At 41.3% G+C, this 121,896-nt stretch overlaps 1 protein-coding gene across 2 annotated transcripts; it reads left to right on the top strand.

Moving 5' to 3' along the window:
* The first annotated feature begins 46,887 nt into the window (after positions 1 to 46,887).
* On the top strand, positions 46,888 to 121,103 carry GRIN3A (glutamate ionotropic receptor NMDA type subunit 3A). 2 transcript variants are annotated; one of them, XM_049796126.1, is made up of 10 exons: positions 46,972 to 47,625; positions 76,531 to 77,135; positions 82,666 to 83,713; positions 99,443 to 99,588; positions 101,603 to 101,718; positions 104,034 to 104,185; positions 115,043 to 115,207; positions 115,982 to 116,055; positions 116,443 to 116,526; positions 119,628 to 121,103. In XM_049796126.1, exons 1-10 carry the CDS (start codon positions 46,990 to 46,992, stop codon positions 119,962 to 119,964), a joined length of 3,363 nt encoding a protein of 1,120 aa, XP_049652083.1. In that variant the 5' UTR covers positions 46,972 to 46,989; the 3' UTR covers positions 119,965 to 121,103. The 2 variants fall into 2 exon arrangements, with proteins under 2 accessions (XP_049652082.1, XP_049652083.1); XM_049796125.1 differs by lacking the exon at positions 116,443 to 116,526 and having other exon boundaries at positions 46,888 to 47,625.
* Positions 121,104 to 121,896: the final 793 nt, after the last annotated feature.

Raw genomic sequence — 121,896 nt, forward strand, 5'->3', positions numbered from 1 at the left:
GTGGCAGAAAAGAGAATGGTATTTCTACCACTGCTTTTCCTCTTGCTTGCAATTGCAGCTGAGTTAGCGATATGTGTATGAACTTAAATTTTGATATAATTCTCTTTACTTCTCCCCACTTATTTTCCTCAGAGCTTTCTGTAAACTTTCTTAACAAAGAGAATACTTTCTATTGTACAGAGTATTTAAGACTTGTACTATAAGAGGGAATATAACCATTTGACTGCTGAAGTATTGTTTCAGCAGGAGCAATGTACACCTGTGTGTACTATACCCACTGTGGGAGAGGTCCGCATCTCCCCTCTGTAAGGAGTACAGCTTTCAAAGAATAAAGGCTGAGTAGGAAGACTGGCAGATCTGCCTATTGTGTCCTTTTATTTTTCTTTTAAAAAGAACATTTAATTGTAAACTGAAGTTGTCTTTCATTCCATTATTTGAACCTTGGTCCCTTTCTGATTTCTTCTCGCTTGTCATTTTGTGCGGTTTGGCCTTATCTTTTATGCCCTTCAAAACAACAAGGTTAATGTGATGCATTCCAGTTAATACTTGTGTTACGCTGCCACAGATTCAATGCCTGTCTTCTGCCAAGTCAGTCATACTTCCGAATGTAGTAGCCTCATATGTTGCTTAGTACAAAGTCTGTCTATGCTGAGAACAACTCTTTCCTCAAACATCCATCCATAATCGATTATGTTATGTTCCACTTTCAGCTTCAAACAGAAGCTATCCTAGCTGAGTACAGAAATGTTAACTGTGCTGTTTTAAGAGGCTGCTGACTGCTGAAACAGAAAGTCTTCTCAGTCATCTTCTGGGCAATCATTAGCTGTCAAAAAGGGTCAGTTGTGCTCCCTACCTTGCCCTATATTGTTCTTATGTGCATATATACATATAATGTCCCTGAGACTAAAATTATAGTACTAAAGTAAAAACAATTTCTGATCCTGAGACAAAGACTAGTAATAATCTCCTGTATGCCTGTCTCCAATATGTGTGTGCTATGAAAAATCCTATGACTGAGCACATAAACCCTTCCCCAAGTTTGGCTCTTTGTCTTTTGCAATCACTGTCTTTATGGCAATGTTCATAGCTGGAGCATGTCTAAAGAACACTGAAAAAAAAATACCACCACTTTACTGTTGTGAAAACTACACAGAAAATGCTTTTGTTTACCGAAATGATGTCTTGGAAATGGTTGGCATTCATCCTTGTCCTGTTTCTTTAAGTGCAGAGTATCCATGAAAATGTTATCATCTACTGATAACTACGTGGCAGCATCCAGTCCTTCAACAAAGAACTCCAGAAATTCATGTCAGGAATTCTTCCTGGAAAAATAAGATTTTTTTTGTTTGTTTTACATAACTTTGCTCTGATATTACTGTCTGTCCCTTTACCCAAATTTGAATCATTACACAGTACACCTGTGGGGGAGGCAGGGATGGGGGGGGACACTCTTTAAATAATAGTGAAGCTTGCATTGTCAGGTGTTGGTTATGAAGGGTCAGAATGTTAATTTATTTCCTCTGTATGTGTGGAAGCTGTTCTGGTTTTAATCAGAAGATCATCAACTTCCTATAAACTTTTCTCTGTCAGCTTCTATGCAATAACTAGCTGACTTTCCAGAATTAGGAATAGTAGCAGTGTTACACAAAGCTGAATGCAGAGCCCCTGGTTCCATTTGTTGCAGAGGTCAGCACCACAGGTTATCATAAAACTACAAAACAACTGGATCCAACAGAAAACAACTGCCAAATTTGTATGGGGTTTTGTTGGGGGCGGGGGGAGTGAAATGATGGATGCTGCCTCATTTTTTGGCTTGTAAACTTGATTGACCAAGAATCTATTTTTAATACTCTCCAGTTTTGATCCTGTTATGCCTCACCTCTGAAATGAAGATAATAAAATTTGAATGTGTTGAAAGTTCTGGAAGCTAAACCCTTTAGTATTTCATGATACCCAGACTTCTCTGAGAAAGCATCATAAAGGAGTCTAAGGGAATCAATTCTGGTTTCGGAAAGAGCCTATAAAATGTGTAAAATAAATTGCTTTCCATAGACCCCAATTCCTTGAGCTCCTTCGTCCCAGACCACAGCCTCATTTGAAGAGAGAGCTCTGGATGCAGCCTTGTGCTTACCATTTCCTCAAGCAATTCTACATTTCCTCTTGGACACCTGAAGAAAGTCTTTTCCACTGTAACCTGGAGCGCTCTCAGGACTCAAGACTCTGGGTTAGGATGGCAGCCCCTAGGAGTGATACAGAAAGTGGTGCAGGGATGTTGGAGTTCCTTTTAGTGAGTTCTGTTGCAGGAGTTTATCCATTCATTTTCACTCTTAAAGAGCACAAACATCTTTCACCAATTCATCTAGGTAAACTAAATGCCCTAGGGATAATCTCTAAATCACTATGACTTTTACTAGATTAGGAGTACCCGATTTTAACCTAAGTGAATTATTTTGTTATGTGATTGCCAGTTAATTTATCTTCATAAAAAGGGTTAAAAATGCCCACCCTTCAGCCTAGAAGTAACTATAAGAAAAAAAAGGGAAAGCATCTCAACTCTAATCAAAGTGCTTTACTGTAAAAGAGATGCTGGATTGCAGGGTCTAACTGGTGATTTCAGGTGATCCCAGTATAGGTATGGATCCCCCTCTTATTGTTATTATCCCTGTCTGAGGTACAACAGTGTCGCCCTCCCACTCCCTCATACCAGCTCATCTTGTTGTAGTACATCCATCACTCTAAAAGCTGGCAGAAGACACAGCTTTCTGCTGACATCAATTAAGCACAAAGTAAGTCAGGTCTGCAAGCACAGTTTTCAAGAAGGTTAGTGGAGTAAAACTGTACAAAAAGAAACTCTTCTGAACATTCCCTTGTGACAGGAGAGGAAATTCACTTTCAGCCTACCTAAATCTTTGCATCTGAAACTCCCTCCTCACCCGGTCTCAACACATCCTCCTGAAACTGCTCCCAGAAATGCCAAATAACTATGATGAGAGATAAAGAAGCAATTGGCTAAATATTTTTGTTCTTTTTAGCTGATCAATACTGTGGCTTCCAAAAAAATTTCCACTAATAGACTTGGCCATACTGAACACAATTGCAATTATACCCTCTGTACAACATAGACTTGCTGAGTTAACATCCACAGTTCTCTGTTTCCCCAGCCACCCTTTATTACTGATGTTCTAGTATTCTTTATTGACTTTGCTCTGAAAATGGTGATCTCTGGAAGAGGAGAGAGGAGATAACTGGAGGAAGAAGCCTTTTAAATTGCTACTGCAAGTCTGTGAGAAATCATCTCTTATAGTCCCTAAGGCTTCAACATTGTAGCAAGAACTGACTAGGTGAATTGACATAACTTGAAAGGACTGCTTTTTCTCCGGTGGAAGGTTTGGCTTCCTGTTAATATTCAGAAATGTATTATTTCAAATCCACTCCAGTGACAATCTACATATACAAACCTGGCCTTGGTTTTCCGAACAGCAAGCAATTCTGTTGTCATGGTTTAACCCCAGCCAGCAGCTAAGCACCACACAGCCGCTCACTCACTCCCCCACACACAGTGGGATGGAGGAGAAAATAGGGAAAAGAAGTAAAACTCGCGGGTTGAGACAAGAACGGTTTAATAGGTCAGAAAAGAAGAAACTAATAATGATAATGATAACACTAATAAAATGACAACAGCAATAATGAAAGGATTGGAATATACAAATGATGCACAGTGGAATTGCTCACCACCTGCCGACCGACACCCAGTTAATCCTCGAGTGGCGATCCCCTGCCCCCACTCACCCCAGTTTATATACTAGATGTGACGTCCCATGGTATGGAATACCCCTTTGGCCAGTTTGGGTCAGGTGCCCTGGCTATGTCCCCTCCCAACTTCTTGTGCCCCTCCAGCCTTCTTGCTAGCTGGGCATCAGAAGCTGAAAAATCCTTGACTTTAGACTAAACGTTACTTAGCAACAACTGAAAACATCAGTGTTGTCAACATTCTTCTGGTACTGAACTCAGAACACAGCACTGCACCAGCTACTAGGAAAACAATCAACTCTATCGCAGCTGAAACCAAGACACCTGTTGTGCTATTTCAGTCAACTTTAGCACTTACTCTCAAGAAATATTTTCGCTCTCCAGTTCTGAGGAGAGCAGTCATGAACACATCAACCACTAGACCATGAAGAAATTGAATCAGGACTAAAGTGCCTTTCTAACATATATGTGAGTGCAGTTCATGCTTTTCACAGGTGGTCAAGCCAGGCAATTAGCTTAACAAAGACATCACAGGAAACCAACTAAGAGCTTGATACCAGCTGGATCTATGCATATCAGAGACTAATTGGGCCCAGCATGCTAAATAACTCCATTGACCTAACAGTGTGACATCAGAGATGAACTTGGCTTATGGCCAAGAAAAGAGAAGGGCAGAAAGAAGGAATGGGAAGAGATGTTCAGAAGTCATTAGAATAATTCAGTACATTATGCAGAAACATTTTCTCTCGTAAACAAAAAAGATCCCAGTATTTTGAAGTGCAATTCCACGAGCATCTAGACACATTGCATATGAGTTTATAGAAGAACGCTTTCAAAACTAAATATGAAACCAATGACCAAGTTTAAAAAGGGAAAAAATATGTATGAAATAGCAGGCAATAAGTCTATTAGAATTTCTTGCAATTACTTTCATGCCATGTCCCACTCCATTTCCTAGCCCATTGAAGGGATTTCCTACAATAAACAATTTTTACAGAAGTCTTTAGAAAAATCTTTGACCAAAATTTCTTTCTTTTTTTCTTTCATAGAGTTCTGCAATGATTCAATGGTTAACTATTGCTTTCTCTTTTTTTTATACAGAGATGGATTTTATAAGGTTAAAGAGTATAGATTCTAAGTGATCCTTGCATTTTTTTTTAATTTAGAGCAACCACAAGGTACCAGGACAGAGAAGGTTCTTGTCACCTGGATCTCTGCATGCAGAAAAAGAGATACAGCAAAAGCAAACTATCTCTGGCAAGACTTCACTCTTTTCTGTGTACAGCAACAAGCTTTAAAATTCTTGAACTGGAAAGCATACAACAGAGATGGTGAGGTGTTACATTTTTATCTTTGTCAGATTCTCCTGTCTTTCACATGAATGTACAGAAACAATGGCATTCCTTATTTCTAACTGATTAACAGACTGCAATGTTTGTTCTATTTAGGACCAACATACATGTTACTCATACGAAAAATCCCTAGCAAATGCAAACAAAGTTTTTGGAGTTACACCACAGAAAATCTATTTCACTTTTACCAGTGAAATATGGTAAAAAGCATGCACTGATGCACACTAATGTGCATGTTTCCAACTGTGTGAAAGCATTCGTTTTCTTAAGAAAGTGACTTAAATAAATCTTTTTGATTAAGATTTGTTTGAATTCCAAACTGATTTTTTTTTTCTTTTTGGAAAAAGAAAGACTCAAATAAAAAAGAGAAACCTGTTTTGGAATATTTTTAATACAAGTAAAAGGCTAAATTTATAAAATCAGAGAAGGATGGAATAAACCTGCAACACTGAAGTTAAGCACTAACATGCAAAGCAAAGAAACAAAGTCCTCTGACTTGCTACGAAAGCAAAGAACTTTCCTTGCAATAGTTTTCCAACCTCCTAGAAGAGTAACCTTATAAAAATAACTTACAGTATGCTGCAATTAACTCATTTCAGTTTCTCCTGTTGGTGCCTTATATACTCAGTGGAACTCAGACTGAAAAAATAACTGAGTAGTCAGTAGGACACTTTTATGAGGATTGAAAAACTAGTTTGGAATTATACTATCCTTGTGGAACTGCCTTTCCCTGACATATTTAGAAAGTTTTGTTTCAGCATTCTTCATATACCACTTAAGGCAGTCACTAATAATGTGTGGCACCTTGGATCAAATCCCACTGAATCAGGCAAAAAAGGATTTGAGCTAAGATTCCCATATCCCAGGATAATGTGTACCTGTTATGCTGTGACACTTCTGCCTTTGCCTTAAAAAAGGTCACTTAAGCACCTCACTATTAATTTAGTGCAGTGATTCAGTTATTGCTCAGAATTACACAGATGATTGTTTATCCAAAATTGTATATAAACCACTCACCAGAATATTGCCTATGTCCTAGTTTTAATAAAATCAAGAATCAAGACCTTCACTAGGAGGCTTATTTTTTAGTATTCAGAGCCTAATACTATCTGATATCACTGTTACGGCAAATAATTGAACAGGAAGTGAAAGCCTAGCTTGAGGTACCCAGCTAGAGGTCTGTGGTATTTGTAAAGCCAGGATGCACAGCAGATTTCCAGAGTATATGCTCTTAGTATAATATTCTGGATAAGCAGATTTCCCTGGCTAAATATTAAGGCAAAAAGCAAAATGGAGATAGACAAGACAATTATACTCTGCATATCACAAATAAAGAAAAAAATGTAACTTTTTTCAGTCTGTAATATAAGATTTTGCTTGTCTTTTCCTAAACATGTGCTTTCATTTCTGCTAGCAAAGATACTTCTAACTCTTTTTGGCTGTGTATGGGTTGACCTGAATAGGTAAGCTCCATTTACTATTATTTACTGAAATTCAATAGCCATTTCAAGATGTCATCTGCAACAAGGGCCTTATTAACACTGTTCCAGATATATATAACCTCTGAAGTAAGAAACCAAAATGTGTGTTTGAGCAAGTAGGACAGAGCCCCTAGGGCAGTAAAACTCTCTAACTCTGAGCCCCATATTCAACCCATAGGCCACAGACTTGTCTCATTAAAAGTTAAAATTACTTGGAATTAGAATTGTTTCAATTCTTTTCTTGCCAGAAGGCGATACAGTTGACATCAGTGGTGATATGCTGTGCACACCACTGTTGTCTTCCCAGGTCACAGGAGAAAGGCCTGCTGTTAAACCAGTATTAATCTGTACTTGGGCTGAGGCAGAGAATAGATAGAGCCAGGGAGAAAATCCTCATGACCCTGGAAGAGTTACAAATATACAGAATGCATTAATACAGACATACAGAAACTGATATATTAACAGAGATACCAATAGGCTGGGCACTAATTTGAGGGAGGGAGGCCTCCCTCCATCAAATATTCAGGCATAGATGGTCTACAGTCCTCTTACACTCTTGACCCAGTCTATCATAGCAACACTCAACCCTGTCCGTGAAACAGTGAAGAAAGCAGTAGTGCACGTAAAAGAACTACTTCTCCTGTACTCAGGAGAAAAATGGATCTCACTGTCTCTGCTTTTTAAAGCTTAAAATCAAATTAAGCTTAAAGAATAAAGGAAAGATAATAGTTGCAGTTAAACGTGTGCTCTTACTCTAAGCCAAGTGTGCTAAAGTACAGACCCTGTACCACACATTACGAGAATGAATTGTATACAAGACGCAGAGGTGATAAAGATATATGGGAGCACATTGAGGCTGGAATGTGAAGAGCAGAAAGTGGAAAGGACTCTCCAGAAGCACACTAAATACATTACCATGCAGAAAAATCACAGAAGAAATTCATCTAAAGCCCCAGGTATTCTAAATCTCCATGGCACTGTTGACTTCAGTACGATTAATCTGGTATTCGTTGATGGTGGATTGAGTTCAAAGAACAAATGCAAGCAAAGCTTCATTCAGGAAGGGAAACTCAAAATTCATGTGAGAATGGAGCAGAGAAATAAACTATAAGGAAGAAACAGAAAAAAGGGGTGAGAAGGAAGCACCCGTTACACAAGCACTGGTTTTTCTGACAGAAAACATAACACAGAAAAGCCTTGGTTTTAATCTATTGATTATAGAAACATCTGGTAGTGCAAGAGAGAAAGAAAGGAAGGGAAGGAGTGGCAAAGGAGGAAGGGAGGAAGAGGAGAAGGAAGTAAGAGGAGTAAAGGAAGGAAGAAATAAAGAGCCAGCATCAAGGGAAAGATCTGAGGGTCTTTTGCAAAGTGAAAGCACTTTGCAAAGAATGCATTTCTCACAAGGAAAATTTGACTTCAGCATGTGGAGAAACAATGTCATTTGTGTTTGTGGAGAGTGAAAACCAACCCTGTACAAAGATATCACACCTTGTCCCATGCTTTTACAACTACTTTCATGACCTGCAAGTTTGGTGGGTCTTGAGCAGTCACCACATAGTAAGCAGGAAAGGCTGTTATTTCAGAACACACCTGGAAAACTATAGAAGAGGGAGAGTTTACCCATCTGTACAAAGTATGGGAAAAGCTATCTTATTAAACATATCACTCAGAATCGAGCAGAACTTGTGCTTCAGTGGAAAGGAAACCTAGCACAAGCACAGAATCTTAGAGAGCTCTGTTTCTCCAGCAAGACCAGAAAAAGCACACCATAGGCATAAGCCCTGTTCCCTTCTCCCCTCCTCTTGTTCACCAGATGGTGAAAAATGCAGCTGTCCATATAATACCCAGAATCTTCAAGTAAAAAGAAAAAAAATTAAGACACAGGAGCCACCATGGAAAAAATTTCAAGGACTGTGATTTGAAGTGAGTCATAGCTCTCTTCCACTAAGTTTATAGAGCAAGACAGCTCTTTCACTGTCTGCATATAGGGGGAAAGACAGTTGTCTCCCATGTTTCTGCCCCAGTCCAGCGCGAAGGGGTATGGACCTCTTTTCTGCACTGCCAGCACCACCAGAAGATTAGCTGGGGCTGACACACTGAGTTGCCCAGTGGACTCAGTCCCACTGCTACACCCTCTGCAGCTGGAGCACAGTGGTGTGTGGAGGAGAGTGACCGACAGCAGCAGTATGCATCCTACAGACATTCATTCGTCGGACCTCTGCTCAGCTGGCGCCTCTCTACAGCATGACATTTGGCAGAGACATAATGTACCCCTCCAGAGCACTCAGAGTGCGCTCCCTTCCTCACCCTCCTTTGGCTTTCAAGAGCCATTATGTAGCTTAAAATGTTTTGTGAATGCAGCTTCCTTTACATCTGCTGGTGAGGCAAAAACACCAAAAACAACACAAAACCCTCTTTAATGTGGATTGCAGCGGCAGCAGCCAGCAACTGTTTCACCCTGTCAGAGCAAGGAGCATTTTGAAGATGCAAAACAACCTCAGCAAAAGAAATCACTTGGGGTGGGAGGGTAGTAGAAGAGAATAAAAAAGCTCTTGATTGCCTCAAGGACAAAGGTAAGCTGGGTTCACGGGAAAAACAAGCAGGTTAGTAGCAGTCAAGGATTTTGAAATGCTGGAGGTTAAATTCTAATGATAAAACCATAGCTTAATCTTTTACTTAATTACATCCTTGTACAAAGATTTTCTGTTTCCTTACATCTTCTTCTGAGGTATCCAGTGCTTTGCACAGTGTGAAATGGGGTACTGAATGATACACTGTGAATCTAGCCCCTTCTGACAAGTCCTGTGTTCCTGTCCTCCTATGAAAAAAGGACAGTTTTCCTAAGGGAGCTCCTCTCTGGTCTGTAGAGAGAAAGCTGACATTTTCAAACCTCAGTACAAGAGGAAAAAGTCAGCATATAAAAATTCCCTTGAAATAAAGAATAAAAAGACACAACAACAAATTCTGCAAGTTAAAGATAAGGCAAGTGAAAACAGATATGGCATGTGAGAATAAGCAATATGAAGGAGTCTTTATCTCGTGAAGTCTGTAGGTGAATGCTGGATAACTTTCTGCTTCAAAGCAACAGAAACAAAGAGAAGACACTGCAATTACTTCTTTAAAAAATTACAAAAAAAAAAATTCAACAGCTATTGCATTTTGAAATTGTGTTAGCTGGGCAACTTCATTCTTCAACATGACAGGTAGAGCATACCAGATGTCTAGTAAGACTTTTGAAAGGCTGAAAGCAAATGACAAATGGTTTACATTCCCATTCTTAACATCTGGAAATCATAATTCCAGAAACATGCATGTTAAAAGTAATTTCTATATCTTGAAAGGATTGCAATTTTATAGAGATCTGTGAGCAATTTCATTTACTCAAAGTCCCGTTCTTTTGTTTATACCTTTCAAATGATCCTGACTCCAGGTCAGTTCTGTAAGGCATATTTCTCACCACCTTAATACTGCAGCAGTAGTGACTTACTGGAACTTCATTTGCCCTAAATCACAGTCATGCTGCTTTAGGTTTTAGTAAAGCAGAGGTTACAGTCATGGGGCAGACCTCAGTTCTGTGAAACCTGCTGATAAAGGAAGCTGCCAGTAAAAGTAATGATGGATACCACATAGAGTCCTACAGATGTCCTGTCACGTAGTATTGACCCCACATTCAGCCACACAAAACAGGAAGATATGTCAGCATTTTTTGATCTTGCCCTGTTTTCACCAGGAAAATTGTCACTGATTTAATTCTAATCACTGGACCAAAAGCAGCACAAGTATTACCTGGAGCAGAAAGGGGATGTTTCATACAGAAATCCTTATTGTCAGTTAGACTTGTGGTATTGGTTTCTCAAGCGGTTTAAAGCTGAGGTTGCTCTGCAGATTCCCTGAAGAGTTTCCTTGTCAGTGTCATTATTCTTTATTACTTTGAGGGCAGATTAGACAAAATCCAGCGCATCTGTTATCTCACCGTTTTGATGGTTTAAGATTAATGGCTGTGATAATAGCCTGCAGTGCAAGTCAAGGCAAGAAAATTTGGAGAGTTCAGTGTCTTCCATAAATTCACATATGGCTGCTTTTTTGATGTAATGAATGCAAATGTTGAACACAGCCAGGATGAAATTATGGTGTCCTTGGAGACCTGTCTATCCTCAGCTTTCAGCTGGAATGGCAGTTTTTGCAGATGTGCTGATGGGAATCCAGACTCCACAAAAGGTGAAGGAGAAAAGAAAGAAGGTTTTTTGCATTTGAAATCTCTCTAGTTTTCCTTGGACAGAAGAAAGGGTTCTACCACGTCTCTGCCCTATCATGACAGCCCATTTGTGTGAGCTCCATGAGCTGGTACGTAAGTAGCATTCTCAAAAGCTAGAGCAATGTAACAGCTGAGTGTAAGGGCTGCAGACCATGAACAGGGGGGACCCAGCTGGAGATCACTAGGTGAAGACCAGGTGCCTCCTCAAGTTGCTAGAGTATAGAGCTGTATGCCCTTTGGTGAGGGAAGGAGAAAAGGGGACTGGAGAAAGGTTTCATTTTCAGCTCTGACCAGGTAGCGCTTCACCAGTCAGAGATCCAGCAAATTGGTCAAGCATGCAAATGAATTGCATGTCTTTGTCCTGCACAAATAAGTCAGGAGGATTCAGGCCAGTCAGAGCAGTTTGGTGCCCAGTCAGATTGCATTTTAATCCAGTTTTAAAGCAATGCTTCATGGAATTATTTGGAAGATCTGACCAAGAGCAACTGATCAGCAGGTCTAGCACCTACTCCTCACCTGTGGCACTTGACAGAACACAGGGGCTTCCTCAATTATGTTATTCCTTGAGACCTAGATAGGAAAATAGCTGTTACCTTAATCACTGAGGAGAGCTTAAGAAATGCACATAGTCTTCACAAATTGCCATTTTACATAGTGCTTTATTTTTGTTCTCTGTGTCTAAACATGGTATAATGTTTGAGATAGAAAGTGGTCAGAAAAATGAGTTCTTAATGTAGAAACAGTTCAGTAAGGAATTATTACACGACTTTGCTATGTCTTCTAAGTACAGTATGCAGCTTATACAAATTCAATACAAAAACTCTCAACTATGCACACTCTCTCTGAAACCAAAACAATAAAAAAAAAAAAGGAAGACAAATAAAGAAGATTTTGGATGATGGCTCTTACTAAATATACTCCATCAGAATATAAGCAAAAACATCTCTGTAAACAGTGCACCAATTGCAACGTCAGAGTTAATAGCATCAACTAGCAATAAAGTCCAATCTATTAACATTAATTCTTTTTTTTTACTGGGTCTTCTCAACTTTTTCAGATAGCAAAAGTACTGTTCCTCCCTTCTCCTCAGACCCTGAAGTCAACCCTTTTATGTTATTTTAAGAGGCTAAACCACAAAGCAGACATAGAGTGAGGTTGATTATTCCCAGCCGCATTTCTGGCAAGAGCAGGTTACAAAGTGTTCATTCTGGTTTTGGCCATTTATTCAATTAGACAGGTAAACAGACTATGAAAATTCTATTGTATATGCCTATTCTAGAGATTTGCTAGATTAGCTCTTTTGACATCTGCATAAAACAAAAATCAGTTTCTACTTATTATAACCCTGAGGAAGGATCATTTATGATTAGGCTTTGGATTATTTTTTAAGCTTTTTAAGCTTCTCACAGGGAAAGAAATAAAATTAAATTACTTAAATTTGTGCCCTTCCAACCTGGTGGGACTACTAGCTTACACATATGATGAAACTCCTATATATATATACTGGTAGAATTAATCTTACAGGGTATAAGAATATATCTTTTGTAACTGAAAGACAAAAAGATGTTTCTAAAAGCAGCACCTCGGAAGTGAAGGAAGAACAGAAATGTAGGAACAGGAAGGCAGCTACTTTGTCCATCATAAAACTTAATACCCATTGATTTAAATGTGTTTGCATATGTAAATCCAAGATATCACACAAAAAGCATGATTAGCCCCTATGATATCACAGATCAGTAGCTGTTGTTAAAAAATAAAGCCCCAGGCAGGTTTCCCTATTTGCTTCAATCAAGTGGAGCATTCAATAGCCTATTGATTTCAGGAAAGAGTACAGTTTCAGTCCTAAATCTGGGAAGTATCAGGTATTAAATTTTTCAGGCATGCTCAGTATCTTCCTGCTTTCGCATGGCTGGTTCCATCTCCAAATGAAATGAAATCAGAATGAAACTATAAACCATTACCGAATACGGTACCTTAAAGGACAAGATCTTAATCTTGTAATTAGGTCAGCTACTGCATGCTCAACTGTCTGTACAAAATTTGCATCAGACTCTGGCACAGAGGACGTTGTGCTGGATTTCACACTGGCAGAAGGTCAGAGCTTTTGGATGCAGGGGCAGAGACACTCTTGGCTCCTGAGAGGACTTTATTTTGTGAAGGTCACTGCCAGGGCTGCAATTCTTCCAGTCATACCTGCTGGTGTCTTTGAGACAGCTGCCTTGGGAACCGGTGTCTACCAGATGTGACAGCACAAGTCTATGCTTGGAAAACTCAATTTGTATTTGTACTGCCTATGGGGTTACAGCTAGACTCCTAGCAGTACCCAGTATTCACTGCTACCAGTATTCAGGATTACTTTAAGCAAAGCCACCGTTGTGCACTTGTACTCAAAAAGAGTGGGAGAAACACCATTACTTGTAGGAATTATTTAGCATCTTGCTTATATTGTCAGCAGACTGTTACAGCTCCTTCCAAGATATCTTTTGGGAAAGCCTGAGTGGTTTTTTTTCTGCCACTGATCAATGGCCTGTTTGTCTAGTAGTCACTACCTCAGCAGAATTCACTCATAATTTCCTAAACTCAGATAGATCATGGATATCTTTTAACTCCTTTACAAGCTAAGAAAGGGACAGATTCCTTTCATTATTATAGTACAGATTTATGGCATCTGATTCTTCAAAAAGTGTATCTAGGATAAAAATGGGGATCTCAAATTGAGTAACTGATTTAGGAGAATAACAAAATATGCAAGTATATTTCTGTATGTATCAAATATCTTCTGCTCTCTGAAGCTTGGATCCATGCACAGCCCTTCACTTTTCCTTATGGTTCTCTACAGCTATATCCCCTTTTTTCCAAATGTGTATTGAGTTTGTCATTCAAGTAGCCTTGCCACATGACATTCCAGCCATGCTACGCAGGACCTTGGTCTGTGTGCAGTAACAGAGCTGCAAGGCTCTTCCTTGTCCCTCTTGCCACAGAGAGCATGTGGGTGCTTCTTTAGCATACACAGTCGCACAAGGCTGGAGGCTACGAGAAGGGTTACTTCTTTTTGGGTGCAGTGATCCCAGCGTGCTGATTCCGGTACACAGAAAATTGAAGGAGAAGACTCTTGAGGCCTGTGTTCCTCACCCCAGGTACAGCCCTTAGCTGACCCTCTCTGGCCCTTTCAAATGCTATTGCAGGACCCAGGTTTCACTAGTGAATTTCATCTGAACTGTCTTCGGCATCTCCAACAGGCACACGGGCTACCTTGCATGTGGTGTTGACTTACACCCTTCTGTCCTCATTATGGTTATACAAGCCCTGAATTTCACTTACAGATATCCAGATACAAACACAAGTGTGTGCATAAGGTAAACATATTGACAAAACCATCTGCAATGTACCTACTTAGTATAAACCATGTCAGAACGATCTGTTCCTCCAATGATTTCAGGCACTGACTCAAGTGCTCCACTCCATAGTTAATACAGCTCAGCAAAGGTAAGAGGACATGCACTGAGAACTGGGAGCTTGTATAATGCCTTCATAACAACTCCAAAAGGAATTTTCACTTTCAATTGTACCTTACAAGTTGTGTTCATTCAACCCTCTCATCTAATACTACCTGCAGCAGTCAGTACGTGATCACTGCTTCACATGTGCTAATGCACATGCAGTACTTGCTGTAGTCAAGTTCAGCTCAGAGAAGAATAAGCAATCAGACCAAAAGAGGATAAACAGTCCACTTTATTAAAAGAGCACTTTGAACTGAATTTACTATTATATTCCTTTCACTGTCACAAACAGCTAGAATTTTATCTAATTTTCTCGTAGTGATTTCTTTGGGTTTTAAGTTTTCAGCAAGGGTAAAGTGTATCTACTAACCACTGTTCTTCTCTTCACTGGAAGTATATTTGGGACAGGAAAAGGAGTAACTGCTGAATTTTTGGCTGATACTTCTTTTTTTCTGCCACACCCATCTTAAGTTACTCAACCACCTCCCACATACCCGCTATTTAAAGTAGTGAAAAAACATTTATTAAAACTGTCAAGAGAAGTGCTTGGTTTTCTTTAAAAAATGAAGAGATTGATGGGATAGGTCAATCCCCTTTTTTTGTTGTTTTGACAAAGAACTAGGAAAATCAGAAGTTTGGCTAAAGCTTCATAGCTTTCAAGTATGAAAAAAAACATAATCTGGGAAGAAAAAACTGAGAAAAACTGCTAAAAAGCTATCATAAAAAAACGTTAAAAATGTTACTACAGAACATCTGTAGATGAAATACAGAAAAGAAAGATTTGTTACAATTTTATTTTTGTCTCTCCCTTCCCCCTCAAATACAGCTTTCAAAACTCCTGAATCGTATGTCACAAAGTCCCTTGCCGTAGTAATAAAGGTCTCTACATGACCTTGTACATAGAATAATTTATGAAAATGTGTTTCCTTGCTGCTCAGCTACTCTGTAACTCACTTCCTCAGTCTGAGTCATAACAGCAAAGATTGGAATTAATAAATACTGATCCTTAATACTATTTTACCTTCTAACAGCCTATCTTGCAGACACTGCTATGTCTGAATTCGTTGTAAACAGAAAGGTTTGGTATTCTTAATTATGTAATTACATTTGCTTTAGCCTCAATGGAATTGAGGAGGGTAATTCAAGAAGATAAGAAAATACTCTGGGGTCTTGGCACGTAATACAGCAGAGGACATGGAAAAAAACAAGTGCTTCTCTTATGCAGACCATGAAAGCAGTAACTAGAAGGTAGTCTAGATCAATGTTAGCTCTGGATTATGAACTGTAGGAGTGACTGCTGGGTAGACATGTCCTTAGAAAAAGGTGAAAATCTATTACTATTCGTCTAGACAATTTTGCACTGATATTCATGATGGATATATACCCTTTCCACAGTTAGGCTGTAACCACAGGGAGTGTCTCTCAAGTCATGAAAATCTGTAAGACCAACGGTAGGGAGGAAAACATCAAAAAGTGGTCCACAAAGTGACCATAAAATAACAAATTCATACACTCCTGCAAGCATAAGCAAGCTGGCAAATTGCTGTGAAAATAATTTTTTTTAAATCTAGCACCATTTTTCTTTGGTTGGAAATGAGAACCATTATGACAGCACCACACCAATTGTTCCTTGCATATTTAAATAAAAATATGATGGTCCTAGGATTTTAAAAGATCCCAACACTTCTCTGCAAAGTAAAAGTGGAGGATTATTATCAATAGTAGTAGCTAAATTGAATTCTTATCTTTCCACGTAGCTTCCAATGCTAAGGGACCATCCACATAAAAATGTCCTTCCAAAACCTTCCATGGTGGTTTACACCCTTCTCTGATGCCACAGAAGACCTCTGGGTAGGGAAAAAGGTGCAGAGACTGGTGAGATCATTTCACTATCTCTAGATGTTACCACTTTCCCAGTTGATTCCAGGTACTCCCCCAGAAGGGGAGGCAAGGTATTGTACACCTGTCATCATGAAGTTTATTTCTTGACGTATAGGAAGGTGTAAAGATACATGAGCTCATCCCTGCCTGTAAGCATAGGGAAGGTTGCTTAACTCCTCAAAAGGAACACAGACACAAAAGTTCTTGTCTTTTAAGGAGGTCGCCTAGAGAAAAAATTCTGCTTTTTCATACACTATTCCTATTTAATGAATCAGAAGACAGTTCTTTAAAATCTGCTTTTAGAAGAAGATGAAAGTAGAAAAGGTCTGATTTAACTAATAGAGGGTCAAAAGCTTCCTCTGTCAATGTGGTACAAATCTGGAGTTCTCATGAAAACAGAGCTTTAGCCTGGAAATGTCATGCAGGGCACAGCAGAGACCATTTCTGAAACTGTGTCTCTTCAGGGTCATCACCAAGTAAATTAAGAGGATGGAACAATCTCACATATAAAGGGATACAGGGTCTCAAAATTTTTCAACCAACGGAACAAAATACACTCTTCTATTAAAACAGGGGACCTACAGTTCCTGTTGTTAATCCCTTCTGATTAACAGGCAATTAAAAAAAAGACTCAATGAAACAGAAGCCTCCCCAGCCCCCTATGTGTCCTGAGGTATTTTAGGGGAAGGCATTCCCCTGTGCCTCCCATAGCAGAGTATGGTGAACCTTGGTAGAATTGCTTCTACTCTCTCCTGTGGAAGAACCTTCCATCCTCATTTTTTTACAAGGGAGTTACAAACAGAAGAAAAGCAACATATTGCCTGTGTTTTTCTCTATCTAGGTCTAAAATCCCACGATGCTGTATGTGAAAATGCCAGTTCATCTGTACTTTAAGCTCCACGCTTAGGAATATTCTCTGAATTTCTGATGTTTGAGTAATAAAAAGATAAACATAGAATCAGTGAAAAAGTGGAACTGGAAAGGATTTCAGAGAAGTCATCCAGTTATATCCCTTTGCCCCAAGCCAAGAACATCTTTCAGGGTTTTAAATCCATGTATTAATTGTTATCTATTAAACCAGACTTGTAAACCACTTGTAAACTACCATAAAGAAAAAGTAAAGCTTTTTCTGTATGAAAGCACTGCAGATACTGCAGGGTAGGGTTCATGAAAAGCACAGCTACCACAAGATTGAACATGCATTGTCTTGACAGGCCATTGGTGAAGAAAAGCAAGAGTACCAAAAATTTGATGGATCCTAAATCCTGTTTACAGGCTCGCTTGCTTAGTGCCCTCATTGTAGTTATCAGCAATTTCCTAATGAAAAAAACAAATTTATTTTTAAGGCTATAGCTATCATTTTTATTTGCCTACATTGCCATTACATTATTACCTCTTCTGCATATCTCTTCTATCTGTTTTTAGCTCCCTGTATACCCACTAGATACAGGAAAATATTCCTAAGCTTATAACTGATACACTCTGTCTCCAGAGAAACTAGATGATCTCTTCAAATCAATGACTTTTAAAAGGATAGAGTATATGGATCTGTACACTCAGCTTCTACTTCCCCGATCCCTAGCAGCCTACAGGAGAGGATTGTTATTTCAGCACAGTCCCTCCTCTCTCTCTCTCGAGGAATAATTTGGTGCATCCTAAATGACCTCTAAAAGATTTTACTCTTATTTCTTCTTAAAGCATTCAGAGAAAGGTATTCCTTCCCTAGGTATCTTCTTTTGTTGATCGTCTATCCTTAGTTTATGAAGCTTTACCCAATGTCTCACCAGGTCTTTTTTCTTCTCTTTAGCTGGAAGTTACTTTTAACTTTCCCCATGTAGAGGTCATGGAGAATGGTTTACTGCCATCCCTTATGCAAGTATTTTAGTTCTGGAAAACAGCTACTGTTCATCTCCCTTCAGCCTTATATTTCTAAGATAAGCACAGCTAATTCATTCAACCTTCCCTCATAGGCCCTGTTTCATAAATCTGTTACCATTCCTGGTGTTCCCTCCTGCACTCTCTCCAGTTTTTAACCGACATACCTCCAGTCCTCTGCTTACACTGGTACACAGTGCCCCAGCCCCACCAATGCCCAGGAGTGGGGCATCATTTTCTCCCACATCTGATACTTGATGTTCCTTTTAATAGGTATTTTTGTTGAAGTGCCTTCCCTTTCTCCCTCCTCCCCACCAGCACGGCTGATGCAGACTCAGCCTGTGACCTACTGCATCTCCGGTACCCACCTTTTCTTTGTTCACTTTTTTTTTTTCTTTTCTTTTTTTGCCTTAAACATAGTACATCGCATTTACACTTACTGAATTTCATCTTGCTGATACTGTGCACTTTCTCCAATTTATCAAAATCATATTTAATTTGAAACCTATTACCCATCGTGCCCTCACCCTTTCCCAGCTCCACACCATCTGAATTAGCACAACATTTCCATTTTATCATTGAAGTCATTAAACAAGACATTCTCTCTCTGCTACAATTAACCCTCAGGACATCACTTGCAACATCTTCCCAATATAAGGCAGAAAATAGGTCCACAGGCCATAAGTCTGTATCATGTTCTACTATGCTGTTTATGTGAATGTCTCATAGCAGTGTGTCAGGAATCAATATACCACATCTGTTTCTCTCATGCCCAGCAAACCAGGCACCCTGTCAGGAAAAAGCATTAGATTAGACCTGATATTGTAATTAGTAGGACAATTTGGCAGCTTCAGTCATAGCCCATGGATGTCTGTGGGGAGTTTTGGAATGAGCATATGAGGTACTTCCGTTATTGGTTTGTTTGTTGGAGTGGTTTTGGTTCATTTGTTTGTTTATGATTCAGGTATGATCAACTCATATTTTTATGCTGTTGAATTCAGAAAACTGAAACATTCTTCTGTCCTGGGACTCAAAAGGAAAGCTCAAGACAAAACTGCAGATAGGTCCCCAGAAGCAGAAATTCAGTCCTTATGGGACATCTCTCTCCCTCCTACCTCTGCAAAATCTTACTGTTGCTGTCATAGCAACCTGTAGTTCATGTTGCTGCTAGTACACCAAGTTCAACTAGTACCTTTCCACCTTTTGGTCACACATCCTTCCCACTCAGCTGGTAATGTAAACCTATATTACCATGTGAATCTACACACAGCCATGCACGTAAAATCAAAAAGTGAAGACAAAGTAGAGATAGGGAGAAAATGATCAAAGATATCGTTAACTAGTACCGTTTCCTAAATTATACCACTGAGAGTAAACACTACCTTGCAAGTGTCCAGCCATTGCGTCTGAAACACTCTCTGGCTTGTAAATTCTCCTAGCAATTCTCCTGAGACTAGAATTGAAAAATCCACTGCACCTGAGTAATAACGTCCTGATCTTCCACCACCAATGTCAACAAAAGAACACAAGTGTCTGGAGTATATTGGATGGGTTGATATCATCACTTTCAGAGACAGGTAGTCAAACACTCGTCCTGCACCCTCTTTATGTTGTTCAAAGTGCAGGACAAAAAGGTAAATAAATGTCCAATCCAGTGACTAGTATGAATCAGTGGTCTTTTACAGAATGCTCCTGCATTACAAGAACATAAATATACTTGGCCTCTATCCCACACCTGCCTGAAAGGAAGTTTTGTGTTTATCCCTGTCTCTTCCCAGTCCTCTTGATTTCAGTCATTTTAGCACAGCCCCCAGCCTCAGCAGTCTCAGAGCACAGAAACACACATCTATGACAACTTCTCTGTGGCTCCCGTAATTTTGATTCAATTACACTTTGGTGCATAGATAAGAAGTATCAGCAGGAATTGGCTTCTAATTCTGTCACTTATGACAGAACTGCTATTTGCTGCATTGTGTGCACCAAGCAGCCTTGCTTTATTGCAGTTCTTTTTTATGATGATCTAGGACAAGCTTTATCAACAAAACAACTAAATTCCTGTTCTCTCATCTTTGCTTATGATCTGAAAGAAAATTGGCACTTGATATGTCTAAAATAAGTTCCATAATGGCAGCAAAACTGCTTAAATACATTCAGTGTGCTGAAAATACAAGATAAATGGCAGGCCTGCTCATGTTAACAAGCTTTGCACTTTTTGTGTTCTTTTCATCTGTGACAAAATTTAGCACTTACCAGCCATTAAGGTTGCATTGTGCAAGTCAAAAATGAAGACATGTATTCTGAAAGAATTTTAATCATATAATCACTGTATAAGACATTCAGATACTGTGTGCTCAGATTTTTTTTATTTTTTGTCCTCTTAATAAGACATGCACATAGACAAAATCAAGAATTCCAAAAGACAAGATTTTATTTATGTTCATCAAAACAGCTGTTTTGAAGATGGCAGGATTCATGGCATTATCAGGGACCACACAAGCCAAAAAGGTGATATCCTAAAACAGTGAGAAAAGATACACGTGATGGTATGTTTTCAAACTCCAGAAACCTACAAATGATGCCAGAGGTGATTAGAGCAACTATATTACAGCAGTCTGCACAAGCAGGCAGTGGATATGTCACTCTTTAATAGCTAGCATTCAGAACAAAACCTGCCTGAAGTGAACATTGCAATTGTCCCCTCGTGCAGTTATCGCTTCTGGTTCCCTGCCTATTCAGTCAGCATGATGGTACGTAGTATCAGCACCTCTTTAGTATGGACCTGGGTCATGGGGCAGCAATTCACTATTCCAGGGCACCGCACAAGGAGAACAACAAAACAGACTTTCAAAAGAGCTCACACAGTCTAACTACAAGGAAAACAGCAGCAGGAGGAGCTGTGGGGGGGCAGGAGGAAGAATGCACGAGGTTGCTCAGCACAGCTTCTCGGCCTCCTGGCTGCCTGCAACTCTGCAAACTATCAAATACTGAATACAGCACCCATAAAAACCGCAAAAAAGGAGAGAGGAGTGCAAGGTGAGTAGAAAAATGCCATGTCTCCTGCCAGCCATCACCAGGCATGTAAGATTTCATATTAATGAAGAGCAAAGCTTCATCTCTGTTTTAATCAGTTCATTGCTGTGTGGAGAACATAGAGGTGACATCCTTGGATGGACAATGAAGGGATGTAAATGAAAGAAGAAGGGTGCATGACTTCAGGTTGGCTTTGGGTTTGGCTGCCCCACTTTAGGTTATCTGTGGGTGTCTGGGCCTGACAGTTCAAAAAGGAGTGAGTTATTTCTGAAAACTGGATGTCTGAAAATCAGAAAGTAGAAGAGCACTTTTCTTATGCTAGCCGTGTCTGAAATTCAAACCAAACAGAAAGTAATTTTAGGTTTGGTGAAATGTAAGAGGGAAAAAGGAGAATCTTTCTCATGGTCTCAATTTTCAGGCTTCAGGAGCTGGAAAGATTAGAGCCCTCTCCAAAAAAGCAAAACCAAAAAGCTCTTGAAATCACCCACTAAAATTTTTTCTCAATAAGCAAAAAAAGCCAACACTAGAAAGCTCACAAGATAGGCTATTTTCATATCCTTTTCAGGTCAATGAAAAAAATGTAGAAAAGCTTCAGAAAATTCTAGATTTTCAGAGCTCTCAATCTCTTCTCCTAAAGGAAGGACCCAGATATTAAAAAATTCTCAGGAAAAAGGTAACTCTTGCAGCTTTTCTTCAGAGCACTTAAAAGGCCAGTGACTTTATCTAAATTGGGAGCAGAGCTCCTCAGAAAGGCTTTCTAGCAAAGCTTTGGCTATTTGCTGAGCCCAAATATGTGGCTTTCACAACCTGGCACCTCCAACAAAAGCAAGAGCCAACTTGTATTATCAAAATGACATTTATGAGACAAATACCTGCCAGAGAACAGAGGGACAGAAAACCAGAACCATTGGACTCCTGTTCTGGCTAGGAGTTTGCTGGATTATTATTCCATAAGGGTGCTTTCCATCCTCAGGTCTGAGTATTTATTAACCTTAATTGATCAATCGTTACAAAATCCTAACACAATGACAGGCAAGTATTACAAGCCTCTGAAAAATTACAAGTGAAGTAGAAGTGATGAGAAATTCCTTTTCTGCTATGACTTCAGAAATTCTCTTTGTTTCCTGGGTTGACATGAGCAGTAAGACAGAGACATGCTTTGTCTTTTTTAGGAGTACATTTTTTTGGATCCCTGTTGTAGCACTGTAGCATGTCTTTACAGGACTGTTTTTAGCCAATAGCATGGGTTATATCAGGTGTTAGTTTCATCTTCATTTTCTTTAAACTGGATGATTTTTTACCACAAGGATTCCTAAGAAGTCTGTTCACATTAAAACAAATGTCAGTGAACATACATGAGTCACTGCTCATTTGCTCAGGCTATTGGCCTCTGGCTATCTCAGCTCTTGACATATTAGCCACATGAAAATATATGCTCCCATTCCTAGTACATTTCTAGAAACACAAGTCTGTCTGACTCCTCTCGTTAACAATCTCATATCACATTCAGTAGCTTCATGGAAATCACGGCAATTACAGAAGGAAGGTTTGCTCCTGGATGGTATATTTAAACTCTCCTACTGTGATCCAGAGCAAGCCCAAAGAAAGGAAGAGCTAGCTGAAATTTACAAAAACACACCTAAAATGAACATTCTGCCTTTTTTTGTGTCCATAGCCAGAAGGATAAGAAAACAGATGGAATAAACCTATGTATTGACTTATAATTTCATTCAAGATTCTAGGTGCTCCAAAACAAAGGAAACAAGCTGTACCATGTTTTTAAATGCTTGTTTTGTCTGAAATTTCTGGTTTAAGAATCAGGTTGAAAGAATACATGAAATTCTAACTTGTGTGAAAAGCTCTGTTGTAAATTCACAGTCCTACTTTTCCACTTGAGTCAGGCACGTGTGGAGCATTTATTTAAAGTAGACTCCAAAAACTTCTATTCTCTATTCTTCTATTCTCTCTTTGCCTCAGCATGAAATCTGAATGAACTGGCACATCAGTGGTCAGAAGTTAGCAAACTTAACCAAAACATCTGCCCTGAAAACCTTCCAGCAGATACTGTCAGAAAGCTTCCTAAATCACCACAGCCTTATTAAGCTTTGCCAGTTGTCCTGGCAAGAGCAGGACAGTCACACTCATTGCTTTTGTTGACTCTTCAGTGCCTTCAATGTGCTGGTCACAAAGGTGCATGGTCATACTCTCTTCTTGGCTTCCTTCAAGTAATGCCATCGATCGCAATCTCTGTCTCATGAGTAGTCTAGAATTTGACCTTTCACAACATGGAAAATGTAACACATAGCTTTTGCTATTTTCTCTCTGGATAGCAGAATTTCATGTTTTCTGCTGTACTCTTTCATGTATTGCCATCATTCTTTATTTCACCTGCTCATGACTGAGTATACTGAGTTGCTGTTTTCCCATTAGATTTGTAAGGAACACAGAAAAGTCTTCATCCCCAGTCACAGCCCCAGTCCATGTGGATAGACTGGGTGTAGGAAAATATTTTGAAGTGTAAGAAAGGCATTTGATTCTAAGAACAGATGTCCCAGAGAACCAGGATTTAGTTTTGTTTTGTTTTGTTTTACTGGGCTCACCATAAAGAAAAAAAAAGGGCGAGGGGGGGGGGAGAATACACAAAATTTAAGTCCAAATCTGGATGCAAATTCAGGTTAGTTCCTAGTCAACTTTCGCTTTGATTTCTGGTTTCTAAGTAAAACTCTCTCACAAGTGCTGTCACCATATGCTTCCAATCGCTCATCCCAAGCTGGATTCAGAATTACCCACACATGCATGATGCACAGCAAATCCTCCAGTTTAGAGGCTACTGTGGAACTTTGAACAAATTGTATTTCATTTATGTTTGAACAAATTTTCCATGTACATCCTGGATTCACCTGCCTCCAAAGAGGGAGATGTTTGATTAGCAGTGGTGTTGTGGAGGATCCACAGGGGAAATCACACACAGACCAATGTGATCAAGTGAAGTCCATTTACTACAACTTTTAGAACAGTTACATACCTTATGTGCTTGTGCACACACCTTATACAATACTCTAATTGGTACAATACCCCGGTTCATGTGACACTATCTTATCCTCTACTGGCTGTGCAAGCTTCTTCACAAGGTGTCCAGCAGTTACTTATCTCATTCTTTGGCATCCAGGAGTTGCTTGTCAGGCTCTTCTTATCTTCCTTTTTCCCAGCGTAAAAGGGCACAGCGTCCTTGTCTGCTCCAGCACTTTGTAAACTTATGCTTTGTTCCCACCGAACGGCTGGATTGCTCACATGCCCTTGCCCAGCCAAGAAATCCTCAACACAGTGCCACAATCCCAAGGCAAGCAGAATGGCAGTCTCCCCTTTCCTACTAGCCCTTGGGACTTAGCTGTGGACACATAAGAGGTTCCTCAGCACATCACAGAAATACATACATCTCCTCTCCAAATCCTTACAGCTGCCCATGTGAGGGTCAAGAGTCTGAGGGAAGGCATGAGATCTCAGCACTGTGGCAAGAAACCATGAGTTACTGCCTCCTTATTCTTTCCCTTCTCTCTTTCTCCTTCCCAGCAGTAAAGCCGTATCTGTGATCAATGATAATTTGCAAAGCCACATTTTCACTTGTGCTTTCTGAAACCCAGCTGTGGCCATCTTTTGTCAATGGCAATCTTTTTCATGGTCAGGAGAAAAGACAGACCCATGTGGTTAAAATATTGGATAGGAACTGTGTTTCACATTGAGCTCTTAACTCTCATGCAGATTTACTGCATGGGAGGAAATAACTCATTTACTAACCATGAAGTTCTCATCTACTAGAGACAAATATGTAACAGGTTATTTCAGGCCCCACTTGTTTAGATTTTACAAAATCTAATCAGCATAATGGTATGGTATTCAAGCAAGGACCATAATTCGGACAGGAGGAAAAGAAATACACTTGGTTTAACAATAAAGCTGGTTTGTCCCTGGAACTGTGGAAGATACAAACAATATTGAATTATTGCAAGTCCGAACATATACTTTTTCTTGGAAAGAAAATAAATTTATTAGGTTAGCTTCATTATTCAAGAATGAAAAAGAAGCGAGAAAACTAAAACTGAAAGTATCACAAAATTTTCAAAATAACTGTTGTTTTAATACTGCAGAATGTCGTTAACTTAAGAAGTCAGGTTTTTCCTGGCATGAATGGTGGGCCAGTTGTATGATATATCAGTTAAACCAGAGTGGTATGGCAGTTACCTAGTGGTCTGGTATTCCATGTTTTCTTTATCACGCTGCTGGTGTTGACAGGGTTGCAAAATCTGAACTCCCTCCTTGCTTTCCCATTCAGGAGTAGGGGTAGTCTTTGCTAGGAGTAGTCTTTGGCAGTTCCTCACTAATGCCATTTTTGTCCCTTTTATTTCTGAATTCCCTTACTTAGCCTGTCCAGTTCCACTGATGCCCCAGTACTTGGGGATGCTCTACTGCTTTGAAGAACAACGCTCAGTTGCAGCACCCCCGTTGACTTTTGAGAGGATGGAACAGAGTAAGATGTCTTCGGCCCCATAACAGGTACTTGCACAGTGGGTGTGATTCGGACCACAGACTCCCCCGCACTCCATTTAATTCGGTGCCACCTTCTCTGGATCCCAGCACCAGAGATGGGTTTTATGCAGCTCAGCTCTTCAGTCTCCTCACCTGCAGCCTATTCCTATACTCGGCAAGGTGCAAGGCTGCAGCACTAACAAGGACTCATGTTTGTATGTAGTTATGCCTTTCTCATCTCAAAAATCCTACTTGCTTTGTACGCTGTAAGGAAATTATCTTATGACTGAGAGCTTTTCTATATACTCTTAACCCTTGTTAGCAAGACTGCTTCTTGTTAAGAGCTGACCAGACACAAAAGTTTGGCATTAAAACAGTGCACTTGAAGACAGTAGAGATTTTTCTGAGAAGTGCTAATATTTGTCTGCTTTGCAAATTAGTGTTCTGGGCAATTGTTCCTAGACAAGGACAGGAATATTTAGTAGCAATTTTACCAAGCCTGGAGTATCTGGAGTGGCTTAAAATATATTTGGCTGGCTATTGGCTGCCTTGCCCAACCAGCAGCTCAGGAAAAATGTAGTGAATCATCACTTAAGTCAATGCATTCAGATGTAATCTTATTCTGTAATGTCCTTTCATGTTTACTAAGCACAATCTAATGAATTTTAGACTTTTGCCATAAAAATATGTGGAATTGTCCCATCACATTCCAAGACACTTTTAATTATTATTAATTGCATGTCTTCCCCCAATCTTCTAAGAGACCTTTCATAAAATACTACAATTCACTAATCTTTGTACCTTTTGAATACGCTGGCTTTTGGAGGCATAACCTAGGTCCAGGCAGCACTGAGCATAGAAGGCTGCTGTAGCCAGAGCTTCCAACATGCAGACCACAGCCCATTTACCACCTTCATGAGGTCATGATAGAAAGCCTCCAGCCAGTCCATAAAGCCATCCTGTTTTCACAGTGCTCTCAATTAATATAGGAGAAGAAATACGTGTGTAAGAGAGAAATTACAGAGGTGGCCCATGTTCCCAAAATAATTCTACGGCACTGGGCAGTGCTGTAAGATTAGGAGGGAGACAAACAAAACCCGTAACTTACTGTTTATTTTTAACACATCTTAAAAGATGTTCAGTCCTCTGCTCTGAGTCTGTCCTAATTTGAATGTGTTATAGTAGACATTATTACCATTATATTAGTAATGTTTTCAAGCCCCTTTTCTCATCTTTGTTTAAATATTTGAACTCTCTTGAATCTCAAGCAAAGCACAAAATATCCAGTTTCCCGCATGAAATATTCATGTTACAGGTTAGAAGAGACAAAAACCATAAACAATTGTCGAGGAGAGATTATAAACCTGGATTTATAACCACATTCTAACCAACACAAGGAAAAATAAATAGGTCAGTAGAGAAGCAACAACAAAACCTCTCAAAGCAAAGGGGCCAAATCTTCAGCTAAAGTAAACTGCAGCTTTATTAAAGTCAATGGATCTATGCCTGTGTACAGCAGCAGAAAATATGGCTCTGGATCTCTGCTTCTACTAGTGGAGGCCATATGATAAGCCTTCACATGACTGAGTTCTCTTCAAAAATGAGCGATTGTGTTTAGCTAACTTTATACGTATGTTTCCTGTATGTGACTTGAGTAACAGCCATGAATAATTCATGACAGAAAATTACAGATTTACAGTGCTTTCCCATAATTTTAGCATGAGTTTTGTACTCAACACACTCAGTATCATTTCTAGAGACTTAAGTCAGGCAAGGCAACATACTTTCCATGTAAGAAGCAATTGTTTGGGTAGTATCTCATGTCTGCAATGCCTTTCTCACAAATATGCTCATATTTGCTAGGATTTTGGCAACACAGTAAAGAACAAAAGACTGAGAATGAAGATGAAGGTGCCAGACCCAGCTGACTTTCATAAAACCTTTCGTGTGCAGAGATATTCAGCAAAGTATCTGCAGAGCCTTCAGTTGCAGCAGCAGTGCAGGCAGGTGTGGAGACGAATGTGTGACCGGCCACCTAGACATCTACCAGCCTTGATAGGAGTTGTAATAACAACGCCCAGAGCCTGGTGAGAGTTCATGATCCCTTTGCTAAGCATGAAGACACATGGCATGTCAGCAGCAGAGACCCAGAACCAGATCTGCTGCTCCATCTCTGCTGTTTATTCCATCCCATCAGCACATGGCAGCCATTAAATCCACTGCAGGTGCAAACTGATTCACAGGCAGTTTTTAGCACAGTGAATACAACACATTACCACCTAAATTATCTGAGAGGCACTTTTCTGCCTGCTGTGTCCATTCAAGATCACCTATGACACAGGGCAAACCACAGCACTGCCCAGAGGGCTTCACCTTTGCAACAGAATCACTTATTTCACTCAGTTAATTACAGCAGACAATGCAATTCTTAGTGACTGGCTTTTAGACAAAAATGCATAAATGTTCTTCCTCCCTCTAATTGCAGAGTATGCCATTCCCCTGGTATCCAGCACTTTTCCTTCTTTTGTACTGTTACCACAGAGTATCCACAAACCCCATCTCTGGCTACAAAAAGTCAGTATGCTTATTCTGAATTTTCAACTGCAGCCATTTTGCTGCTTGTCTGCTGGCAGAAATCTAGATTTGCCAGTGTGCTATATACCTCAAAAGTGTTAATCTTCTGATTGTTTTGATTGTTTGTGTTTGTTGGGGTTTTTTTTTCTTTTCTTTCTCCTAAGATGTTGGCATTTTCAGCGAAGGTCCAATTCTTCAAAATCAATTAGTGATTTCAGGCTCTCCATTTTAGTGCTTTCCACATCAAATATATCAATACTACCTCATTTTCTGAAAGAGCTCAGTATTCAGTCTTGGAAAACTGGGCCTTTGGCATAACCAGTCACTAGTCCTCAGTTTTTATTTTACTCCCTAGCCCCTCAGTCACAAATCTCTTATTGAGAGAGAGAGAGAGAGAGAGAGAGGATTTGTTTCTTTAATGACATATTCATTTACTTATCAAAGAAAAAAAGAGGTGAATCAAGACACAGGAGAAAAAAACAAGTAGCAGCAAGGAACTGTGAGTCAGATTTATACCGAGCCTGCAAGGAATGACTGTCTGGAATTGGGGCTCTACTGAATCTAATCCATTACAGATTGATGAAGAACACCCTCATTATTGCCTACAGGAATTTTTCTAAAAGGATTTCAATCCAAAATTCAGGTTTGAGAAGGAGGAGGAAGTTGGTGAGTCATAAGGTTTTAATAAATCAACTTTGGCTGTGTATTTGCAGGATGATCTTACTTTCTCTTGCTTTGAATTAATGAAAGGAACTGAACTGTCCTTGATAACAGCCCATTAGGACTCTAAGATATAATTTTTCAAATAACAACTTTAACAATTACCTTCTATTTTTCATTATTTAGACAAATTAAACTAATGTAGACTATTCCTTTTCAAAAATAACTTGCGGAGCCTATTTTATGTCTGGGCCTGTATACTGTAGAGCCTGGAGTACCAACGATCAGGAAAAGCAAGACTGTCTCCCTGAATCTGACCTTCAAGGAAGAGTTGATGGTCAGAGATCACCATGCTTTCACTCCATTTGCAAATGTTCCAAAAGGCAAAATATCAGAGAGAAAAACATATGTCACAAGAGACATGGATATTAGAAAAACTTTGTGCAATAGCTAGGAGGATGTCATCGCCAACAGATAGACCTGGGAAATCACTAATGGGCAGATCAGCTCCAGAAGAATTAGTAGGAAGATGAGAGTGTGTTTGAAGCAGACTCTCTGAGTATTAATAGACAGACTCCTACTTGCAGCTGTCAAATCAGGACCCAATGTGGAGGAAACAAGGGTGCCCAGAGGAAACTCAGCTAAGACCTTTTCCAAACAGGGCAAGGTATGTAGGGCAAAGGGCCTGTGAAGGAAATTGAAAACAGGGAGAAGTGGAAGAGATTTGGGTTTGTCCTGCAAGCTGGAGTTGTTGCAAGAACAATGAAGGAATGAACTTTCTTCAAAATTTTCAGGAAGAAAGAAAATTATAGTGATTATCTGTGAAGGCACTGAAACAGCTTATGGACCAAAACTCATGGTGAATAATATACTCTTAAAATACTTTATGATTCTTTTTGAAGGACCTAGTCTCTCTCAGCTACCTTCATTAACATAGTTCTTCAAAAAGTTAATGCCAATGATAAATGTTCTCCTAAAGGAGTTTCAGGTTTACGAAATCCAGGTAAAACACAATTAAAGGACTCCTACAACATTTTATTTGCATCTTAGTATCAGAAGACCTTGACAAAATTAGATCTTCAGGTAATTACCATAGACTATGCCAAGGACTTTTTTTGACTATGAACATCCTAAGTAGCAAAGTCCATTTTTAAAACAAGTACAATTCTTCCCTCAAAAATGTCTGGCTCAACAGATTAAAAAGACTTTATGCACAGAAGCATAAATTAGTTTCTTTTATTCAAAAAGTTATATTCAGAAGGAAGTTATGTTCAGAATCTGTTATATTATATATAAATAAAATTAGTTTATTAGTTTCCATCATCTGATGCCTTTATAGTATTGGACTAGCAGAAGCCAAACAGACCATTACGATTATTTCCATACCTACAGATGGATGAAATTTCTACTGAGAAGGATACATCATTCCTGTTAGAGGGAGGAAATAGGTATCCATATCCTGTTCATTCACAATTCCCAAAGGAAATGAGCTCAGATAGTAAAATAAAGGCCAAGTAGTTAGTTAAGGATCTAAGCAAATTGTAACATAATAAATTTCCAAAAACTCCCTTGTTTTATTGTTTAGAAGAGAAAAATTGAGGAATCCTTGCATAAAATCAGAAAGGAAATAAAAATCAACACAAACAAACTACACAAGTGGCTCTTCAAAAGTTCACCTCAGACAGGAAAAGAAATCTCACTTCATAACTCATTATCATGATGGTTAAAGTAACTACAACAATTTTAAAAGGTGCCAGAACCCTATGCTCTGTTGTCCTGGTTTCAGCTGGGATAGAGTTAATTGTCTTCCTAGTAGCTGGTGTAGTGCTATGCTTTTGAGTTCAGTATGAGAAGAGTGTTGATAACACTGATGTTTTCAGTTGTTGTTAAGTAGTGTTTAGACTAAGTCAAGGATTTTTCAGCTTCTCATACCCAGCCAGCAAGAAGGCTGGAGGGGCACAAGAAGCTGGGAGGGGACACAGCCAGGGCAGCTGACCCAAACTGGCCAAAGAGGTATTCCATGCTGTGTGATGTCATGTCTAGTGTATAAACTGGGGGGAGTGGGGTTGCGGGGATTGCCGCTTGGGGACTAACTGGGCGTCGATCAGTGGGTGGTGAGCAATTGCACTGTGCATCACTTGTATACCCCAATCCTTTTATTAGTGTTATCATTATCATTGTTAGTTTCTTCTTTTCTGTTCTATTAAACTGTTCTTATCTCAACCCATGAGTTTTACTTCCTTTCTGAAGCAGCAGGGGGAAGTGAGTGAGCAGCTGCGTGGTGCTTAGTTGCTGGCTGGGGTTAAACCACAACACCTGTACAGAGAAGCAGAAACAGGCCATGACTCAAGGCTTTTGAAAACTCTTCTTCTGAACACCTCCTCCCACTGGGTGGGATAAAATGATGGTTGAACTGAAGTCAACAGGACTATTCATTTTGCCAGTTACGCACATGGATAAGCACCTGAGTGAACTGAGACTTCACAGCCTAGCCACGATGAGATCATCTCCAATTGGTATTTCTTGTCTATTTTAGGTCCTGTAAAAGCTAAATTTAGTCAAATAACAAAGGTGAACCTAACTTTCAAAAAAAGCCAAACTTATACAATATGTATGTTTAGGAGACTTCTAATTCCAGTACTGAGCCAGTCTAATCCACCTGTCAAAGAGTAACTCTACCAGGACTATCTGTGCATGTGGTTAGAAAAGGACTAAAGTATTAAGGAATCTCATAAAGGTTGGACAGAAATAGAACATTAAACAAATAAATAGGTTTCATGTAAAAACCATGTCTTGAGAGTTTGCAGGTTTTCTCTTTTTTTTTCTTGAAAGTGGAATCAGGCCCACTGTCAGACAGTCAGATAGGCAACATCTGCCCACCATTTCCCAGGAACCTGCCTCCAGCCACCAGGACATTCCCAAACCAACAGAGAGCAACTGCACAAGGATACTGGCCAACTACCTCCGTGCCTTCAGGTGCATCCTTCTGCTACAATGGGCCAGGGTCATCATTCACCCTTGGTTTTGCTCTCTTTCCCCAAGAGCTAAAAACCTCGGTCTTCTCATGACCACTGTGACCGTGTCTGCCACACGTACTTCCTTGCCTTGCTAAAGTCAAGGAATACAACATCCGCTGCTGTTTCATTGTCACTAGAGCCAAACACCTCAGCATAAAAAGGCAGTCAGGGTGGTCTGGCACAATCATATTTCATAACTTGCTGTTGACCACAAGTATTTGCTGTCCGCAAGCTTGGGAAAAAAATAACAGTATTCCAGCCTTCTTGGATGAAACATCCTTGCCTTTTTTTTCTAATTTCTTTGTACTTCATTTCCTTTTTTTATTATAAGCCAGTCTCTTCTCAGCATTTCACTTTGATTCTTGAACTTGTGGGGTAAATTCCATTTACAGTTTAGGTGCTGAATGCCATCCCTCAGCTACACTGAAGGACTCAAAGAGAGTCTCAATAAACTCAAAGAGAGACTGCACAGGTCTGCTTTAAAAGTGAAATGTTCAGGTTTGGAAAACAAAAAGGTAAAAAAAGTGTTCTAATATAAGTCTACTACAGACCTTTCATAGATGGAAGCTCCTTCCATAAAGTGGCAGAAACTAAACAGGAAACATTTTAGTAAAAAACAAAACCAAACAAACAAACAAAAACCCAAAAAAAACCTAAAAACCAAATTCTTTCTAGCCCCCAACATACATACTCTTCTCCCTACTAAGTCCCAGAAGCTCTGATGTTTTAAAATATTCATGTGTTATGAAATTCCAGAAGTTAATATTGACATTCTTCATATGGATGTCTGAAAGTTGACTTTTAAGTAAATCTCTTAATAGTTGGAAGGGATTCTACCAATTTCAGAAGTTGTTGTGGAAAGATACAAAGTTGTCTCAGGGTTTAAGTACTTAATGGTAAATTCAAAGCACTGCCTCTTCACACTCCCAGGTGCATAAACTTTGATTCTAATGTCTAAGCTCAAAGTTTTCTGGTTTTATGACAAACCCTAAACTCATGAAGTAAGTGTAATGTGTAGATCAGTGTAATGTTAGCATTTGCAGCTCTTCTGCTGCTACTAAAGCAGTGTCCTTATAAATCAAACTACTGCAGAGTCATCATTCCTCTAATTAATTGGCCTATTAAATAGGCCTGCCCAGATTAAACAACTCAATATCCACTGTTGCCTCTCTACAAAGAGGGAGAATATCTTGGTAATGACAATACTAATACATGTCTGGCATTGGTCATTGTCGTGGAACTCAAGGGAGAAAAAGGTCTGCTGTGGATACTGGAAAACTGTTATGCAGAATCTCAGTTCAGTCCTTGTAATCATGCATGGCCGATAGTCAGTCAGGATGTAAGAGCTGCATAAGCACCTCAGACAAGTTTGGCAATTTGATCCTCAGCCCCTTGAATGACCCAGCAAAAGGAATACTCCCTCTAGCAGTCCCTCCTCGAAAATAAGAAGGAATGGGAGAAACGCATTCAGCCCAAGCAATTTTTCCATTGCAGAAAAGGCTGCTCTGATGTGAAGATCATCAAATAAAAAAAGAAGCAGAGGGGCAATGACAAAAAAGGAAAACTACTGGAGTCTTAAAGAAGACTCTGAGATGGCATGGGGAAAATTGCTTAGATAAGCCTAAACATATCCCAGAATATGCTAGAAATAAATAATATTTACACCAGGAATCCATTATTTTCCCATTTTGTAAGTCAACAGGCTTTGGATTGATTTTGCTCATGTGTCTTTTATGTCTAACACAATGTGTTAGTAGACTAAAAATACATTTTGTATGGTGTATTTCAGACACAAAAATACTCCAGAACTTTTCAGGCATACTTCACACAGCTGCAAAAATTCAGTGTGCTCATGCTCGTCGGTGCAACTTCACTCTCGCATCACTTGGAGTAGAACTACTAACTTGCTTGAGGTTTGCAGAGTGGCAGAAAGTAGCTACATGAGTTCCAGAAGATAGAAAAAGAAACATTACTGTCTGAAGGGTGACTACTGATGGTGCTTGGAGGGGGCAGAAGATTTTAAGGCAAAGTGCTAAAAGATCTTAGGCTGTGGAGATGCAGACAATAACAGAACAAGTGCAGAAAAAAAAAGAAACAGGAGAGAAGGAAACAACAGGCTGGCAAGCTTAGCTACGGCAAGTCTCTGTTGTTACATACAGACATACTTTCACTTAAGTGAGAAAATATTTGACAACCACCACCCCTCAAGGTGCTACTGAGTTCATCAGACCTGGGGTAGAAGTAAGGTGATATTCTGAAATGCCTGTGAAATCAGTGTACTGTGATTGCTTGCTTGCTTGCTTGATTGATTGATTTAGGTTATATCACTGATCTTATTTCCATCACTGAACTCCAAAATCTACATGTCATGTTCAGATGTCTAGGTGGAAAGAACTCTGTGAACCCAGAAGACAACCTTAGCAGCAGGACATAAAACCATAAACACCCAGAAAGAGCAAAACCAATCTACTGTATTTCTATGTGAAGTATACAAAAACACATGGATCAGAGGATAAGTAAGATTTTTATTCTTTCAGGTTTTTGTCTTGCCTTTCTTTGAGGAAGGGTCATGCTGAACTTAATAAGGGTAAAATGAAAAAGACTCTATAGAAATTAAACAACTTCTATAAAAGTGGCTTTAGACATATTAGTGGGATTTTAACATAACCTTTCTTTGGGCCACATGAGCATGTATCAAGACACCAGACTGATTCAGTTGGACAACTGTGCATTCACCAGGGAGTCAACATCAGCTACTCCATGTCCCTCCCTTAAGGAAGCCATTCCAATTAGAAAACTACTGGTCTGAGAGCAACTTGTCCTTTAACTGCCATAATAGCTTTGGTTCAAGGTCACCAGGTTTTACACCATTCCCAAACTCTTGCCTTTTAAAATTTTTATCCACATCAATGTGAATCTTCAAATGAGATAGCACTCTTCAGCAGAGTCAATGAATGTTTAACCCTGCATGCCAACAAAAAGGCATGGCAGCTCTTTGTAGTCCTGCTTCCCTCTATCACCCAGGCCAGGCAGCCTCCCTGTGCACACCGTGGGTCCTCTCCTTCCCTCATGCCAGGGTTTCTTTAGGTGGAGAATACACGGTGTAAGGCACAGTGAGCACCCAGATCATCCTCGGCTGCAAGAGCCCTGCCTTCCACCAAAGTACCATCTATTTCCATGACGTTACTCTCTGCTCCATGAAAACTTGCAGCAGGAATACAGTTTGCTCCTAAAGTTTTTAAGAACCTTCTGAATCCCTAACAAAAGACTATTAGCTTTTCTAAACTTCTGAACTTCACATGAACATAAAATATATCCCTACTTTATATGTAACTGTTGACTTAATTAGAAAGCTGCCCTTTATCTAACACAAAGAAAAATGGCATTTAAAGCGTTTCTAACTCATTTGGCTTTCTGCTCACTCATTAGCTGTACACATTTTTCACCTGTATTTTTTCATTATTCACAGTAAGTCTATTTTTACAACAGTATTTTGACAACTTTTTAACTGCAAATGCTCACTGATTTTCTGGCAGTCTTCTGCAGAATTTTTAGCAGTATATGCTTCCCTGGCATGATACCAGCAGAACTCAATGTTTGCTCTCCCAGCAGTTTAACTCAGTGTATGAGTATCTTGGGGGGGGGGGGGAAGGGGGGACTCTAATCTTTTAAATTACCCAGTCGTCAGCAGATGCTGTTAATTTGCACAGCTATGTTGACCTCAGTGGAGCAAAGGCAAATAACATGTCATGGACTTTCCCCGCTTTGCTTACCATTCTACTAGGATCCTGCTGTTATTACTAGTTAGTTGGATTGATCACAAGGCCTTCTGCTGAGATAATATGATGTGTTCAGTGTGATTAAACCATTACTACACTCATACGCTTATTCCTCCCACAGTTGATGACTTCTTTCTGGAACAATCAAAGGGGGGCCAATTTCTAGTGAATGCCTATTGGCTTTAGACTCATAAACTCATTTAGGTCTAATATTATATCAACATATGATTCATCTGTATCCAAGCGAACTTCAAACACAAGTTAGCAAACTTAATCAAAGCGTCTGCCCTGCAAAGCTTCCAGCAGATACAGTCAGAAAGCTTCTTAAATCACCATGGTCTTAATAAGCTTTGCCAGCTGACCTGGCAAGGGCAGGTCAGTCACTCTCGTTGCTTTTCTTGACTCTTCAGTGTCTTCAATTTACTGGTCACAAAGGCACATGGTCATACTCTCCTCTTGTTTTCCTTCAAGTAATGCCATTGATCACAATCTCTGGCTTGCGACCAGTCTAGAATTTGACCTTTCTCAACACAAAAAATGCAACATGCAACTTGTTCTACAAATGTAGCTCTTCCTTCATTTAAAATACTCTCAACATGTATACTGTTTTATCTATTCACAGATGATTATTGTGGTTCTACTGTTCAATGCAAGACTAATGAGACATCTTAATCTGAAGACTATATGGATTAGCTCCTATTCCAAATTTTCTACAAGTTTCACAGAAAAATCAAAGGATTGAGCAAGGAACAAATAGCACTGTTTTAAATAAAAATTGTGATTTTTTTTTTAATGACCTATTTAAACCAGTCTGGAGAACTGCATAAAAGCATATGTATTTTAGTCTGAATAGTGCTTATTTTAGATTAAGATTGTTTCCCTGGGTATTTGGCACCACTGTAACTAAACCAGTTGCTATATTAGGCTGAAGAGATTCAACTTCTTCCTGTAGACAGGTTTAGCCCCTTGACAAACTTGCAGTGCTCCATATCAGCTGTGGGTTGTTAACAAGGCAGGGATAGCAGATCAAGCCCAATAATTTTGAGGAGTTTTTTATTATTATTATTAGTCATCAGTGAATAATTCATAGCAGCCTTAGTGAATCTCATTTCTTCTTCTGTTCTGCAATCAGCCTGTGCTTCTTTCTGGAATATTTGTTGCTCCCCAAATCATTTGTCAATATCAGTCTCAGCCTGTAGATTTATCAAAGGCAGCTTCTTGCAAGCAGTTGATAGACATAATTCAATGCATGATAGGTTTCACCAGGCACACAGGGCTCCAGACGACTTTCTTATTCTAGTAATTCCAAAACTATAACTGTAAGACATGGATTTGAGTTAGAACTCATCCATTTAATTAATCAAGTGGGGATTTATTTGGGGGACTAAGGGAATTTTAACTTCTTTCTTCTTCACACTTTAACAACATGTGATGCAATCATGCAGCTTCCAACCAATCAATACAGTTTAGGACTCTTATCAGACCTGAACTGATGAAATATTTATTTTTTAGAAATATATTCAAAGAAGTCCATTGTCCTTATGAAATTTCCTCCTCCTAATTTGTTAGGATATCTGCAGAAATAAAGCAAACCTAAGACAAAAATATTAAATTTACATGTGTAAATAATTTTAGGGAACAAAAGACACAGAATTCACTCAGTTGGAGTAGCTGAACTCTGCTAAACACAACTGAATCCACTCCTGTAAACAAACCAGTGGCTTAATCAAAACCAGAAAGGTTTCCTCAAAATACTATCTGCAGAAACCACCTACTGGTTTTGGTAGACACAAATCATATCAATTTGTCATGAGGCTGTTCAATATTGGACTTCCTTCCCTCACTTTTCTCAACTCCAGAATACTTATAATCCCTTATTAGAGAGAAAGTTTCTCTTAAGTCACATCATATACTTTTTTTTGTTCAGCAGATGCATTTCTGGTTTTGTCTTCTCCTTTTGTTCCACTCCTAGCCAAGCTAGGTAGTTAAGTACTCCCAATTTACAGTTCCACAGGAGATATGCCCCATGGCTGGATAATACTTTGGGACATTTAAGTAATGCGTGGGGCTAAGCTACAGTTCTGCTTTCCTCCCTACATATTTATTCAGGTTTAGTTCATGAACATTTTGTGTGCATGTGGCAAACAATTCAGTTTGCTGTTGAGGACTACACCTCCATGGCAAATATGACTCTGAGACTAGAACATCTTTCCTGTTTATATTGAAATTCATCAGCTAAAATAATGTCTCCCGAAGTGATGTTCCCAAGGAGTTTCCTGTTGTCTGCAAAAAAAGTCTGAGGTAGGAGACACTGAGCACTTTAAATCTGATCTGCATTCCAAACAGCTTCCAAACTTTTCATTTCTCATCAGCCTTTGTCAGCCATAAAAATACTTGGGCCATTAGAGTCAGGAGCAGCCAATGCCCAGGTTGCCACCTGTTAATGTCACTGACATACTATCAGAAATGCCCTGCTTGCTCCCATTGTGTAGTGCCTAACTCCACCAGCACTCCCACTGAGGTCAATATCCTGGGGGCAAGCAGTGCACAAATCCAGCGGCATTTGGCCTTCAGTGGTGGGTCTGAATCTTATCATGAAAACTGAGTAAAGGAGAGAGCACCATTTTGCTTCTCTAGAAGCAAGTGAGAGAAGCATCTAAGCTCTGGGCGCCAGTACACTCTGCAATTTCTTCTTTATTCCTAGAAGCATGTGTTGTCTATAGCAGATTCCCTCTTTCTCCGCTGTGGAAATGACCAGGACAAGACAACTGCTTGCTTCCAGAGACCTATCATCTAAACCGCTTATGATCATATTAACTCAACCAACTTCTTACATAAAAATCCTTTTACAATACAGAAGGTAAAAAGGCAAGCTATCTGTCGAGTCTTATTTAATAATTTACCTTTCAAATGCATCGGGATGCTTTGCCTTTCTTTTCAGTAGTCCTAATAAAAAGCAGAAATGCATTTTTTGCCATAGTTCTTTGTTGAGGTACAGGAATGCACAAGGCTTCAGTCACAAAAAAAAACACCTAAGTCATGTTCAACATGTTAGGATTATGTCTCCATTTTTGGTGCTTTGGGGTCTTTCCTGGAGATTTATACAACAGTGGTTAGCCACACCATCTGTAAGACTTACAGCTGATAATTGCTTATTCTCCAGGCTTGCAAACAAGAGAGAAAAATCTTGACTATCTCCTCCTCGTCACAGAACTCTTAGGTGTTTAAAGCAGCTTGCCAAAAGGATGCTTCAACAATCTCTGGTGGTGGAAAAGTGGAGCTCTGTTTTCTCAGAGATGTTTCCTTCCCAGTAGCACCCTTCTGTCTCCCTGTGATGTACTAGAGTAGTGCTCCTGGAGTCTGTATCTGATAGCAAGAAATTGCAACTCAGTAAGGACTCATGGAGTGTATAGCAGAGCTGGAAAGCACATCATTATTTCAAAGCCCAGGATTACATTATAAACCCTAAGCTATCTTTATTCTTTCTTTTCATAGGATATACCTATCCGCTGCTATCCAGCACCATGTTAAAAAACTTGAGCTTGCTCCAAGACAGCCCATTTGTACAATGGGAATAATTTGACACTGGCATTAGCGCTTGGGAATTTCATGAGTGTGTTGTTAAAGGGAACTTGTGGTTTTGAAAATAGCCTTTATAAATATCAGACTTCATTGTTATTGTGCAGAATTGTAAATTCTTCAGTTCTTAGGTTGCTTCTGGAGCATGACGAAAACCATTTGTTGTATGTACATGTCTGATTTAACTATTGCTTCTTCTGTACTACCTTACCAGGAGAGCATCCAGCATCACATTATTTAAAGGCTCCCTGGAATAAAAGCCACACATGCAGTTCATCTATCTCCTTCTAAAACCAGGACCTTGGGTGAATGCCATTCTTGCTTGTGCTTTATCTCACGTGTCAGCATTTTACAGACATTTCCCTTCTGCCAACATAATCTCCTGCGTGAGCCTAATCCTGCCAAATTTCAGCATTATTTAGCCATCTAGGACATTTATTTGTATCTTCTTTTTTTTCTGATATCATTTTGAAGGGGGCTTAGTTGTAATTTAGACTATATTGCAGCTTATACCCCTGCTGGGTAGCCTATTCTTTAGCTCAGATCCATAGGAACAAACTGCTCAATACCTCCTTGATACAGAAAAGTCTTATCTCCATTCATGCACATGCCCTTATCAGGGTATTTGACTCAGAAAGATAGATAGGCTAGCACAGCTGACACCCAGGACATCTCTTACTGAAGCAAAGAGTGAGTGAGGTGAGCCCTGTCCCAGGGCTTCCCTGAGTCATTAGCTCAGCGCTATGCCCAGGCACAATAGAGTGGGGTGTGATTTGGGTTTTTTTGTCAGTACAGCATGTCTTATGGGACATTTCAACAAGAAGTATCTTTAAAGGAATCCATTATTTGTTACAGGCGCACACCACACACACACACACACACACATGCATGCCAGCGAGCTAGTACTGTGCAGAAAAGGAAGTTACTGGAGAGACCAGCAGCCTGCTGCTCAGTATTACAGCCACCTCGGGCTCAACCGACAGGTGTGTGTACCACACCTGCCTGGGGGCTAGAAAGCATGCTGTGTAAACACAGACCCCGAGGAGGTTTTTCCTTCCGATGAAAGCTAGGGAGGGAGCTCTGCACAACGTCTGGATCCTCAGAGGGACTGGCATCTCTTTCAGGGTGGCATCCCTCAGGTGCATTCCTGACAAGCTCCTTCTTTGGCTGTGCAGCTTCAGGCAGTGCCCAAAGGCACGAGCGAGCCCACAGACTTTCAGGAATGCAGTTGTCATGACTGCTGCTGGCAAGCCGACTCCTGCCCAAGTCAGTTTTTCTTGTACCAGAAATCCTTATTAAAGCCAATAATTTGAGTAAGGTCATCCCACCTGCTTTGAGTAAGGGTTTGCAAAATCAGTTATTTAAACAGCGAACAGAAGGGTTAAGCCCATGCTGCCTCTACGCTTCTCGGAGGAGATGAGGCAGTTTGCCAATTTTGCAGCCCTTAGTAAACTTGACAGAACTGTTTAGCTGGACAAATTAGGTGAATTATCTCTTACACAGATGTGGCCTTTCCTTGGTTTGCTTATTCAGTCTTTTCCTGTTTTTTACACCATCCTTATAATTTAACTTCAATAAGCACCCATGATTTCTCACTTTCCCCCCTCCCCTTTTATCCCCACCTCTAAGTCAGAGGGAGCAGAAGGGAAGGAACAGCAAAAAGCATGTGATCTTGCCAGGGTGATGCAGTGTGGGGCTGCCCTCCTAACCTTGTGGAAATTGAAGACTTTGCCTGAAAGTTAAACAGTCTTCATTCATCTTTATTGAACTTTTACACCAAGTGGCCTTTTGAAGCCAAGCAAAACAGTGCAAAGGTTGCACACAGGCTATAATAATTTTATATTTGCCACAGAAGCATGGGGGAAATGATATAATGCAGAGGGCACCATGACACCAGCAAAGCAGTATTGATTTTATTTTTTTTTCCAAAACTACGGGTTTGCTCTGTGAGAAGGTGCTTGTCTGACCTCACTACTCAGAAGACACTGGTGTTGGTAGCAAATTTGACACTGACTTCAGACAGTTTTTTCTCTTTTTTCTCTTTCCACCTCCCAAAATTTTCACAAGTGCCAACTGTCATCCTGGAATAAAGAAGGAAATATGTACAGGCAAAGTTGCATTAAATCCAGCCTGGTCCTACAAAAGTCCATGGAATGGCATCCTGTTTTCATGGGTGATGTCCTCAGCAGGGCCATGATAGAGGATCTCCTACTACCTGGAAGAAAAACCGGGGGAGTACCTGCCTGCCTGCTGACAAAAAGTCAGGAAAAAAATCAGCGCGCTCACCAGCAATGACATACAAATGCATGCACACATTACCCTTGGAACCAGTTCCTGCTCAGGGCTTGCCTGCTCAGGGAAGCTGGCCTGCACTGGCGATGACCTTTCTTCCTCAACAGCTCCCTGTGGATACTGGGATAACATTTCTGGCATATAGCTAGTGCTTTTTTGGTAGAAATTAAAGGCCCCTGGCCAGATCTCTCCCGTACCTCCAGGTTTGGAGTAGCCAGACAGCTCTTTCCTGTGCAGTTGGCTCCACCAGAATTTGACTCCAAGACTCAAGAGGCAGACTTTACATTCCACCAAGCAAGCCCTGGATGCCCAGATAACCATCTGCCTAATCTGAGGGTCTTCTAAAGGCTCTCTGTGCCACCCATCACGATGCTCTAAGCACTGCTGGGACCATTCCTATCTACTGCAGTTGTTTTCATCACCATCATATTAACTATGAAGGAACAACACAGGAGATGTGACAATAGAACAGAAAAGACTTAAAAATAAAAACAACTACAGTCAGTGGCAGAAACTTGAGGTAGTTATAGCCAGAGGCTTAGTCCTCAGCTAAGTCATTATGGTCCTTTCTCTACTAGTTGTAGCTTTGCCCAGGATTAATGTACCTATCTCAAAGGTGAGAACAATGGGGAGTGCTATAAAAGGACCAGCAATGAGAAAAACATGACTAAGTGTCAAACTCAAAATAAATGGCATGAACAAAATATGTGGCAAATGGGGATCTCAGAAAGGTTTTATAGCTACTTGTTTGGGAAGATATACGCCACCACTTCAGACAAGGAGCAATAAAAATGATCAATCAGATTGCTCATATTAACAGAGAGAACAGCGCTTTCGCCTGCAACTAAACTCTTCCTTCCTCATTCTGGCAACGAAACAGGTCTCACAGTGAGAGTGTATTCATGCCCCCTTTAGGCGCCTTTATACAGTGCCAGTGGTGGAAAGAAGCTGTGATGGAATACTAGGCACTTTTTTTCCCCATTTATAGGCACCTGGAACATCTTGAGGTCTTCCCATTGTAGCACCAGTTTCAGAGAGGGGACTACCAAAATCAGAGGGGTTGGTGGCCTGTGTGCCACTATCTGGCAATGTTACAAGATCTCCTTCCTGCTCTTTTCCAAAAATGACCCAAGATACAAAGTGATTCACTGCATGTTTTCCTCACTGACCCTTTGAGCATCCTCTGACAGTATCAGAGTTTGTCTGGATTTATATTGCCAGAAGAAACAAAATGGGAGTTTTGCTTTAGGGAGCAAGAACTGTCTCAGCCTCTTTCCTGAGGCAGTAAAGTATCACATAGCCCTCACTGGTGAAAATCAATTTGACTTTGAAGCAATTGTTTGGATTCAACACCAGGCCTGCCCACAGGAGGATATTTGCCGGCGTAAGTCTGGAGTAGCCAGTGCACTGTCAATTCACACCAGACGATCACTACAGCGACGTGAAATTTTTCAAACATAACACCCTACTTAACATTCTTAATGCAGTTTGAGATATCTGAAAGTATTTGCAAATTTCTTCTGGCTGGAAAAAGAGTGTGGAGGACAGAAAGTAAGGAACATCCAGGGGATTTTTTTTTTTTTCTTGAGATGGCAATTCAAATGAAAAACATAGCATTTTGAAATGTTTGAAACTGCATTTAGGTAAATGGGGCATCTAAATAATAAAAAAAATAGTGTATTCCTTGTGAATGAAAGAATTAATTTTACCTGAATGGTTTATTTTTCCCTAATTCTCAGTTTTCAATGATGGTTATGAAAGGGGGGGGGGGGGGGGTAATTTCATCCCTTACCCTCTCCAAGGCTAGAGAGATAGTGTATGGTACCCTGCATTTCAGCTAGTGACTTGGGCATTTCGAAAAATGTGAGCGGCTAAAAAAGAGGCAGATGAACAGGAGTTTAAGCAATCTGGCTATCATGCTCTGGCAAGCCCAAGGAGCTTCTCTCTCAGAGCAAAGAGAGCAGAGCAACACAGACATGAACAGGAGGACAGCGATAACCTACTTCCAAATACGCCAAGTTGCTCAGAGGGAACAAGCCTTGCAGAAGGCCGCTGTGATACACACAGGACAATTGTTCTGCAGCCCAGAAAGCAAACAAACCAACCCTACTTGAAAGAAATGACAATGAGCCAAGCAAGCGGAAAGAGCAGCAAGAGAAATAGGAGTGGTGATTTTAAACACATTTCTCTACTGCATTTTTCATTGCTGAAGGGTTTTCACTAGCTTTAACTGTGACTGACGCTCAGCCATGTATCAAGGATGCAGTTTCTGCAGTTACCATTCCCCAGCAATCAATGCCACCAGCATTGCTACACTTACAGTTACCCAAGGTGACAACTGATTCAGAGAAGGTCCATCCACTTGCCCGGATCTGCCTGGTCGTATTGCAGTTGAATATTTAACACAGGAGAGGAGATTTATTGTGTAATTTTCAGAGCTGTTTCAATAATAAGTTTGATTACATTTTCTGAAGCGCTTGCTTTTTTAAATTAGTGTCACCTGTGCCCTAAAGCCACAGAAAGATCTGCTCCTGTAATGAAGCTGCAGATGAATGACAATTTAGGGCTGTCTGTTAAGACATGGAAGAATAACCATTTCTTATAAAAATAATTCCCACATGAAAACTAGTAATTACCTAACTGCACAGCAGAGAAGTTACATGCTTACCAGGTTTTTCCAAACCTGACAAAAAGGATGCAAATACAGACAGCGCCTCTGGGGTCATACAGATCTCAAGTGAGCTCAAACTCACAACCTGAGAGCTAACTCCTGCGGTTTTGGGAGAAAAAAAATAATTTTTCTCTGCACTGTGTGAAATGTACCATATTTGAAGCTAGTTCTCCCAGCCAATAATACATTATTTCTAACAGAGGAGACTTTGAATACCTGTGTTAATACGATCCATGCCTTAAAAAAAAAAAAAAAAAAAAAAAAAGAGGAAAAGGGACAGGAGGAACCTGGGCTGATCAGAGAAGATACCAAGAGAGAAAAATCTGATTACAAGACTCGAAGGAAAAGGAAGAAGAAAAGGGGAAATGGGAAATTGTTTTTAACTCTTACACATAGTATTAGCTCGTCTTTACACGTAGCAGCTGGTATAGTCAGTCTTGGCCTACAGACCACCACTCTGCTGTTCATCCTTTTCCACCTAGGAACCAATTTTGCAACCACATATCGATTTAGAGAGAGAAGTATGAGAGAAACACTAGCTTTGCAGGTCATTTGGAACATGGTAACAGGAGGAAGGTATGACGAGGTGATAACATGATGGAGATAAGGACATAGGAGATGGAGAAATATCAGCACAGCTGCACAAGACCTTGGTAAGACCTCATTTTGAAGACTGTGTACACCTCTGGTGATGTCCCCTCAAGAAAGGTGAATTTAAATCAGAAAACATGCAGTTCAGACCTGTTGGAGGGTAGCAACCACCTCTTTTATACGGCACAATGAAAAGTGTTTCCTTCTACACAGATTTTGTGCATACCAAATGAAGAAAAAGAAAGGGAGCATACGATGTTTCTTCATAAATCGCTCTGAAGATACATCTCAAAGAAAGGGGAAAGAAGGTTAACATTCAGAGGGGAAGATCTCTTCAAGTTAAAGAATAAAGCTAGCACGAGGCCAGGGCAAACTGCTTGTGAAGAAGTTACCAACAGGTTTCTAACCACTCCAGGTGTGACAGGTCTCAAACTGTCCTCCCACGCGGGTCAGCGGACAGCAGGAAAGTGCACTGCGTTCGAACAGGGCTGAACTAGCCAGGGAAAGGTGGCAGGAGTCCCACAGGCAGAAAACGTATTCAACTCCCTGGGCGTCCCCCCCGGCACCTCGCCGCGGGGGAGAGCCGTGGGGTTGCTTCCCCTCTGACGGACAGCGTGGCTGTGGGAGAGGGCTTCCCCTAAGATCCTGGAGACCGATCACGCCCCAGAGACACAGCTCCGAGCGTGTCAGCGCCCCGATCGGAGTGTTGAAGTCCGAGACCTACGGTTAGCGCGGCTCCCGAGTGCCCGGGATTGAACCCAATTACCAGAACCGAGACGAGGACGGCACTTCCCACGGCCCCCTGGCCGGCACGCACACGGACGCGCACCTCTGCGCTGCCCTATTTTCTCTTAGCATAAGGCTGTCCTGTCACAAAAGCCATTTTAGAAAGTGTCCATGGCTTGCTGAGCAGGGATCTGGGGTCCCACGTGTCGAAAAACGATTCGGTTTGAAGCAGCAGCGCACGGGGAAGGCAGCGAGCACAGCCAGCTCTGCTGGCTTTCCCGACGAGCACGCTGCGGCGGCGGGGGACGCGGCTGCCCCCAGCCGAGGGGGCGAGGCGCGCCCCCCCCCCCCCCCCACACCCCGGCCCCCAGCCCCTGCGGGGTCGGAGCAGCCCGGGGTCTCGGTTTCACTTCGCCGCCGCTGCTAGAGGCCCCCGACAACACCCGGGCGGAGGTTTCCGTCGGGGCTGTCCCGGGACGCTTCCCCGGGGCGGGCCGGGGCGGGGGGGGGTGTGTGTGTGTGCAAACAGGAGGGAGCGGAGGGAGCGGGCGATCCCCCGAAAACCCCCCTTCTTCCCCCGGGCGGCCCGCGGGGGCGGCGGCGGCGACTACAAGTCCCGGCTGCCCGGGGAGGAGCCGGCGCGGGGCTGCCGCTCGCCGTCCCTCCCGGTGGGAGCGCAGCGCAGCCCAGCGACCGCCCGCAGCCCCGCCGGCAGCGCCCGCCGCGGCCGACCGGCAACTTTTCTCGCCTCCGGAGCCGGGCAGGGGAGTGCACCGAGGGCCGCGGAGGAGAGCCGGGCGGCGGGCGGCGGGGGGCTGGAAAAGGGAGCCTTGCCGGAGGGGGCGAGGGAGCCGGGCAGGGGGCTGCGGAGGGGGGGGGGGGGGGGGGAAGCCTTGCGAGGGAGCCGCGAACGGGACTTGCGGTGCAGCCGGGGGAGAGGGGGTGTGTGTGTGTGCTGCGGGGGGGAGCCGGGCGAGGGGAGCGCACGGTGGGCTCGGGAAGGGGAGCCGGCGAGGGCAGCCCTGCAAGGGACCGCGGCTGCGGGGCCGGGCGGGGAGCCGCTGGGCAGGGCTCCCCCGCAGGGGAGCTTCTCCTTCGGTGCAGGGCAGCCGGCCAGGGCGGGAGCCCGGGCGCAGGAGCCGGGCAGGGGCGCCTCGCCGGCGGGGGCGGCGCGGGGTGCCGCCCCGGGGCCGGGCCGCTCCAAGCCCCGCGGGTCCGTGGGGGGCGGGCCGGGGGCCGAGCCCCCCGCCCCCCCCCCGCCCCGCTTCCAGCCCCGGGGCGTGGGCGCGGCGGCGGCCCCCATGGGCGGCGGCGGGGGCGGCTCTGCGCGGGGGCCGCCCGCCGCGGCTGATGCCGCTGCCGGCCGCCCGCGGGGCGGCTGAGGCGGCTGGCGGGGCCGGGGCCGGGGGAGGCGGCGGCGGCGGCGGCGGCGGCGGCGGGCGGGTCCCGGCCATGTGGCGGCCGGGGGTGCGCGGGCTGCTGGCCCGGGCGTGCCTGCTGCTGCTGCCGCCCTGCGCCCTGGTGCTGGCGGCGGTGCCCGGCTCCGCGTCCCACCCGCAGCCCTGCCAGATCCTGCGTCGCATCGGGCACACCGTCAGGGTGGGGGCCACCCACCTGCAGCCCCGCGCCGCCGCCTGGCCCGAGGAGGCGGCGGGCGGGCGGCGGGCGGGCGGCAGCCCCGAGGGGGGGAGCGCCGCGGGGCCGCGGGGCCGGCGGCCGGGGGGCGGCGGGGAGCGGCGGCCGCCCCCCTCGCCCTCGCCGCGGGACGCGCTGCTGCTGGCCGTGGCGAACCTCAACGGCGTGGCCGGGCTGCTGCCCTACAACCTGTCCCTGGAGGTGGTGATGGCGATCGAGGCGGGGCTGGGCGACCTGCCCCTCTTCCCCTTCTCTTCCCCCAGCGCCTCCTGGAGCAACGACCCCGTCTCCTTCCTGCAGAGCCTCTGCCACACCGTGGTGGTGCAGGGGGTCTCCGCCATCCTCGCCTTCCCGCAGAGCCGCGGGGAGATGCTGGAGCTGGACTTCATCTCGGCGGCGCTGCGCATCCCCGTGGTCAGCATCGTGCTGGGCGAGTTCCCCCGCCGGAGCCCGGTAAGGCGCTGGGGGGGGGCGGCAGGGCTCACCCCGCGCAGGGGCAGGGCAGGCGGCACCCGCCCGGCACCCCCGGGTACCCTGCGGGGAAGGGTCGGGGTCCGGCGGGCGGCCGGGCCGGGCCGGGCCGGGCCGGGCCGTGGGAGCCGGGCAGCGGTCGGGCCGGGGAGGGACACTGCCCGAGCCCTGCCCGGAGAGGAGCGGTCTGAGTCTGGAGCCGCCGGAATCGCTGTTTCTGGTGTTCACCTCCGCTTGCAGTCTCTCCCGTGTTGGCCCTTGCTCTCAGCCCCGAGGTGGAGGGGGACGAGCATCCTCTCCGTGGGAAGGCTGTGTTTTGCTTCTCGGTGGCAAGAGCTAAGCCGTGAGCCCGGAGTCATACGCCACGTTAAGTTGTAGACTTGAGAGGGGAAAGGGGGTCCAGCACATGCACCGGTGAGAAGCTGCTCTTCTGGAGGTCCTTAGCTTGGCTTTTGGAGAAGGACACACTTTGTAGACAAAAAAAAAGGGGGGGGGGAGAGAAAAAGGCTAACCCCAGCATTCAGGGTGTATATTTATTACCTGTCTAAATGCTGTGCGCTGTGTGTGGGCACTGCACTGTGGGTTGTTCACTAGATGACACTTCTCAAGGAAGTTGTTCACAGTAACTTGGCTTTGCATTGAGCTATCTAAAGCATTAGGATTTTCTTTAGTTCACGCATTGCTGCTAGATCAGATTTTTGCTAAATCTAGTTGCCTAACTAAAGTAGTAGAAACTAAAGTCTGACTGTCTCTGTGTTTGATTGTGTAGCTAAAACAGTAGAAACTAAATTCGTTGTGTGTGACCGTCAGGCACAAATAGTAGTAATATCCAAGGGGAGCTAAACTTTATCACACAGAGATGGCAACTTAAGTGTTACACACTCTGGAAAAAGGTGATAGTTCAGTATTTTGCAAATGTGTTTGATGCCAGTTATCATCTTCAGGCAAAAGGGTTGGAAGGAAATGCTCCATTCTGTGTAGCCCGTGCAAGGGAAGTCATGAGTAAAATGGCAGAAGCTGCCATTTAAGTAGCCAGGAAAAACAGTTGTTTTATATAATAAGAGATAGCTCAACTTTGCTCTCAAATTGTAATCAGAAGAAAAGATTACCAACTTAATTTGCAAAACCAAATAAATAACTCAGCCTGGATCACTGTTAGACTTGTGTAATTTTTTGGTTTAGATTGTGACAGAAAAGGTAGGAGAAGAAAGTCTGTGCTAGGCAGCTCCCAGTCTGTCATTGAAGGTGTGACTGCTGTACACTGGTCTGAACTCAGCTAGTTTTCTCTACCTCAGCAAAACCCATGTAACTCAGGTTTCTGTAGATTTATGCAGCAACTCGAGGGTAATCAGTGCCATCGAATGCCACTACTGATGCGTGTTTGGTGCCAATAGCGTCAAAGTTTGCTCAGTTCCATGCACCAGCTTTTCAGCTACGCTTGCAGTTGTGCTGGAGTGAATAGCCAAAGCTCCCTGAAGACCAGATCCTGAACCCAGCATCTCCTTGCTCTCTATTAAAATCAGAATTATTTTCTCTTCCATGCAAGATGGGTTGAAGTTCATCCAAAGCTGCCTGAGGACACAAGATGAGTTAAATGCATATAGCAGAGGGTTGGAGTCATTGCTTCTTTCCACAGACTTCACAGGTCCTGCTTAACTTTCACTTTGTTCTCAGTAGGGAGCCAACTGGATCAATCTATCCAAATCAGGACTTTGGTCTTAAGCAGATGTTTCAGTGTCATTGTCTTCAGTGACAATGAAACCAATGCTTGACATTGAACCTGTGCTGAATAGAGTCTGGGTTTTTTTCAGCTGAGCTGAAAAAATCACTCTTCAAGGCTCTGTGGGTTTAAAAAAAAGTCTCAGCCTTACTCAAAGGCCAGCAGGTAATACATTAGTCTCTAAAGATTGGCTTGGAGGGCCTGACATCCTTCTGAACACTCTTTTTTCATACCTTCACGTAATAAATACCATTTTAACGCTAACTCTGGAGGCAATGCTCCAGCAGCCTTACCGCGCATACTTCCCAGAGTTACAGGATTTCCAACAGCATCTTGGACCCTGGAGATGTTGGCTTCAGCAGCCTCTGGTGTCTTACTACCTGCTGCAGGCAGGGATTTTGTGTCACTCGCAGTCCCATGGAGCACTGGCATGAAATGAACATGCCATGGACCTCCCACCTTCCTGGCTTAACAGCCCTGGGGCCACAGTCGGGCCACTTCTACTGGTTGGCAATTTTAGAGGAGGGAAGTGTAAATGACATCTTTGTAGGTGAGACAGATTTTGCTAATAGGCCCAGCATGCAATTTTTCAGACAAGAGAAGTCAGGAAGAAAAGACTGAGATCTAACCCTGCTTCTGAAATGTGAAGCATTGGCCTCCCTGGGGTCACCCTTCCCACTGATGCTTTGGCAGAGCAATCCTCCCTTCCTCCAAGACACCACCGCAGCACACCTTGCAGAAGCAGACCCAAAACTTGTTTGCTCTTGAAGAACATTTCCCACTGTCCACCATATGAGGAGCATGGCAAACACACTAACGATCTATGTTCACTGGATGCTGTCTCAAGCCACTTCTCAGCATTCAGAATTTTTGTTAGGATGGTTTCAAGGTAGTAATGTCTAACAGGGTCTCATTTTCCACGTTACACCAGGACAGGAATGTTCACATCTGTTTGTACTGCTGCTGAATGTTAACATAATTACTTTATACAGAAGTTTATAATAAGCAGAAATTGAAAAAGATGTTGATCTTTGAGCAAATCTTGCCTAAGATGGCAAAAAGCAGTACTTAAAATGAAAAGGAAAATAAGGATCCAGAGCTGAAATACATTTGAATAATACTGGCTGTTGCCTCTGTGGCATTTGATGATATTCTTCAAACGTGTAACATCGAGAGGAAATCCACAGTGTCACAGCTGGACAACTACAGTCAGATGGATACCTAGAATGTTTTCAAAAGTTTTGTGGTTATTCAAGCATCTTTAAAAGTCTGTTTTTCCTTAAATTCTACTCTCCTGAACTTAAAAAAAAAAATATCAAACAGTCTTCCCCCACAATTAACAATCACAAGACAACAGCCATCACAAAGTGTGGTACAGCATTCATTCTCTCACAAGGACAGCTTTTGCTGGAGGTTCAGGGTTGTGTGTGGCAAAACGCACGCATGGCTTCAAGGGCTGCCACACAGAGTAAAATTTGACATACTTTTTTTTCATTTTCATTTGTATATGTGATTTAATGACTAACATATACTGACAGTAAATCCAGATGCTGTTGTGACCTGAAAAAAGCTGTTTACTTTTCCGAGTTTCTGTCACTCTAGTAAATTTTCACACTCTAGGTAAGCAAAAGTAACAATTTAACACTGTCATTCAGCAAGCAAAAAACCACTGGATTTCTTTACTACTAACACGAATGCAAATTGCACCAAAGCTTTGACACCTCATTATTTTGGAGACAGCAGCTCCTGAGCACCGGTGCCATTGAGGCAAGGCTTGTCACCTTATGTATGTTTTTATGAAGAAACACACTTTATTTTTTCGTTCCAAGACTGCCAGCATCATTAATAACTTTCCCAGGGATGGAAGAGGGAAAAGATCCAGGGAACATGAACCATAAATAAACACAGTGAAACCTCTTCTAGCACTACAGTTCAGAGCCAAAAGTCTGGGAAGAATAGCCTATAATATCCATTTTATAGGTGATGCTATCAGAAATGCAGGGGAGGTCATGTTCTCAGCAGCATTTTCTGAACTTCAGAACTTGGGTAGTATTTTCAGTGGGTTTCAGACAGATTAGTAGCTCTGATGTCTTTTAACATGAAAAGGACTCTTCTCAGAGCAATGAAACAGAATAAAGTAAATCTGAATCATCAGTCCCTGCATAGCCAGTCTGCGCTTTATCTGGTTTCCTGAGGAACTGGAATTGCAGCAGTGCTGATTACTGCTATGACTTCAGAGAGGGTCAAAAGTATAAATAAATCAAGTCAGAGCTTTAGGTTAAACAGTGAATTTCCTGGTGAAGTAGCAAGTTCAGCCTCAAAACAGATGCTGTAGAAAGAAGCTGACCATTAACATTTAATTTTTGGTTTGTTTTTAAAGGAATTAAGCTTTTTTTTTTTTTTTTTGGAAACAGCTTTATAGTTCATATATATCAAACCACCCTGGGTGGGGAATTACATGTCTTTGCTTTTGGAGACAGCTAGGAATACCACTGTGTGTACAGTATCCCCAGAAGTCACACTGATCTGCAAGACACTGACTATGCAAAGCATCAATGAGGACAGGCAGAAATTACAGCAAGGGAACGGAGATGTGGAAAAGCTTCTGTCCAGCTATGCCCACAGACATTTTTTTTCCTCCTGTGAGCCAGAACTGCATTTTTGCAGAAAAGTGGTTTTGATTGGCAAAAAAAATAAAATAAAATTAAAAACCTCATTTTCCAGGAGAGACTGGAAAACACATGCTTGGCTGCAGGTTCTGGTAATTCAAACTGTTATTGCTAATCTGACCTAGTCCAAATGTTAAAGTCTGTAAAGTTGCTGTGTAGATGAGGAATATGTATTCAGTCTTTCCCTGTGATCACCAACCTTGCTCACCTCACACTGTATACATAGTATGACTTATACATTTTGTGCACTTCAGGAGGGTTTATGAGAGGTGCCTTGAGGGAAAAAAAGTATGGAAATTGAAAGGATGTGCAAACAAATGTTCAGCTGCTTCTCTTTCAGCCAAAGGTCTCTGTGCAGTTTTGCTCATAGTAAGCCTTTGAAACTTGCACAGTTTAGGCCACAGATCTGCTATAACATGAGAGTCCTTTTACATTGCCAGCTAATGTAAAAAAGCTTTGTGTAACTAACAGTTTTGCTCTGTAGCCAGGTATCCTGTAGAGTCATTAATTCTTTTAAACACAGATTTCAGAGGCATAACTGACGTTTTGCTGGCAGTGTTGTGGTCCTAGCATCATGTGAGAGGTTTCCTCATTGTAACAGTCCTCTGTTAAAAAGCAATTGTGCAATGTTTCCTAACTGATCCAGTCTCCAACCTCTCACATGCTTTTCCCCAATATCATACATTTTCCTCAGGTTGTTACTTTGAGAATGGTGTTACTTGTGCTCCTGTGCTGTGTTGAACATTGTCAGCTATGAGAGTAGTTTTTATAGTTCATGGTGTTGTCAGCTGAAGCCAATCTGTTACCTTTAAGTTGATAAATGATGTGTGTTGAAGGGAAAGGAGTCCTTGTTTATATTCTTGTCCATGGTCAGAAAGCCCTCAAGTTTGGAGAAAGTGTTGTTGGCATAACGTTTGGGGGTTGTATTGGCACATTCTATACTTTTTGGTTTTTTTTGTTTAATACTCAGGGTCTGTTTTCTCTGTGTGTTGCACACTGAGAATCATAGAATGATTTGGGTTGGAAGGGACCTTTAAAGGTCATCTAATCCAACCCCCCTGCAATGAGCAGGGACATCTTCAACTAGACCAGGTTGCTCAGAGCCCTGTCCAACCTGACCTTGAATAGAATCATTAAATTTGGAAAAGACTTCTAAGACCATGAAGTCCAAATACTTGATAATACAAGAAGTCATCCATGTCCCCTAAACTGTCAGAGTCATAATAAACACTATTTAAAACGTGACTAAAGGCATCTAGTCATGTAAAACAGAACATTGCAGCCTACCTACTCATGGAGACTTCTTTAAGGATAGTTCCTCCATCAACAAGCTTTGCATACTCAGAAGCATGAGGCAATGAAAAGAAAAAAAAAAAGAACCAGTCTCTTTATTCCAGTTATAGTGTTTAAGGAGGAGTTCATCATGACTGCAAAACATCTTTTTTCAGAATGCAGGAAAGTGGTGAGAGTATTTTTACTTTCAGTTCTCTCCTCTGGATCCTTAATTTTAACATCCTGTTGAGACAGAAGGAGCCAGAACTCTGCTGGGGTGAACTTTTCCAGTGCTATCTCCAGCCCCTCTTCTTTGGAAGAAAGCCCCTCAGAAATCCATTGAATTTGCTATCCTGCCATTGGGCTTTTGAGATTAAGGGAACTTGCAACTTAGAATATTTTAGCATGGTAAATGGTATATTTATATGGTAGATGTATATGACACTTTTTGGTGTGGGAATGTATTATTTTCCCAGGTGTTTTGTTGCTTATGGAAGAGCAAATTTTTGAGGTGAAGAAGTGTTTTCAAGCATATTGGTTCAAGACTTGGAAGTTGTTTGCAATACTAGAAAGTTATTTAGTGTTTCTTACCACCCAAGTCTCAGTGAAATCTTACAGCAGGCTTCAACACTTAGCTTAGATAGCATAAAGGTATTCTTATTTTATAGTATTTGTAATTTGTAATATAAGTTGTAAGGCTTGGTTTGCACAACTACCATTCACGGCGTTATTCATCATCCTTAAATTTCTGTACGTTTTTCTTTTCCTGGCAATTATTATTTAAGGAAATGTTGGATATGCTTGAATGTCTGCTTATTTCAAAGTTAGGATGTTACAAGTGCTACAGACTTTGAAACTGGATAGTGCAGCATTATTTGAAATACGTATGTGCACCAGAGATTCTTTGTTTAAGTGGCATCAAGTCAACAGTGAGCAATCTACCTCAAATACAGCAAGGGGTTATTACCCAGATTTAGAATGTGCACTGAGCCTATAATTATTTAGGGTATCTGATTCTGGGAATCCTTAGATAAAATTATGCCAATAATCACTTTGTTCTTGAAGTACATCCAGTTCTGTCAAGTTTTATCAAATCACATAGTCAACTTTATAAGTTCTGTTGTATTTTCAGTTATATCGATTCCATTTGAAAAGGGTGGTAAAGAGTTAAGATTTAGGAAAGGTATGGATGGAAGGTGATTCTTTTACTTAAATACTATACCAATAGACATTTCCTACATAAATGAAAAACAAATATCTATATTGAATTGTTATGAAAACTCAAAAGCAAAGATACCTGCTTTGTAGTTTGATGTGCATTTGTTTATCAGTCTCTTTCCTCGCTGCACTCATAATAGCATACTGGATCCTGGAGAAAAAACCTGAGCTGGCTAGTAACAAGATTTTCTCAATCCTCATCTTGTGCTGCTTCTCTGATGCAGAAAAAGCTGAGTTAATACTGAATTCAATACCATACATGATGTTTTCTTTTTTGTTTTCTTCTGGGTGTTTACAAAACAATGTCTTCCTCACTGCATAGCCTAGAAGAGGTCTTTCATAATACACTGCACAAACTCATGTGGCTAATGAGTGATTAAACTATGACAGGGTTAAATCATTGATTATTACTTTACTGAATGATGTGCATTATCAGAAGAAACACCAAAGAATACTTAGCTTTATTCACTAAGTAGAAATCAAAATTTGGCCCAAAAATACAAATTTAAAGACAACTTGCTAGCAGGTGCTGTATGAATACAAAAGTTATGCTACTAAACAGATTATTAACAAAGAAAACACTCTCTAGAAATGTAAGTTGGCGTGTTCAGTATAACCTCCCCCAAGAATTTGCCCAAAAAAGTCAGAGAAAGCACCCCATCTTTCCACTAAAATGGAAGCAGAGCTATGGAAATTAGAAACTAGCCAAGGATCTTTTAATGCTATATGTTATTCAGTTCAATGCTCACAATGAAATTCAAAGACTACTTACAAATGTTTTCATCTAGGGTATATTTAATGAGTTATTTACTATTTAAACTCATTAAATACTGAAAACTCGCAGTATTGGAACTTTAGGCTATATTGGATTTAGCTACAGTTCTAAGCCATCAAATAAAATGTTTATCTCACGGTCTATTCTTAATACGAAAAAAATCCAGGCATAGCATGGTTAGAATTTATGTATTTATTGTGATTAGCAGAAATCTGGAAAAAACACATTTTCTTTTAAAAATCTAGGATTTTTCTTTCAAAAAAGAATCAGGCTATAAATCCATGCTTCTGTAGCATACTGAAGGGCTTTTAAAGAGGGCAAGGATCATCTTTTCAATCTGATTGAACAAGAGAGTACGCTGAATCTCACTGCAATACCAGTAGCTATGCATTGCAGTTTATTCTGAATAGCTGAAAAGAGCCAGAGAAAAGAGGGAAGAAAACAAGAAAAGGAAGCAAGAAAACTAGAAGCATAAATGTCAGTGATACAGGGAGAGAACAGGAGAAAATAAAATGAACTGAGAAAAAAAGGAAGAGGTGCCCTTCTCTGTCTCTTTACTTCTTGTGATTCCAGAACCATAAAAACAAGCGAACTGAATTTTACATGAAAGTACTGTACAAAGAGCTGGGATCACCAAGCACAGAGCGAAACAGCTTGCCCAAGTCAGGGTTGAATTAGCAGGGCTGTCTTGATCCCTAGCTAAGGACGCTTCCAGTGAGTAATCCTTCCCCCAGAAGTAGTGCAGACCTCCCAGGGAGCTGCTAAGCCAACATCTAGGAAGCATTGAAAGGAATAGGGATTAGATCAAAGGCAGATTGCAGTTTATTGCTGCTGCTGGAGGGACTTCTTGCAAAGGGTGTGAGGCCCTGGGGAGGGCGAGTGTAATTAGTGGAAGCCTTTTTTCCTCCTTGGTGCTGAGAATTACAGGAAGAGAGATGCACCTGAGCATCTCAGGAGACAGTCCCACCTGATGCTCTGGCATGTGGGGTCAGACATCTGGTCAGCATTTCGGAGCACCAGAAGACAGACCAAGGTTGCTTGGATACATGCAGCATCATACCAATAGGTACCCAAAAGGGATTTTCTAATAAATGGGAGCAAGTTCAGGCACAGTGGATTTTGGATTGCAGCTTTGGACATCAGAACTGTTCTTTACTTCTGGTGTGGCCCTGAAGTCTCCACGTTTTCCCAAACACACTGTCAGTCAGCCAAATTGGTTCTCACCACCATGGGGAGAGGATGTGCAGATGGTGGAAGTAACAGCAGAACTGGGAGAAAGATTTAAGCTTGAGTAGGCAGCAATGACAGATGATTCATTTATTAAGGGAGTCACACTCCAGCAAAGCCATTTGTGCAAGGGACTCCTCGTCAGTGTGACTAAGAAGTTCACAATCTGGCCCCAAGTGCTTCACAGCTGTCACATCAAGCTACTAACATTACTCTTGGTAATCATGGACAACTATATGAAGAACTGAGAAGGGACTTGACAGCGTGGCATACCACAAACCACAGCAACCCACAGTAATTGTTACGTGCCACCTTTGTAGGACATTGCAACCAAACGTTTAAGTGCAGCTGGCCTTGCGACTTGGTTTTGGCCGTAGGCAGGGTTTCAAAACGTATCTCTGTTCAGGCTTGATGTTCACCACTTTGACCTGAGCTTACTGTATCATCTCCCCACAGTGTAGTACAATACAGCCATTCACGAGCGTCTTGCATCCCTGTATATATATATACCCTATTGGTATAAGCAGAGAGCATATGTGTACCACTGCCATGCTGCTAAGCAGCCATCCCTATCTCTGTGAGGTACGCAAGTGCATTATCAGCAAGTTGAGAAATGATGCTGAACCTCTCTGACGCACCCTGCTGCGCTAAGTCTCCATTGCAATGGACTGCACCCTTGCAGGAGTGGTGAGCTGGGAGAGGCCTCAGGGTCTGCCTGGAAGGTTTCCACTTGGCACCGGTTTGAAAAGATGTGGTGTGCAGCATGCTGGCTAATTAACTTTTATCTGAAATGTTTCAGTCACCTGAATCTCCATGGCTGCAAGGAGCAGATGGGGAGGTGGAGAAGGAGGGGGAGAAGAGTGAACGTGAATGCAGGTGCACCCTCAGCTGCCACTAAGGCATAGTAAATGGGGAAATTACTGTGATTGTTAGATTGTTATTATTATATAGGAGAAATTAAATGTTAGGGAATTCAGAAGCAGGCACCATTTTTTCCTTTTCTTGCTACAGTATTTTTATTACTTTTTCTTCACCAGCTTTCATCTGTGATGATAGTTTCCAAAGCCTGTTTTACAATGTGGAAAGTATTTGAAATGCATTATAAAAATCTATGAATATGCTGCACAGGCATATTTTAAACTCTTAGTATTTCCCTAAAGGCATGCTATTCCACTTCCAGCTTTTTTAAGACTGTGAAGGAAATGATTGCCCATGCTGTTCATAAGACATTTTACAAGGCTTTCTAACTTGAGACAGAGTTAAAGGACGAGATAGATCTTCAAGCATAAACTGAGATTTTAAAAAGGAAGTTTTGCATTTGTTGCAAGGAAAGACTATTAGACCTAGCAATTAATACCACAAAGAGCAGCTGTATTATGCACCAGGCTCTCTCAGTGATGCTACTGATAAAGCAGTTACATTACACTCATCTTAATAGCGTACTCACTCAAACCGGCTTAAAAAGAACTTTTTTTGCAAATCAGATGAAAAGTCAGTATTATGAGTTCACAGTTTGATAATTTTCCGGTGCTATTTTAGATGAAAGCATAATTATTTATCACTTTCTCAGCGTTTAAGGCTCACATATATACCAGTTTAGCAGCTCTCTGTAGGAGAACAGTTGTTTTTAAGAATTTACTGTACTCAACATAAGCATCAGAACACAGGAAAAATAAGATCTAACCTTTACTTGGAGCTGATAGTTGCCCCCTTTCGAGAGTGTACCGAAACTGTTTTAGCTGTGATTTACATTTACTTAGTACGTTAATACCATGGAGTTGATTTGACTTCTGCATTGGAAGGGCAACAAGGTGAAAGAGTTATGTGCCTGGGTTTCCTCTGTTTGAATTGTATGTCATAGGTGATAAACTATAGAGTTCCGAGGGGACAAATATATACCCAATAACAGCCTTGAGCCAAATGTAGATAAATAGTTAAAGCAAAAAAAGCATTGATTATGTTTGGTTTAAGCTTTGAGACATGAAAACTTCAGACGTCATTGCACCATGATGCACTTGCCAAACAGGAGTTTCCAGGAGCTTATTCTTATTTCCGGAGTACAAAATCAAGCAACAGTTTGAAGGAAGGCTCTGCTTTTCTGTCATCTCTTTCCCCAGTCATCCAGCAAGCACACAACCTGCACCAGTAACTTTTAGTGGTGTTTCCTCGCTCCAGGACCACAGAAGGAGGTGATGTGGCGCTGTATGATCCCCACATGCCCCCTTCATTGCCATTTCTGCAAAACCAATTGCACTGCCTGGTGTGGCTGGCAGAAGATCTGCTGCTGTTACCAGCTACCTTCCGACCACACGGAGGAGCGGCTCATGCTGAAGTCCCACTGGCATCTATAAAATTGTCTACTGCAGAACTAATGTGGGGGAAATGATAAAACATAGCATCAGTGTTTGTTCCCCAGAGATTCGGGGAAGAAAAAAACCCACTTATTAATCACCTCTTTAAAAGTTTGTATCACAATGTATCAGTATAGAAATAGGCTGGATAGGCTGGTACAGTTAACAATACTCTTGTGGCCTCTGATTAGGAATCTTGCATCAGCAGTCAACACAGGGAAGCCAAAATGATTATTATTCAGTCACCCTTATGATCATCATTTTATACATGTGAATTATTTACATAGTAGAGGATACTTACACATTTGTTAGTTAAAACCTGCTTTTTTCATTCAAGTTATACCCCTAAGATCTCTTTAGAGCACATAGTCCTTCTAATGGCATTTATTTCACATTCATTATGCCATATTTTGTTTAATGTTGTCTTTCATTGTATAAATAGAAAATCCTTCCGTGCAGAATACCTGTGGGAAAGTATTCCTTCACACTGAGAAGTTCTTCTGAGAGAGATGGGTGATCAGTCTGTTTTGAATATTGATGCCCAGAATCCCTAGGAACCCTCAGATTTTTTTCAGCTACACTATTTTCTACCTACTCTTCCATTTTCAGGGTGACATGCTCATTTCACCCTTACTTAATCTTGCCCATTAGTCTTTGTTCTGAGGTCTTGTCTTGCACTATAGAATAATACAGATCCTAAATTAACAGAGTCTTGACTCCAGAAAAAGACCGCAAGGCTCTATTGTGATACAAATGATCAGCAACATAAATTGCTCATCACTCACTGTTCATCACATTCTCTGAAGAGCACCAAAAATAAGACACTTATTTATAAATAGCTCAGCCTGCTAGATTCCAGTGAAACTCAATTTCATATCTTCCCACCATTTTGACAGTGCATATAAATATGTAACATGTAGTTATGTGAAAGTTAGCTGTGCTGTGATGTCCTCCTTGGGCATTCACAACTCTTACAGGTTTACAGCAGAAGCATAAATTGCAAACAGAGACCTATGGTGGGATACAGCATACCACATGATTAACATAAGAAAGATGCTTTGCTTGACAGAGAATGGGAGCTTGTTGCCCACATCATACTGCTCTTGTATTCCTCCCCAGAAGTGTACTTAACATGAAAATGAAGTGAGAATTCACTGTGAATAATACATCTGATAATCACAGACATTTTTTTTCTGCCTGAAAACCACCTGAAATTTCTGGAGCAAGTACGAACAATATAAGCATTAGGAATAATTGCATCCCAGAGCCTTCCAAAAATGTATGAAAGTGCCTTCCTTTTACTTCACTGGCTTAGAATAGGGACCAGCGTGAGATACGGTTTTGGTTGTTTGGCTAAGCCGCATGATTTTTTTTTTCTCCTCCAATCTGATAAACACAGGAATTGGAGATATACATGGAAGCTGGAACTGGCAAATACTGCAAGTGTTCGGTTTTGCTATTCATTTTCTATAAGCGTTTGTCCTAGTGTAATTTGATTACTGGAATGTTCATGAAAAGCAAATGTTGAGGAGAACAAGAACAGCTGAAGTGAATAATTTCATTAATATGAGTATCTATGTGTTGTTTCTGATGCAATTGCCATCATGAAAAAAACAAACCAATATATTCAGACTTCCTGTTCACTTAAGTGTGGTATGGCTTTGCTTAGGATGAGGAACTAGTTCAACAGCATCTGTGGCTTGTTGCTGTGATATTAAATCTATATTTATAAGCAAACTTAACACTTCTATCAACTTCAACCTTTAATTTTACCTGACTTGGCCTTATATTCACCAGAGAGTTCCCTTCACTTAAAAATCTATAGAAAGCCATTCACTAAGATCAAGAATAATTCAGACAATTCATCTTTTTGTGGATCTGTATTATGCCAGCACTATGAGAGCAAGTGCATGTCTTCTGAGAGTCATACAAAATTATTACAATCTTATTAGAGAGTAGTAAGAAGCAAAATGGCTTACTATTGTCAGTAAGAGAGGGAGGAATGAGTATGCAGTCTGACCATTGAACAGGGGACTCAAATGGGAAATTCCGTCTTCAACACAGTTAAAAATGTATGGGAAAATACACTGGGCTGAGTACTGGAATCATTCCTGGTCTACCAGTCCAGGCCTGGAGAAGTCCAGCAGAATTTCCTTGCTTTGTCAGAAGTTACCTCTGGTAAGTCAAAAGTTGTCCAAGGCTGTCAAAATCAGCAGCAACCCATTGCCTGTCTGTAAATGACGCATTGAGTCTGTGTGCACATTTGACCACTGCCCAATGTAATAATGTGTGGTAACCATTGAAACTGTTGTGTGGTCCTGCAGCATCCATGCTTTTTTAAGAGTATCAGTGGTGACAGGAAGAAACAGCCAACCCAGAAAGCAAGCTCCCTGCAGTGCACGAAATCTTTTCTGCAGAGGACTTTATTTGACCTGAGCAGTGCTTCCAATCACATGGCATAGGCCAGGAGACTGATGCTGCCCTCCTGATGGGGTAATTCCGCTTGCCTTCACTGTGAGCTTAGAGGATGCTCCAGCAGCCTTCACGCCTCTTTGGTGTGTGTCCCCCTGCCCCGAGTTTAACAGTCTGTGTGTCTGTCAATCAGTATGCTCAAGCATGTATAAAATCTCCAGTCTTTTAAGAGTGGTCTCCAAACTTTGCTTACCTTTCAGAAAAGAAAAGCAAACCTTTCACAGAAGATCCTGCTTTCTGTGAGTGTCTGTCTCTCCCTTTTATTCTCACAGCTGGCTGGCTGTTCAACTCCAATTTCTTAATAATACATCCTGGTATTCAGTGTGGTACCTGGTAAAGGTTTTAAGCAGGGAGTTTTACAGAATATTTTAGTTCCTTTGCTCAGATGGAGCAGTGCAACCTCTGTGTCAATGCAAAATATCAAAGCAATATTACAACAAAATTCAGAGCTTATGGTTTTTCACCTTCCTTAGTTCCATCCCAGGTCACTGAAATGTGTAGAATTAGAATTTATCTTTTGGAAAACTGACCAAGATTTGCATTCAAGTGCTAGCATCATGTAAACAGAGAAAACTGAAATGGGGAAAGAAGAAATATACATTCCTATTTCTTCAGGTAATATACATTTTTTGTGATTTTTTAATTACAGGTTCTTTCCCTCAAGCAGTACCATTTCCTGCAGAGAGAGGCAGCAACTTTGATTGTATGTTCTTGCCAAACTCATAGGAAAGGTGTGGTCTGTCATCCCTTCCTTTCAGGTTGTCTGCAGGAATTAGATACTCCTCTGCAACACTTCCCCTGTTCAGAGAGTTAAAACGAATCACAGTGCCAAAAATAGTCAATGTGAATTCCTTGTCCCCAGGCTTGGTTCACCAGACTCTGCAGAGTCATCGCAGATTATTTGCATGGAGATGGATACACACAAGCATCTTGCTGAGATTAGTGAGACATGACGCTTTCGTGTTTTATCACAAGCACTTATCCATGTTAAACTCCCAGGTCGTGCTTCATTTTTGCTGGTTCTTACCCTCTCCTTTAGGAGGATACAATCACCCACTCAAGAAGCAGAAATAGCGCATGACTAACTATGTCACGGAACAAATGATTAACGCTAAGTAGTTTGTGCTAGCTGTTTGCAAACAATCCACGTGCCGACAATTATGCTGAAGCAATTTTGTGAATACCTAACTCAATGCATTTTGCATAACTCAAGACTGGCTCCCAGATCATTACATTCATAACTTCTGTCCTGTTTGTTAAATTCATAAATGTCATTATTTATTCTAGTCCATAGAACTGGTAGTGCTAGTCTTGACTGTGATATTAGTCTGTAGCGCTGGACTGTGAAGGCTGTAGGAAGGATGGTGGCTCTGATGAACAAGGTGCCATTCAAAATGAGTTATAGCTGCTGTGCTTTGGGAGTTTATAAGCCACAAAGTGCAGAGGAGGGCGGTCGTATGCAGGCAGATCCATTAATACATCTGATGCTTTTGGATTTGCAGCTACCCAAGTGAAGATTCTATTTGCCCCAGCTGCACCCAGCGTACCCACAGACAGCTTGGTCTGGCTGCCCAAGTGCGTTAAAATGCTTGCAGAGTTCATCGTCAGGAGCTGAGGGCCTCTTCGTCAGCTGCAATCACTCATCAGCCATCTGCTGACATCAGGATTAAAGAGCTGACCTAGAGAGACCGTGGCATCCATACGCGTTATCACATGGGTCGGGGCAGGAAGAGCTGAGCTGTGAGGAAGGAAATGTCTGGTATGTCTGTAGCAAGCTCAAGCACAGATGAGTTTATCGATTGATTTAGTTTGGTGTATTTGAGAGCCTTTTGACTCACAGAAATGTGCAGCCCTGGCAGATCCTAAAGCACAAAGCTCTTAAAAAATAAATTAAGTACGCAATGTACTTGGGTAATTGGTGCTTTGCAATGAGTGTAGTGGTTTTCAGCTGACACAGAGTTGCACAAACCCTACATAACTTTAAGAAGGAGATACGTTGTTTTGTAAGAGGGGGGTACTGAGGCAGTGGAAATTTAAAGGAATTGCAGCAGAGAAGGTAAGAGCCAGTACTGAAAAGAAAACTAGATTTGTAAAGGCCTTTCTCCTCATTTCCATGCTGCAAAGGATTCTTCCCATCAATAACATCCGGCCTGTTAAATTGTTGCTGTTACTTTCATTACTTTCTCATAAATGAAGCCAACCCCTATTAACCTGCCACAACAGTTTTTTCCCTTTCCCCCTCAAGAAACTTAAGGTAGCAGTACAAATAAGTTTTTGCATAAATAGGTAGGACAAAGAACGTTATTTATAATGAAGTAAATTTGGTATTTAATTCCATCGCAACAGTTTGTCCAGCTACTCCTCCCTATTTTTTTCTACAAGGGTAAAAAGTATGTTAAACTTCCCCACCACCAAAGGTTTAGCTGGTAAGAGCAGTATGCTGAGTTGTTTTTGTCCATATGCTATTGAGTTTCTCATTAGCAAGGGAAGATCTTGTATTTCTTTGATACAGTATGGATTTCCAAATATTTTTTTTCAACTATACGCAGTTTATGCAGCTCTCCAGCCACACCAGCGATTTTAGTGCTGGCCTCTGCGGCAGAGCTTGCCCCCCGGGCTGCCCACTGAGCACCAGCAGCACAACAAAAAGGAAGGGAAGGCTGTAAGGTAAACAGCTCTCTGTTTATGGCAGAGCTGCTGCACCCAGGCAGTTGTCAGGGTCCATTGCCACCAGCAGTGATTTCTCCATATGGTGCTTTTATGCAATTGCAGGAGGAGAGGTATCTACAGGGGAAGGCTGACGAGCTTCTCCTGATGGCGTGATACTGGGACCATCCGTGCTTGCCACAGGCAGAGCCAAAGGAAAAGAGAATGACATTTCTCTGGCCAGCGGCAGTGTCTTGTGATTAGTGCTAGCTTCTGGCGAGTGATGGTGTCAGACAGCAGTATGAATCTTCAGTACAGCCAGATGGTCCCATCAAGCATGGCATGCTGTTTTTCCCATGCTGTGTGCCTGGTCACAGACTTATCTTCAATCTGTGCCCACTATCAGATACTACATACATATGGATGGACACATTGCTTAAAGCCTATGAAGTATCAGTTACCAATGCTCCACCGAGTCCAAACTCAGTACAAAGGAGGGATTAATAAGTATAATTCATGTTTTATAGTGATTTGCAAGCTCTCTGCAATCACTTCATTGTTGGTCTAAATGTCCACACTAGGTGCAAAGTAAAAGAAAACCTGGTAGCAGTGATCTAGGCAAATATTTGTGCGCAGTAGAGAGGTGATAGTATTGTGTATATTCTGTCAAGCATTTAGATGAGAGCTGAAGATTGAGTCACAACTAGGAGCTCTAAATGTTCACCCAATGAGCTTACACATTATACATCAAAGAATGAAACAGGCATGGGTGGTGATTTTTGATTCTCCCAAACCTTACCACAGTAATTGCTGTAAACCACTTTCTGCTCTGTGAAGTACCTACTACAGTAAGGTCTCATTTCATTCTGTATTCATTCATTCATTCATTCATTTCATTCTCATTTCATCTCTGTACCCAGGACTCTTTTGGAATACAATGGATAGTTAGTGAGTTGCTTATCCACTTAAAACTAATGAGGAAATCACAGTGTCCAAATGCTTACAGACATGGGGCCCAGATGAGGCAGGTATCAGTGAGATGGGTAACACTAGTCTGGAAGGACAGACCAGTGTACTGTGAGTAGTGTGGTGGTACAAAAGCCCAAATTATTTAACAATAACTCATAAAATAAATGACTGTTCATTACTTTCTGCATTCTTTTATCTATTGAGGCAGCTCTGTCTAGCATGGGAAGAAACAGGACATGTGAGCCCTAGATTCTGCTTCTGGCAAAAATCTTGGTATATTCTCCAAGACATGTGACTTAACCTCTGGGTTGTTTGGTTCCTCCACCCCCCCCCCCCCCCCCCCATTTTTCACCTCTGATCCTGCCCCATGTAAAAGGGTGTGAAATATTTATCTTGCTGTAAGCCTTCGGAGAACCGTTTCACAAAGAACTGAGAAGCCTGGCCCTGCCACGATGGTGATCTGTACCCCCTGGGGCACTGTGGAGGGGGTTGTCCCCATTTTACAGGGAGGGCTTTTCTCACAAAGGGAGCACAAGGCAAGGCAGAGATTTCAAACCCGATTGCTCAGTTTCTGTGTTCAACAGCCAGCCGGGAACCCTTCTTCCTAATCCTCGTCCTCGTCCTCCTTGTCTTCTTCCTGCTCTTCTTCCTCCTCCTCCTCTTCCTCTTCCTCGTCTTCCTCCTCCTCCTCTTCTTCCTCCTCCTCCTCTTCTTTCTCCTCCTCTTCCTTCCCTTCCTTGTCCTCCTCTTCTTCCTCCTCCTCCTCCTCCTCTCTTTGTGTGCTTGCACAGTCACACACTTTTGTGTGTAGTTGCTATATACTTTATTGGAAGCTCAATGTTTCTGCCTTTGGCAGCAGGGGGTAAGTTCCTCCTGATTACAGGATCATGCCTTATTTTGTGTTTTGCATGCCCAGAAAAGCAATTTGCAAACACTGCCACAAAACTTCTAAATCGTACAGTTGTCTTTTGGAGTTTTGTTTCTTTGTTTGTTTTTTAATGATAATGTATTAATTCAGGATTGGGAAGGAAAAATGGGGAGCAGCAATTAAAAAATTTACAGTGAATATAAACCACTAGGCTTTGCTGCATTTTCAAAAGTCATATTCTTGTTTTCTGTTGAAAGATAGTAAATCTGCAGCTGAAGAGCCAACATCACACCTCCCAGTTATTTTTTTTTTCCCTTCTCGCAGCAACTGCTGGTGTTGAGCAGCACTTTATCTTTGAACTATTTCTTATACAAACAAACTGCCTCCTGCTGAGGAAAGTAGCTTCACCACCTGGCACACTTAGTGAAAAGTGCCCAGCAAGGGGAGGATGCCTGTGCAGGGTGAGACCCTCCTACCCTGGCCAGCGGGACAGCATCATGGACTTGGGTGGGCAGTGGGTGGCATTTCATGGCCACTCAGGATGGCATGTCCCAGTGGCCTGTCCTCTCTGTCAGCTCCCCACCCCACCTCATGCAGAGTGTATTTGTTTTTAAAAGACATGTTTGATTTTTGAAATTATTTTTTCCCCTGCTCACCCCCTGCCCTGAGAGCCAGTTAAAACTCTTCTTTCTAATTAATCATCTTTCTAATTAAATCCTTGGTGTATTAAATAAGAAACCTCAAGTGGAGATGTTTAAATTCCGTTCCTGATATTAAGCCAAGCAAGTACACACAAGAATTCACCTTAGAGCCATGATTTAAATGTCTAGCCTCAGAAATATGAACTACTAACTTAATCTACCCTGGCCTAATTTAATAGAGTTAAGAGATCAGTCTTTGCAAGCTTAATTCTTAGCTTTCTTTCATACAAAAAATCAATATAGAGCAAAATGCACCTGTAGGTAAACTTAATCCTGTGGAACATGCCTGGAGCAAGGCCCAGCAGAAGAGGATGCGATGATGAGCTGGTGCTGGCTTTCTGAGGAACAGGACATGGGTCAGAATTAATTTCTCCTACTGTATTTTGCCACATGCCCTATCATTTCAGTGACTGCTCCATGCATAGCTTCATGCAGCACAACCCGTGGGCATTTCTCCAACAGGCGGGGAACCGTAGAGACGAAGCAGCTAACTGGGTGGCTGGTGATTGTCCTTGAGGAGCGGCACCCAGTGCCCTGCGAGGAGTGCGTGGAGTCCCACAGCAGCCAGGGCTGTCCTGTGCCAGGAGATGCTGCCTGCAGCAGGACAGCCCTGCACACCACATCCTGAACGTCATTTTACGGCATTGGCTCAGGATGAATGGGGGAGGTGTCTCTGTTGAGTTGTCACCTGCTTCGCCATTTGTCTCCAAGGTCAAATGACCTATTTTTGTTGCACAGCCTGTTGGGAGGCACATAGTCATTTGTAAAAATAATGAGACGCAGGGGCACAGCTACTGAGGGTAAGGGGAATGCAAAGGCTCAGGAAGAGTTGAAGACACTTTCAAGCCATGCTGGAATTGGACTGGAGAGTGAAAGCAGTGCTCCAGATTTTATTCCTTGCTGCAGGTGTTAATGGTGAATAAAATCTAATTGGATTAAATGCTGCGTGGGCACACCAGGTATGTATCAGAAAGGACAACAGCTGCTTTTGTAAAATGGGATTAGACTTCTTTTATGTACATAACGTTGTCCATGCCCCCTCCCCTTATATTCTACATTTTCTTCCAGAATTAGTTTCTTTCTGTTTGGCCACCATTTTTCTCATGCCTAAAAAGCTAGGTAATACAGAAAGTGTACTCATAGCCAGTTGTGCTTGTGAAAAAGGAGCATTTTCTAGTGATGTACTGCGACATGTCCATCTTGCTGATGGGAAGGTGGAAGCTGCTGTAACAAGGCAAGGATGGGAATGCCATTGTGAGAGCCCTTTATGCTGAGGAGCCTGGCAGGGGTGACATGCCAAGGAGCCCAGTGTTGGAGCAGTGCTTGGCAATGTGCATTGTAATTACAGCCTTGGTTGCCAAATTCTCTGTCAACTCTTGCACTGTATTAATGGCAGTCCTCAAGAGCAAGGCATCAGAGCAAACACCGCATGCAGTTAACATGAGCTTTAGAAACCCTTTCTATATGCGAAGCCAAGAATTTATTGTTGGTCTCATTGAAGTCCTAGCAGTCGTATCAAAGTAGTAGCATTGGTCCCAATGATGCTAACACTTATAGGCAAATTATCCAAGTACTACAGCTCATTCTCAGTAATGATACAGTTCAAATTGTCATACATGCTGTTCCTTTATCTCTTTTCTCCAATATTGTGCTCACCCTTCCATGCACCTCTGGGTCCTGAGGTCAGCATCACAAATCTTCTTTAGGGAGACAAAGCTAGTGTGTGTTTTCAGGGGGTGGGGGTTGTTAGCAGCAAGTCATCTGTGTCCCAAGATCTCTAAAGTGAGGAGTATCATGTTGATGGCAGGAGTTTCCTCCTCCTCTGGGTTTGCCTTCGATCACTTTTATATATTTGTTAATGCTTTCTGCATGTCTGCTCTATTTGCTTGCCCATTCCTCATTCATTTTCAGTTCCACCTTAGATCCACATTTGAGGTATCACCTGGTACATATTACATATTGGATACCTGTTCTTTGTTCTCCCTAAACCCGGTTTTACTCAGCTCCCAAGGTTGCAATCTCCTAGTGACCAGTAGCTGACAATTGGTGAGTTACGATTTTTAGCCCTGGAACCTCTGGTGCTATCCTGTGCTTGCATTATTAAGGCTTCTGCTGTCATCTTGTGATAGCGTGTCTGGGGATCCTTGATAAACCCCTGTTTGGTTTTTTCAGCAGTCTTTGAACTGTGATTTCTTGATAATCCAAGTAACATTTTATTACTGCAGCCTGATCACACCTATATGCTTGATCTAGGGTTGTTAGTAATCACTCTGAAAGAGTAATAAGGGTTCTTCCATTAGCAGACACACACACACAGAGTCCTCTGGTAGCTACTTAAATAATTTTCTTCAAGTTGAACAGCACCGCTGGAGTATTAGCAGAATTTCTTTACAACAACAGGGTCTTTCTGCATTGCATCTCAGAATTTAGGAGTGCCAGGACCAAGGAGGCAGATCTCTGCAAGCCCAAAGTGCATGCACTGTCTGCTCCCAGGTGCTGCCACGGTTTTGACTCTGCTGCTATCAAAAGTTGAGTTGCTACTTGCCCTCATGAACCAAAAATTGGGGGAAAAAAGGCCTTCCCCTGTGCATTGCTTGAATAACACATGTGGGAAAACTCAGACTACCTTCTTTGGAGTTGCTTTAAAACAGAGCCTTTCTGACTGGTGGCCAGGACGTGAAAAGCACCAATGTTTTTGAGGTGCTTCCCAACAGAAGAGCACACAAACTCCCCTAGACAGTCTGCTGAAGAGCTTTGACTTAGCTGAATGCCATGTCTCCTTAAGGGAAGAATTAAATTCTGCTAAATGCTATTTTCTAACCATTCAGGCTTTTAGTGGGATTCAGAAGAACCCCAAAAAGATACGCCTCTGTGGAACAGCTAGTGCATTTTGCATCCTTTGTAAGAGTGGGAAGACTTGTAATGGGGTAGCTCCAGCATGAACGCCAAATGAGAAATCCTGCTCACAAACATGACAGTCTAGATGAGGCCAGCCGTAAGGAAATGTGTTACTGGGAAATGTCATTAGAAAGAAAGCTTGGAGTGGAGCTAGCCAAGATCTCCTTGCTGTTGCTGGCAAGTGTTCACTTACTTGTGACAACCTGATTCCATAACAGTGTGGAGCTTCTAGAAAATAATACCATGCAGTAACAGATTCTCCATTGTGGCTAATATTCACACTCAGTATGTCCTGGCATCTTTTACCCAAACATTTGCAAGGGCTTTGTAGACACTGATTATGATAATGTAGCACTTGTGAGCAGGAGTCGCAGACATGGACCTGGCTACCTCTTCCTTCCATTTGAAGGGCACTGCGGAGCAGAGGTGGTTATCTGGAGTTTTGCATTGCCATTTTATTGACGGAGGAAAGCCAATCATGGAGAATTAATGCAGCTCCCCCTACCTATTTGTATTAGCAACCATCTGTCTTTTATTAACTATAATGACAAATTTTAGGGAAGAAAAAACTGGTTTGGCTCTTGGCATCTGTGTGAAATATTCTTTGTCAAACTTCAAATGTTGGAATTTTTTTATTTTTTTTCCTCCTGGAGCAAAGAACACCTTGAAGTTTTTGAAGTAGTATTACTTACGATAATTTATATGGGGCTATGAAGATAAGTAATGGGTCTTACTTTCCAAGAACAGCTGAAAGTTCATATATTATATTGCCTCTTTGACCTTGTGGAGAGCTGTACATATTCAGATTAGTTTGGAGTATTTGTATGTAGGCATTAGAGATGCTAAGCAACCTCAAGTCATGACTGTCTGGTCTAATGAAAGAAATCGTTTTCAGGACAAACTAAGTCAAAACTTAAATTAATTTAACTCTTGTGGTTTTGTGGTTTTTGAAATCAACAGTCAGTGCCTTTTTAGGATCTGCTTATAAGGATTGCCTGGACAGATGCCAGGCTGCTTTTGCTGCAGGAATCAGAATACTTCTGGCTAGTCTGAGCTAGCTTTTCGCTCTCAGAAGCTTTTAAACCATCTGCAAAAAAATAGCCTTTAGTGTGGGGACCTACCCTGTTTCAAATTACAGTCTTGGTCAAACAGGTATGTATGTGGAGAGAGATGCGCAAGAGAAGAAAAAGGAATTCATGAAGTCATCTTCCTCTTTCTGGGCCAAAGCAGGTCTGGGATTTTCTTCCCCAGAGAACCAGAAGTCTAAATAGCAGAAGAAACGTACTGCTGGTATTTTTAACCATACTGATGCTGCTGCTTAAACAGCTGCTTAAGTGTTTTGCTGGGTGAAGGCCTAGGAGCCAAATCTAATGCTTACTGACGTCCACGACAAGGCTCCGGGGGTTTAACCAGAACCAGGAGGGAGCCCAGGAGCAGCACGACGCCCGGGCCCAGCTCCTGCTGCTCTTCACGGGGCAGCGGAGGGATGCGTGCCCGCCCCGCGCACCGCTTGTACCTCTGTGGAAGCTGCAGGGCGGATTTTGAGAAGAAAGCCTGGATGCTTCACCCTCCGCTGCGGGAACTTGCGGGTGCGTGGGCTCTTGGCCACGGCCTCCCCGGCGGGCAGAGCAGGTCCCTCGCCGCAGGCTGGAGGGGGACGTGCTGGAGCACACCTTCCTTCTGCTGCTGCCGGGCAGATGGCCCGGCGACTGGGATGTGGGCAGCTCAGCCGATGGTCGGGAAGGGTGGCAGGACCGCTCCGTCCAAAGCCCTTCCCACCGTCCGTCAGCTGCCAGCACAAAATCCGCCTCGAAGCGCTGCAGTTTCAGCGGTAAGGCAGATTATTAAAAAAAACCAAAACCATTTCATAGCATCTTTTTTCATGGCACGAAAGGAAGAAGCAATAAGTGTGCCCACAGCCTTTAGGGAACTGGGGTTTAAGCCTAAATTTTGTAATTTCAACCATGGAAGAAAGAGCTTCCCAGTTCCTGAAGCTTGCTCACAGCTGCCATTTAGCTCTGCTTGTAAAGCTGTGAGTCCCCACAGTTGCACTGTAAGCCAGAAGGCTTTCCTTCTTCCTTCAGCGGAGCTTTCTCTGATGTAATTATATAGCTTGTTTTCTCTTTTGTGTTTCTTATCATAAATACCTATTTGGGCACTGCCTTTGCGCCCAAGAGTCAGAGGAGAATAATATTTTCTGTGTATTATTTACTTTTTACACAGTTAGCAAAAGAATATTCACGTATATGCTTTTAACTCTGCCAATGAAGCTATCATAATGTCAAACAAAATGTCACCGTAACCATGCCTAATTAGCATTACAGATTTGGTTGAAGAGATAAATGGCCAGATCCTTCAGGGTGTAAGTCAGTCCAGCTCCAGGCATTCATGCTCACAAGATTTACAAGGACTAAGGATGGGTCTACAGACTACTGAAGCGGAGGGTTGAAAAATATTACATCAGTGAAATGCAAATCATGTTTCAGTTGTTAAATGAACCTGCTATCTCAGGTGTCTCAGGCAATGAAACTGTAAAACTGCTCTGGTTGGGTTACAAAAAGCAAATAAGTGGTTACAGTCTCTGCTGATGTACGGGAGTGAAATGCATCAGACCATGTAAAGCTTAATATTCTGTGAATGGCTTGGTCCAAAGCCCACTGAAAGTCAGTGGAAAGACTGTTGGTCTATCTGATCCAAAGACGATTAGTCAGAAATTAAGGATTCTAGGCCTGTTCTTTACCCAGTAGACACTGAAGTCAATTGATCATGGCTGTTTATAAAACAGGAGGTAATGACATGCAATAAAAAATTAAGCTCTCATAGACATAGAAAATGTTTTTGCTAGTGACACTATGTAAATGCAAACACATTATTAAAAATAAATCACAATTAACATTATTCAAATTAAGTTTAATTGTCTGTTTGCGTAATTTGAAGAAAAACTGATGCAAGTCATATCATCTTTAATGACAGCTTACAGTCGAATTTAAACCAAGCAATTGAATTTCTATATAAGCTTTAATTGACAGTTTAACTGAAATAGTCAAACTTTACTGATTTCCAAACTGAGGTAATGAAGGAGTTTGCCTAAGAACTTTAATAAAGATGGATGGGCACAGTTCAATACACTGATACTGTCTCATAAATCTTCTGTTCCATTATAAATACAAAGTTATACACATCTAAACTATCATTTAAGTTGTCAAAAACCTTTGCTATGAAATTATGCTGTCTCAGTGATTGCTACTGAATGACTGAATAAACAGGTTTTGGAAGTTCCTCATTAAAAAGCAGTAATTATTTTAAAGAAAGACAAATCAATAAAATTATGTAAAAGCATTAAGAACACTGTAGTATCAAAGGCTGTATACAGACATGTGACTTCTGTGTAATTTTTATCAGGGCCTATATGTTCAGCTGCATCCTACAAATGACAAACTTTTCAAAATGATATTAAGAAGGTATTAAATCCAAACATCTCCATATCCTTTCCTAAAAGGATCTTCTTTTGCATATAAAACCAGTGAAGTCAGCCAACCACTCACTAGATGGAACCTGAGAGATATGTTCTTGGTTGAGGTGTGAAACAATGTGGCCCATCAAGCATCACCTTCCCTGAGTCCTTGTATGAAGCAAACATTAATTGCTGTTCCTCCCCAATGTCTACAGGGGTGTTTGCATGGTGGGCTGAGAATTAGCTGAAAGTTAAGCAGAAGAGAGTGACTGAATTTTATGTATATTAGTGTATCAGAAAAATTCTGAAGATAGGTTTGCAGTCCGAATAGACTTAATAAAGAAAAGGGAGTGTGTTTCCTACATTTTCAAGGCTGAACATTTACCTGTCAAGCAAACTAACAGGGAATTCAGCAACTAATAAATCACAGTGGTGATAAGTGCTCATGTAGATGCACCTGTGGGCTTTTGAAAGGGACAGCTGAAGCACAGATGGTTTGACACCAAGAAGCACTTTAAATTCAGGCTCAGTCTAAACCAGGTTATCCCAAATCCACCTCTGTTCAATGAGGAGCAGTGTCTCAGTACAAGAACAGTCTGTTGGACTGTTGACGCTTCCCAGTATGGGGATAAGACAGGGACCAACGCTAGAGCTTTTGAGGACTAAGGCTGTAGCTGCAGTGCTACAGAAGAGTCCAGCACTGCACTTGAGAATACCAAGTCAGAGGGAAATTACCTTCACCTACACTGCTGAGTAAAATTATGTCGCTTTTTCTGGCCCCGAGGCAGAGTTTCACTTTCTCTGGACTACGTGTGCTTCATGCTATGTTTGCTCTGGGCCCAGTGTAATGCCCAGGGACTCTAAGGTGTAATTTTTACCTTTTGCTTATCAATTCAAAGTGTTTTAATACTGGAAGAACCATGCTGTAGACAAGCAGAAGCAGTCTTGCATATATGAAGCTGTGCGTATGCACTGGGTTTAGCATGGGGACATAGAGGTCTTCAAAGATTTAAACCTGCTGGGTGAGATAGAGAGCCAGTTCTTATGCAGGTTTATCCATACTGCCTACTGGGAGTGATCCCCAAAATGTGCTAGAACCCAAAATGCCAGTGCATGGTATGAGAAGGCTAATTGGCATGCACCAATGCTCAAGTTTGTTTCCCATGGCTGTTTTGTTCAACAGCATGGACATAGTTGTTATTGCCAACTTTTATCACTCATCAGCACATAGTTGTTTTTCTGCATCCAACAGGTATTTTTTTTTTATACCTGTGCCTATACTGTAATAGCTGTAGTACTATGCTTTGGATACTATGCTTCTGAATATACTGAAGACGTTTGCTGTTCCTTGTACAGGTATGGTCAGGTTGTGTGCTATCATTTATATATGCAAAATATTCTATGTATACTGAATAACTCATTTCTTCTCTAACACTCAAATTAACTAAGCCAATAGGCTTGCAAAGTTTTGCTGATCGGAGGCAGATCATCATGTGAAAAGTGTTCATACTTGATCTTGGACAGAGAGAACACAAGGAAAATCCTTTCTACTCCCTTCTATTTGCAGTGAGAGACAAATGAGTTAATTTACCCAGTCATCTGATAACCTCAGAAAAAAAGTTTGTTCTGATTCAGTTTGCAGTGACTAATTTATTCAAATAAGCTTCCCAAACCCAGATATTATGCACAATTCTTTTTTTTTTCTGAACCAGTCACATATTTTAATTAGTAGACAATGTTTTCCAGCATAGAACTCAAAGAGTCTGCACAGCTTAGCTTCTTGTTTGTTCAGTAACTTGTTCTTTATCAAAGAGTCAATCCTCTTGTGTCTTATTGGAAGTACATGATGTGCATCGATTGTGGACAGTGATCTGTTTAATTAGCTTATTCATGTGTCTGTGTAAAAAAAGGCCACAGGTACCAAAACCAAGAATTAACAAAAAGAGCCAAGAGCATCTTCAATTACAGCATTCTCTTTATCAAGCTATGAATTTAAATGATCTGGTCTGGAAAATAGATGATGAGTTAATGTAACTTCAAATTAACACAATGAAATCTTGCTGCTTATAAATGGTGTTTTGCTCTTAAGGGTTTTTCTTCTCATTCCACCCCTTACATCCATATTGGAGAGCACAGGGTTTTATTTTCGTAAAACTAGTGTAAATTGAGCAATTATCATATTACTCCAAATTCAGAATGACATTTCTAAGATCCATACAAACTGAAGCCTACAATGAACAGTAAAATACTATTAAAATGAAAATGACACCATTTTATACCAACTTTAAACACAGTAAAGGTTTGATCACTCTTATATATAATACATGTTAAGTACTGAAAATGTAAGAAAATGAAGAACAGACCTTAAGTGTTTAGTAACTTCATGGATAGAAAGATAAAATTCAGGTACCTGTGTAGGATAAGATATAATTTGAAGGGGCATGAATACAGACATGTTGACATAAAGTCATAACAAAGATCTCACAAACCAAAAGATGCACTGAAACAGGAATGATCATTGACATTTTTAACAGTCTCATGGCTGGAATCAAATGCCCGTGTAAAGTAAAATAACTTTTTTAGCAAAGGTACACTGAAGACTGTCAAATTCTGAGCTGAAACCAGAAGTTGGAACAGTGTATAATGTGCTAGCTGAAAGCCCAATTGAAACATTTTGGTAGAACAGAGAATTATTTTGTAGAAAAATGCCAGAAATTGCTTGGATTCTTTAATTTTTTTTCTTCCTTACTAAATCGAGATAAAATTTAACTTCATTTTGGGGACCAGGGAAGGTGGAGGAATAACAGTAAGGGAAAAGTATTTATGGATCAAAGAATAAGAAAGGAAGAAATATTTACCTGAAGAGAACAGATTAATTAGACCCACATCCTTCTGCCTTTTCTGGAAAAGATAAAGCCAAGGGCAATGGTGTTGGGAAACATAACGTGTTACGTTCTATTATGTCATCAATGACATGGAAAAAATGAGTATGGAATTCTTATTTATCAAGTATTTTCCAGCTCAGAAATCACAGTCTGCATATCTTACCTTCCTGTGCATTCAGTAACTTGTCCTTTACCAAAGAATCAATATTCTTGTGTTTTATTGGCAGTAGATGATGTGCATTGATTGTAGACTGTTATCTGTTTAATTAGGTTACTCATGTGTCTGTGTAAGAAGAGGCCCCAACTACCAAAAAAAAAAGAGAGAATAAAAAGAACTGATGGCTTTTCTTTATTTTTCTTACTAGTTACCAAATAACTTGTCAGTATCCATTGAATTTGAACATTAATACCAGAGTTGAACCTGAACAGTAAGGGCATACCTTCGCATACCCCTGTTAGGAGAGCAGGGAATTTTTTTCTTGAGAATGCCAAGAAATCCAAAAGTACAAATGGATTGAAAGAAATACAAATTCTTGGAAACACTCATTAGTGACTACTGAAGTTGACTCAAGCTCTAGATGAGGAAGCTCATGAATCACAGTCCATTTAAGTTGGGTGGGTATAAGTTTCCCTATTCTCACACAGTTCTCTTGGTTGACAGGTGATTACTTTGAACTAAATGTGTGAATAAAATTTAAGCAAACTCATTAGTTTTGGTTCCAGCATATTCTGATCAGTTGTCTTTCATATTTTTAACTACAGAATCCCCTTCACCTGCAGATGAGTTTAGAAAACTCATTGAGTTCTGATGCTGACGTCACTTTCTCAATCCTTGCAATGAACAACTGGTATAATTTCAGCCTGATGCTATGCCAGGAGGAGTGGAACATCACAGATTTTCTCTTCCTCACGCAACAGAGCTCCAAGTTCCACCTGGGATCCATTATAAACATCACAGCAAACCTCACTTCAAACAGTGACCTTCTGAACTACTTACAGTTGTACCTGGAGAGCATCAAAGACACAACGTCTACCATGGTGATGTTTGGATGCGACATGGAAAAAACACGGAGGATTTTTGAAATAACCACCCAGTTTGGTGTGATGCCTCCTGAACTTCACTGGATTATTGGGGATTCACAGAATGTGGAAGAACTGAGGACAGAAGGTTTGCCACTTGGTCTCATCGCTCATGGCAAGACAACACAGTCAGTCTTTGAGCATTATGTACAGGATGCAATGGAGCTGGTAGCAAGAGCTGTAGCAGCAGCCACCATGATTCAACCTGAACTAGCTCTTATTCCAAGTACAATGAATTGCATGGACACAGATGAAAGAAATATCACTTCAGGGCAGTATTTGTCAAAGTGAGTTTTTCCCTTTTTTTTAGCTAATATTTGTGGTATATAAGAAAAATCATTTTCCTTCCCCTCTCCATCATTTTCAGTGACTTAGCTATCATGCTGTTAACCCTCCATAATACACATACTTGTTTCAGTATTTCCTCCTGCTTTATTACTTCTGGGCAAATAATGGAATTTAAACTTAGCCACAGAGGGAGATTAAGCCAGTTGTAGAAGACATTGTTCCACAGTAGTAAAGATCACATAGTAAACACAGGCTAGGTTACTGACTATGCTCTGAAAGTATCTTGTATGTGTGTTTATGCATGTAAGGGAAAAGTCAGGGCTAGTGTCAAATTCTCTGAGGTTTTGAGATACCTGAGGGAATGCAAAACATGGTAAGAATATTTGCACTACCAAAGCAATCAGAGTATAAAAGCAGATGTGTAGCCCTTACTAGTGTGCTTCCATGGGAAAGAGACAAAAAAGATGCACCTTGACCACCTCAGTAGCCACTGCTGGTGGTGAGAGTACTCAAAACTACGAAGTGCTCTCTCTATGGCTTGGTGTGGGAGGCACTTCTTTCAGCTTCTGCTAAAACTACTCCTGTAGGCCACTGCACATCACTATACTGAAGTAATTGCCAAAACCATTGGGGGATACACGTCTAGAAATATTCTGGGTTTTAACATATGAGAGGAAAAACTGTATGGTTCTTTCTGGAAACAAACAAAAATGTCTTTGCTAAGTGTGTTAATTTATCAGCTAGTTTACATCCAGTGACTTGCATGTTTTCCCCCCATTACACCTGGTTTTCCACCTGGAGATTTTCTTGGATGGAGTTAGGATAAAAGTTCTTGAAGCTTTTTATATGTTTGCAGCCTTTTTTGAAATTATATATGAGATGTGTCTTCACAACAATTTGGTAACAGCACTGCTCAAAGCATAACCATTTGAGACCCTAACAGTTCTTTAGTCAGCACTTGTCCATAACTTAGGGGTCAAAAACCCCACTGTTTCCAAAGAGTGAAATAAGGCTTGGGAATAAATACTGCACTGGCTTGCAATATCCCCACCTACTTGTGATACTAATTTTGTCTCATTGTTCTGGGTATTTTAACTAGATCATATCTAAGTCCCTGAAGAGTAAAACTCGGCAAGAGGCATCTTAAAGTAACAAATATTTGAAGACAGTAGTTTTACAAACAGACTTTTTGAGGGTTAAGGGAGGGACAAAGAAAAAGGAAAGCAAAATTAAAGCTCTTAAAAGTATTCCTGCAAAATATTTCTTCATCATTGCTTCCTACAGAAAACTATTAGTTCTCTCACGGTGACTGCTGTAGCTTTTGTTATATTTTGGGAGTCTATATGCAATTTCATATCTATGAAATTTCTTGTCCCTTCATGTCAGTAAAGGTATTGTGGAATCGAAAAAAGGATCATATGCCTTTTTTTTCCCTAGACGTCTGTTTGTGGACCTTATTAAAGACAAAATACAAGGTTAGATAAACCCTTCTCCTGACTCACTGCAGTTGTTTTTATAGTGTATAAGTGAAATAGATAGCTGATGACCAGTACTGATGTATTTGAGTTAGCAGCATAACTATTAACTCTGAGTGGTACCAATAATTTCTCAGACGTGAAGCCCCAATGAGTGGCTTAACTGTGACCACCTTGTCCTTTGCACAAGTGCTTTTATGCAAGCGGTGAGCCTCCAAAGAAGAAACTTTTATCTGGTGCTTAATCAAGTGTTTACTAATGTGGGTGTTTTTCTGTCTCAATTAACCTATCTGTTTTGATACGTAGCCTTGGAGCTGCAGTGGGTGGGGATGGAGAAGGCACAGTGGCACAGACCTTTGCCTCGCTTAACTGCAGTGTGTAGTTAAAACAGCATTCCCACTAGCTGGCACAGCTGACACCTGAGCTTTCATTGCCAACACTACTCTCATACATTATACATTGTCTGTGCAGATATTTAAATGCCACCCAGGAGTAGAATAATGATTATGAACAAGACCAAGATCTGGTCCATGGCAAAGCACGCTTTATCTATATGGCTATGGCTATAGATATAGCTATAGATGTACAACCCCCTGAAGATTATACTGTTGTAAGTCTCCATCCTTCATTCCTTTTACAATAAGATCGATTCCCTGATCTATTCCTGCCTGCTCATGGGAGCATCCTTGTTGATGGAACAAGGCATTAAAATTTCAAAGCCTCATCTTGTCTTACAGCTTTAATTAGTCTTACAGCTTTAACTCTGCTTCTTGGGTAATTTCAGCAGCCTGCTATTCGCTTGCCCATTCTAGCTCTTGCCTCCAGTAAACTTTCCAAGAAAGATGTGGAATGGCCAAGCCATCAAGCCTGAAAGAAAATTAAATCATTTAGTTAAATCATTCTTAAAGGTACTACAAAGTTATCACTGTTGGAGTATGGTAGTACTGCTAAAGCTCTAATGAGCAGTTCTTCCAACAAAGGACATGAAAAACAAATAAAGCTGAAATGAACAAATGACACACTTTGGACTCATTGGTCAAACTGAAGCGACTCTAGTAAAGCTCTGATACAGCTATCACAGTCCATCAGTGTGATCATCAGCTCACACATATTGACATAGCATCGAGGAAATTCATTCATCTGCCAGACTTGAGGATCTGGCCCTTCATGTTCTGAAATGTGTACACATCATCTTTCCATACAAATCTGTCAGTAGCCCTGCTGTAAAGATATTGCTCAGATATTGCCAATGTGTGTATGCAATACACAGCACTTGTAATTCCCAAAGATTCTCTAGAGATTGCTGGCTTAAATAATGTAGTCAGATCCTCTTATCTGTTTCCTAAAGTTGTTGAGTAAGGGAGTTTTTACGTGAAATCCCTGGCATGAGTTTCACTAGTGCTGCATACAGTGTATGCAAATGATTAGCAGCCATAGCCACTTGCATATAAAACAAAGTGTTGTTAAAATGTATCTCCCACCTGATTCTCCTCATTTATTTTGATTCATGTCCTGTCACTACCAAAAATATAGAACATGCAAATCAGCTGCAAAAGTAAGCCACTAACTTGATAATGTAGCGAAGTCATACATTTAAATGCTACTAAGTCTCTCAGGTAACTGCTTCTAACACAATTCAGCCACAGGACAGGTACAGAGGGCTCGATTCACCCTCATGGGCACACTTACTTCTACAATGAACGTCAGCGAACACAGTGCATAAATTCCACTGTTCCCATTCTACCTGCAGAAAATAAATCTAATGCATTATTCCATAGCTTCATCTACTCCCAAAGCACCTGGTCTGCAGCATTCTGATATCCAAGTTGTGCTGTAGTTGCAACGTGCTGCCAAATTCATCAGAACTTTGCTAGCTTATTCCATCTGAGGACTTGTCTCCCTCAATTTTGGCATTCTGTGAACTGCTAGCACTATTTTCCACACTTAAACAAATCTTTCAAAATTTTACATACAGACCCATCTACACATGCAGTGGTTTTACTGTTATTGTCATAGAAATGGCTTCAGCATATTAGGCCAGTGAGGCTTTAAGGAAGAAGCTGCACAATTTTGTACAAAGACTGAGGAGAAAGAAAAAACAGATAAGTTTATGGGTACATAAACCTTTCTTTAGTGCTTAAGATTGCCTTCCGCTATAAACTTTATCTTGATAGTGTTTACATTCACAAACATGCAAGTACACCATCAAATATGAAAAACAAGGTAGGAGGAAAGGGCTAGTCAAACAGTGGCAGACACCACTGATTAATGAAGTTACGCTAGACTAAGAGGTAAAGGATTTTAAAAATGAGAACTGCATTTATGCATTTGTCCCATTTATAAACACCTCTCTGAGTTTGTAGGTGTAATTTTCAGGCCCAAGTTAACACATGTACAGATCAATTGCTTTTGACAGTATTGGCTGTGTCATCTTTCTCCATACTCAACCTACTCAAAATAGACTACATAAGAAGAATTTTGAAGCTGCCTCAGAAAAGACTGACGCACACATGACCACACTCAAAACTATATTAATTAGTTTCATAAATTTACCATTTGCTGAAGACAAAAACTGATATGATCTTGAGACATACACAGTCCAGAGTTTTAACTGCTGCAACTCCATCAAAAATCATCAAAAGTCATCAAAACAAAGGGTAGAGACCAGGCAGAAGTATGCATGCACACACACTTGCTGTGGATTTATCCTTTTCAAATCAATTTAAGGTTATTTTTTTATCCGCTCTAACTATTGATAAACAATTAACCCTACTTAAAGTTTATCCCTTGGTTATTGAGGCTGGAATGACAGCTATAGCCTTTATACTTCTTTCAATACTTGCTTTCGACCAATTCCCAAAACTAATGTGAGTTGTTATATTCTACTATGACAGCTAAATAGTCTGTCTTCTGAATGCCTTTTACTGAAAAATATGTGCCTGGCTTACCTGGCACCATATTAGCAGCAATTCAGCTCAGTTGTTTTTAATGGAATTACCATACTAAGACTTACACAGTTTTAGCAGGGTCCCTCTACAGCCCCTGAAAAATGCATAGCAGCTTTCTTATTAACAGAGTGTAGTTCAGCTGGTCATGGTGTTTACACTAAAAAGGATTTTCTCCTCACAACACTTATTTCCTGCTCAGTTCCCTGCTCCTTTATCCATGTCATTTTAGCCTCTTTTGTAATGACTTACCAGAGGCTGAATTCAACATACAGGAGGACAACTCCTAGCAAATATTGCCACCCAATACAAAGGAAATACTTAACTTTATTGTGAATATTGGAATACTAAAATCCCAGAAATCTCAATGTAAAATGTGCAGTGCAAAACTGGTGCACTTTGTAAGACCTGCTACAATGTCAAAATTGGACTTTTAAGAACATTGCTTTGCACATATTTTAAGGAACTTCCTTTTTTTTCGGTAAGAATTAAAACTGACTGTCCAAGGGCAACCATCTTTCTGAGTCCCTTTCTTCATTCTGAAGTGGCTAACAGTGATATACCAATGCCAAATTTGCATTTTTTAATCCGGATTCGTTCACTTCAGAGTGCTTGAAAGCTGTTGACAGCACTTCAGTAGCCTCTCTGATGTAAGCTAGATCTTACTGAGATTATAGGATTTTTCTTGGAAGGACATTTCATACATAATTTCCACTCTTCCATTTTCATACATATTTTTATCTAGGAAACTGACTACAGACCTGGTGAGTTCAGCTTAGAACTAACCTTATGTTTCATTAATATATGAAGCAAAGGTAACTGAAAAAAATTGGGTCCTCTCACTCGTTTTTTCTAGTAAGTAAAAAGAATATCTTTCCTGAGGAGTTTTCATGTAGTTTAGGTAAGATATGTAGGAGAACATTCCCAAGTACTTTAGTCATAAATTAAGTGGCTTGTTCATCATGCGATAAGAAAGCCATTAATGATCCAGGTGTTCAACAACAACCGTAATCTATTCTCTTAAACATAAATTCATGACGTCTGCATATGCTTTAGCATGATGACTTCAGTTGTCTGCTTCTGATTACTCTGTGTTCTCCCTCCAACAGGTTTCTAGCCAACACAACTTTTGACGGTCTCAGTGGCCATATTAAGGTGAAAGGCTCCTCCATTGTCAGCTCAGAAAACAACTTCTTCATCTGGAATCTGCAGCATGACCCTGTCGGGAACCCAATGTGGACTCGTCTGGGGAGCTGGCAAGAAGGAAAGATAATCATGGACTATGGGATATGGCCAGAACAGGCCCAGAGACATAAAAATCACATGCAACACCCCACCCGGCTGCACCTCAGAGTGGTAACTCTCATTGAGCATCCATTCGTCTTTACAAGAGATGTAGATGATGAAGGTTTTTGCCCAGCAGGGCAGCTGTGCCTCGATCCTCTGACCAATGATTCAGCTGTGCTGGATAGCCTGTTTGAAACTCTTCAAGGAGGGAATGACACCGTTCCCATTGAGCTGAAGAAGTGCTGCTATGGCTACTGCATTGACCTGCTGGAGAAGCTAGCTGAGGATATGAATTTTGATTTTGACTTGTATATTGTTGGTGATGGAAAATATGGAGCCTGGAAGAACGGCCACTGGACAGGGCTGGTGGGAGACCTTCTTGCTGGCACAGCTCACATGGCAGTGACGTCATTTAGCATTAACACTGCCCGCAGCCAAGTGATTGATTTCACCAGCCCTTTCTTTTCAACCAGCTTGGGCATCTTGGTGAGGACCAGAGACACAGCAGCTCCTATTGGAGCCTTTATGTGGCCACTTCACTGGACTATGTGGCTGGGGATATTTGTTGCTCTCCATATCACAGCTATATTCCTCACCTTATATGAGTGGAAAAGTCCTTTTGGGATGACACCCAAAGGAAGGAATAGGAACAAAGTCTTCTCTTTCTCCTCTGCCTTGAACGTCTGCTATGCGATCTTGTTTGGAAGAACAGCTGCCATCAAACCCCCCAAGTGCTGGACTGGAAGGTTTTTAATGAATCTCTGGGCTATTTTCTGTCTGTTTTGTTTGTCCACATACACAGCCAACCTAGCTGCTGTCATGGTAGGAGAGAAGATCTATGAAGAGCTTTCTGGAATACATGACCCAAAGGTAAAGCACATCTGTTGTTACTAACTCAGCCTTTTCTTCTTCCCAGTCAAAATTCACGGCTGCCTAATTTATTTCTTCTAGTAAAATTGGAAAACAAACTGTGTACAAAACAGCAGTTGCACTACAATTAGTTACCACCTGACGGCACTTCAGGACTAAAGTTCAGTGAGAGACGATCTTTAATCATCCATAGAAGTTGGGAGGCGCGGGGGTGGATTTCAAAGGTTGAGGGTGAGGAGGAAGGTGAACGATTTTGGTGTTGCCCATTGCAGAGAAGAAAAGTGGCTTCTACATGCAGATTAAGGGTTTGATTTCAGTTCTGAGCCCCTTTGGCTGCACTTGTTTTGATCAGTTGGATGATTTGGGTCATCCTGAGATCTACTCAAACAAAACAACCACACAGCACGAAGACAAAACCACTGATGTTCTAGGTAGGATTTTGCCAGTATTTTGCAGGCCATAACAGTGCTTACAAAGGCATTACTGGCAAAATTCCCCATGAATGCTAAATCAAATGGAGCAGAATTGAAGTATTTTGAAAAATCCTACCTTCTGCATCAAAACAGTGGAATTCACTTCACAAGTAGTCAGACATTTGATTTGCAGTGTTGTTTCTGTGGGAGAACTGTCATGGGAGGAGATAAATTATGTTGTAGACAACCCATTTGCAAACAGCTGAGACTTCCTAGTACTTTTTGGTAAGGCAAGGAAAAATGTAGAAGCAGGACTGCCTCTGCCCACTCTCTCCCCTGCTCCCAAGGGGGGGATGAAGGTATCTTCGGTTGGAATGTAAGTCCAGTCATTTTATAAGACTATTCTGATTTTGCTTGCCACTAAGTAATGATCATGAAAACATGCATGCAGAATAGTCTGTAGAGAGGATACATGGCTGCAGGTGACACAAGAGCATGCATCCTCTTCACTGGACAGTCACTCTAGGGAACAAGGTGGCAACAGCAAATTTCACTTGTTTGTTTGACACTTTCTCCAGTGAAGGTGTGCTTGTATTGTCCACAGTTTTATACTCATGACCTAACTGCTGGTATATAGCTTTGAAGCCATCCACGATTAATTTGTCTCAGGTGACTGAATTGATACAGCATTGTGCCACTGGAAAAAGTCATTTTCAGAACTCAGGAACTGAACATTTACTTTGCCTTCGTAAATAGTGTAAATAAAGGTTACATATGTCCCTCCAGACAGCAAAGGCCAAGCTCCATCTGTTATGTTAGTAAAACCTTGCATTCAGAGTAATGACCATACAGTTTTGACTTTGTGAGTATGACTTCTGACTTACTTCCTCCAACATTACCTAGATTGTTTCTACCAAAAATATTTCAAACAAAGAAAAATACTTTCTATGGTTGGCCTGAGGCACTCTAAAATTGAGTTATGGCTTCAAGCAAATTGCTACCAATAATCTGCGCTTCCCCTCCCAGAAAAAATAACATAAAGACTACATCAATAACTTCATCAATTTAAGCTGCAAAAGTCCAGGAATTGTATTTGTTTTATTCAAAGCTTTCTGAATAAGCAAATGAGAGCTTTTGGCTGAATTTTCCCAGCTCCAGGCATCTCTCTGTTACAGTCATTGTTGTGTGAGCCATAATATTGGCTTGAAAATAAGGTTAGTCCTCTACTTTTTGTATGGGCATCACCTAATCCATCAAATCAAAGCCTATGACATTACATCCTATTTTTCTGCATCATTATTGTGACCACACATGGAGTTCCTAAGACAGGTATTGGGAAATTTCTGCAATTGTAAGAAAATGAAATTATTCTAAAGCTGCACTGTAAAGGTTGGCTGTTGAGTGACAAAATTGAGCACAGAGTATTAAAGCATATCGGATGCTGCAAACACAGGTCTTAGTCCTGAACAGAAACACTGATGACTCATGGTTAGTAACCTCGGTGATCCCATTAAATTAGTGGCATTACTGGCCTTTCCTAGACAGGCACTTCTCTGCTCCATGGACTAGATCTAAGTTTCTGAGTAGTTACCAGTTTCCAATGTGGGAATAAGACAAGGTAGATTTTATGGAAGAGGATTGCCTGCCATTACATGAACTATAAAATAGTTTAATGTATTTCATTCATGCATTTGTTTCCAAAGTCTGAGTCTGTAAGAGTAGGTATAATAGAAAATGTACTGGTTTAACCTTTTCTCACACAAAGGCTGAGCTGTATGCCTTCAAAGTTCTCTCTAAGACTTAAAGCTTAGGTTTAGGAAATGTTTGGGGCACAACAGTTGCAGAGGTACATGCACCACTTTTTAGTTAGTTACTCAAAGCATTTTTTATGTGATTTAAAGTTTTTACAGGTTTTTTTCCAGATCTGCTTACCTCTTTCTTTCCAGTAGTGGAGACTCATTTCAAAAAGAAGGCAGCAGGATGTAGAAATAATGTTTTTAATTTTACTATACGTTTAAACATTCTCGTGCTGCTCTCAGGATACATATGCCCTTGCATTGTGCTTTTGAAATGTATTGAAAAAGCAAAGCCCAAAATAGAGGACCAACGTTCTCGAGGTGACGTAAGACATAAAATTTCTTCAGGCTGTCAACCACAAACAGCAGATCCCCTCTGAAATTGCAAACAGTCAGGAAGGAAGGCAAGTTGGGAAAAATTAAAAGTTTTTTTTTCAAGATTACAAGCCTGGTACCTAAAGTCAGCATTGCCAGGAATATCTATGCTCTGTCTTCTCATTAAAAAAAGACAAGGTTAGATATTGCCTGAATAAATAGCATCTGCCCTTCTACAGAAATTCATGTTACAATAGTGATGTTTAATTGACCAAGCAGTACAGTGTTTTAGCAATTGCTCATAGCAGCTCAGCAAAAGAAACACGGTCCTCCCGTGTTGCTGAAGTCTTGAAGGTACAACGTTTTCATCACAAATCAAAGGAAAATGAGTTGCGATACAACCAGTAATCATAAGGTAAAGTGGAATGCAGAATTAGAGAAATCTCAGTTGGACCTTTAAATGCACTAATAATGTAGAAGTAGAAGTAAGGGGATACAGGAATATCATCACACTGCTGAAGGGAGGAGCTGCCAGTGAGGCAAGACAAGCCAGAGCAGAAGGCAAGCAGTGGGAGGCAGGAGAATTAAGTTCCGGGAATGTCTTGAATTTGGAGAACTTTGTATGTATTTTCTGTGTAAGTATCTTTCAAAGGCTGTGTCACTAAAGCCAAACATCTGGAGTAGCCACCAGAGCTGGCTACTCCCTTTACTAGGTCACATTTCAGGTGACTTTTTATGGTAGGAGTTGCAACATAGCCAGTAAGTTGCAGAAATATTAAAGCCTTAAAATCCTGCCACCTTAAAATCTTAAAAAGACATGGGGCAATCTTCAGCCACAGCTGCTCCCTCTCTCCCCATTTTCTAATCTTAAACATTTTAGATCATCATCTCTTGCTGGTGGAAACTGGCAAACACAGCATTTGGGGAAGAAACTCACCTGAACAAGTTCAGTGTGCTGTTTGAGCACAAGAGGATAGCTACAGGATGAACATGCCAGTTACCCAGATGAAAGTTGCAGCAGTGTCCTGATTCCCTCTTAGAAAGCTCTCTACAGGATCTCTACAGGACATGGCAAAGAAGCTTAAAAGCTTGTTTGCAGAGAGAGGAGATGGAGACAGAGGAAAACCATTGTGTTTGCATCATTTTATACCGCGCTTATCCCTTCTCTCATCTGAATTGCAGAGGCTTATTTCATTTTTTCTCCTAATGTCACATCTTTGGATGCACAAAAAATTACAACATTCTTCTTTGTCAGATTGCTTGGCAGACCAGGTACACTGTTGTATGAGCTGACTTCTTTACAAGGTCAGTCATGCAGCCTGCCTTTGGGCTGGTCTGATCATTTGTCCTACCTACCTGTAATGGCTTGGAGACAGCTACCTTTATTCCTGACATCTCCCAAACCTGCTTATCACTTTCTTTGTTGTGTAGCTCCTTAGCCCCTTGGTGGTGACATTATACACAGTTACAGTTGGAAAAGCCACCACACAGTTTTTATCCTTCGCTGGGGCCAATGTGCATTTTCACAGTGGCAAGACTAGGTTGCAATAGATGACCCTTAGAGCTGGTGCTGGAGGAGCACGTAGGTATGCAGATGGGGACAGATGAGTCTAGGACAGTTGGCCACTGTCATCTGTTTCCTGACTGACAGGTGATAATTGCATTACAGATCTACAGCAGCAAGCTGAGTACGCAGCCTCGCAGGCATGGGCTGAGCAGAGAAGGGGCTCATTGATAAGCAAGGGGCTCTGGGTACAAAAAAGATAATTTGCTACCATCCTGCTTTGAAAGCATGTATCTGTATGGCTGCTGTCTCTTTTAGCCAGTCTTGTGACAAATCCAGATATTTTATGTTTCAGTTTCCAATATGGTTTCCATAAAGCGGTACTATCTGCACGTGAGTAATCTAGGTGTCAGTGCCACAGACAGGGAAAAGAAGAATTATCTGTAAATACATAGCAGTGTCAGTGCCTTCCTTTGCCCAGTGAGCCTGAAACTAAGGCCCGGATCCAGTAAAACTCTGCATTATTAAGTCCAAAAATAGGGTCTTGTATTACAAGATGTCCCCAGGGAGTGGGGTGTTTTTTGGTGGCAAGGGGACTTGAACCAGGGACTTTGCTTTCAGGCTTCTAATGCAAGAGCACATGTTGGAGATGCACCATAAAGTCAGGAGTGTGTTGAGTAGTTCAGATTATCTGGGGCAAAATAATTGCGGAAGGCTAGCATACAGAAGAAATATTTCAAACATGCCAACAAGAAAGCATACAACAGCAGAAGCTGAGGAGCTGGACAGATTTTTCCACAAGGTGATACAATGCATGGCCTTTCTTTCTGCTAAAAGTATCATTCTTTCAACAATACAATGAGCTTTTCAGGTACTATCCAACCATTGTCACTTCTGTGAGAGCTGTCAGCTTTTCTTTGCCATCTTAAGGAATCACTTGAGTATCTATGCCTGTTAATTTACTATGGTTATATTTTTACTTCTTTGGATCACTTTACCTTCAAAACACCCTTTTACAATGGCAAAGTTCCTTTCCACGTTGTATTTTGAGAGAAAATATTGAACCTATTGGGATTCATTTAACAAAAAGGGCTACACCTTTGAATCCCACCATCAGCAGTTTCATTGTGTTATCTGATCTAACTTTACTTGTCTGCAGTGGAGACATTACATATGATTTACTCAGTCTAATATGCTTTTAGAGTTAGTTGTGAGAGGTAGGCACATTGGGCCATTCCATTGTCTGAACACTTGCTCTTGTGAGCTGTCCATCTTTTTATTACAAAACTAAGCACTTTGAGTAATCCAGACAAGATATTTCTGAGATTTTGTTACTCAGGAATTCAATATGTACAATCACCCAGATTTTTGTTTCTAGATTTAAAATATAAAATGTGAGGGTGCAAGCTCTCATTTCTGATTTATGACAATCTCAGCTGATTTAGAGGCCTTATGGCAATTATTATATCAATTAAAAACTCCCTGTTACATGTATTAGAACAGTCCAGAAATACCAACTGGCAAGTAACTGCAGATGAGCTTTAGCAGTACTAAACCATAGAAAAGGAAAGGTCCAGCCACTTTATAGGCCTTTTTCATCATTAAAGGCATGGTTCAAATACCTCTGCATTTAATTATATTTTCCCTCAAGTTAAGCAGGCTTTAGAGTAAGGCCATAACTCTTGTGTGTTTATAGATAAATTTTCCTCCTGAAAAAATGAAACCCTGGAAGAATTACACTGAAGAAAGTGGTCTTAAAGACTGTGATGGTCTTTCACTGCAGCAACCTAAGATGAATCATCATAAGGAGCACCACTTGCACTGCTATGTATTAAATATATAATGAAATAGCATGTATTTAATTATGCATTAAATGTATTAAATTGTATAGCAAAAAAAACAAGCAACAAACTCAGTGGAGTTAACGACTTACTGCTCCCAGGGGGTTTAGTATCTGTACAGGACTGCAGGTTTCTCTTTTTACAATTAAAAGAAGTTGGCTGCAAAATCTATAGAGCAAATATTTCTGTTCAGGAAATCACTGGACACAGGAACGTCATGACTCACAGCATCACAGCCTCCAAATTAATACATGGTACTTTTCTGAGTCAGTGAAGGGTTTGAACTCAAGAGGACTTTGTCACAGAGACCAAAGTGAAAAAATCTCAGACAAGGGAGAAATTAAGTATCAAACTCCAGTCAGAATAAAGAACAGACATTGCAGAGCAATCTCATACAGGAGTGAAAGACACCTGCAATTTATGGAGGTGAAATCTTGGCTTCTTTAGCTTTCTTGTGAAATTTATGGTGGTGAACACTTGACTTGCTTAGCTTCCCCCTCACCTTGTTAAAGCTTTCTTCTGAGTATCTGTCTAGTTCGGATTTTTATAATTCTGATATCCAGTCTATCAGGCAACACACTGTAATGTTCTCCAAATCAAGTTTCTTTTCCCATCGAGACCTGCTTTTTTATGCCTTCTGGCCAACAGCTATCTTTTTGGTATCTTTGCATATTAACCCCTACTGCTCCAGGTCTTCACCTACATAGAATGCCTTGTACTGTCACCTACTGTCTTGGCCACTCTTTACCTCACCATCCTAATTGTTTGATCCAAAGAATGTAGGGGTAGGGGGGAAGGGAGAAAGTCCTGCTGTCTTCATTCTATGTGGTGCAGGTCATGAAGGTTGTTCTTTCAGCACCAGAAGGAATTAATGTGGTTTAGCATTTTCCCACATGTATTCACATCAGTCTCTTACTCTTCAAGCTGCAGTATACCTATATATCATGTCATTTTAAAAAAAAGGAAAACAAGCCCACCACCAGAAATAGCAATTGCATCATAGATGGGGCTCAGATCCTTGCAAGAAATAATGCAAGCAGAGAAATATGAGGAGAAGATGTTACTGAAGTAACTGACAAAGAGGAGCAGAGAACAGTGAAGATGCATAAGGTTGATCTTATCGCCTGGCAGATGGAAGATCATCATACAGCTGACTTAGCAGCATTGAGGATATTTATTATTCTTCACAAAAGTCACAGCCATTGTGATCTATAAACAGTGACCTGGATACTAGCCTGGCTCACCTTCTTAGTGATAGAAGTCCTCAGTCAGCTCCCACATTGATGCCCTGGATTTCAGGGATGCCAAGGGGTGAAGCCCTCTAAAAAAAAAAGTAGTTTTCACTGACTGCAATAAGCTTTGACTGAACACCAGGTAAAGTCAAATATTCTTGTCTATATTTCACTGTGCAAGAGATCAAGACATCCAAATGAGCCCATCATTCTTCTTTTACACTTCATGCTTCACACATGCCTCGCTGTTCTAAACTGATTCCAAGAAGGAAAGAAATACCATTTAGTTCCAATGGTGGATCTCTCAGTAACAAAGGACTCCTGATTTGCCTTCATTTGATGCTATTGAACCAAAAGCCAATAGCAAATAACATATTTAAGAACTTAGGGCTGCACTGGTAGACAGTTCCATGATCTGCAATTGGAAACCTCTTCATCCTAGTAACTGGTGACACATTTGCAACGCAAAACCATTGTCTGTTCCTTTCCTGGAAACCACAGAGCACTAGCCTTGCCTTACAAGTTTACAGTGTCAGCACAAAGGACCATGTTTAGCCCTGGTACCTGGGGGACAATTGCCATATGGCCAGTGGGCAGGAGGACTGACAGCGTTGCCCTAAGCAACCAGCAACAGCTAGAGCAGGAGAAACTGGTAAGAAAAAGGATTTAAAAGATGGTTGTTTTGAAGGCGAGAAAGCTACCTACACTTTAAGCTACTGTCACATTAGGTTCCCCCTCCAGCCCTCAGTTACTTGTAGAGAAGTGTGATAGCTTTTCATCCACAGACCTGAGACTTGGGATGGAAGGACAAGAGGGATTATTTAACCAGAAATCTCCCGTGTCTCTTTGGTAGTTAGAGCATGTATTCAGCCAAACAGCTCTCCTTCTCTTGCTTCTAATTTGAAAAAAACTTCACCTGCCTTAGAGCAGCATTAGCCCTATTTTACAGGTAGGAAGCAGAAGAACACGGTCGATGAAGTGACTCAGCCTGGAGCATTTTTATGGCTGTTTTATGCTGCTGAAGTACAACTGGAAACAGTGATCTATTGCCTGTTGGGAATTATATACCTTTTTTTTTCTCAGTCTATCCATTTTTCCTACAATAATTTACACTTACTATCTTACAGTTCTCAGCTCTCCTGGAATAAATCCCAGCTCAAAGATCCATCTGTCCAGAAAACTTTTTAAGTGCTATTAAGAAACAGGGTTAAACACACCTTTAAGTTCATCTTCACCAGGGTTCTGTTGTTATGGAGCTTTGTGCACTAAAACACTGCCCAGCAACTCCATCAGCAGGGCAGTCTTCAGAAATTAACCTACCTACCACACACTAGAGTCCCTAGTCTTATTCCTTAGCTGTACAGCTTCTGCATCACACAGAGCAGAGCAGATCTTATAATTCATTATTAGCACTAACACAGGAAGTGTCAATACAGAAGCTTTCTATTTTTAAAGAGAGACCTAAGTCACAATTTCTTTTCATGTATGCTCTTTTTTTCAATGCAGGAGAATAAACTGTCAGTACTGGACTGTGCATTTGTTTCTAGATTGAAACTGCTTATTGACTTCAATGCAGCTGTAAAGATTTATGCCAACTAATGACCTAGGTGAGTTGGATTCAAAGTGACAGGATTTTAACAAAATCTGACATTACCCTGGCAAGCCAAGAATCAGCTCCACTGACACTTTTTGCAACAGAGAACGCAAAATGAGCTTTCAAATGTATTCTGCATACACCATCTCCTGGAGGCCCTGGGAACGTCTCCACCTCCCAAGCCTGAACACATGGGACAGTTTTTGAACAAAGCCTCCACTTCCAGTAGTTCAGCTGCAAATTTTCATCTGCTAAAATTTGAAATTCATGTGCTTCACTGTGAATAATTTTCTTTTCTTTCATCTTCCTCTGCACCCCATAAATATTCACTAGTTAGTTTTCAAAAACTCTTGCAGATAAGTAGGGAAAAGCCCATAAACAGTGTTCTATATTGTTCGGGGTTTTTTTAATTTCATTTGGTTTGTTCTTTTTCTGCTGAAACTTTGCACTACCAATTGCATTTCTTCTATCAGTGGGTCATAAGAAATCTATTAGCAGCTAGACGACCACTTTTAAATGTATTGGTTACATGAGGCAAGATAAAATGATATTGCTTCTTATGCCAAAGACAGAAGACTGATTGCAAAACAGCAGATCTCTAAAAGCATGTCAGTTCTTCACAGCAGAGCAGGCCACTTAATACTACCCTTCTCCAGCAATTAGCAACTGCAACTGAACTGAAAAACTGAAGTTTTTCAAGATTCTGCAGCAGTTCCCTGGCAGAGATCGTGCTGGCACTAACAGCCATTCTGCTGATATACAAGATGTCCATTAAACACTACACTTGGTGTTATACCAGCTAACCAGCACTATCATGGTAGAACTACTGAAACCTTTTAATAATATTTTTTCCTTAGAAGTTGTTGTAAAGTTAGGAAAGTGTTTTCAGCCATGTTCCCCCTTTCTATACCCCATTAAAATTAAAAAGCAGTATTGTATGTGGTGGTAAAAGCTGAATCCATGTTAACTCTGCATCTGTCACTGCAGGATGCAGTCACTGGTACTGCGGTCCACTTTATACCGGGTTGCCCCTTTCTCATTTCCTTCAAAGAATAATTCATGGAGTTGAGTTGAATTTTGGAAAGGAGAGGCTAACTGAACGAATGATGAAGTCATTGTAATGATTTAAATTGCCAATTAGAAATTGAGTTCCTGAAGCATTTTTCCTTCAGCCAGCTATCAAGGTGCACAGAACAGTTCTGAATCAGATTCAGTGAGGCAGTTAGTGCACTGCATCGGTCAAGTACTGGGAAAGCATTTCCTAGATTTCAGTCACTTCATTGCTTATAGAAAATAGCCATAATTTCACTTCCCAGCAGTTGCTCTGTTTAGATCTTACTTGTCTCTCCACAGCTCCGAGCAAGCTCAAACTCCATGGGATCAGCAGGCAATATTGTATTGCCTGCTCTTGTGGAGCTGAGACCATCTTTTCACTGCACTTATATTCTGAACACCTGGGGTTCTTACACACTGCAAAAAGATATGACAACCAAGTGTGATGAAAACATCAAAATGATAGTAGACATAACAACCAGGGCACTAAGGGGGGAAAAGTCTTGGAGCCAAATCTTCTAGCTTTGCAGCACTGAAAGGTCATACAGAAGCCAGAACCTGCTAGAAATACCTCAAAACCCAACAGTGCAACTTTGGAGTATGTCAAGGTTACTTGCTGGCACCATCTCATGCATTTTCAGTTTTAAATCCCAACTTGCACAGGGTATTTCTATGCCTGAGTCTTTTCAAGTCTAAGTCTAGGTGTCCTCAGACTAGCTGACGGCACTGAATGCAATGGCACTGTATTACATAAACTAGAATGTGCCAAGTAATGCAAAATCCCTGACACTCAGGATTGTATTTTCCTGTTTCTGCTCCTGTGGTTTTATCACATTGGTATTTTCATGTATAATTGGCACCCCAAGCCATAGATGTATGCAGATGCCCAATTCTTCTCAACATCTTCCCAAATAAAACAAGTTCTCCACTTCCCACTCAGCAGATGTTTTAACCACAGAAGACAGAAACCAAGAAGATCTAGAAATAAGGTGCCAAGCCAAGAGAACTGGTAGCTGCAGTATTTGCTTTTGGCAGTAAGCAGCACAAACATCATTTGTCTAGTAGCACAATGCTGTACAAGGTACAGAAGACCCTGAGAAGTCCCAAAGCTTTTCCTGGTGCTGTCAGAGAAGCTGAATGTTCTGTAGAGCTCTTGAGCTTCCTTAAACACTACATGACCTCCCTGTCTCAGTGCTCAAGTGACCCAACAACCATTTCACCTCCTTAGTCCTTGCAGGCATTCACATTACCCCTTGTTTTCTTACACAGTGTAAAAAAACATTACCCCTTGTTTGTTTTCTTACCCATGGTATATTTTCTTAAACAGTGAGACTTGTTCTTGGAAACACCGGCACAGCCCATGCATCCCACAGTAGATACTGTCCTTAGAGGTCACATGGACAGCATTGGTACCCCAATTTCAGAAAGCATACTCACTTCCAAATCTCTTTAGCCTTTCTCCTGCACCTTCATCCTGCACTTGCCAGCAGCATTTCCTAGTCCTTCCTCCCAAGAGCTCTGTCTTCACAGAAGGTGGGTCACCTTCCTGAACCACCTGTCCCTGACCTATGCAGCAAGATCCTCTGGTCTTGGCATTCCACAGCCCTGAACCTGTGAAGTCAGAGTAGTGATTCAAGACAACAAGGGCTTAGTCTCCTCCAGCACTACGTTCTACATCCCTCTGCTGCAAGGGCTTTCATGACCATCTCTTGAGTTTGCCCCACGTACTAACCCAGATCCAAATGGGAGGTCACCAGGTGTCTCACAACTTCATGTGCAACATCTTTCTCACAGTAGACTGGGAGATGGTTCTAAAAATTTGGGATGCACCCTAGTATAGCCATTCATGGTATACACCAGTGCTTCATATATAAAACTCAGATTACTAACATGAAATCCCTGATCTCCAGTATTTGAGCTACAAAAATTATATTGTTAGTTGCTAGAGCCTTCACCTTTTTTGGGAGAGCCACTATCCAGCAACACTAAATACCTTTTTAACCCGTGAAAAACATTGGCTTTTAACTACTCCATTGGTATATTCATATACACACTCTTACATTGCCCAGGCAATTGGCATTCCCCTGCTTCTCCCACTTGGCAGCTTGGCCGGCACAGTTTGCTGTTTGCTGTGGTGGCCTTGCTAACTAACATTCAAAGGCCTGGTTACTCGCTAAACGTGAGTCCCACACACAGCAGCTCTCGTGCACTGCATGGGAGAGTCTCCTACAGAGTACAGAGTTGGCCTATTTGCTAAAAAGCAATTATATTCAGGAGCAATGACCCTTTAAAAAAAACAACTGAGTGATTTACTTTGCTCCCAGGTCTTCAAAAGGGAGGTCTGGCAGTTAAAGAGACGAATAAAGAGGGATATATCATCTGTACCCATAACTATCTTTACTTCTTGTTCAATGAATTGTCAAGCCAGGACTTCACTGTCCCCTGAAAGCCTCTCTCTAGGTCAAAACAAACCTTGGTTTTTTGGTTTCTAACAGCCATAGTTGTCTGATTTTGGAGGGACTTTGTGAGGTTATCATAAGCTGAGTGCCAAGAAAACTCATGTCTGCAGATGGATCTGCAGCTATTGCATTCATTTATTTTTAATCATACTTGAATCACTAGCAAATCTCCAGGTGCTCTATGGATACAAAAAGTGTCAACAGTTCCTAGTGCCCATTACCCGCTTTGTGATGGCTATTCACCTTTCATACTGACTGAGCTTTGAATGAAAAAACAGTAGAATATACACAGAAGTGTAGTCTTCACATACTAGAAAGGCCTATAATTTGGATAGCTATTTCTTCTCAATAAGATAGCTTTTATATTTGCTATTACTGACAAAAAAGCAAGTAACTGTCTCCCCAAATCACCAGTTAGAAAAAAAAAAATATAATCCATTCTTGATTCTTCAAATTGTGGTTCTTCAAATGCTGATTTTCAGAGTTCATGATTTCTCTGAAGCCCAAGACATTAGGATTCTGTTATTGGTTTAAAGAAACAGAAAGACTCTTTCAATATCAGACTCTTAAAATATAAGAAACACAAAAGAAACACAGCATGAGAAACAGAAAAGATAAATAAAAAAAGAGACAACTAACAAGGCAAGACTCACAGGAAGACTATGACATTTACCTATCCTGTCAGGACACAGGTATTTGTGGCTTCCATCTTTTCACAGAATCTTTCCAGGAGAGGAGTACAGAAAGAAAGACAGCAGCAGTGACAACTGATGAGTCTTGTTTCAGTCCTTAAGTTTTAATCTTCTATTGAAGCAAGTAACCCTTAGCAGTCTTAGTATATCAGCAGTGATGGTACTGCAGGTAGTCCCGTATCTGCTTTTGGCAGCATTTTGCGTTGTTAGTCCACTATTCATATAGCTGCAAGCAAATCTTTTCCTCAGGTGGATAAGCAGCAATAAGAAGAAAATTGAAGTCCCAAAAGACACAGAAGATTAAAACACTATTAAGATTTACCCTTCATAAAAGGAATCAAGAGTCATCAAATACAAAGTTGCAGACACATAATTATGCTTAAGAAAAAGCATAGATTACCAGAAGCAGGTAGAGCATAGGATGGAAAGGATCACTACATAACTTCCTTACATAGACTTTCCAAGACTTCCCGCCAGACCTATGGTTTTGCTAGAGACAGGATATTAAGCCAGATGGACTTTTGATCTAATACATTGTTGTGGTTTAATCCCAGTTTTCAGCAAAAAATCCAAAACATAGCCCCATACTAGCAACTATGAAGAAAATTAACTGTATCCCAGCCAAAACCAGCACGTACATATTCCAATGGTGTCATAATCTGTGGCAAAATTTGACAACATACCCAACACAAAGCAAAGCACGGACAGCCCTCAATAAAGCATTTGGGACAGAAAATTGCATGGAGGTGCAGTTTACTCTCTTCATACTATCCTTTCTCATAGAAGCTTAAATATTTAGCTAGATGTATAGACATTGGTGACAATCCAAGGGAGGGATACTTTCCAGTGAAGTCAGGCATCAGCAGTCTTTATCTACGGATTGGATGTTGCACTGCAACTGGCATCACTAGGTGGGCCACAAATAGCACAAGTTGACTTCGAAGGTGGCAGTATGGTTCAGTGTTGAGACTCAGTGGGTTTTTTGGTCTCTTCACTGAAACTGCCAGGAAATAAAACCTAAAAAAATAGCACTGACTGTGGTGACAAGCTTTATGGGACATAGAGTGCATAGAGCCCGCTCCAAGCTCATTCATTAAGCAGGTCATCTTCAGTGTCTTGAGACTAGACCTAGATTTGGGTTGACAGCATTGTGCTGGAAGTCTCTGTGATGTATTGTCGCAGCACAACTCTGTGTTATTTATGTCTTCTGGCACTTGAATGCTGCTTCCACACTTCCAGGCAAGAACATTTCCTTCTGCGCCCACAGTCCTTCTGGCACAGCATGCACTATGGCCAGCTCCGGATGGAGGCACACCCTGCATTGCTTGTCCCATGGTCATCCAGACCAGAACACCTCAGAAAACATGCCAAGACTCCCTCCATGCTCACAGTCTGGCATTTACCCACAGGTCTCATTCCTGGGTTGCAACACAGGGACCAGATCAGCAGAGAACAATGTGGAAAGCACCTGCCCATTCTCCAGATAAAAGTTACCAGAAATACAGTATATTCATAGCTTCCAGGACATCAGAATACCATCCAAAAGACCTTTGTCTGTTCCTTTTCAGACTGAACTAGATGACTGTGCATTTACATCCTACCTCTGTTATTCTTAAAAAAGCTAGGAATACTTTTTATTCATTGGGTAATTGAAAAGAAGAGTGATAAAGGTCTTTTGTATTGCTTTGTGTTGCCCTACACTCTGTTTTACATAGATGATAATGCAGACAGCCAGACGGACCGGCAGAATGCCTCTTTGTTTGGTCTTTGCAAAGCAGAGCATGGCCATAGTGAGATCATCTTTGCAAGCTACTGTGAAGACCATGAGCTTCCTGGGAAGCAAATAGAGCATGACTACACAAGCCTTAGCTTTATTTGGCTTCCTGTGCTCTGAAAGTTTGACCTTTTAGAGACTAGTACATTGCTGAAGGCTTTCCAATTAGTATGGTCTTGGCAACACTCGGCCATCTCAAGGAAGTGCTTGGCATAGTAGGGGACACCACTTGACACCTCCACTACAATTTGAGAATTTCCCCACAAGTCACTAAATGCTTCAAAGACAAGTAAGGTATTTTAGAAACAGAGGTCTGTGAAACTTGTGAACATCTAAACTACTTGGGGCTTTAATACAAAAGGTGGAGCCAGTTGTGGAAAGGAAAGAACACAGAACTGCAAAAATTATCTGTATGTGTATAGCCTGGTAATCAAGCTTACAGACTGGGCTATGCTGAGGGGTATTCTTCCTCCTTCTCACTGCCAGGGGAGACTTTTTGGTGTCTGCAACACTTCAGTCCTTAGTATCTCTGTGGAGAATAGCAGCAAAGACAGCAGTGGTCTGTAGTATGGTGTCTAGGCTTCTAGAGATGAAATGGTGGTGCTACCCTTCTGCAGAAGACTAAATCTCATCCTTAAGGAGTCAATAAAAGACATTCTGCCAAAACAAATCCAGACTTTCAGTCCTTTGCTGGCTACCCAGAGACCCAGAAAAGTGGAACCTAGCAAGCCTAGAGGCTTCTCATGACACTTCCTGAAGCGTTCACTGGTTTAAAGACAAATAATCCAACTAAACACCTGGATTTAGGGGTTCAGGGTGTCTCAAGGGAAATGTTTTTCACATTTGAAGAAAATCCTGAGAGTACACGAACATGCTAATTAGTCACTTGGTAAGTCTTTTCAAACTTTTTCTGTGATGTGGAAAGCTGACTGCAGGAAAACATCAGAGACAGGTCTATGAATGCTGAGAATTTCTGACAAACTGTTCACACATAAGACCAAGATACCAGATGTGAAGGAGGCAAATGACTGCTAATCTGTAATTTCATCTCCTCAGCTCCACCACCCATCCCAAGGGTTTCGGTTTGGAACCGTGCGAGAAAGCAGCGCAGAAGACTATGTGAGGCAAAGCTTCCCAGAGATGCACGAGTACATGCGACGGTACAATGTCCCTGCAACCCCGGATGGCGTGGCATATCTAAAGTGAGCCTCTGCATGCAACAGCAGATCTTGTCCCTTGACTAGAATGCATGCCAGGGAGATGGTGATGGCTTTCTGTCATGGTTTAACCCCAGCCAGCAACTAAGCACCATGCAGCCGCTCATTCACTTCCCTCCCCATCCAATAGGATGGGGGAGAGAATCAGGGAAAAAATAAAACTCATGGGTCGAGATAAGAACAGTTTAATAGGACAGAAAGGAAGAAAATAATAATGTTAATAATAAAATTACAATAATAATAAAAGAATTGGAATATATAAAACAAGTGATGCACAATGCAATTGCTCACCGCTCACTGACAAATGCCCAATCAATTCTCAAGCAGCGATCTCCCCCAGGCCAAGTCCCCCCAGTTTATACACTGGGCATGATGTCACACGGTATGGAATACCCCTTTGGCCAGTTTGGGTCAGGTGCCCTGGCTGTGTCCCCTCCCAGCTTCTTGTGCCCCTCCAGCCTTCTTGCTGGCTGGGCATGAGAAGCTGAAAAGTCCTTGAATTAGTCTAAACCCTACTTAGCAACAACTGAAAACATCAGTGTGTTATCAACATTATTCTCATACTAAATCCAAAGCATAACACTATACCAGCTACTAGAAAGAAAATTAACTCTGTCCCAGCTGAAACCAGGACTGTTTCCCACTTTCAGTGTCACTTACTTACCCACAAAACAGTTATTGAAGGAAGTGTGGCAGATAGAGAAGAAAGCATGTAATCCCCTGGAGGGAGTTATGCTTGGAGAGCAAGCTAGCATAGTACCAGCTGGAGTGTTTTCCAGGGAAGAAGTTTTCACAGTAACTGCTAGGGTGCCTTCAAGCATGGCCAGCGTATAAATCCAGCAGGTTTCTGTGCTTGGGACCCCTTTACCAGGCAGTGAGAAACATTCAGAAAAAAACATCACAGTCCAAGCAAAAGCTGCAAATGAGGTTCCTCAGCATCTTCAGCATGCTGGGAGAAGGTTCTCAGAGAGAAACCTTAAAGCCTTTATCATTAAAATGAGTAAAAGAAGCATTAGACTGGTAAAAAGTAATAAACACCAAGTCTTCTTGCTTTAGGGAATCATGGTATCACTGTGTTTCAGACATTTGTGCTTAACAATCTGAGGTCACACAACTGATTCACTCTGCCAGGAAACAGGAGGGGTGATAATAAGCCTGAAACAATTCATTCATTTTACACATAGAAGTTGCATAACAGATAGCCTGCAAATTTTTCACCAGAAGTTGTTTCCTGTTTACATATTTTTCACAGACCCATCCTAATGATAATTAAGATACATGGTAGTTCCTTTGGGTTAAAGTGGAATCAATCCATTGAAATCAGTGAAGTCATGTAACTTCACATCAGGAGAACACCCAGACCTTTAAGGTGACAAGAGTGGAGGGTGCAGTCCATGGATCAGATGAGAATAGGCACTGCAACTGTTCTTTTATATCATCATTTTATGCAAGCGTGCTTTTCATAACTGATTATGTTAGTAAAATTCAGTCCTCTGCGTTCATGAAGACTGAACATTGAGAAAAGCTGATCTGGTTGAAGAAATTAATTTACCTAATATTAAAGGAGTAAGCAGGAGAAACACCTTTGTATGAGTTATACTCCTGCGTTTCTGCTCTAATGACTGTAACTTTAACATCACAAAGAAACCAAGACAGCACTAGTATTTTAGCATTTTTTTATGTTTTCCAATAAAGCTTGTGCTACCTTTCACTTGAGTTGGAGTCTAACATACTGTAGTATTTTCCGTCTTTCAGTAGTACTTCATGGGAGCAAAATAAGTCCTATGCCCGCTGTCCTGCTCTAGATGCACAAAGTTTATACTTCATGCACAATTCCTTTCTTCAAAATATAGATCAGGTTTGCATTTAAAATATCAGTCCATGGTCTCTGTTTTCAATCAGTAATCTTCCGCAGAACTGCACAGGTATATGTTCAGTGAGCATCACTGAATCTTAGACTATGAAGTGATTCTGTTTCTGACTTCGGTGTTGAATACAGGCATGATCCAGAGAAACTCGATGCCTTCATCATGGATAAAGCACTCTTAGATTATGAAGTATCAATAGATGCTGACTGCAAACTTCTAACTGTGGGAAAACCCTTTGCCATTGAAGGTAATAATCAGTTTTATAACATAATGCTCTATTTCTCATGTGTTGCATTTGCTTTATTGTGATTTGATATTCTCAAAGGAAGTATGCAGGTGAAACTGCAGACCCCTTGAAGATCATGGTAAAATTCTCAGTGATTAAGCTGAATGAAGGTTTCACCCTTTTTTTGTAGTTTTTGAGCTTTCAGATCGTTTGTACCATCTGTTGCCATGATCTATATAGGAATTATTCAAAGTGCTCAGACAGTCTGTCTCCAAACAAGTAGGAGGCACAGTCCATTTCACTGCTCACAATGAAATAAAGCAGCTCCTGAAATAAGGCTTGCTTTTTGCAGGCTTACTTTCATTACACATGTTCAAAACTCAGTGAAATGTGTTCAAAATGCTGTTCTACAGTTTCGCTCTCATCTGAAGCAGACAAACACTATTCCCATTTTAAAGGTCAGCTTAAGATTCCCACTGAATCTGTAGCTAATTGAAGCTAGAGAAGGGAGCTTCTCTGCCCTGGTATGTAGCCTCCTGCAGCCCTGCTGTATTAGCAAGGACAGATCGGAAGGCAGCCTGGAAGCAAGGCTTGTCTGAAGCTGCCCCCCAGCATGGGTGAGCACATTGGCAGCTGTTAGACTTCAGGAATCACTTTTGTGATAGATAGCCAGTGAAAATGGTTGAAGCTCCCTTTTTCCTCTCCTGCTTGCTCCCATCACACATTAAAACAACCTCCTTCAGAGATGTTGAAACCTGATTGAGGAAGGCAATATACTAAGTGAAGGCCAGGGGAAGCTGAGCATTTTAATCATTTCAGCCACAAGTCACCAGCACTAGGCATTTTGTAGAACGCTCCTTTTTGCTATACCTCATTAGTGTCCCCCATTTGAATTCACACCAAAGACCTCAAAGCAATCCATTTTCTTCTTTTCTTTTTCTTGTCAGGGAGGATATATGCACAGAGAGCTGTTCAGGCTATAGCAAGATTTGTGTGTGTGCAGCTGCATGTTTCACCATGCACGTGCAACCTGATAAATCTTCCATTTCAGAAAGGTCAGCTCTACTGGAGTAAACCATCAGCTTCCACACCTTTGAATCAAGTAAAGCAAATTTCAATACAGAAAAAAACAAATACACCCCAAAGTATATGTTTTTACGTAACTGGACTTCATATCACCCAATTACGAAACAAATGTGCTGAAAATGTGGTATTTGTGAACCCTAGCTATGCCTTCTCTGAAAACATTCCTTCAATGTTAGCAAATATATTCAGGTGGAAATACAGGCACAATGTACAAAAATCATCAGCAAGGGACACTAACACATTGTAAGTACACATATCACCACATCACTCTGCATCACTGAAAAGAAAGCCACTGTGATGGCAAATGTACCATTCATACATTTATGGGTTGTTTTTTTTTTCTTCCTGTGTTGGTTGTTTTTTTTTAAAGGAGACAGTCTGAAATTCTGAATTCTGAACTGAAAACCAGAAATCCACAGTGGACTAAAAAGGAATCTTTCAAGGCAATTGGCAGGCCATCTCTGCATGCAACTGCATGTCTCCAGGCATGAATTGCAGTTGTTTTTCTGAAGTCAAAACCCAGATTCTGCAAATTGAAAGATCATATTTAGTGTTACTGAATCCATTTTCACTTACAGTTAAGTCCTTTACGAGCACTTTAATGTGGTAAAAGATGACACAGTGGCTAAAAACTGTATTTATTACTGTCTGAAGGTCCATGTCACTGCCAGCGTATAACTGGATGAACACAAAGCATAGTCCCTGGGCTTTAAATTGCTGTGTGACAACAATACAGACTGCTTCCATATACACTTACATGCACACAGCTCCTTGTCATAAAATGCATAGGAAGAAAAGAAAATGTCACATCTGACACCACAGTCACATCCACTACTCTAACAATGTAAAGGGATCACAGAATGGTTTACTTGACATTAAGGCACTTTTGCATTGCTAAAACAAAATAAAAAAGAAGAACCCATGGCAAGGGCGTGCAAAAGGCTGTGTTTCTAGAGAAAACAGATTTATTCATCTATCTGTACCTCCATCTTAAGTTTTTGAAGCTCCAGTTGTACATACTGCTTTTGTGGCCTTTATAATTTTGAATCTGCATATCCTGTTTCTATTAGGCTACTTTATTTTCCACAGCAAAAAGTCTCATCTTAGCATTCTCAGTCCATGGTAAGCCAGCATCCAGGTTTGAACTGGCTTGCTGAAACAGAATGCCAACTTGATAGTTGAAATGAACATAATTTAGCAAAAAAAGCAAACAAGTAAGAGAGAGATGATTGTACTGTTTTTCCTTCTAGGATATGGTATTGGTCTTCCCCCCAACTCTCCACTCACCTCAAACATCTCTGAACTGATAAGCCAGTACAAGTCCCACGGTTTCATGGATGTTCTGCATGACAAATGGTACAAGGTTGTTCCATGTGGGAAAAGAAGCTTTGCTGTCACGGAGGTAAGCGATGGAACTTGGGTCACGTAAATGAGGATTTGCTCAAGTTGCGAATTCTTTCTCCTTATTCACAATGTCCAGTACACATACACACATGACAGATATGGGCTGCAGCTGAAGGGAAGCATTAGGCTTCAAAAGCAAGAGATGCTAAGCCCAGCAGCATTCAGATCAGAGCACATGAAAAACATCAGCGAGACTGTGCTGCTAAGTTAGGCATGCAGTGCATGCCTCAGAGAGCACTTCTGGAGGCAAACAGGGCATGTAACGTAGCATTAAAAAAGTGATCTGGCACACTGCACAACAAATCTATCTGATTCCACTCAGTTATGTATATCACCATCCACAGGATCTGTCAGTGATTCTGAACCATCTCACATGGGAGCGATAGGTAGAATAGCTAACACAGAGACCAACAAGAGCAAAAGAAGCAGAGAGAGAGGGAATTTAGTACATCCACAATTTCTAATATAACCCTGACCACTTCCTAACATGGGTGGCAGCTACTTGTACCAAAGATAGAACTTCAGCCCAGAAACGGTCCACTAAGGTATCATGCTAAGAACAGAAGAGAAGGAGGTCTCACGTCTAAGTAGATCTACAGGAAATGGAAGTAAATCTCCATGGATTACATCCTGGTATCAAATCAGAGGAGTTATGCCAGCTCATGGCAGCTGAAGATGTAGGCCATTATTTATGAGAAAAAGACTTCTCTTGTCAGAATAGCAGGTTTTTGTCAAGTTCCCTAGGCTGTCACGTAAAAAAAGATAAAGTACTGAGGAATCAAAAGATCCAACATGCCTGAAGCTTAGAGCATAAACTTTAGTTCAAGATCTTCCAAAAGACGTATATTACACATTCTCACTGGTACAAAACATGTAGCTAGAATCATGCTATCTCCTCATCAGAGTGTTCAGCCAAATATCAAACCAAACCTATGTGTTACCCAAGGAAGTGGCATGGCTGTTCTCCCCTAAAAGAGTAGCCCAGCTTCCTAGGGCTCTGACTCCCCCTCTTCAATAGTCACCTGAGCATCTTGTCTGCAAACCTCTGACTGCTGACTAAATCACTAGAAAAACAGCATTTTTTGGACATAAGACAAAGAAAATCTTTATTTTACTTTTTTAATACATAGATTGTTGGGGTATTTCTTCATCTCTTACTACGTTTTTTACTTTTTCATTAAGATTGTGTCAATATTAAATAACTGATATTTTAACATCAGACATTCATAGAAGAAAATTCAATTTATTTTTATTCAACTTAATTTTTTCTTTTTTTCTGTGATTAATTCAACACAAGAAAGCACATTTAAACAAAAGTGTGTATTCACTGCTATTTCTGATCTAGCTTATCTGAAGATTGTATTATCATCTAACAAGATATGTATCTGGGGAATTTTTTTTTTAATGTAGCTGACATATCTGTTCCTGACAAGCACTTCATTCAATGACCTCTTGTTACTCTACTTTTTAACACAATCTTTTGAATTAAATCTCATTAAAATTACCCAATGGTAAATTTAAACTGTCTTAAAACTGAAAACTCTTATAGCAGAGACAAACTTACCTTCTTAGTAATTCCCCAGTGATGAGACATAAGGAGCTTCCTTTGATCATGAGAATCTTACTCCAGTAGTTGTACCCAGGGCTGTATTCTCTGTATTTCTAGAGAAATAGCTAAGACGCAGAATCATTTCTAAACATCTTCCAGTTAAATGATACAGTTTTATGTACTACTGTTTTTCTCCCAGAAGACATACTTGCTGCTTTAAGCCAGTGGTCTCTAGAGTGGGGTACCTCCAGCCCCTGGGAGCATGTAAGACGATCCACTGGGTTGCAGGAAGACAGTACTAGAACTTCAGTAATATATGTATGTATATAAATTATAAATAAATATAGATATATGGGGGTGCATGCTCAAAAAGTTACTGATAGAGGTGTGTGATCAAAAAAAGCTTGGAGACGATTGCTCTAAGCCTTAGGATCTCACGACTGTTTCTAGAAAGAGGAACTTTTTTCCTGCTGTAGCAAATACAGTAGTAGAAAAAATAAGCCCTAGCTGGTCAAACTGCAGAAGGCATATTATAAAACCAGTTGGATTTGTCCTTTTGAGAAGAAAACCAAACATGAGCAAAGATAAAATACCTTGCATTCAAACTGGAGAGAAAAAAATCTAATAGGCAGCATGTCATTTTTACAGTTACTCTTCTGAAAGCCCTTTGCAATTTAAAAATATGAGGAAAGACCATACCATTTTCCTGCACAGCTATTGCTAGTAGATTTTCTCTGAGGCAAACCCAGTTCTTTTGCTTCTTTGCTAGATTTTCATTAACTCCTTCATGTTCAATGCATGCAATACTGAGAGTCACTGGTTTTCAGGTAAGCCTTCAAATTCCCTGTGTTCATGGCATGAAAAAAAACCAATTACATGGTGTAAGTACTCAAAGATTCCTCAAGGCCTGCCAGCAAAGGGAGAGGAGGTGAGAAAAAAGCTGCTCCAGTCTGAAAAAAAAATAATATTATTTTGTCACATGAATAGGTTATGGAATTCCTTTTTTCTCACTGTTGAATAGGAGGAGTTTTTAAGCATGGGGTCACAGCTGGAAGACATACTGTGCTTTAAAGTAATTCGGTCTTTTGAGTGTAACTCTCACATGATGGCCAGAAAGGAAGGCAGGTCAAGCTGCTTGGGGGCTGGTTATCTGACTGTAGTCCTTATTAGTCTCCAGTTGTGCTAACCCAACATGCATAACTGAGTTTTTTCTCCAGAGACCAAGGTCCAGCAAGCTGGTTCAGGTAGCTGAACTGAAGGTCTCTGAAGTCACTCAAAAGACTGTCTTTGAACAAGGCCTCACATACTCAAAGGCCTTATGTAATCAGAAAGAGCAAGCAGAAACAAAAGACCACTTACTTGTAAGTGTGTGCCGTTGTAGGATAAGCTCTGCTAAGTCCAGGCCTCCCTCTTCCTGAATTATTCTACTTCTACCTCATCTCCCATGAGCATACCCTCCTCTTCATGTACTCCGCTTGGCCAAGAACTTGCAGATTTTAGAACTTGCAATTTCACAGCTGGGACAAATTTACTAAACTAAACAGGTCCAAGCAGCAGACACTCTCTAAACCATAGCTACTCCATCATTACATCAAGAAGTATGGGAATTATTCTTGGTCTTATCTTTATGTCAGTTTGTATCCTTTACTCCTGTACAGCACAGAAATCTCCGTTATTTAACTCCTTGCAGTCAGTCACAGTGACATTCAACAGATTCACTGAAGTGTGGACAATGTTCAACACAGAAGCAAATAATTCATTTTTTAAAAAGTCTCAGCTTCTAAGTGGGTAGTCATTCACATGGGTTATATGCCAAACTATGACCCAGCAATTGCCTTTTGATAGCTGGAGTAAGGCTTTCTATTTTTCTATGTCTTTGTGATAAATTTGGTCCGTGCCTGTTGACCAAGGGTAATGACCCAAAAATGGGAACATATGTAGGTGAAATATTGATCAGTATAGCCTTTAAATGGGTGAAATAGCCATCTTCCTTTTTTGTCATTACCTCTTTAGACTGTACCTGATTCTTATCCACCTGCCACTCTTGCCCACCAAGGTTAATTTTTCTTTAGATTTGTTTGTTTTGAGATTCATCTTCCTACTCATCAATTTTTTCTAATCTTATACCAGGAAATTGTATTTCCAGTGGCAAAACTCACTGCTAGCTCTTTCTATGTCTCTCTATCTGGCAGCACTTTGCTCATTCTAAATTGCATTTGAAAACAAAGTTGTCTTTAAAAGGCATGATTCAGACTGGGGCTAGAAAATTTGCAGTGACTCCTCAAGCTGAGAAGCCAAATAAAGATGAGTTTGAAAGTGCAGAGGTCAGTAGGGCTTGACTCCACTGTTTTGTATGAACCTCTTCAGCAAAAACACTTGTCCAAGGCATCTTACTCTGGCCAGCACCCATTGGATCATTCATGGGGGATGCAGCTAACTCAAACTTAGAAGGAATTGCTGCAGTGAATTGCATCTTACCTTCTCCACCACAAGTAATTGTAATTGTTGGTAGCAGTGACTGTTCACACTGATTGCTAGCCACTAGCAATATCGCTTGAGTACTCTTGATTTAAAATTGTCATATTCTAGTCTCAAAGGAATTTCTTTGTTGTAAATTTGCTAAGTCACTACTTAGGGCAGAGCATGATGCAGGAGGGAAGTGGGGTTGACAGAGTTATATTTGCACATATTACATCTGGACAAAATCGGTGTCATTTGTTTTCAATTTGCATACAATACAGCAGGAGCCAGGCTCCTAGGACTTTCCCCTCCAGCACATTAGCTCCACCCAAGGTCAGGAGAGACTGCAAATACATACTTTCTGTGGCATTTTGGGGAACGAAAATACAGTGAATCGGCAGCTTTGCAACTTTCTGCTCACGGTAGCGAAACAGCTACAGCACTAAGCCACTATGACAGCAGGCAGGGTGGATGGCCTGAACAAGCAAGTTGCCTATCAATTAGCAGTGGGTTTGACTGTTCAGACCAGGCAGTAATGATCAGGGCAGAGTGTTTAGAAGATGAGCTGGCACACTGTGGTTTCTCCAGACAGTATGAAAGAGAAGGCCCCCTCCTGGTCCAGGGAGTAGTCGGGCTTTGGGAAAAGCTAACTATGCATACAGGCTGCTTCATAGCTTTTAAGCTACATTTTTTTAAATGTTATTGTTAAAACTGTATCCTCTATTTCACTTGAAAGGCTTATATATTCTCTACTCCCAAGCGTCACAGGACAACTGAAGCTCTAAAACTTAAAGACTGATTTGCACATAGACTGGCTGTCAGTCAGATAACAACCAGTACATGGAATAAAAAATCATGTATTGTTACGTAACACTATCCCAACTATTAATATCAACAACTTATTGATGCTTCACACAAACAGTAGCTAAGGTGACATTTACAATAACAGTATATGCAAACATACACATAATGGCAGCCCAAACTGACCCTGTTACTGCAGACCCACTACTTTCCATGGGTGCGGACACTGGGGAAGGCATAGTGCTGCACACCTCCTGCCAGTGCCTGAGGGAGGGGTTCATGCCACTAATGGTGGGGATTGGTCATTGACCATGGGCTTCCATCTGATCCAGGCCAGGCACACAGTAAAGACAGAAGTCCTTTCATTCTCTCATCTCTCATCAGTGGTGGGATCTCTGACAGCTCTTCTCCAGCGTCTTTGAAGGAACTTGCTCAAACTTGACCTGCTGTGGCTTATGCCTGAATTGGTGATCTTTGGCCTTGGCATAGTCCGGGGTGCACAATTAGACAGCCCCTCATTCATCTTGCCATGATTTCATCCCATTGTCATCCAGCAAATTGTCCCTTTCTGCTCTGAGTTTTGCCCAGTCTCCTTAAAGGTCAACAGTTAGTTTCCTTTTTTTATACCAATCATTTGACAACTCAACAGTCATTTTTCTAGCCATTACCTTGAAACTGTGGTTTATATGTGTGTCTCTGGTGGACTGCAGGTGTCAAGAGAAGGCCATGCAGACCCCTCCACAAATGGAATGAACTGCCCTGTGCTCATATATAAAAGCTGCCTATCAGTCACGTTTCACAGTACTTTGTTACTAGTGCGTGAAAAACAAACACAAGAACAGGAACAAAGATTTTGCTTCCAAAACAATTTGCTCAGTCTGCACGTATGCTGTCTGGGGAGGAGAGCTGGTCCTTGCCCACTGGAGGACTGGGATCATTATGAAGAAGGTTATCACAAGATGACAGACATTGCATTGTAAAGGGGTCATCTCAGTGTGGGAAGAGCCAGTGGCTCCTGGACTTGCCCTGGGGAAAAAAATACTTTATGCAATGATCCTGAAGAAAGAAGTGTATTGAGTATGGAGTCTGACAACAGAGTCAGGAAAAGCATGTTTTGAGTCTCCTGGAAATGAGTAGCAGGTTTAGATTCACCTATTGAAATGGAGAAAAAAAAAATAGTTCACTATTTCAGGAGACAAAGCTGTTATTTGCAATTCACCAGCCTGTAATAACACAGAAACAAACATCTCAGTACCTAATTCAGATGATATGTGTATTGTTGTTCTTCCCACTATGGACAGGTCTTGCATAAGTGATGAGTTGAAAGAAAAAGATCTATTACAAAAGGATTTTTCCACATCTGTGCAAAGCTCCTTACAAGAAGGGAAAGGAACTTGTCTTCCTAATGTGAGACTGTGATTTACAGTATCTTAAAATTTGGCACTTGAAACCCTATAGCCACAGTCACATGTCTTTCTTTGCTAAGGATGATCTCTCTAAAGAGATTAAATACATACTACTTCAGTGCTCCCACTTCTCTGAGAGCACAGAAAGCCATAAGAATGAACAATGAATAACTAAGAGTCTCTGCAGCCACACAAAATGCCACAATCTGGAGACAGGGACAGGTTTTAATACTGTTTAGTTACCTAAATACAAGCATCAGCAGCCGTAGGATTTTGCAAACCTACTGAGATGCCCAAATGAGTTTTGAAATCTGCCCTTCATATCCATTTATCTCTAGTAAAGCTGGAAATAATTCCTTCTTCACAGAGGTGCTGCAAAATTTAACTTCCTGATCTCAGCAAAGCTTTTTAAAATCCTTGCGGGGAAAATGCTATCAAAAAGGATAGCTTATTATTATAGCTAATACACACGTGATACCCCTATTTAGTATTTGGGTTCAGCAGTGTGTAGCACCAATACCTGTGCTGTGCTGCCAAGCTGCAAAGTATCCACAAAAATCTTTAGAGGCTTCTAATTAGCCAAAGGTGGACCACAGACATATTTGATGGCTTATTCACTGCTCTCAGTGCAACCAGGGAGAGTAAATCATTTACAGTCTCTTATAGCTGGGAGTAAAGCAGGAGTTTTGCCCATGAGATCCGATAATGAAATCACTCAATGCTGGTTTTTGTCTCTGCTCCCCCCTTCAAAGAGAATGCAAATATCAAACTCTCGTCTCTGCATTCCTTTCCTTCTCTTCAGGGCCCAAACTAAAAGCCTATAACTACGGAGGAAACAGCAGGAAATGTTTAGGTAGCAATTGCAGATATGGGTTGATAAATTAGAAAAGTCTCTCCAAGGATATATAAAAAAAGCAGATACCTCCATTTCTGTTCTTGTATTTGTTGGTTTTCAGAAACTGCCAATTTCCCAATTTGCAAGTGGCAAATAACTTAGAGGCTGTTGCCAGTGTAGTGCTTAGCACCCGTTAGCTGTAATAATCACAGGCTTGACTGTGGTTGCTTATGGCTTCAGAACCACCTCATGGGCATAGTTGAGTTCCTTCTCCGAAGATGCAGGGAGCTACCTCCTGAATTTATGATTACAAAGTTGGAGCAAGGACTGTGTTTTTATCCTGGCTTAACAGAGAATACAGCACATTATGGGCTTTTATTCTGTCCCCCCAAAAAAGGAAAGGAAAGAAGATATTTCAGTAGAGAAAGTCATCAGTTGGTTTTCTGGCAATAGCCAGCAAAGATTTAACACACACAAAGCTGACCCCCTACCACTTCAGCAAAGAGGAAAGCAGTGATACAGAGAATCCAATTTATTGCTGCTCTTTCCAAATATATTCTATATATGCACCTACAAATACATGAACAAACTACAAAATAAGTAGTAGAGCTGCTCTGATACCAATCAGCATGAAGCTATGAAAATGAGAGATGCCTCTATAAGATGGCTTCCTTTATTATTTAACATCTGTGTGTCTACAGTAATTGTGAACAGCTGATAAATTGCCTTTTTACAGTGGTATGTAAATGTGCTGATATTGCTATAAATAATCACTTCATACACTGTAAGACACACTGTGCTAATTATTTCTCCCCTACCTACCTCATTTCCCCACTTAATTTAGTCTCAAAAATTTCCCTCTACTGTGCAGCCTTTATCAGGCAGCTCTTTCAATGCACTATTTTCTGTATTGCTAGATGAAATATTATTGATGGTTTGTTTTGGCATTTCCTTTCCTAGGAAAAGATGTCTTGTTTGGGACAATTTCACAAGCTATCCATTACAAATGAAAAACGCATCTGAGATGCCAGTGCTGGAACTTCTTTCACCTGTTTCCAGGGAAGGTAGAAAACTATTCTGCAGAGCTGACAGGACAGTGAGCCAGACCCTCATCAGCATAAATCAGAGCAGCTTTAGGGAAGACAAGGGAGTTATTTTTCATGTAAGGAGCTGGCCAAGTGTTCTCTCTGCAGCAGTACTGGAGTGGCATCAAACACCAGCTTCAGACTGGAGGAGACATCTCAGGCATGCAGGAATCCCCAGTGCAATTGCCACTGTGTCTCTTTTTATTATTATTATTATTTTGAATGGCTAAAGTTTTATCATGTGCCATGAAACCTAGTTCCTATTCTCAGAGCAATATAAATGCTCCCTACCATACAGCAACCTAACCCTAGCAGATTAGGCCTCCTTACTGATCTCCCCTGCCTTTGGGACTTCTGCATTACTTCTCAAGTAGCTAAGCAAAAGGACCTTCACCCAGCTGATTCACTGGTTCCTGCCACCTAGGGAGTTTATAGCAATGCCCACACATAGACTGTTGTTCTGTATGACACCAAAGAGTGGTAACCTGGGAACATATATAGACACAGATGTGTGTTCTTCAGATAACTGAGCAAATCTATACATTTTTTATTATTATTCTATTTCTCATTCAATTTATCCTTATATCTACTATTAACTCTAAATCTCTAAGGAAGTTGTTTCATACTTGCCCTTGAACATTCTTTTCAGGAAGCAAGTGATTTGCATCAGTGCTTCTTGGAGAATTAACAAAAGCACATTTAACCGATATGTTCAGCTAGTACGGGTAGCCATCTCTTTGCTTCTTACAGGTACTTAAATATGCTGAGTTCAGAGATGGGTCGTACTGAGGTCTTGGCTCTAAAGACCTCTGAGAACAATGTCAGACATGGGGCTTCATGCTGCTTTTATGCTGTATGGGCTAAAAGTTGGGCTTCACTGCTAATTAAGAAACAGGCCAGGTAACACAGAACTCTAGTCAAACACTTTGGTTTTTCAGTGGTTTAAAGCATTACCACCTGTGATTTTTGTGTCACCCTCCTGTCACCTTCCTAACTGGAAGGACAAAGTATGGGACAACAGGCTCTTGCCAACAAGAAATTCCGATGCTGAGAGGGAAGTTTTGCTTTTAGGTTGAACTGATGCACTCTCAGCATCAGGAAACCCTTGTGCCAAGACTCTTGACACCCTTCTACCCTAGGTTCACTTTATTGTGGTTTTCCACTTTCCAGGCTGCAGTAAGTTTCTTTAGAAACTGCTTTTATACACCCATTATACCCTTCACCAGCCTTGACGTGTTTATTCACCGGTACAAAAATTCTCCTCCCAAAAATTCTGCTCAGTGCACTTTGAGGCAAGCAGGTTGATTATGGCAGAGAACCCCCGAAATAAGAGTTCATTGCCAGTGCCACATGCAAAAGGTCTCACTCTGCTAGATTGCTGAAACTCTGCTCTTGTTAAACATCTGTGATACACTATCTCATATCATTGTGTTTTAAAGAACAGAAATCAAATATGAAGACCAGAAGAAATACTGCTCACAATCACCCAACAAAATTACACAAAGGGACTTCCAAGCCTTCAACTTCAATGGACTAATCACTAATCGACTCTATGGCTTAAAATGACCTTATAACAAGATTCTTCAAACATTCTGTAATTTATCTTTTGACTAAATTCAGTTGCTTTTCTGGATTACACAGCTGTAGTCATAACAAAGCACAATCCCCACCATCACCCACCCACTAAACTAAGAACAAACTGAAGGAACTCACAGGTCAGTTATCCAGGGTGATAGCATCCCAGATACCACCTCCTGACACACAACCCCACCCAAAGCAATTTTCTGCTCCTTTTTTTTCTGACAAGGGGAATAACATTCTTTAATAGAAAGGCACAAGTAGAACTTGTATGCTTAGAAGTATTTCCAAAGTAGTCTGCTGGCAGTAATTACTAGCAAGAGTTTTTAGTTACTGATAAACTCATACCTGAGTTACGGAGGCATGAGAATAAAGGTACTAAGATTATACGTAACATGCAAACCTGACCCACCCATTGGGGTGCAGGTATTTGTGGTACAGAGTGCTGCCGTACATGGTTTCTTGGTCTTCAGACATGATTAATGCCAGTAACAGACTCAAATTAATTAAAGTCTCCCTACCCTACATTAAAATGGTGGGTCAGCAGCAGAAGGTGAGAGTGTTCCTGTTTTTCATAACTGCAGTCATGGTTCCTAACAGACACAGTTTCAGTCCTGTTAATGCAGGGAGTGGATGGGTGCCATGTTTGCTCTACTACTTCAAAATGTTTTCTCCACGACCTTCCATCAAGGGTAAAGCCTAAAAAGGGGGAGTTAATGATCAATTCCCAGAAAATAATGAACAGCAGGCCTTAGCTTACTGCTTATGAAGGACTTGCTCTACAGTTCATTGACTGTACTCTGTCAAGCAATATTTGCTTTTACAAATGCAAAGACACCACAAATACTGGATTCTCGTACATGTTCAACACTTCATGTCCCCAGGGAAACAGCACAGGGAAAAAATTCCCTGGTCTTTAGCTGATTCTTACTCCCATTACAGGTCCTTTGCTCTGATTGAATGAGCTTTCTGCAGCACAGAAGGGCTTTGTTGTGAACAGTTTCCAGACTATTCTGCTATTCCAGACTATTTCACTACTCTGTGTTCAGTCAGACCACATTTCCAATGAGAAAATGGAAGTATCTGTTAAAATACACTAACAGCCTACTTCATTAACTTCCGCTTTTGATTTTATTCACAGACACTGCAAATGGGCATCAAGCATTTTTCTGGGCTCTTTGTGATGTTGTGCATTGGGTTTGGCTTGTCCATTCTCACTACCATTGGGGAACACATAGTGTACAGACTGTTCCTACCACGAATCAAGAAGAAATCCAGGATGAAGTACTGGCTCCATACAAGTCAGGTATGTATTCAGAAGGAACCCTGTGAAAGTCATGTGGCTAATTAAGAAAGTCTGGACAAGAACAAGGTGTAAAAGGTTGCAGGAGCACTGATGATTAGCATTTGAAGTGTGACAGCAGCTTCTGGAATTTGAAGAGGCTTACTTAATGATGGAATGAGAAGCACAAAGGAAACAGTTAAAATATTCACAACTGCAAAGCATACAGAAGGGACCTTTCCATTTGCACTGGTAACCTTACAACTCTTTTGGACACCAGAAAAAAACAGTGTTGTTATCCTGAACTGGCTAAGCAGAACATTTTATCTCACTGTTAACAGCTTCCTAAACTTTTGATGCATGCAGGAAGTGCTGGGTAACCTCCTTCATTATTCTAGGGAAAATGATGGAAGAAAATTGCTCTAGGTGTTTGCTCTAAAGGAAGAGGGTACTTTGCAGCAAAAGGCACAAAAGGGAAGAGCTTCTATTGCTTTAAAGCAGCATGGTGAAAGAGATCCTTAACAAAATAACAGTTTGCCAAGATCCCCTCTTTTTCTGAGGAATTCTAACACCAAGGATTGTTTGCAAACTATTTATCAACCTTTCACATTGCCCTCCCTTGGGAAACTATGCAAAAATAAATCTGTTGTAATGACAAAGCACAGACATTGCTTGTATCCCTGAACGTGCAAAATAATTTTGGCACAAGTCCATCATGCAAAGCCCAAATTGTTTACCTATTTATGGAGCTATTCTTAATCTTGCTTTTACTAATTTATTTTCTTCTTTTCCCTCTAGAGATTACATCGTGCCCTGAACAGTTCATTTATTGAAGACAAATGCCAGCCTAAGACAAAACGAGTAGAAAAGAGGTAGGAAGTTTTGCATGCTTTAAAACACAAGTACAAAAATTACTTTGAAATGAAATATGTTGTGTCTGGATATCTACTTATGGATCTAATACACCCCAAAGATAATAGAAACAAAAAAAGGAAACCAGATAGAATTGACAAGGGAGGGAGAAATGAATTAATTAAACCTAGTTCTTTCATGATTTTGCATACATCTAATAAAAGCAAACCCATTCTAAAGACAGGCTTTGCAGTTTTTTTAAGTCTGCTGGCCTTGGTTTTAGGTAATTAATTACTCACATATTAAAGCACTGGCAGCTAACTAGGGCCCTGTGAGATAGCTTTACAGTGAATGAGATGTCAGGCAGTATGTATGTTAGAAACTTTTTCAGCTTTCTTATTTTTTAGAATGAGAAATAATAAAGCTGAGAAGAGGAAAATGCAGTCCTTTCAGAAACCTTTGTCTCAAACAACTCTTGTTGGAGAAAAAAAGTAGGTAACAACCTTGCCTTGTTTTCATAGCCTATGTCCTCTGAAGAGGAGACAATCTTATCTATAGCTACCAGGAACACAAGGCATTTTATTAAAACTATATATTTGCTCAGTAACTCAAAACTATTAGTGCACTTTTTAAGGACACAGGCAGCAGTATTTCTTTTCTACAGATAAGTTCAGCCACAGACTATAGAAAAAAAAAGTCTTCCAGGCTGTTGCTTGATATTTGGCATGACTGAAACCCACGTATGGAAATGTATGTTGTGTTTAGTTTGTCATTCCTGCACTAATGGCAGCAAATATAAGAAGTGAGCATCTATAACTTTCTAGACTTCCTTTATACAAACAAGTATATAAAAGCACATGCAATTAATTTCCTCTGTTCATTCCTTCATCTTATTGCCCCAAAAAGCCCCATAGTGTGGCACATCCTTGCACACAGCAACTCCTTGCTTTTGATCTTTAAACAGCAGTACCAGGAGCTGACTGCTGCAAAACATTTCCTCCTCCTACACCCTCCTCACTGGGTGGTAGCATTCACACTCTCACAGCCTGAGGCACTAACTCAGACGGAGGAGAGTCTTCCAGAGGAGGGGGCTCTCTATATCTTTGGTTATACAAAAAGCACCAGCTGAATTATTTGCTGAATATTGAGCAGTGCAAAAAATTCATAATACAAGGACATGGCCAGAAGCCCCACAGAGAATGCCTTAGAAGCAGCAGCACACAAATGTTACTTCAACATTGAGAATTAAGGTGTGCTGCTTGCCCAAAAACTTCTGCCCACACAGTATCCAGCCCATGTGTGTGTGCACGGACACCTAGCCACTGTCCTTGCTCTTGTCATGGTCTGAGCTACTGTTTGCACAAATTACGGTGAATTTAACTCAAGACACCTAGTAACATGGTGCCCAGCTTGGCATGAACACTGATGTGGCAAGGTATGACCCAGAGCTCTCAAATCAGTTATATTACTACAGGTTTTTTTATTCCTGCTGGGGACTGTGGAATTATTAAAAGCACAAAGATACAGAAAAGAGGTGGACAGAATTTGTATTATGCTACTGCTATTTTCCCCAGGGAAGAAAAGCCACTGTTTTTTTCAGGTCATAACTTTCCAAAAACTAGGACAGCTGCTCAGCATCAGTAGCCAAATTGTAAAGGGTTTTATTTACTTGATGTAACTTGAGTGTTAACTGTGGACTCTGGCCTTTGTTAAAACCACCTGCCCAGACACCCAGACAAAAGCACCACCACCAGCAGCCACAGAAGCTATGTCAGTTACTAACCCTTTATCAAAAAAAGCTGTGTTTGGATTTGCGAAAGAAAAATGTATCAGAAATTATGGATTAATGATGACTCAGAAATATTTACAAAACAAAGGGCCGCAGCTTCTCTGAGACATGTACTGCTCCAAGGCAAGTTGGGCGTGTTGGCTGCCCGGGACCCTGGGGACCATGGGCTCTGCAGAGCTACACGGCAGGGAGACAGCTTTGGGCAACACAGCCCCTTGCCAGTAGTTCCGCCATTTGCTAGGTGGCCTTTTTTGTCTAGACAGCTGTCTGTGTGGAAATGCAGCCTGGTGGCCTTCTGCTCTTGGCCCTGGAAATGCTTTGCCAGTTTCTACTTGCCAAGGCTAATCCTATTCCCTGCCTGAAAAACGCTTAAGTGGCGCTTCTTTGTTTTCATCTCTTCAGGGAACAAACATAATTGCATCACAAAACATACATCCAGTTTAGCACAAGACTTGAGACTCTTCCCGTCTTTTATTTTGAAATATGAGAAAATCACTGATCTACATAAAAATAAAAAACCCTACATACACATCCCCACTGGGATTCCCTGAGCCCTCCAGAGTGTGACCCAGGCTGGGGCTGCCACTCCTGTGTAAAGCCTCTACTCCTCCCTCTCTGCCATTCCGTCTTCTCGAAAACACTCCTGATTGCCACCTCCTCTAAAGAAATTTCCGCTTCCCAACTTTCTTCTCTGCAGGCAGATGAGAAAAGTATCTACTCCCAGGTCCAGACTCCTCCTGAGACCAACTGTTTTCAGCAATCCCAATCCTGAAATCTTAATCCTTTTCCTTAACCTGCTGATTGGTAACTCACACTAATAGGCATTTTGTCCAAGGATACCCACAGAAGACCTCTATGATGGAGCAGTTTTAAGAGCAACTACTTCAGAGTTTCAACCTCAGTTTATCAGTTGAACTCACACAGATCTATCCAAAAGGTAAAACAGGTAGGAAAGCCAAGCTCGTCCCCCACAACAGCAAATTCTGTGCTTCCTTATGTTCCAGTTGGAGAGTGGAGGCCACAGGGTGCTCCTCTATTTGGGAAGAAACCCTGGGAAATGGCCTGATTTGGGAGGGCTGCAGAGTGAAGTTCCCAAGAAAGAGAGAGAAGATTCTCTGGAAACAAAATATTTTGGAAAGACTTTTCCACAGGAAAACATTGAAGCATTTGAAAAAGTTCCCAAATGGGAATTTCTCCCCCAACACAAAAACTCCAAAGTCTGTTTGTTCTGTCGGGAAGCTCAGGTCTGTACCTGCAGTGTTGGGATACACCACATCATCATGTCTATCCCCCAAAGTGCAAGCAGCTACTCAACAAGACTTCAAGTCCCAAGGGCACGCTTTCCCCTTCACCTCCCCACACGAACTCTAGGTAGCCTCCTTCCTCCTCCATGGGAGCAAATGCCCAAGCTAGCAGAGTACGAACACACAAAGGACTAACGCTGTAATAAACTTAGGACATTGCAACCACAAAAGCTTTCAGAAAGCTATGGAGGAGAACTCACATTTTCCTCAGCTGGAGTTGAGAGGACCATAATTTCGTAACTAACATAAAAATAATTTTCAGGGAAGATGTATTTTAGGATTCTGTTCTAGTCTCTGCTATGGTTTAATCACAAAAATTTGGCCATTTACGTTCATCATTTGTGCTTCTCTAGGAAAATAATTCCAAGGATAAAGGAGTAATATTTCTATGTAATTTGTAACAGCAGCATATTTTTCCAGTAGAATGTCTCACAGGGGAGGGTTGCATACACACAAGAGCAGGCTCTGATTTCATACTAACTCTCACATCTCTGTTCAGGTCCCATGTAGGGAACAGCCAGCATGCTGTGTGGAATACAGCCAATCTAGGCAACTGTCACCGGAAGAAATATATCTGCACCGATGAAGCGCAAAATGAGGTGACGATCCGACAGCACCAAGACATCCCCCTGCCACAGGTGAGGAGAGAGACTCCAGCTTCTTTAACGACCAACGGGAAAGCAGAGTCCCTCAATGCTGCTAGGACCTCAGTGATGCAAGAGCTTTCAGAGCTGGAAAAGCAGATAGAAATCATCAAGCAGGAGCTGCAACTCGCCATGGACAGGAAATCAGAGCTGGAAGAGTATCAGAGGACAAACAGGACTGCAGAGCCCTAGGCCAGCATACCTGGGCCCTTTCCCCTTTTTTTCCTTTCTCCCCTTCCTCTGTAAAATTTGTAACACACTTTTGTAATGCCAGAAAGAGGTGCAAAAATAAAGCAGGCAATATGCTCTTCATGACAGCAGAATTGCAGCAGCCCACAGCCACTGCCACCCTCCTGAGTCCTCCTCCTTTCATAACAGGTTTCTCATTCTTCTGGCAAACATCAGCCATTCCCAAGGGACTGGAGAAACAAGGAGCATCCAAATAGCAAGAGTTCCTGGTTCCTCCACTTGACAATACTGAGGTTCCCACTTTTTTAGCCCTTTCTGTGCATTAATTCAAAAAAAGAAAAAGGAAAAAAAAAAAAAGAAGGAAATTTAAACTGCTCATTGGAAGCATGTTCCTTGTTGGTATGTTTTTGTTGTGCTATCTATGGGTCTAGTCTCTGTTCATGCTAAGGCTCCTTATGATTGCCTCATTACACCAGGTGCTAGTTCTGTGTTGGCAATCCCTTCCCTCCTGGCACAGGCTGTGCTTTCACGAGACAAATTCTTGGTGGCAAACCCAGTACACATTCCCTCAGCTCTGTCAGCACAAATGCAGATGTGGCTACTCTGTGACTGTGATACAGGAACTCACCCAGCTTAAAAATAACTTGATAAAAACCAAACCACCACCACCTCTGTCTGCTTCTGAGCCCTGGTTTGGCTTCCACTCCCACCCAGAGAGAAGCCATGCAAACAGCTGCACTGGCAGATGTGAGGGGATGGGTTCACAGTGGCACACAGCAATGATGAGGGGAATGGAGGGGTGGCAGCACTGTAAATCAGTATTTACCGCTGAAGGAGAAGTACTCACCAATGCAGATCTACTCCCTTAATATTCTCTGTCTTCAAGTGACAATAAGGTTCTTTCTGACAGCCAAAGTGACATAAAGGCGCTCTGGTCCATGATTTATTCTGACACCAAGCGCCCACCAAAGTCAAGGGGAGTCACCAAAGCCTCCCTGTGGACCAGGGCTCACCGTGAAGGAGAATGAGAGTTGCGGTTTCAAAGGCAATGTACGGAGTGGAGCTCCCTCCCACATGGACGATGAGTAGAGGGGCAGGAAGGGTAAGCTGTTCAGCACCTGAATAAAACTGCATCAACCCAACTGACTGTGTTATTTAAACAGGATTTATATGAATTTTTAAAAAACACTTTCCAGCACATCCCCTATTACAGAGAAAAAGAACATTTGTAACAGTCAGGATTAACTCTGGTCTCTCAGGTATGTCACCAAAGTCATTTTCACCCTCCCTATATCTCCAGCCACCTGTGTGAATGCTGCCACGGGCGATGTTCTCACCAGGCATGGTTTAAAAGCTACAGGCAGATCTGAAACTGTATTTTGGGGTTTGAAAAAGGCATTCTACCTCTTTGCACCTTTAACCTTTGAAAAACACTTGCAAATGAAAAGCTCTGCACGGACCACTAAAAGCTGATAGCAGCAATACCCAGACTAATTACCCTCATCAAGAGGAGTTCACATTCTATTCCCTGCTCAGTCCTTGGCCTCTGCTTTTGGGCAGCAAGTGTGTCTGCTTCTTTCAATAGTCAGTAACAAAGGGAAGAGTAATTAGACATGAAGCAGGGAAGCAGGATCCAGACCCCTGCATGCTAGATAGGTCTGAAAGACCTAGGATGTCCCTTCTTTCCTTGCTCCTGACAAGGTAGATGACTATGAGCAAGTCACTTAGGCTGCCTTTGTGGCCTTCCCTTACCCTCCCTCCCTCATTTAGATAATCAGCTTTTTAGGAAGACATTTCTATTTGTGTAGCATCCAGTACCTTACAACCTCTAACATCATTTGGTTACAACAGATGAACACTGCTTTTTTCATTATTATGAGACAAACACTAGGAAAGAAATATTTCACCCCAGTTTTATCAGTATGTTTATCAACA

This window comes from Accipiter gentilis, chromosome Z (genome assembly GCF_929443795.1).
Source record: "Accipiter gentilis chromosome Z, bAccGen1.1, whole genome shotgun sequence".
Lineage (NCBI taxonomy): Eukaryota > Metazoa > Chordata > Aves > Accipitriformes > Accipitridae > Astur > Astur gentilis.

What these genes read in the sequence shown, in the direction of transcription:
- GRIN3A (XM_049796125.1), top strand. Translation starts at nt 46,888, where the DNA reads ATGCCGCTGCCGGCCGCCCGCGGGGCGGCTGAGGCGGCTGGCGGGGCC. An exon ending in TCAGGGCAGTATTTGTCAAA is followed by an intron (nt 77,136 to 82,665) that starts GTGAGTTTTTCC and finishes TCCCTCCAACAG; the next exon opens with GTTTCTAGCCAACACAACTT. An exon ending in GAAGCTTTGCTGTCACGGAG is followed by an intron (nt 104,186 to 115,042) that starts GTAAGCGATGGA and finishes TTTTATTCACAG; the next exon opens with ACACTGCAAATGGGCATCAA.